Source organism: Dermacentor albipictus, chromosome 10 (assembly GCF_038994185.2).
Source record: "Dermacentor albipictus isolate Rhodes 1998 colony chromosome 10, USDA_Dalb.pri_finalv2, whole genome shotgun sequence".
NCBI lineage: Eukaryota > Metazoa > Arthropoda > Arachnida > Ixodida > Ixodidae > Dermacentor > Dermacentor albipictus.
The window spans coordinates 42217267-42341133 of NC_091830.1; the positions used below are offsets into that span (position 1 = coordinate 42217267).

At 45.4% G+C, this 123867-nt stretch overlaps 7 protein-coding genes and 5 long non-coding RNA genes across 15 annotated transcripts; 5 read left to right on the top strand and 7 right to left on the bottom strand.

The window, feature by feature from the left end:
* Nucleotides 1-14313: 14313 nt before the first annotated feature.
* LOC135907402 (uncharacterized) lies at nucleotides 14314-17772 on the bottom strand. The gene is made up of 2 exons (XR_010565995.1): nucleotides 17407-17772; nucleotides 14314-14690 (listed from the first exon to the last, which is right to left on the bottom strand). It is a non-coding gene; the product is annotated as an uncharacterized lncRNA (long non-coding RNA).
* A 3466-nt stretch (nucleotides 17773-21238) lies between these two features.
* Nucleotides 21239-23017, bottom strand: LOC135907403 (uncharacterized). Its single transcript, XR_010565996.1, has 2 exons — nucleotides 22706-23017; nucleotides 21239-21558 (listed from the first exon to the last, which is right to left on the bottom strand). It is a non-coding gene; the product is annotated as an uncharacterized lncRNA (long non-coding RNA).
* A 7330-nt stretch (nucleotides 23018-30347) lies between these two features.
* LOC135907404 (uncharacterized) lies at nucleotides 30348-33386 on the bottom strand. Its single transcript, XR_010565997.1, has 2 exons — nucleotides 33117-33386; nucleotides 30348-30703 (listed from the first exon to the last, which is right to left on the bottom strand). It is a non-coding gene; the product is annotated as an uncharacterized lncRNA (long non-coding RNA).
* Nucleotides 33387-41336: 7950 nt separating this feature from the next.
* LOC135907354 (uncharacterized) lies at nucleotides 41337-45247 on the bottom strand. Its single transcript, XR_010565980.1, has 2 exons — nucleotides 44811-45247; nucleotides 41337-41706 (listed from the first exon to the last, which is right to left on the bottom strand). It is a non-coding gene; the product is annotated as an uncharacterized lncRNA (long non-coding RNA).
* Nucleotides 45248-47967: 2720 nt separating this feature from the next.
* Nucleotides 47968-50719, top strand: LOC135907405 (uncharacterized). Its single transcript, XR_010565998.2, has 2 exons — nucleotides 47968-48307; nucleotides 50350-50719. It is a non-coding gene; the product is annotated as an uncharacterized lncRNA (long non-coding RNA).
* Nucleotides 50720-53986: 3267 nt separating this feature from the next.
* Nucleotides 53987-56661, top strand: LOC135907406 (uncharacterized). The gene is made up of 2 exons (XM_065439090.1): nucleotides 53987-54417; nucleotides 56345-56661. The coding sequence occupies exons 1-2, from the start codon at nucleotides 54003-54005 to the stop codon at nucleotides 56638-56640; spliced, it is 711 nt and encodes a 236-aa protein (XP_065295162.1). The 5' UTR covers nucleotides 53987-54002; the 3' UTR covers nucleotides 56641-56661.
* A 3477-nt stretch (nucleotides 56662-60138) lies between these two features.
* Nucleotides 60139-81937, top strand: LOC135907407 (chymotrypsin-2-like). Of its 4 annotated transcripts, none has more exons than XM_065439091.1 (9): nucleotides 60139-60319; nucleotides 61862-62056; nucleotides 65531-65564; nucleotides 66265-66338; nucleotides 72192-72289; nucleotides 74465-74606; nucleotides 77403-77517; nucleotides 78675-78814; nucleotides 81676-81937. In XM_065439091.1, the coding sequence occupies exons 2-9, from the start codon at nucleotides 61904-61906 to the stop codon at nucleotides 81871-81873; spliced, it is 954 nt and encodes a 317-aa protein (XP_065295163.1). In that variant the 5' UTR covers nucleotides 60139-60319; nucleotides 61862-61903; the 3' UTR covers nucleotides 81874-81937. The 4 variants fall into 4 exon arrangements, with proteins under 4 accessions (XP_065295163.1, XP_065295165.1, XP_065295166.1 ...); XM_065439093.1 differs by having other exon boundaries at nucleotides 60140-60319; nucleotides 61862-62115; nucleotides 65502-65564; XM_065439094.1 differs by lacking the exons at nucleotides 60139-60319; nucleotides 61862-62056 and adding an exon at nucleotides 65216-65370 and having other exon boundaries at nucleotides 65502-65564.
* Nucleotides 81938-83433: 1496 nt separating this feature from the next.
* Nucleotides 83434-89170, top strand: LOC139046735 (uncharacterized). The gene is made up of 5 exons (XM_070526534.1): nucleotides 83434-83503; nucleotides 84224-84333; nucleotides 86895-87044; nucleotides 88317-88438; nucleotides 89156-89170. The coding sequence occupies exons 1-5, from the start codon at nucleotides 83496-83498 to the stop codon at nucleotides 89168-89170; spliced, it is 405 nt and encodes a 134-aa protein (XP_070382635.1). The 5' UTR covers nucleotides 83434-83495.
* A 4633-nt stretch (nucleotides 89171-93803) lies between these two features.
* Nucleotides 93804-101065, top strand: LOC135907369 (uncharacterized). Its single transcript, XM_065439056.2, has 4 exons — nucleotides 93804-93921; nucleotides 96813-97178; nucleotides 98627-98722; nucleotides 100640-101065. Exons 1-4 carry the CDS (start codon nucleotides 93843-93845, stop codon nucleotides 100954-100956), a joined length of 858 nt encoding a protein of 285 aa, XP_065295128.2. The 5' UTR covers nucleotides 93804-93842; the 3' UTR covers nucleotides 100957-101065.
* A 6205-nt stretch (nucleotides 101066-107270) lies between these two features.
* LOC135907410 (uncharacterized) lies at nucleotides 107271-109481 on the bottom strand. The gene is made up of 2 exons (XM_065439095.1): nucleotides 109201-109481; nucleotides 107271-107544 (listed from the first exon to the last, which is right to left on the bottom strand). Exons 1-2 carry the CDS (start codon nucleotides 109463-109465, stop codon nucleotides 107315-107317), a joined length of 495 nt encoding a protein of 164 aa, XP_065295167.1. The 5' UTR covers nucleotides 109466-109481; the 3' UTR covers nucleotides 107271-107314.
* A 4328-nt stretch (nucleotides 109482-113809) lies between these two features.
* On the bottom strand, nucleotides 113810-115820 carry LOC135907411 (uncharacterized). Its single transcript, XM_065439097.1, has 2 exons — nucleotides 115519-115820; nucleotides 113810-114109 (listed from the first exon to the last, which is right to left on the bottom strand). The coding sequence occupies exons 1-2, from the start codon at nucleotides 115781-115783 to the stop codon at nucleotides 113880-113882; spliced, it is 495 nt and encodes a 164-aa protein (XP_065295169.1). The 5' UTR covers nucleotides 115784-115820; the 3' UTR covers nucleotides 113810-113879.
* Nucleotides 115821-117940: 2120 nt separating this feature from the next.
* On the bottom strand, nucleotides 117941-120767 carry LOC135907412 (uncharacterized). Its single transcript, XM_065439098.1, has 2 exons — nucleotides 120447-120767; nucleotides 117941-119007 (listed from the first exon to the last, which is right to left on the bottom strand). Exons 1-2 carry the CDS (start codon nucleotides 120709-120711, stop codon nucleotides 118778-118780), a joined length of 495 nt encoding a protein of 164 aa, XP_065295170.1. The 5' UTR covers nucleotides 120712-120767; the 3' UTR covers nucleotides 117941-118777.
* Nucleotides 120768-123867: the final 3100 nt, after the last annotated feature.

The following is a 123867-nucleotide window of genomic DNA, read 5'->3' on the forward strand; positions in this document are numbered from 1 at the left end:
GGAATACGCATCGCCTATCTGGAACCCTCATCAAGCATGTTTAATAAATGACATCGAAGCTGTACAAAACCGGGCTACGAGATTTATTCACTCTTCATACTCATACAACGTTAACATATCTCTAAAATTGCAATCAGGTTTGTGTGATCTTTCTGCTCGCCATCCCATTGCCAGTCTTGTTTTGTGTCACAAGTTTTTTATTTGTCCCTAAGACAAGAACCATACATCTGCGCACCCCCACCACGCAGATCCCATCGCATCGGTCACCCTCTTCAAGTTCTGCGTCCACGAGCCCGTACTACTACCTTCATGAGCTCATTTTCTTCACGAACGGCAACTAACTGGAACGCCCTTTCCCACCATATCGCTGCCATAACCTGTCCATCCACATTTTCGACTTCTGTAAACGCCTGCATCTTGTAAGCCCCACCCCTTATGTAACACCCCAAAAGGGGTCTTTAAGGAAAATAAAGTGATGTGATGTAATGTGATATACTTTAAGATGCAAAAAATATATTAAGTGTACTTCACCTTGCAAAGAAACGGCTCCTGCTATTATGCTCAAAATGCGCAGGGACATATCATAGATGGCGATACCTTTATTGCTTTAAATTGTGGATGGGCATGCTAACAATTATTATGATAACTACTGGATCTTTTTACGAAAGTTTGAAATTCGGTAGGTCAGTTTATTATATGTGGTGGTGGTTATTAGATATTCTAGTTTGAAGTGAACATCGCACATCAACAAAAGTACAAAAAGAATTGGAACCATTATGAACAGATTGCAAGCTGCAAGATTGAATCATATGAAAATTTAGGTACTGCAGTTTGATCACTGAACATACAAAAATAAATGCGAAGTTAAACGTACGAAGCTGTCATGATCCACGTGTTTTTAATGTTGTGACCAAAGTGTAAACTTCATGAGAATATTCGGTGGATAAGCTGGGAATAAAACAATTCCAGCCGTGACATGTCACAGAGTGGTTAGATCTCCTTAACACTTTTTTTACCATGGAATGTTTAGGACACGGTGTGAATAAAGACCAAACAGCTGTCTACTGTACAGGCTGGTATTGCGGGTCTCCATGGTCGAAGTTACGTTTCGTGATCCCATCTCCTCATATTCACTGCTACCAGTGGCACACACATAATAACTTGAGGATCCAGCAGTGTCACGATATCCACGTCATTGACGCCACGGTGCAGCTACCGGAGGTATAGCAAGGTTTGCATCTTGTGAGAAAAATACTAGTGAATAGCAGCAAGGCTGCGATGACAAAGTTTGCTGATTTCGTAGCGTCCGAATGTCTGTGTCATCACGGCGGATTGGCCATTCCCACTTGGCTCTACGGTCATCTTCATTTGGGAAGGAAAAACACTCAAACTTTGGCCCTGTTGTAGTTGCCGCGACGGTTCGCCACACAGCACTGGCATATCCTGTGTTGCTGCTAGTTACGCGTGACAAAGCTCCACTTCTAGCACAAGAAGCAAACACGAAAAAAATAACCGACGCGTCGTGCGCAAGTAGCACACATGGAATGTCAAAACCTACAAAGCACTACATGAAGCAAAGCACAAGAATGAAGCCTGTCTCCACACTGCTGTTCGGCGTGGCACCACACACTGGGCCAAACCAGCTCTACACAGGCGCGGCCAAACGAAATCTAATCAAGCGTGGCCTGCTGGATAATTTACATATATATATATATATATATATATATATATATATATATATATATATATATATATATATATATATATGTGCGTGCGTCTGTGTGTGTGCGCGCGTGTGCGTGCGTGCGTGCGTGTGTGTGTGTGTGTGTGTGTGTGTGCGTGTGTGTGCGTGTGCGTGTGTGTGTGTGTGTGTGTGTGTGTGTGTGTGTGTGTGTGTGTGTGTGTGTGTGTGTGTGTGTGTGTGTGTGTGTGTGTGTGTGCGCGCGCAAAAGGTGCTATTTTGTGCTACCCTCACGGAGAGCATGGCTCAGCATCAGGGGGAGGGGTAGAGAGGAAGAGTAAATAGAGGTAAGGATGGATAAATAAGAAGGTTGTAGAAATGGGCCGCTGCAGCAACATGACATGGCAGGATACCGAAAGGAGCTAGTAGCCGGGAGATAGCGAGGCCAGCCACAGCAGCAAACACGAGGAAGGCCGCGCTGCGACTGGTGATAGGCGGGGGAAGAGTAGATATTCCGCTGTGTCGGCTGAAAGGCCGATGCAGTGGTAAGCAGCCCTCATCGCCTGCCATAGTCTATCGACTGCTGGACAGTACCACAAGATGTGTTCCAGGGTCTCAGGGGAGCCACGTCTCTTGCAGACAAGAGAAAAGCTGCGCCCTACGCTGAATTTCCCACCGGCAGGACATGCGCTGCCTGTCCTGAAGTGTAGCAGCAGTATTTGCTCTCGCCTGGTGAGTCCTCTGTCAGGGAGTGGGTGGGGTGGCTTGCTGCTGGCTACACGCTCATCCGATTGATTCGGCTGCGGTCAGCAGTTTGATTAGCCGGTGCCATGGGACGTCGGATGCTGCTACCGCACTAGTTACTCCAACAAGAGCGCGATGGGCTGCTTTCGCTGCTGCATCCAACCTCTTCATTTACAGCTAACCCTATGTGTGAAAGCAGACCCTAGAATGAGAAGGGGATGCCACTCCTTTGTATTGCAGTGAGCGTAGCCAGGAGTTGAGTGACGGTGACTCCTGGCCGGTCAGGGTAGGGTAGTCCCTGAAGAGCCGGACAGGAGTCTGAGAAGATGGCCATGGGTAGTTTGCTCGGCAAGGAAGTCTGCTGCCAAGCTGAGGCCAACTAGCTAGGCCGCTGTGGAGATCGCAGCAAATGGAAGACGGCACTGCAGGGTCATTCCAGCTGCCGGTACTATGCAGGCTGCGTCCGCCCAGCCACTTGCAGGAAAGACGGACCCACCCGTGAAGATGTGGAGACGTTTACCTAGTTCGTGCAACTTGGGGAGCACTGCCTGCTCATACTGATATGGTGGGAGGCTCTTCTTCCGCTTCCCCTCCAACTGGAGATGGACCTTCGGAGGTTGCAGGTCGGGTGGGCTGTGTGGGTGGGCTGGCCTGCCAGCTCGTCGTATAGTGGGCAGATGCTGCCCATCAGGAAAAGAGGGACGGCTCCACAGTCTGAGCACAGGGGCATCGCCATCCGAAGTGGGGTGCAGACGGCCTATGGGGAACAGCTCCTGTCGCAGCATAAGCAACAAGGACCAGCCTTTGGCCTCAGTGCCTCCTGAAACTCCGTCGCTCAGATTGAGGTGACGTCAGAGTCAGAAAGGAGGAAAATGCATAGTCCTTGAAGAATTCTAGGAGGTGCGCTGGTTCTTCCCATTCTTTGTGTCTTGTCCTTTTCGCTTCTCTACTTTCCATCCATCTCTTGTCTAAACGTGCAAGTTAGTAGAAATGTGAGCGCTGGAGTTTCTGCAGTGCTTTTGCGCGAGGTCACGGGTAATTGCAGCTGTCAAAAGCCTAATGTAGCGATGCCCCGGGAGCTCCAGAGAGCATTGCCCAAATGCGATTCGATGGAAAGTCAAAACGAGGTTCCCGCGTCACCTTTGCTCTGTGTCGCGCTCCTTCTATTTAAAGACATGCTCTGAACAATCCCCCGATGTGCTGTGCAAGACCGCGGCAACAGCGGTGGAAAGAACGAAGGAAGGCGCGAAAAAATTAAGAAAACGTTGGTGGGGATGGCGGTGATTCAACCTCTAGCTAATATCTATACAATAAATCTTTTCCTAAGCACGTTGGCGGTGCGATCGTGGTGTGGGGCTATGGTTTTATTCCGAGGGCCACAGCGTTTGAAATAACGGCGTTTCTGTCTGTCACCCGAGGCGCTGCATCTCAACAACAGCGTATCGAAATGTTAGCTGACACAAGGGATGCATGCGAGAATGATCCCCTTAGCACTGATACAACAGGTACCGATACCCTCTATACCTCTTCTAATCACAGTATTAGTGGTATGGCGTCTACCACTGGGATTATACAGGTAGCAGCCCTATCTTCGAGATGGGCACACATTTTGAATGGGGCCTACTCCCATTATCGACGAACGGAAAACGCGAAGAACGCGACTAACAGCGGGGCAACGTTGCAAGATAGACATTGTCCGTAAACAGTTAGCTGTACTGAAGCAGGCGAGAAACACAGCACTTCATAAAAGCACACTAACGACAAGCGCGCTTTACATGTTCAATGCTTATTCACATAGGCACATATTACACACAGATCGACAGCAATATACGCACACAAACCGTACAAACACAAGAGAACTATTTACTAGCTCCTTTTTTTCTTGCGATTTGACTGTTTTTTAACACGAATGTATTTTGCGCCGGGCTCCACCAAAAGTCTATCACGCGAATCCGCGAGATTATTATACTTTGTAATTGTGTGCCTACCTAATGCTTTGCATAGACATAGGAAACATCGAAAGACTTGTTTTATTAAAGAAATTGCCCTCTTGGTGGCGTATGTTGTTATAATATGATAATTTACGTACAATTTCTTTTGTCACAGAATATTCATGTAGAAAATATGGCCGGCAGCTTCGACATCTATAAAGGCAGTGAACATTGTAGTGCTTGGAAGTGTCGTGCTGTCTCACTCGCTTTACCGGCGACGGCGTCCCTGACGCGTTTCGGTGATATTTTTTTTTTACGGTGATGGCATAGTGGCTGGAATGTTAGCGCTCCCATCGAGGTTTCTCTTGTACGGTCAATGCGAATAAAACTCTAAATTCTACCCTTTGTCTTCCTTTTTAACACCTAGTCCTGTAGATTTTATTTCCAAACTTTATTCCGTCGTTTTCGTAAGTTTGATCTTACCAAACTCCTTCTTTCAATTCAAACATGTTTATTCTCAACTTTTGTTTCTTTTAATATTTTATTTTGAGTTAACGTATATAGTTTTTAGCCAATCCTGCTGAATGGGGCACTGCCACTAGCTGAAAGGCTTTACATGTGCATGAGAACACCATGTGTGCTTAGTGAACGAAGAAGTAGTAGAAGAAGAAGAAGATGTCTGAAGGAAAGTGTGATGCTAGCGAAGAATCCACGACGGAGTCCGTCTGTTCTCGCTCATGCACATGTTCCAGCAGCAACACCGGCGTCGACATCGTAACCCACGACGTACTGCGGGAGATGGGCGTCCACCATCGAAATCTGGAGCAAACAGTGCTACAAAACGAAGGCGAAGCCCAAACCCCAGCCAGAGCCGTGGAAAGCACGTCAGCGCCAAATGGTGCAGTACCGGCTGTAGGCACGCCAGTTGAGCTGAATAGAGCCGTCTCATTCATCGGGCCTACTGAGGATAACGAGAGCGCAACAAAGGACAACGCTGCTTCAAGGCGGGACGAAGAGCCGAGGCCCCGAATGTTCTCGCTGAGCGGTTGTCTACGCTGTCTCCATCTGGGCCGACGACGGTCGTCTAGGAGCCAAGGTATTTGCGTTTCGCGCATAGACCAAACACGACGGGCCGCTTTCGCTGCACAAATAATTTCGTCTGAGGCTAAGATTTTTTATCCTGTTTCAATGCTCTGTCAACGTTCGAGTCGTATTAAAGCGAAGCTTTCTATGTTTCACTGATTCATCCGTGAGCGCCGAAAACTCACTGCAGGAAAGCCAACACACACATCTGCGTAGAACACTGCAGTTTGCGATCGCAGTAATGCGCCAGCGTCGACTGGCCGGGCGGCTGATAACGGTGCGAAGCGACGAGCTCAGCAAGAGTAGCGCATGCGCACAAAGTTCACTGGAAGCGCAAGCTGCGTCTGCTAGGCACGACAACACCCCTGTCGCGATTAACTGAGCTTCCCTGCTTATCGGAGACAGCAAGTGGGCATGAACGCGGGCTCGTCTTATGAGCTGGAAAAAAAATCAAAGCCCCTTTCTTAAAGAAAGATGGTTGAAAGCCACGCTACCCAGACGAACTGTAAATATCTGCATTGCATTACGCGCCACACGCAACGCCTTCCCAGCCGTCACCATGCGTAGGCCGTGTGTGTAGCGCACAGTAGACGAAGAGGCTGCCGCACGAGAACGTAAGCGCGAGCGCGATCGTGCCCGTAAGGCCGATCCCGTGTATCGGCAACGGCATGCGGAAGCCTTGTGGGATACGCTTGTGCAGTCGAGATGCCTACTTGTCTTGGGATCGTCAGCGCGTACATCAGAGCGAACGCGTCTCTTTATAACACGTAAACGTTCCTAGCAGAAGCGATGAACACCTTCAAGGGACACTAAAGTGAAAAATTATTTCTCCTGCATCAGTAAATTACCGTTCTACAACACCAAAAACACCACTCTTACAACTATAAGACGTTTGGTATGCCAAAAAGGACGCAAGAACGAAATACGGGTGGCGACGCCTACTTAAGTTCCCGCGCCTGGGGGCTGTGACGTCTTGGATTTTGATGGCATCTTCTAGGGCCTAGTAATTATATATAATATATGGGGTTTTACGTGCCAAAACCACTTTCTGATTATGAGGCACGCCGTAGTGGGGGACTCCGGAAATTTTGACCACCTGGGGTTCTTTAACGTGCACCTAAATCTAAGTACACGGGTGTTTTCGCATTTCGCCCCCATCGAAATGCGGCCGCCGTGGCCGGGATTCGATCCCGCGACCTCGTGCTCAGCAGCCTAACACCATAGCCACTGAGCAACCGCGGCGGGTAGTAATTATATATAGCGGTACAGATTGACTACATAGTGTTCTAAAGGAACCAAATATTAAACATGGCAAGTTTCGGGAACCTCTATTCAGCCAACGCGGCCCAAATGCGAAAGCATACTTTGGAATCCCTGACGTCACGCTGACGTACCGGCGCTGGGGTTTCGGCGCGAAATTCAGATACTTATACTTGGCCCTTCATTTTCTCATCTAATAATCAAACTATTTTTCTTAAATGACTACCTGCATGGTTCTCAAACAATGCTTCATTAGTCTAAACTAATTTATTGTTTCGCTTTAGTGTCCCTTTAAAGCCACATAGTACGCCGATCCTCGTATACGATGACTTTAACGTTGATGAGGCGAAAGAGCATGGCAAATGGGTCGAGAGTTTCATGCTAGATCACTGCTCATTGAAACTGAAGGCGCTACAAAGGCCCACGACGCGGCACCGTTTCTGCATTGAGTATCACGTTTGAAAGAAGGCTGGGCTACGTTATCATGGCAGAGTCTCTGAGCGTCTACCGTGGCGATCACGAGGAAATGATGTGCAAGCGTACAGTCTTCCGTGAATGTGTGAGTGTGTGCGTGTAATCAATGGCAACATAATAGAGACTATGCAACTCAACGAAATGTGTCTTCATTCACCTTCAACGTTCAAGAAATATAATCCTAAACAAGTGATGACATCACATATGCATTGCTACGGGTCGCTCAGTATTATTTAGGTTCGTTGCGCTGCCTTCGGAGTTTGGTCCAGTTTGCATTGAGGGAAAGCTTCGCGTTCAACCGTCTTTCTTTAAGAAAGGGGCTTTGATTTTTTTTTTTGTCTTCGTGCGCATATTTTGCGCTGATTGCTGCCATCGATTCGCTATCCCAACTCACCAACACCAACTCTTATTCATTTAAATGATATTGCGCGACATAAAAAACGACACGGACGTGAAAGAAGACGACACACCAAGCGCAAACTGGAAACGTGGAGCAAACTGGAAACATGGAAAGTTTGCGCTTGGTGTGTCGTCTTCTTTCACGTCCGTGTCGTTTTTTATGTCGCGCAATATCATTTAAGCAATGGATTACCAACTTGCCCGGAATGCTGCTCTCATTAAGTTCTTATTCACTCTTCAGCTAAAACATTCCAGCTTCGTCACACTGTGGTGTTTAACTTTCCGAAGCTGCGCAGCGGGTAGTGAGAGATGCCTCAATGGTCTACGCTTGCGCTTTGTGCTTTTTGGTGCGTGATACTAAAAGCCATAGGTGTAGCGAATCGAAACAGAACAGAAAAGCGACACTCTCGCTTTTCTGTGCCATTGCGCTGCGCTTAAGGCTTGTATGCAGTGTACCCTGTGGATGGCTTCGCGATAATTTTTTTGCCATCTGGGATGCTTTTAAATGCTCCCAAAGCACAAACCACTGACGTTTTTTTTTTGTAATTAGCCCTCGTGAAGCTCGGCACCCACGCCCAGAAGTAGAACCCGCAATCGCTGCTCACCAGCGCAACGCAATAGTCTATCGGCCACGGCGACGGGTTGAGCCGTGTCCGTTAGTTCCAATGCAGCATTGTTGCTTAAAGAGCCCCTCACGAGGTTTGGGCAACGCAAACAAATAAGCATGGTGCGCATGTTGATCGTGTCTGCAAGCTCGCGACCTGCTGAACGGCACGAATTCCCCAGCGTTATTCTTTACGCCGACAAACAGACTGCATTTTACTTACTACAGCAGGCACATTGTAAGCCAGAGGGTGAACCAGAACTTTTATTCGGTAGCTCTTAGAAAGAGCCCATGGAAAAGTACGAGGTCTAGGATCATGACAAATACATTCAACCTAACTAAACACTTTCGTTCGGCCTCAGTCTCACAACACTGACAATATAACATGGAATGTTCCCCTCGGTGTTAAATTTCGACGTCGTTTCTTTTGTTCGCCCTTTTCCGCTTTGGCAAATGCAAAACCGCCGCAAGCGGTAAAAGGCCACGCCGATTCCAAATCTGCTCCGAGAAATCGAGACAGAATGCTCTCTAAAGCTAACACAGACTACTTCTCGCCGTGACGCATGTGCCAAAGCTCCGCCCCCTGCAGTTTTCACTTCCTTACCACAGAAAGTTGTCTGGGAGCGTATACCAGTTAAGAAATCAAGTAATGCCCTGATCTTCTTTCATCGTTCTACTCCGCAGGCCATAAAGGTGTGAGCCACAAGAGGAAAAAGAAGAAAGAAAGCCCCCAGGCCTCGCTGTCGTCGTCGAACAATCGAATGCGCTCTGCCCTCGGTCGGTCGCTGGGCTCGCTTGGGTTCCTCGTGCTCATTTTGGTGGGCGTTGTCCTGTTGCTGTTGATCGTCTTTCGTACTGGCCGGGCAGTTCGGCGACCGGAGGGTATCGCAGCAAGGTCCGCCAACGTGACTCAGACGTACGGATGACTACGGACGGTGGCTTGCGTCATCGAAACGATAATGACTGCGCAATAAATTCGAAATATTGGTCTGCTTGGCGCCGCTGAGCTACGCGCTCAAGTTCAGCTTTGTTGTCATTCGGTACAAGCAGCGGATGGTGCATGGTACAGAAGACACGTCGTATATGGAGTGGAACGCTTAAGTTCAAACGAGAAGAGAGAACTGTGGAAAGGTGGAAGACTTTGGCATTCAAAATTCAATGAACAAAAATAGGAATGAATAATGCGTTGAATTAGTGGGGTTATTTCGTTTATTGTATGGCCCATCAGCCTAAATGAGAAAACAGTGGGAAAAGAGCACAGAGGAGGAGGAACAAAGAACTTTATTGTGTGCCCTGCGAGTTGGTGGGGAGGGCCAAAGGCGCCGCCTAGGTGAGGGCCAGGAGTTCGTGGGTCCTGGCGGCATCCTCGGCCCGCTGGACGGCCCGTAGTTGATCCTCGAGGGCGGGGCTGAGCAGCGCGGCTTCCCAGCGCGTGCGAAGGCTGCTGCTAGAGGTCGCGTTTTCTTTATTGTTATTTATCCCTCGGCATTCTCATAATATATGCTCCAGAGTGGCTCTGGATTCACATGTTTTGCATTTGCCCGTAGGATATACATCCGGATATAATGTATGAGAGCGCAGGATTCGGATACGTCTTAGTTTGTAACTGCCGCCATGCGACAGGCTGCTTTTTTGTCAATTTTGCGTGAGGTCGCGGGAATATGCGCCTCTGTAACCTATAATGTTTCCTAATGTCATTAAACGTTGTCATTCTGTCCTCCCACTCCCACTCCACTACCACTCCTCTACCACTCCACTCCCACTTCCACAGAATAATATAAAATAAAGCACGCTCAGGCTAGTCTGTTATTCAGCGGAAATACATATTGAGGTGAAGTGTACAGTAAAATACCATTGAAGAACTAAATGGGTTACGTGCAAGATGTGGAGAAACGTGGAGAAGATGGAAGCCAAGTGCGCTCGCAAAACATCTAAGCAGGGCTGAAATTAGGCTTTTTAGCTACCGATCGGAACTGCATTGCACTACACGCGACCGAAGCCAGGCAGTACAAGAGGAGGAATGTACGTACCGTTAAATCTCTTATCTTATTGCGATGTAAAACAGGTGAAACACAACCGGAAACACACGAGAGACCAGATGAAAAAAGACGACGGGTTTAGCTGAATTGGAACTTGTCCCGTAGTCTGCTTCATCTGATCTCTCGTGTGTTTCCGTTGGTTTATGTCCTTTTTACAACGTACCAATGCCCCAGCTCACCGCTTTGCTAGTTTTTATACGCTCTCCGTCTTTCAGTGGGATTCGGCCTTTAGTTTATATTTGCCCGCGGAAATCTCGGAGGCCATGGTGTGCCACTTGGATTGTCTTGCTCTTCGACTGAAACAAAAAAGCAATCTGGAATTGAAACAAAATTTAAAAAAAGAAACCTATCTCGCGATCACTCTCGGCGCTAATGTGTTAGCATTGAATAAGTAAAGCCACACAAGGTACTGCCACCACCTAAACGAGCTACGTTTCAGGCGTTTACTTAAGCGGGACTCCTCTTTGCACTTCTCTAGGAACACTCGGTGCCATCTATCGCCAAGACTGGTATGGCATCCGAAATGTATAACGAGCCGGTGCATGCGAACGCTCACAAATGAGTAATGAGAATACTGAGCTCCTCTCTCGCGCTTATTTCCGGGTACGCTGCGCCATCTATTGGTGTTGCCGAGAGGTCCACGCATGGCCTCCGAGACGAGAAGCGTGGCACGCCGGTGCCTGCGAACGCTGGGAATTCCTCCGTCACTTGCCACAAACTCAGTTGCACATACTCAGGGGCTCAAGATCGCGAGACTTTCATAGTAGAGCTGCTCATGGACAATGCATTTATTGCACAACCTGCAATTGCTTCGGGTGCTGTCCTTCAGGAAGCCTTGTGACGAGGGTCCATTCCGCTAAGCACTGGATATATTCAGGGGATATTTTCGTCATCGTAGGGCGACGCATTACCGATGCCGCGGACCTATAGTTACCTAAGTTGGTGCCAAAGACCTTCTATAAAGAGCCACACACACCTACAAGTACATGTGCAGTGACCCAAGTTGGCATCAAAGAGGTTCATTGAATACCAGCACGAACCGTATGGCAAATACCCATTACACCAAGTGGGCGTCAGGGTTTCAAAAGCGGTGCTTACCCAGTCCCGCATCTCCAATAACCTATGTCGTCATGAAAGAGCTTCGTTGAAGAAAGCCACGTATGTACACATTGTCACATACTCGGTGACCCAAGTTGATCCCATAATCGGTTTCGAACTCTGTTCCTGCAGCACAAGAGCCCAAATGCGCTAACCATTGGACGACGGACTACCCAGTGACCCTGGTAGGCACAAAGGCGGTTAGATACCATCAGAGATTGAGAAATGCAAACAGGCATATATTTATATATATATATATATATATATATATATATATTATATATATATATATATATATATATATATATATATATATATATATATATATATATATATATATATATATATATATATATATATATGTGTGTGTGTGTGTGTGTGTGTGTGTGTGTGTGTGTGTGTGTGTGTGTGTGCGTGCGTGCGTGTGCACGCGCGCGCGCGCGCGTGTAGATAAAGAGCAACTAGAAAATGCCTGAAGTAACCTAAGGATGCCAACGCTTTAACAAAATTATTTCGTTTTACTTAACAAAACACAATACGATCATTAGGTATGCTGTATAGTTACTGTATTTTTACCACCTAGAGTTGCTGAACATGCCTTCAATGCAAGAATAACGGGCATATTTGCATTTCGAACCCATGGAAATGCGGCCGCTGCAGCGGGGTTTCGACACCTGACCTTCGAGTTTAGCAGCGCAATGCCAAAGCCACTGCACCACCAAGGTGGATTGCTGCTCTTGAATCTCTTTAACACAGACTGGGGTCACTGGTAACGTACCAGTAGGTCGGTGCCGCTATTCAAGTGACAATTTTAACGTTTACTTAAGCATAGGTATATGCCACTTAGTACGTCCCAATCTACGCTAACAAAAATGATCTTTAAATTTCTCCGGTGCACGGCCATAGCAAACTCGTGCCCTGCATGAACTTTAGGCCGCGTCAATAGATGGGGCAGTGGTAAAAAAAAATTGCAAGTTTTACATGCCAAACCCACTTTCTGATTATGAGGCACGCGGTAGTGAGGGACTCCGGAAATTTTGACCACCTGGGGTTTTTTAACGTGCACCTAAATCTAAGTACACGGGTGTTTTCGCATTTCGCCTCCATGAAAATGTGGCTGCAGTGGCCGGCATTCGACCCCGCAACCTCGTGCTCAGCAGCTGATGAGCAATCACGGCGGGAAAATGGGGCAGGGGAAAGAGGAGCTGGAAACAATGGAACATATTTTATGAGACTGTGAAAATATCTGCCCAGCTATCGGTTTAGGCTCATCTGGCCTCATTGAAGTTCTTAGGTTCAGCGATAGTAAGGGAAAAGTAAACATGGCCGCAATGTAGTTTGGAAAGAGACGATTGGAGGTTTGGTGGCAAGGAGGTAGGGAAATAACAAACAATGGAAGCCTACAATAACAAAGTTACAAATTATTGTTCAGAAAGTTTGATACTTGGAGTTCTTCATCTGTTCTTCTTTTTAAAAAAATAGATAGGACATTGTGCAAAATAAGAACAAGAACTTGGTGGCGCAAGCCAGTGCCGCAGTCTTAAATGGGACGCCCATAGCGTCCATCCTGCAAAGGCGTCCGTTTCCATACACCTTTCGGCGTTTGCAATAAGGTGTGCCGCGACATTATTTCAGTGCTAACACATTAACGTCGACATTCATTGTGACATGGTTTCTTCTGGATTTCCTGCACCATACACACCAACGGGCTTATATGTCGCTAGCGAACTCTTCAATGATACAAGAAATGTTTTTACTAGAGCGTGCACTCCTTCTGGCCACGTGCACTTCTTGTGCATCCTGGCTTAGCGATGAACGCTTGTGCGTGTAACAGTGCAAACTATGAACTATGGTGGAGATAGAGGTTAGGGTGCCTTCAGAAGTTGTATGTGCCGTGCGTTTGTAGTTTTACAAGAGCCGGTTAGCCGACCAGTGTGTGGTAACAATGCGTGTTTTCATTGCGCGATACACTGAAGCACGTATATCAGATCCAAATCACCGCACCGCCTGGCAGTGGACCAGTGCCGTCAGTGCCTTTACAGAGAGAGAGGCAGTATAGGCACACTGGAATTGGGAGAGGCATCAGAGCCAGCAATAAATAGCAAGCAGTGGCACGAGCGTGAGGGGCAGTATGGCAACGCGAAATGATGAGCGGCTTAGCTGATGACAAGAGCAGACAAGAAAACGCAACTGGCACTCGTCTCGTGGGCCCAAGACGTCGCCCCCACCTGGGAGCCACACTACGCCTACGTGCCCTAACTTCCTACCCTGCAGTGGCAAATAAACTTGTTTCTCTCTCTCTCTCTCTCTCTCGGAGCCAGCTGTGGAAGACGACTACGAACGCGCGAGCGGTGGCACGAGCGCGGTTACGCCGAGAGACGCCGACGCTCAACTCAGGAACGGGTGCCAAAGAATGTGCTCTAATATGAGCTGTCGTGCTATGGGTCATTTGTTGGAATCATGCCATCGCATAATTTCATTTGTGTTTACTAATTAAAGCCAAAGTCTTAGCGACTTTACCAGCACATGTCCATATAAGTAAGTTTGAAACCTCTTCACTGCGCCGATTCCTGAGGTTGTGCACAGCCACGCCGATGTATTTAGAGCAACTTCAAGTGCGAGATCTGTTATTGTTCCACACTAGAAAATGCTGTCGGTGTTTTGTTTCGTGATATTTGTGGTGGGTTATCATTCGCAAAATTCCGAGGAATATGTCTTTTTCATGAATGCGAGACCTGGTATATTAGCAACCTTATTGACAAATTGATGCGGCAATATAACCTGCATATACCGCATTTCGCATAGCCTTGCATGGTGCATAACATGCGTGCACCTAAACATATGTGGAACCTCACCGCGACAATATAAATATTCTCTTGGAGTGTCCATGTAACCTGTATCGCAAAAAATTCGCAGTGTTTACATTAGGTCATCCTCGAAGCAAGGTACCTCAGCCGAAGCAGGGATGTCGTCAGCATAACAAAAAAAAATTATACCATATAAAATATCTATGAAGTGTTTATTCGCTGAAGGAGTCTACAAGACTGCTTGAACGCGCGACGTCATGTCAATGTGCTGGGACGTTGAAACAGCCAGGATTGCTTCATGCAAAACGAGGATCCGCTTTTTTTTCATCCTTAAGGCTGCACGTAGGTGATACGACCTGAACATCGCCGGCTGAAATGGCTCCAGATCCACTTCACAGGAATATCGCTGGCTTCAAAGACGGCTTAGTGACGAGTCTGCCCACTGGGTCACCCATGGATGGAGCCAGGAGGGCAGCATGGCCGCAGTGATCCGCATTACGTGGGGAACGATGCGCAACGGCAGCATCGGCGCAACATAGCAGTAGCGCACGAGTGTTCTCGCCATGTCTGCTGAAGGAAGAAGGCAAAGTTATGCTTGAGCCCGAATGCTCGGCATGACAATGTGTTGTACCATAAATTAAAATAGAATCGACACAGTGTAGGACTACCACCAGCTACACGATGTAGCTTTAGTGTATTCTGTTGTGACATCTTTGTCGCAATTATACCTGCGCCAATGCTGCAAAATTTCTTATACTATCAGAACGTTAGCAATTCGCTTAGCCTTGACTTTTTGGTGAACCCTGCAAATGGAGTACGTGCCGTACGTTCGAGCACTGTTCTAGGTCTTCAGACGCCAAGTATTGCGCATGGCTAAACACAAGGTGAAACAAATATCACAGATAGTCTTATTACTTCCACAGTAACACTTGAATATCCAATCAGAGATAGCCAATGACTGCGTTGTGACTGTAATGTCGTACGGACAAAGCCTGGATATAACCAATCAATAAGAGCAAAATGTATGCTTGACTGACCAAATGAAGTCAGTAACAATAGAGTGAACACAGGTGACGAATGTACAAGCAGAGATGAAACAGATTAACTGGATTTGGTAGGTCATGCAATCAGTAAGGTATGAGATAACGTTTCTTAGGTTTAGGAATGATCGACAAGTGAATCGATGAGCTAGAAAGACGAACGTTAAAATACGATCTTCATGGAAGCAATGACAAAAACTTTCTCGTGGAAGGAAACGTATTTAGGTGGAGATAGCACTTCCGATAGGACAGCGTGTCTTTAAAAGCACTGACAACCAATTTTCAAAGACCTAGTTTTTTTATAGCGCAACACAAAGCTGACCCTCGGTAGTGTTTACATCAGCAGCGGTTAGTTCTAAAAGCGCGTAAATATTCAGTAAGCAAAATTTGTCGATCTCAGCAACCTCTGAATGAAGTAAGAGTCCCTCCTCCAGCAACGCTGAGAAGTGACAGCGATGTCGATAGCCCGCTTCGCATATTTTGAAAGCCACCCACCGTTCTGCTTTCGTAGGAGTGAGTGTAACTGTCGTTAACCACCTACATTTCGACCTTTTCAGCCACTTTGGAAGTAAAAAGCTGCTGCAATAACTTCGCGTTGTTGTGCAGACATTCCTTATATCTGTACTGCGTTTTTTCTCAAGTACACGCCTACGTAATGACTAGCTGGCCCCCGTCGTCGTTGTTCTACCGATAGACGAATCTAGCCAACTCATCCAAAACGAAGGCGAAGGCAGCGCCATTTACCTGCACACTACAAAGGAAGGCTTATCTGCTATTGTAAGTCAGAAAAACCTTATAATAATCAGAAGTATACTGCCTTTCAATACTAATAAAAAGACCGGGAACCCCGTACACTAGCAGGAGGTCACATGGTGGACCTCTTCTGTAGTCTCATGTTCTTGACGAGTGCGGCGCCAAAGTTCATTTTTGCGGACGTTTGGCGTTGAATTAAATATATAAATCTGCGTTTAATGAGGACAACATGGTTCGTTCTAGCCACTACTGTAGGAAATCATTCAATTAACGGTTCGTGCTCGGAGCATTTAGCTGACCCTTTCATAACGTGCACGCCGTGCTCAAGTAACCCTGCTTCTGAGTGACATCGTCGCGACCACGAGAAGGCAGCACTCTGTGCTTCATACAAGTTAGTGCAATATAAAGCAATCGCAAAACAGAACATTGTCGTACTTCTCACCTTAGCGGCAAATGAGCCGCTCAAAATGTTGCTTTTGGTGAGAGGACATATATGTCCCGTGCGCCGCCGCGAACTGTGAGCGGCAAACGTTTTCGACTACGTGTGCCCAACGGGGCTTAGCCAGCACGTACAAAAGCTCGTGGAGAATAGAATTTACTTAAAATTACTAAAGGGAACTCTTTCACATCAAATCTTCAGCAATATGGGTACGATTGATAGTACTTGGTTGCGTCTGATCTTCGAGCTTACGGCTTGAGACGTTCTTGATAGAGTTCATTACGCTTTATTCTTTTATACCTTCAAGTACCCGCGGTTTTCCAATCTCAGCAAGGTCTCCGCAGACAGATACGCAAATTCGCATTTGCGCACCCGCGCAGTCCTTGGGAATTGTTTCCCATATGGCAAAGTGTCGTTGAAAATTATCGATTTACAGTGTCACAGAACCGTTTCAAGCCGTGAAGGCCAACCGTAGCGAAATTGTTTTACTGGACATCATCCACATGTGGTCTGAACCGCAATAATTACAGCTTTCTAATCGCCTGCACCATTGATCCCTACAATAATTTTTGTAGCTAACTTTCTGCGGACTCGTTAGCAGTAACTTGTAGCGCTACGGGACGAGTTTCCTTTTTTAACTTTTACATCGGGTAAAGCTCTTGGATTCTCTTCAAAGACTGTCAGAGCAGGCAGGCCATCCCCCGAGAACAGATCGGCTGCGCTGGTAAGGGAACTAGAAAACAAAGAAAAAAATATACAAACTGTCACCATGGTCTAGTAGAAGGGCGTTCGTACGTCCGACTGCTGTTTTAGACAAACGCTAAGCCGCTATGTGCCGTGTACGTGCGGTCCAAAGTTATTTCTACGTTATCAAAGGAAACGTAATACCAGCAGGAAAAACAAGCGTACAATGCTTGAAGCATAGCTGTGGGTGGCCCAGCCACTCTTTCGTAGCAAATATTTTGCATATAAACGACGAACCAATTCAATTACGGCCAACGGCAGTCGCACACTGCACGCTACTAACAAGTTACCGTACAGAAAATAAACTCACCCAGGAGCACGCCAAGCGCCGCCATGCCTGCCGTAAAGGGCCCGCAATTTCTGCCCCATATGGACGAGGTCATCCGCTCCGCCTTTCTTTTGAGGGCCCTGAAGTACGCACACCGACATTTGCACTTGGGCTTCACTCGCTGCATGAAGTATGAACTGTGTGGGTTACGAGAAGTACGTAGAAAAGCGGCAGCCGTGCAGAGGAGTCAAATAACGCTGAAGTCGGCGATTCGCAGTTAGTGCGCCTCTACCAGTGTTGCCATTTTAGCGTCTTTGTCGCTAGATAAAGCGACATTTCTATCTGTTTAACGACAATTTTTTTTTTTTAGTGACTGGCCTCATTGTTTAAAGCGCGACGGAAATTTAGCGAAAATAACTTTTTCGAGTGACTTATATTGTTCACAGGCTAAATAAAGAGGCGTCCAAGATCAGATCTCTTACGATGATAAAGAGTGCTTGCGCAGGCGATACATTGTGGTTACTCGCTCTCCGTAAAAAAAGGCTTCGCGTGGCGCTTAGGAAATGCGCGATTTCTTTTAGTCATTAAAGAACCCATTAAAATGGCACTTAACGCTCCGGGCGCTGCAGTTTCACTAAGTATACGTTTCATTGGGGGAGTTTCGCTAGCGTCGCAGTAAAGTAAGTTGCCAAAAAATTACTGCACTAAACCTTATAGTGAGGTTTAAAATGCAGTAGGCAACCCATAGAACAGATCAAATGTAGGATGGCGGACATGAGGGAGTGACTGGGCCTATTCACTTGCATCTGAACGCCCCGTACATGGTTCTTGTGGTTTTCAGGCAAATCTATACTACATGAGCCATCACGTGCATTAATAGGTGGCAACTTAGCATTTCATTTTTATAATGGGGACAGAATTTTTGTTTCCGCATTTATAAGACCAAGATAATGTCTGATTTACTTCTCCTTTACTTAGCACTCAAAACTAAGAAATGCTTCGTTGCTATGGTGTTGGGCTCCTAATCACGAGGTCGGGGGAATGAATCCCGGTCAAGGCGCCCGCATTTCAATGGGGGCGAAATGCGAAAATACCTGTGTACTTAAATTTAGGTGTACGTTTAAGAACGCCAGGTGCTCAACGTTTCCGGAGTCCCGCACTACGGCGTGCCTCCTAATCAGAAAATACTTTCGGCACGTAAAATCGCATAATAAAAAAATTAAGAAACCCTGCAGACAAAACGTGAACCAAGTGTATTTTTACGTTAGCAAAACCAAGTGACCCGTGCTTTTTAACCGCGCGTGACATTTAAACTCACTATTAAAAAGTAATCGCAGGATTTCACATGTGAGCACGTATTGATCTTGAAAACCACAGTCATACTATTTGTACACATTCTTACAGTGTATTGCTACTAAATTAACCGTTTAATGTTCAACTACGCTGACACTACACAAACAGGAAACGTTTCGGTAGATATCCTGCGCCATATCAGCTTGCATTAAACTACTCGAATAAGCGCATACGAGGTGCAGAGAGAGGATAAGGGGGCAAACTGAAGAAATAGACGTGGGCGCAGATAACATATATTGTGAAAATTTTTTGTGGCCATCAATTCTTGGCGGAACGTTCGAGGCGTTACCACTCTTGCGCATGAACATCAAGTTTGAACAAATCGTCGCTGGCTAATCTCACTCTTGATTACATCAAATACTTTAGCTTTCAAGTGATATGTTATTCCCACTGCGCCGTTACACTGATCGTATTAGACAATACAGTTCTTTTTCCTAATTAACGTCATAGGTTCGAAGATCGATAGTCAGTGAGGTGCATGATAGTGGATCGATGTAGGCAAGTGAATGTTTTAGCCCATACAATTACGATATAACGTTTACTGCTTCATGTGGCCTACAAAACTGCTTGAATGCGTCCTGGAATGCGAATCGACTGACGTTAAAATAATCAGGATATCAGGAGCGGTGTAATCTAAAAATGGCTCTGTTATTTCATTTTCGAAGTTGCAGGTCGCCGAGACTCTCTGGATATGTCTGAGATTCTTGGGATTCCAGGTGCATTTCACAGTAAAGGCGCCCTATTGGAAAACGATGTTGTGACGATTTGGTCTGCAGGTTCATCCATGAGCAGTGGTAAGAGGGAAGCAAGGCCGCCATAATCCGCATGCCACAGGAAATGACGCGCAGTAGCAGCGTGCGTGCTATCCGTAAAAAGCTCAGATGTGCTCTGGCTATGCCTGTGGAAAAGCGCGCGAATGTAATCATCAAGATCAAGCCTTCGAATGACAAGGAAATTAATTGCAATAGGCACCGAGCCCACTTGGTAGATTCTGTTTGTTATATAAGATCAGCATCGAAAATTTTTTAAGAGTGTCAGAACACGTACAAATGCTGCAAAGTTTACTGTGTGACAAGAACCTAGGCACTGAAAGGGAGATGAGGTGGCGAACTGCGCCGTCAGCACCTTGCACTACGTCTGAAGTTCCTTCAAAACCTTCAAGTTTTGAAGTTCAAGAAACGACAAAAATTAGGGTTTCAATATCAAACGCAGAAATTGATGCCTGCTGCATCGCGTCTTCTTATCGTCGTAGAATGCCACGACATTGGTAGCAAATTTTGCCGCCTTCGATCGCAGGCTGCTCTAGTCGGTGCTCCGGGTAGCACTGTTGACCAAATGCATTGTTTTTGCTGTCCGATAAGCTACTGGATTCTAGCAGTAAAAGAAACAGCTTCAACTGAAGCTACCTGCTACAAAACGGCGCCTCAATGGCCAGCTCGCTTGGTCTACTGCTAACGTGCGCTGCACAACGAGGTGGCCCCATGCTGCAGCATATCGTCCTCACATTTGGGGTGTGTGGTACTGCGTCGCATGGGTGGTACCACATCTATTGTGCAGTATGACATAAAAGGGCTTGTTGCTTGTTCAATATTGCTATACAACACTTTGAGAATGTCCACTTGGTTCAATGTTTCTCTCATGAAAATTTTTTTAAGTTTTGTAGTATCATACTACTCGTAGCCAACATCAAGACTAGCTTTACCCTTTCAGCGCAAATATAAACAAAGATGTGCTGTGGAGGAAATACAAACAAAAATATTTTGGGGGGAAGGAAGTTTGGTCTTTTACTTGTCGCAGTAAGCACAAGGAAAACATATCAGTCAAGTGCCAGTTTTATCTGCTAGTTTTACGTGCCAGCAGTGACGCCTAGTCTGCAACATCATCAGCGATGGTGTACGACTGTTTAGAATGTATGCGGAATTTATTCCCAAATTATGTTGTTCTTAGTACTGAAAACAAGCAACCTTAGATTGTTGCCGGTGTTGCCACGGAAAGTTTGTTTCGCCTATAGCAGCGAACAGCTGCGGTAAGACAGCACAACCTATGCTTTCGAGAGAGCAGTAGCGTTTTGCCATGTCGTTACCAAGATGGCGGACGATGCTTTGTGGAAAGCCAATAAATGGCACTTTACATTTTGAATATTCGCTATTGCGATTTTAGTAAGCCAAATTTTCCCAAAATGAACTGTTACGATACTTGGAAATATTTGCACTAAAACTTGTGGAACATGTAATTTTTTTTCTGATTGCTTGGAACTTATTACTGCCTTCTTGAAGCATAGGTGTGCGAAATAATTACCCAAAAGCCACCTCTCCGGTAACATTCTTGCGAGCAACTCAGTGCGCCTTGCGAGCAGTGCTTATCTCTTATCAAAGCATTAGGGATCTTGGTTTGACACTAACAAACTGTTTCTTTACGAGAATGGTTTTAAAAAACGACGCTTTGATACAATTCTTCGAGGCCAGATAGCCAGTTATACCTAGAAAAATGTATCGAAGTACGCTGAAAAAAATGTCGCCTATTAGATTCCCATGAAATGATGTTTATTGATTCATATGGTCTACAAGACTGTTGGAATGCGTGACATGATGCCAATGCAGTGCGAGGTTAAAACTGGGATGATCGGTGAATTTTAAAACAGGCTCCATATTGTCATTTTCATGGTTGCTGGCAGGCGAGACCTATGAATGTCGGCTGCCTGGATTGCAGGTTGTACTCATGGGAAAAGTGCGGTCTTCAGAGACGACAGCATGGCTGCGACAATGCGCATCCCGTTTAAAAGGATGCGAAATGGCAGTGCCACTGCAACCCAGCTGAACCGCACGAGCACGGTTGCCATGTCTGTGGAAAGAAGCAAGCACAATAAAGCATCAGTAGAAACCTTTGAGGACATAACTGCTTTGCCTAAGGTAAACTAGAAGAGTCAGTACAGTGCTACCGCATGCAGCTTTAGCATGTTCTGGGGGAGAAAGCTTTCAAGAAAGCTAACAAAAAAGCGTGACAATACGCGCGAAAATAGCGCGAAACATCGAATTCTATGCGGCACTGCCTGCGACCTAAGCCCCACGTGTTTACATGGGACCGGATGACGAAACAGCGGAATACGCTTGATAAATACAGAGTGCAGCACAAAGCGTCACACAAATATCAAAGAGAGAGGCGGCGACTGCATTTAGACGATAGAACCATCCAACTGCGATAAAACGGAAGTGGATTCGGGCAGGTCATGCAATGCTTAATGCATGAGATGCGATGTGCTAGGCTGTGGAATAGGCCACAAGTAAAGGGATTACTCAATGCCCCTGGTAAATACAAAATTCATAACGTCGTCCTAATGGTGTGTAATAGCAGAAATACTCTCGATTAAGGCAGAATAGCTGAGAAGTCAATAACAACACTTCCGAAAAAACAATGTGATAATCGCACTCGTCATCCAATTATAGATGCCTTGAAGGCTGTACTTGAATGCACTTGAAGGCTGTAATGTTTTTTTTTCCTTAGCTAGAAAATGAAGTGGTCAGCATGACGCTTTTGATGAGAAAAAAAAGAGCACTGCGCCACCGCAAACCACGTGAGCGACAAGGACCCCGTTATTTTTCATCCTACGCGATCGTATCGGGCTTCTCCCTCATATTGTCTTCGAAGCTTAAAACAGATCAGGCATCGTCTTGCAGGATGCATTGTCAGTAGTGGTAATACGACAAAAAAAAGGTAAGACAGTAGGGTTTGGTAAGTGGTGAATTCCGTAAGTGGAACGTTTAACCATTTCGGCATATCGCACTGCCTGCCCAAACACATGTGCACCTTATCGAACAATTGTACCAACACGGAATAAAATGCAATGCGACAATCGTATAATTCGGTGCCCCTTTTACTCCGCTGCAAACAATATTCTGCAAATAAAACTGCCAAACCTGCGAACCAGTTTCAACATGACCGACGGCTTTTGAAAGTCTACTCGTTCGAATCTTAAGCGGGGTCAATTTACCTAGAAAGGAGCCAGCATACGTCTTCCTGCCTGCAGTGGTGGGCATGCACCTCCCTGCACGCTCGGATGAGGCCAGCTGCCGCTCGAGTCTTCTTGTGAACTGGCGCCAGACAGTGCGAGTCTTGCGGTAAGTCCGCATCCGAGACATGATGCAGTAAGCGTGCGGGTCATGCGAACAAAGAAGCCAAGTACATCCCGGTGCGATGCTCTTATATCCTAAAGGCGAGCATGCGCAGTTCGGTCATTCTGGCTGGGCGTTGCGCAGTTACTTGCAAATACGAGTCTAGCACAACCTGCCTGGCTGCGGGACATTCGAAATGAATACGCTGACAAGACACAAATCGGAACCCGCCGTGGTTGCTCAGTGGCCGTGGTGTTGGGCTGCTGAGCACGAGGTCGCGGGATCGAATCCCGGCCGTGGCGGCCGCATTTCGATGGGGGCGAAATGCGCAAACGCACGTGTACTTGGATTTAGGTGCACGTTAAAGAACCCCGCGTGGTCGAAATTTCCGGAGTCCTCCACTACGGCGTGCCTCATAATCAGAGAGTGGTTTTGGCACGTAAAACCCCATAATTTTAAGACACAAAGTGAAACAGCAAATAAAAGATCGCGGCCCCTTCAAGTTTGTGAAGATGGTTGAACAGCGAAGCTGTGTTAGTTACACCGAGCGTTAAACTGTGCAAGTGAAACTTCGCAAGCAGTCTGGATCTATTGTTTCGCGATTCTTTCACCTCATTTTCGCTTTTGCGTGCTTCGAGTGGCGAGTATGCCTTAGGAGTGCTCTTTCTTTTGCGGTTCTCCCAGTTGTTTCTTTTTGCGCCTAAGCTTCTCCGCCATTTCTCGCGCTGACGCTCGCGGTAGGAAGCTTCTTCCTCGGGAGTGCTCACTACTCGTGGTCTTCCCGTAGTTGTAGCTGGGATGGAATGTGCGGAACCACTAATACAAACTCCGTATGTTGGCGCAAGGCACACCACTCAAGATGCGGGCGCTGCAATCATTTTGACGTTCCGTCGCATGGGTCTGACGATTGACGTGGCTGCAAGAAGAGCGCCAGCAAGAAGTGCCGGCAGCCACGCGCTCCTAGCATCACGTTTCAATCGCCGGTCACTGTTCGTTGGCCGCAAACCGCCAGCATAACATTTGTTTCTCTCTTGGCAGGGTGGAGTCAGTCATCGATAAATTCGATGCCAATCTGGCTCGATTGAGCAAACGCACCGTGTGGCAACCGCGGAATCTCACACACGGAAAGGGGTCACTCAACTACTTTACCCGTGTTTCACTCTTCTTTTGCTCTCCCGCTAGGTCACGTGGTCCATTTTTTTAGTGAAGTCTTACAACGGCGGCCCAGCGTCCGCATGAACAGCTTCGCTGTAAACGAAGTTGGTTGAGATGACTTATGACAATGCCGAAGCATGCCAAATGCATAGCAATAAGTGGAAGCAAGCAAACCAGACGTGATTTGTATGCTTTGATTAGTATATTTGGCATCTTAACATACCGTTATACACACACAATAAAGAGCCAGTAATGTAGTTACCCAAGCCATACAATAACGCGGCAACAAGCAACATCGGGCTGGAAATCCGCCGTGTGCAGACAGCTGTACCAGCCGCTGCTTGGCGTCGACGCCATGCGGTCAGTTCATATTGTTCTCCGGAAAACGACGCGAATATAGTTCGCTGCGAAGACCTGTTGTGCGTGGTGCCGAAAATGAACTTCCTATGTAGTCGCTCCTCTAGCTTACGCTGTGAGGGTGCTGCATGCGCCACGCAGGCCTGTGACTTTTTTTCTTCGCCTGCTATCCCACGGTTTGGCCCACGAAGTAAAATTAACAGGAGCTCGCACACGCCTGATAAAGCGTCCTAACTTGTGTTCCGCGGGTCCGTTGCTTTGTGGCGTAAATCAGAGATGGCGCGCAGACTTGTTACTGTCACCCGGAGCTACGTCGCCTGTACTGGGGAGGAATTTCGTAAGAGCCCACCTAGTGGACATGCCCTCTTCGTCTGCCGCTGATGTGCTGATTGGCTGCGCTGGGTTGCGCATGCGCAGCAACCAGGTGCCACAGCCATTCAGCCCTCCAGCAGCAGGTGAAGTGAACGTGTCCACTAGGTGGGCTCTTACGGAATTCCTCCCATGGTTCAAGAGCGGCGTGTGGCGTTACGAGGCCTAGGGGTCTTTCTGTTGCTTGACACTCATTTGTTGTAGAGACATGCGCGCCTTTCCGGCTTTGCCTGCGTGGCGCTGTGTGTGTGCACGCGGTGCCAAGTAAAGCTAGGTCCTCTGCTGAAGTTCGCGGCATACTTCGTTGACTCCAAATACATCCAAGTTCATCTATGTTACTACTGCAAGTGCCAGTGTCACGAAAAGCGATTGTTAACAATTCATTTCTTTACGTTCTATGCGCTTACTAAGGTTGCATGTGTTAATAAAAAGCTGGAAGGCGATTCAAACTCCAATTGAAGTTGCCGAAAGACAGCCTCTCTTATCTGAGGGTAAGATAGGGGGGAGGAAGAAACAGTGATCCACGGCTCCCTTTGTGATCATCTTCAAGATCGTCCCACATTTTGACTTACGACGACACGTTAATCAATTTTAAATTATTTCTGGGATTTAGCGTGCAAAAACTACGATGCAATTCTGAGGCACGTGCGTCTTCATGAAGGAGAAATGTCCATGTCCTAATGGCTGCAGTATCAGGCTTCTGTGCTAGGCGTCCTGTGTTCGAATCCGGCCGTTCGATAATCTCACGTACTGGTTTATTTTCGCAAAATACGAGTTTCGGCATATGGACGAAGCGATGAGTGCAATAGCGCCATGTTGAAGCAATACACGAAGTAAGGCTCGTCGCTTTGGTGGCGGTAGGAATTGCAGCAATCACAAGCCGGCTACGTAAAGACGCGTAGCGTGACGTGCGCAGACGCACATGGGCAGGAAGGAGTTGATCACCGCGAGCACCATCGGCTAGAACAATGCCTCCTTTACTAGATGCCCGCCGCGTTGCTCGCTTTGCCATTGTAGCGGAGGTTCCCTTAGTTCAGCATGAATCCCGTCAGGCGGCGCTCGTTGCCTTTTCAACTTCCGGCGGAAGTGGCAGCGGCGGCTGAATGTTTACGCCGTCGCGATATATGCGCGGGCTTCTGTTAGCGAGCGTTATCGCGGGCCTCCGAGATTGTGACAGATATCATGGTAATCTCAGAGACCGCAGTAGGTGATCTAAGTTGCAGGCGTTCGCCATGAGAGACGCTCGCTGCCTTTTCGCGGAGACGAGAAAAAGGGGAGGGTACGGAACCGAGTTCACCGGACAACGCGGCAGGCATCTAGTAAAGGAGGCATTGTCTAGAAAGAGCTTCATGGCATTGTCTGCGTTACTTTACTGCGGCATGCTCACAGCGGGCCCGATATCTGCATGCCCTGCGACATGCGCCCAGGGGCATGCCCCTGTGAAAAGTGAACTTTGCATTGTAAAGCATAGGCGCATAACTATTCTACCAACTAAATCATACGTATTCCAGTTTAAACAGCTGCGTTCATGAACTTCGCATCTGTGAATGGTAAAAATGCGACCACGTCAATGCAGAATAAGCCACAATTTCGCGACAGAAAGAAGTAGAAAGTTTAATGTATTTACCGGCGGAATAACACCTCTCGCCAACAAAACTATGAGCGTATCCCAAAAGTATGTACGTCTGCGGGTGTTAAAGTTACTGGTGATGCTGCCATCAAATGTCAATCAAGGAGCAGCTGGAGCTTCTCGTATTTTCTTCCATGTCGTTTTTACTATAGTTTAATTTCATTGATATTCGTTCGTATATAGTACCTGTTTAGCAGGTAGTGCATATGAATTACCTGTGCGCGAAGTCATGTCCATACGTCTGTTATTCCTATTTTTGTAACTATTGTAAGTAAACATTTTTCCTAACAGGGAACGCAACCTGGGATGCAGGCTCCAATTTGTCTGCTAGCGCGCCTTTGCCAAGCAGTCGCAAGCCCGCTGTTGCTCGTTGTCTCGCTTGCCTGCCTCCTGCAATTATTTCACCTCTAGTACCATACTTTGCACGGCGCGTGCTGCAACAACAGCGCGTCAATGAAAAGAGCGGAGTCCTCATAAGTTGGAGTTGATGGTGTTCTTAAACTAGAACAAGAGCACCGATGGGACGTTCGGTACTGGCGTAGTGTCTACAGGCCTTCTAGAGGATTACGCGGCTAGGCCGAAGGGGCGCCAATGGGGAGGGTGTCGGCAGTGAGGGGGAGAAAGCTTGCTCGCCTACGTGCTCATGTGACAGAGGCGAATGAACGCTAAGTCCCCCTCATCTGAGAGACAGTTACTGCGCTGCACTTAACCCCATTTTTCTTCCTTCCCAAACAAGAATCTCTCTCTCTAACTGATCTCCCATTCTTTTATCTTCTTTCTTCCCACTTGCCTTTCCCTATAAAGACTGAGCTATGTTCTCATTGGGGCTGCAGAAACACGTGCGTGGTCCTCACATATACCCCAAGCCTTGGTCGATTTACTGGATTTTGCAGTCTTTATTTTGCTAGATTTTGCAGTCTATTTACTAGATTTTGCAGTGACTGGCGGATAAAACTTGAAGCATTCATTGACTGGCTTCGTTCAAATATTCTTTGAAACAGAGGAGTACTTGTTCATGGGATGCCAAGCTTTGAAGTGTCCCCGATCTCTGCTGTCGAGAATGGATTAATGAGAACTACTTTATTTTAAATCCGGCGAGAGAGAGAGAGAGAGGAGAGAAACAACTTTATCGGCCCATATTGAAATTGAGCGCGTTAAGCCCCTGATGGGGTGGCTTAACGACCCGGGCTCAGATCTCCTATGAGGGGCTTCGAGGCCTTGCCTCGTCACTGCCTCTCGGGCCTACTGGACTGCCCGGTCTTGTGCCTTGAGGTTGGAGCTGCGCTGAGCGGCGGCCCACTGCGATGCAAGAGCCTTCGGAGCTACTGCCATCTTAGCTTATATAACAGGACACTGTCACAACATGTGTGAGAGCGTCGCCCTAGTTTCCTGACATTACTTCCAAAGAGCACTCGGGTATTGCGCGGGGAAAATGTGCCGCAATCACACCAGACTGGGGATTGTTTGTGTCTGCAATTATGGCCACACGGCTGCCTGGCGACGTTTCAGTTTGGGGTGAGGTGGGGGCAACATCCGCTTGCCCAGCTGGTAGCTCTTGGAGATGTCGTTGCATCTAACTAAGCGTTCTCGCGTGTTTCGAACGAGATGTTGCGAACTTGAAGAGGGGGTGTCCGCTTCTGCCCGGCGGCTCAGTTCTCGCGGGGAGTCGTGTGCTACCTCGTTCAAGTCGCGAAAGCTTCCGTCGACGGAGATGGCGACGTGAACTGCGAACTACGTAATCGCGGTGCTATCGAAGTGCTGCCGACGAGCTTTCCTTAGGATCTGGAGAGCTACGGATGAAATGCGCCCCCGCGCGTAGTTACGAACTGCGGATTGTGAGTCGCTAAGAACTACCTCGCAGAGGTTGTCGGTAAGCAAGCGCAATCGCAACCACTTTAGCTGTTTGTGGGTATTAAGTGCTGACACTACACGCGTGCGTAAGCCGAGAGTTGAACCGGTGTACTCGTTTGTATTGTGCCGCATCTACGAAGCACGCAGCGGAAGCGGCAGCGAAAGCAAAGCTCACGGGAAAAAAAGGAGGGAAGAGAACGCAGGTTGCTCAGCACTGTCCTGAAACAGAAGGTTTCCAGCTTGGAACCTCTATGCCCTGCTGGCATCACTGTGCGCCGGAAACAAGGGCATACATTCGCAACAAAGCTGACAGGCTAGCTGCAACTGTTACGAACAAATTTTTCCGGTAAACTGAGGTACTTGATAAATATCTAGCCAAAGTAGCATGGAAGAACGTTAGCAGCACTTAGAAGCGAAAAGTTTCATTGGTTAGTTCCAAGATTCGCATTTATCCTGGTCCTTGGTCTTAATTCTGTGCGCGGCTACAATAGACCTTTCGCATATAATACTAAGAAACAACGCACTCACGTAGTCACGCGTTGCCACACATTGAAAGGAGAGTGGCGATTACCACTAGACCAATGTCAGAGAACTAAGGCTCAGTCTTTGTAGGCTTTGTCCGTTCGTCACCTGCCTGCCGATTTTGTTCGCACCCTCTATCGAGTGACCGCTCGCAAGAGGCTGCTTTACGTGGCGTAATGAATTTAGATGCGAACTGCCAGCTTGAGCAACGCCACTTCCTTCCCAGGGCTCACCGAAAGAAGCCCAAGGCAGCCTAACACTTCTTGTGGCCAGCACCATAAAATAAAAACACGTGGGATACACATCAAGCGTAACAATTCTGCGTTCTTGACTGAGTGAAAGACTGTGACCTCACCCCGATATCAGGGAAATTGATCGACCGTAACTGAAAAACGGCCATTTTTTATACACGCGACTTCGGTGTCCAGAGTGTTCACATTGACCCAGCCAAATTCCCATAAGAGCGCACACGAGCCCATATAGCTAAACTGCCGAAAACACCCGCCGCACTGGGGCCAGCGGCTACGGCATTTCACTGCTGACGGCAACGTCCCGGCTTGGACAGCTTCTATACATGGCATCGGTGGTCACATTAAAAAATGCAACTTGCACATTAATTTAGGTGAATGTTTAAAATTATTTCCGAGTTCCTCTCAGAATCATTCCTCACTGCCCACTCTACAGTTTTGTGGGAGAAGTCTTGGCGTGTAGGCATCGCTAAGCGCCAAACTAGTGCATCATAATGTGGATACTGTTATTTACAGAAAGACAAAATTACCTCTAAGGGCACTCTTACTTATTCGCAATATTTTGATCAAACAGATTAAATTTTGAGACAGTCTTATTAGGAATAGACGTGCGGGGAATACATACACACGTCTACACACACAAACACAAGTCATCATGTAGACATAAGCGGTCCTTGAAAAAAGTTGCTTGGAGGAATGCTGTTTAGGTTGTGGAACAGTGTTGAACTAATCGTACCAGTGGGGTTCCTGCTTAAGTGATAACAAAATCGTTGGTATTTAACGGTGGCATACAGCTTCGAAGCCAAATAAGTTAGAGGTAGGCTACTGGGACTTCGGGGTCGAGGACGAAAGACACTCTCGGAGCAGATGAAAAGTTTGTGTATATATATATATATACCTATAGCGAAAATAGCGTACAATTAGCGGCCAGAGCGCACGTGACCGATGAGGCGACTGGTGGTGACTCGCTTAACAATGAGCAGGCTCTGCCGGAAATCCCTTTGGCGACCCGTCGTCGGCAGGAACGAAGAACGGCGGAGGTGTAGTGACGTCAGCCTCGTCTCATACCGCTTGCCTCACGTCAGCAGTCTTGGTCAAGCGCACCATCGGATTCCTCAGTTCGGCCCACGGAAAGGGGTCCGCACTTTCGTGGGACTTTGTAGGTCAGTACACACACACACACTTGGGCTAGTTGCCCTCGTGTTAAGCTTCAGAATTCCTCTGGCAACCTTGACATGAAAATGTCAAGATCGCCGGAGGATGTTCGAAGCTTAGCAGAAGGGCAACCAGTTCAGAAGAACAAGGGGGTAAGGGGAAAGTCCGTTGCCTGTGTGATAGCCACGCAGTGTGGCACAAGGCGAACCGGAAGAAATGGTATTACGCATGAAATTCCCTTGAAGTTGTGTTTATTTGCCTATTGGGCCTACAGAATGCTGAAATGTGCGACCTCTTTCAAATGCAGTGCGAGGTTAAAAGCGTTGTGATCAGTGCATGCTAAAATTGGCTGAATTTCGTCCTTGTTTCTTGTGGCTGCAGGTAGGCTAGAACCTCTGGATGTCTTCGGTCGTTTCGGTTCGAGATGCGTTTCGCAGGAGATCCGGTGAGGAATCATAGACGACGCTGTGGCGAGTCATGGTGCGGCAGTGAACGAAGCCATGCCACGAAACACCGAATCCCATACCAAATGAGGCGACATTCCAGGCAGAACACAACATAGAGGACGCAGATGCATAAGCATAGGAAATCTGTGGGAAGAAACAGGCACATGGAAGCATCAGGAATAATACTGGGCATGACAACTATTACAATAAACAGAACTGGAAGAGACAGCTGTGCATCCGCCAACGTATGAAAAAGATACGGGAACAAGCGTGCAAATGGTAAGAACTATGCTCGATGTGAACCGACGCATTAGAAGAAGAGAGAACTTGGCGAATGCGAGGAGCGGTGCTGCCTGCAAGTCGAGTCAGGACCAATAATTCACAGTCCTACGGCACTTGCGTACGCTGAGAGGACGAAAAAGGAGAATGAGCGTAATTAAACACATCTAGGACATGACGCCACAGCAATATACGTTAGGATAATGACGAAAGCATACCGATGCTAATGCCCACGCTGGGCAAAACTTGGCGTTCATCTTGATACCGTTGCAGTTTCATTGCGTAGCCTTATATCGCGAGTTGGTCGAAAAATTAAATTTTAAACTAGAAGCCTCCTTTTCCATACAGGACGAGAACAGTGTGCAGTTTAAGCCCATTGTGTGTGCGTTGATAACTACGATCCGAAGCAGAGTGACTAACAACCATGTGCATCTATTGTCTGCGATAATAGGCGTATGCAAAACATGCTAGGAGCGCATGCGCTTTCGCCATTCCCCAAACGTAGACAGGATGCGTTAAACCTTGCCAGAAATGTGTAAGCCTACAGTAAAAGCGAACCGCAATCAGTGTGGGACGCCTTCGTAAACATGAGGCACAAGAGGAACGAGGCTGGCTATAGGGGACAGAAAACGAGAGCCCCTCGTTTATTAGGTGGTGGTGACGACACATAGGAAGCCAATTGGCATAGGTCATGTAATGAGTAATAGTGGATATGCGGTGTGATAAAGCAATGTGCCAAGCGAAGACAAGACGCACAAGCGCTAGAAAAGCAAAGAACGACTCAGATATTTTATGTAGTAACTGAGCCTAGCTCACTGACTAGTACATTAAATAACGCACTGTTCATGGCCATTGCAATCCTCATCCCTTTTAAAGAGGCTATTGTACCTCTGCTGTCTAGGTACGACTTCTTTCGACTGAACAGCGTTACCAACATGATATGGGAGCACCTTCATCGAGGCTACGGAATATCAAACATGTGCAGACAGCAGATTGCGACAACGTTACTTTCGTCGGCGGAAGTAAATGTTCAACTTGCGGCCTTTGCCCAGACGAATTGTGCAATGGGCTGCCACGGATAGGCAGAGATAAATTATTATGGGATGTGAGAGCATGTGGCAAACAGCATGTGCGCAGTGTTTAACCCAGATCGATGGAGAACAGACTTTATTTAAAGAAAATGCATCGCTCAAAGAAAGAAGAAGTTCTGTCGATGCATGTCCTTGCGCATTCTCGTCCCTTCATGTTAGTACACCTGCCCACAGGATGAGTTTTCAAATTCAAAGCATGTCTTCACACAAATTTACCATTTGAACAGTATCGATCCGACTATCTAGCCGCCTACGTCCTGGTACTGTCATGGTTGTTTCGTTAACTTTACATGTACCCAAATTGGCGTAGTATGACAAGAGTATGACGAACACAAATGATCGGCCATGACATGAATATGTTGACATGTGTGTCATGTAGCTCATGAAGCAGTCGCCTACACCTTTGTGCTCTCATGGTCGCTTTGTTACATTGGCAGGCTCCCCGCAGACTGCCTCGCACAACATCGATTTCCACAGAGCGTGGGCTCTGCCGCGTTTTTTTTTTCCTTGTGTTCAAATCGACATTATAGCAAAAGAGAGCCGTCCTCCTCGGCGGGTGGAGTACGTAGTGCATTGTCAGTGAGCCCATTTAACGGACGAAATACACACCGCTGTAATAGCGTAACCCGAAGTAGTGCCCTCGATTGTAATGTAGTATAGCAAACAAACTTGCACGTCCCGTGAGTCCTAGCGCGCAGTGGCCGCTGTGGGAATATTTTGTAGGCGCCGACGAGAGGCTCGGCCAAACCTGCCTCCAGCACTACAGGGAGATTGAGTAAAGCTCCCTAATTATCTTCAAAGCTTAAAATCGAAGTTGCGCTGGCAAGAAAATAAAGTAAAAGAAAGCACTGGTTGCACGGCTCGTACGGCCCTATTAAGCTGCCAAGCCCTTCTGCAACCTACATGTCCAGTCCCATGCAAGTCACACATCAAATTATATGCCCCAACAAATAAAAATAACGAAATAAAGATACTGTGGAGTGTCTTATGGCGCAAGGACTAAGTATGAATAAAGACCGCCAGGACAGTCTAACGAAATACGTTCTGACAAGCACATATTTCGGTGTCCCTATTACATTGCCCTAGCCATCAAGGCTTCGAGTAAGCAACGAACCAGTGGCTGTATAACCCACAGCCTCGACACTATTCACGCCAGAACAGCATTAGCGTCAAGAAAGTAAATTTACCGGTAAAGCTCAGGACGCCGACCCATTTTTCCTGAGGCAAAGAAGACCTGGATTTCCCACGGATCGGCGGCACCGCCCGCTGATTTGGCATTCTTTTAGGTGGCGTGTGGCTTCCCCTGGGACGCCTGCTCAAAGACTGAAGTTGCTCTCCGAAGAGTTACCTGTACGAGTTATGCGAAGGAAGCAGCCAAGTGCATCCAGCTCCTCAGTTGTTATATCATGAAGGCCGAGCATGCGCACTTAAAACAGCTCTGGCTTGGCAGGGTGCAGTTCCTGCAGTGACGGGTAAAACCAGTGCACCCGCGTGACATACGAGATGAGTAAGTAGAGAAGATAACAAACAAAAGGAAGGCTGAAATATTTGACGACACAATATAGGGCGATATTGAAGCACACCAGGCTTCGTAGAAGTAAGCCGCAAGTGCAGCGCGCGTGTTCTCTAGCTAATCATGAGAGACCATAGTAGACACGGAATAAAGTGACAGCGATATGAGCACGTGAATCGTGCATTCAGAGCAGATTCATTTACGAATGTTTTTTTCGCGATCTGTGTATTATTTCTAAAAGGAGCAGCCGAGGCAGAAAGCAGTGATTACAGCCGGAGAGGGGCGGTGGCCACCTAAGAAAGTGCGGCAGGAGCAGCAATGCAGTCATTACGTACAGAGCATACAGTACAAATTCTATTATAAATGCGTCCTTTTGCGTAAGAAAATGTGCAGAGATTGTGTACAAATGTAGATTCACTGCTTTTCCTCTCGACTCCTTCTGAAGAATAAATGCATTTAAACTAAAGTTTAAAGAAACTACTAAGTGAATCAGCTGAGTTCCTATTGTGTGCGGACGCTGCAACCGCATTAACATGTGTACAATATTATGTGCTGCAATGTTTGTAAATTACTGAACTGTATACTGAAATGTATACTGAACATATGGGGTTTTCGCGTGCTTTGTTTGCTTCTTGAAGCTTCGAAACGTTTAGTTTCTGCGCTCACAAGCCCTTGTGTATGTGTGCGGTGCTGTCTGTTGTTTTGGAAGTTTCTGTGCTAAGAAATAGAAAACAAAATTGTAAATTATGTCCAGTAAAAATGGCCCCTATTCTTGGGACAATTCGAAGCTTTCTACAATTGCGAATGTCCTCACTGTTTCAACTTGTCGTGTGAGCTCCGATTCTTTTTGTAAAGGGAATACCTTCGCTCCCGGAGCCATCTAAGTGCTAAATTTCGGTCTCTTTCGTTGAAATGAAAACAAAAATCAGCAAAGATCTTAAAGTCAGAACGAGACTGAAAGCCGGAATGCATGGGCAACTGCTGGTTCCCCTGCTCTTCTCTACTTGTATGTACAACGGGCAGAACGCCGGCCCCGGAAAATTTTTCACCTCATTGACCAGTAAGTGTTTCCCTATGTCTCCTCTGCCGTCTCTTGTTTTAGACGTTTCCGCAGTAAATACTGGAAAATACGGTACATTAAGTGTTTTGCTTGAGTATCGTACTTGAGACACGCCATATGGGACCTTGGTTTACTCTGTTTCTTCGTCACCACATCCAACTTAGGTATGTCAACTACTGAACGAAGGCTTCCAGCCGAAGTATAATGGCCGTCACCTACGTCCACAATCAACAGAACTATATCAGATCAATGCAACGCCTTCTTAAAATTACCAAATTAGTTATCTCATTCCTTTAACTAATCAGCTTGTACCCTCGACTACGTTTCGCTTCCTTCGTCCCTCATTGCGCTGCATTAGTTGCCAACCTGCAATTCTACGCACCACGTGATCTGTCCAGATCAATGTGTTCTTGCTATGAACCCAATACACTCCACCCTGTTTGCTTCATGCGGCATTCGTAGGTTTTGCAGCTGTCGCTACAGGAAAGCGTAAAGCGAAGCGTTCTTTGCTGTTGCTGCCCACATTACGTGTGCTGGGCCCGGTTGCGTTGCTGATTAATGAACTAGGGTAATTGGGTATCAACAACTGGAAAGGTGCCATTGGTTATGTGTCTGAATCGGCAACTTGCGCCACGTGTTATGTGCAGCTGATTATGCGCCACGGGACGTTTGAAATTCCCTGCCCAGTCTCCCGGAATGGGTGTGTGCTACGTGATAGGTACCCGGATCGACAAGTATCAAAAGCGAGATGCGTAAACTTTATTTTTGAACGACAAATAGCCCGAGTTGTCGTTGTCGAACGGAGTTTCCGGTCTTAGTGATTCGTCCATTTCTCTGGACCACGGTGTCAAAACAATTCAGGTTTGGGTCTGGGTGGTCTGAGCTACCAGATAGTGTTCGCAGCTTCTCCCAACGCTTCTGGAAGGTGGACGTTACCTGCGGGTCTCGCTGGGTCCTGGCTCTCAATTACAACGAGTCCAGTCGTTCCCGGGCTTTGCTTCCAGCACACACAAGCCTCATCCTGAGTTGCATTTTTCGACCGGCGTGCCTCTCGCTACGGTGCCAGAATGCACCGATTGCCCAGAGTCGGCTTCTGGATCTGGTTGGCATTCACAGGTCTGCCGAGGTGACAATCATCCCATTACCCAAGCCAGGCACATCTCGGTGACAACCGTACGCAGGTACCCCTCGCGCAATCCCTGAACCTTGCGTAGCCAACATCACGATGACAAACTGCGACACGGATGCCCATAGCAGCAGAAAAATAAGTATAAAGGAAATGAAGAAAAATATATGTGCACGACACCCTCCACAACGCAGAAAGCAAAAAGCTGAAACTGACGTATCGAGGTCCACTGTGGCAGCAAAAAAACAAATAAAACAATTGCAAACGCCACCTTAAGTCGAACCCGCGGCATTTTTCTTGGGTGTGTTCGTCATATTTTTCTGATCTCGCACTTGCACACTATAGAACGAGTCAGTGCAAAGTCGGTGGCCTCAGGTCGCCGCAGACCGGTACCGGTGCAGATCGCGGGCCGCTGCAGCACATGTCAGCATACGCAACAGCGCAGCTGCGAACACGATGACGACATGTCATATCGTCATAGGCCATAGCGACCGGCGAATGTCAGCACAAAAACTTCTTCAACCATGGTCTGGACTCATTCTGGTGCTGGATATGGACTGCCAGCAGCGACTATATTGCAGGACGCGGCTCAATACGCCGAAGAAAAGAAAACACATAAAGGGATCAAATTTGCGCAAGGCCATGCTTTGAGCGAGCAGTGTTGACCTACATAGCAATCGAGTTCATTACAAAACGAACATTAAAAAATCAGCTACAGACAAGCAAAGTGGGTAAAAGAAGTAGCCGAGTGTGAAGTTAGGTGAACAAAATGGAACAAAGGCCTGCACTGGACGCGAACACAAAGGATTTGAGCTACATAGAAAGGAAGTGAGAAAGCTTCATCCAGAGTGGTAGCTTTGCTGATGTTAGCTTTGCTAACATTGCCTACCTCGAAGACAAGGGTACGATCCCGACCGCATTCCAAGGTGTGCAGAATGCAAAAACGCTCGTATACCGCGCTTCGGCTGGAACCTAAAGTATACCAGTTGGTCAAATTTGCACCGGAGTTCACAATTACTGCGTTCCTTATACCCTATGTAAAGTACGTATACCTGGTAGCGAAGCTTCCATAGGAGCCCATACGTTCAAAACATGACGGTTCATTGGTAGTTCATGGGGCTTATACAGCTCCAACCTCGAGGACCAGCGAGTGCTTCTTGAAAGAGCTAGGGTGGCGGCCTTGGCCAACGGAATTCCGGAATAAGAATCCGACCACCCTTCCCCTAACTCCCCTCCCATTTTCCTTTAAATAAAACGTTTTCACCATCATCATGGGGCTTAGCGCTATCTGTATGTGAAGGGAGCACTTCCGGCGGAAGAAAAATAATGTGACTCCATATCCATTAAAAACGGAGTTGACATTTTATTTTTGAAGACGCGAAATTTGTTGTGTAGGCCTGCCTTTAGAGCTATATATTCAAGTGTCCCGCCATTCGACTTGATGGGCGTATTGAGCGTTCACCGCGGTAAGCGATGCAGGAGAAGGCCAGCCGTACTGTTGTCGGAATCACACCCCTGCACAGAACATACTTTTTTTTAGAGGCCGACGAAAGTTTTAGGCGTAGAGGGCTGGTCCTATCGTCGGACGCGAAGCCCGTCGGCCAGCGCAGTCGCACGAAAACAACTGAACAAAAATATGGTGGTCTTAACTCACTTTTGACAAAACAGGTTGAAAAGCGATGAAGCTACCCGCGTCACTACATTCAGACAAACGTCAACACGCAAAAAAGCACGACGTGTGACGGGGGCGTATTTCAACGGGTGAACTTTACGGGCGCACCTTCCTGCGCAGTTCCAGAGCTGCATCGCATTGCGATTGATAGCGGCGTCAACGCCCCCTGTAACGATGGTCACTGAAAAGGAATGCATTTATTATTGAGAATGAAAGTGAACAAGCCTGTATTTTCTTAAGTCGTCACGAATGCAAACTTGACCACGAATTTTATTTTCATTGAATGAATCTGTCTCGCTTCCATAAAAACGCTTTCTTCTTTCCCAATATTTGTTCCCTCTTAACATATTGGCGCTTCAATCGCTGCTCTCTTGCCGATGTCGGCGACAACTTGTAGTGAACCGCTCTTCGCTTGAAGCTTCGCGACCCATTTGAATCAACCTTGGCCTATGTACTTGGAAGTTTTGTGGGAGAAACAGCCGTGGGTATTGGCCGCTAAGAACGAACTAGCGCATTATAAAACGGAAGAAAGCAATGCTACATTTGCTTTCTTATGAGGTCAAAATACCCTCGAACGATATTTCACTGTTTTTGGCAATTCGATCAACTACTTGCATCATTTTTTTTTTCGAATAGCCTTTTATATATAATTCCTTGAGACTGAACTGTGAGGATACGGAAACGATGTTCACTTTGCCATAAACACCTCTGCGGTAAAATTCTTGAGGCCAGCACTGCACGCAGGCGGAGCAGGCCTAAAGCACACGAATCGCAGCAGTGGGGTAATTGGTTCCGCAATACATAGCGATTTGTGTTATTGCTTTGACGCGCAGCTTCGAGGCCGTACAGTAATTCAGACCTAGAGAACTGGGTGAGGCAGGCACGTACCCAGGGGGGGGCCCGGGGGGGCCCGGGCCCCCCCCGAAATCAAGTGGCATATCCCCCCCCCCTCCCCATGTGCACCCACGCCACCACTCCTCACACATTCCTAAAGCGCCGCCAGATAAATGTTGAGACTTGGCAGCTGTTCATCGTTCAGCATTATGCTGCCTTTTTCACTCCTTTTAGATGGTGGTAGTTATCGGCATCTCTTGTAATGTGAAGGACCGTTTTCTCATAGATTCTGCGTCCGCGCGATTAACTCGAGATGCGTTCAGTTGTCAGCATCTATTCAACCATCACGCGCATAGCTGTTGCTTTTGTTAGTTCAACCTTCTTTGTCTAGGCTGATCTTGGGACCAGGAGAGGGATGCGGCTGTTACTCAGCTGGTCTGTACTCTCATGGAACGAGTTGCGGCCGGAGAAAACGCCAATTGCATTTAACTTTTCCCTTTGTTTCATTATTTCCTTGAGTTACAGCTCGCCGCGACGCTGGCAGATGCCCGGAACCATATACACGTGACATGGGTTAGATAAGGTGGGAAATAAAATAATGTGATAGAGCGTCCATCATGAAACCCTGCAATAACCCTTAAACCCATAAGCAAGATGGCTGTCTTCCGTTACCTCGTCTGTTTTTTTCTAACTGTATAGCACTTTTCGTGCAAAATTGACAACTGGAAACAAAAATCGCAAGGAGTTGAGAAATTAAGCGATCTACTAAGGGAGAGAGTCAAGGCAACAACCAAACTGCAAGCAAAAGCGAATAATAAAAACGTTAACCATTGTTTGTGAGAATATTTATGGATCAACATCTTTTTATTTAAAAAGGAAGTAGGGAAAACGACGCCGGAAGTGGAGAACAATTACTTGTTTTGAATGACGCTTCTACAGTTATCGGTGGAACCGCCTCACGTAGCCACTTCTCTGCTGTGCTTATGTGGGTGTTTTTCTAACCTTTCGCGGTGAGCGCAGTACGTCTAAAATCGCAGAGTCCTGCGCTCTACGCGGTTGTATGGGACTGGCGGCCGCACAGCGTTACGCAATTCGCGGAACTGTCAAAACTGATCAACAAGGCGAAAGTAACTGTTATTCGAAATTATAACATGAGAAAGACTGAAGAAGCACTAAGAAATGAACGCAGCCTGAAATCAGTAGAAAAGAAACCTGGCATAGGACAAACCATGATGTATGGACTAAAAGATAAGAAGGATAATATCATCAGCAATCTCGAAGATACAGTAAAAGCAGGGAAAAAATTCTAAGCGGACCTGTATACAGTACCCAGAGGAGTCACGATACTTCAATTAGAAACAGTAGTGAACAGGATACAGAAACTCTCCTACAACTAGCGATGAGGTCAGAAGGGCCCTGCAAGACATGAAACGATGAAGAGCGGGAGGAGAAGGTGGAATAACAGTTGATTTAATCAAAGATGGAGAAGACATAATGCTTGGAAAACTGGCGGATCTTTATACGAAGTGTCTATCGACTGCAAAGGTCCCAGAAAACTGGAAGAATGCAGACATTATACTAATCCACAAAAGAGGAGACGTTAAAGAATTGAAAAAATTATGGGACCATTAGCTTGCTCCCAGTATTTTATAAAATATTTACCAAAGTAATATACGATAGAATAAGGGCAACACTAGATTTTGACAACCAAGGGAACAGGCTGGCTTCAGGAAGACATACTTTACAATGGATCACATCCATGTCATCAATCAGGTTATCGCGAAATCTGCAGAGTACAATAAGCCTCTCTATGTGGCTTATATAGATTACGAAAATGCATTTGATTCAGTAGAGATACCAGCAATCATAGAGGCACTACGTAATCAAGGAGTACAGAACGCTTACGTAAAAAGCTTGGAAAATATTGCTACATGCATGTGGTATTTGTTTGAAGGAGGCGCGTAGGCGCCATCACCCCAGAAAAGAGGAGGAAGAACGAACTGGGCTCGCGCTGTGAATCTAACCGGTCAGCGCTGCAACCGTTGTTGTAAATATATTCTGTAAATGGTTTCTCGTCTTACTGACTCGTCCTTCGCGTAAGAATATCGACAGAGGTTCTACAGCTACCTTAATTCTACACAAGAAAAGCAGGGAGATACCTACAGAGAAAAGGGTCAAACAGAGAGACAATTTCTCCAAAGCTGTTCACTGCGTGCTTAGAAGAATTCAAGCTATTAAACTGGGAAGGCTTAGGAGTAAATATCGACGGCAAATATCTCAGCAACCTTCGGTTTGCCGATGACATTGTTCTATTCAACAACAATGCAGACGAGTTACAACAAATGATTGGAGACCTTAACAGAGAGAGTGTAAGAGTGGGGTTGAATATTAATATGCAGAAGATGACGATAATGATAAATTGCCGGGCAAAGGAACAAGAGATCAGGATAGCCAGCCAGTCGGCCACTAGAGACTGTGAAGGAATACGTTTACCTAGGTCAATTAATCACAGGGAACCCTGGTCATGAGAAGGAAATTCTCAGAAGAATAAAAATAGGTTGGATCGCATACGGCAGACATTGCCAGCTCCTGACTGGACGCTTACCATTATTATTAAAAAGTAAGGTGTGCAATCAGTGCATTTTACCAGTGCAATATGTCCAGTGCCAATGCATTTGCCAGTGCATTTCCCAGTGCATTTTGCCAGTGCATATGTGGCAGAGACTTGAGAGCAAGTGAAGGGCCACGCAAAGAGCGATCGAACGAAGATTGCTAGGCATAACGTTAAGAGAGAGAAAGAGAGCGGTTTGGATCAGAGAGCGAACGGGTATAGACGATATTCTCATTGACATCAAGAGGAAAAAATGTAGCTGGGCAGGTCATGTAATGCGCTGGTTAGATAACCGTTGGGTCATTAGGGTTACAGAATGGGTACCAAGAGAAGGGAAACGCAATTGAGGACGACAGAACATTAGGTGGAGCGATGAAATTAGGAAATTCGTGGGCGCTAGTTGGAATCGGTTGGCGCAGGACAGGGGTAATTGGAGATCGCAGGGACAGGCCTTCGTCCTGCAGTGGAAATAAAACCGGCTGATGATGATGGTGGTGGTGATGATGGAGGTGGTGGGCCCCCCCCCCGAAAAAAAATCCTGGGTACGTGCCTGGGGTGAGGATTAGCAGAAAGATGGCATCGATTGTGGAATTCCCATGAAATGACCTTTATTGCTTCATGTGGTCTACAAGAATGGGTGAATGCTGAAGTGAAGTCAATGTGCTGAAAGTTTAAAACCAGAATGATTGGCGCATGGTAAAAATGGTTCAGTCGAGTTTGTCAAAAGTGCAGGTCAGCGGGACCCTCTGGGTGTCCTTGGTAGTTTTTTACAGGTGCATTTCACAGGAAAATTCATTGGCTCGTCAGTGACGGCGCTGTTACAAGTCTGCCTGCAGGATCACCCACGAGCGGTTGTAGAATGACAGCATGGCCACGAGAAATTTCTTCAGCATGTCTGACATGAAGCGCAGAGGCACCATCAGGGCATCAAGGAAGAGTCGCACAGGTGCCATGGCCATATCTGCGGGAGGAAGCAGGCACAAGAAAGCGTCAGAATCGTTCCTCGACCGGGCAAATAACTTTACTAAGCCGCGTCTGCGTGAACGTGACCGAAGCGTGTGGCACTGCTTAGCGCACCGCGGTAACACCATGTGACGCTGTTTGCATGTGGCGCATATTCGGTCATCCCAAATATGGTTGAAATACGTTTGCAGCGAGATTGTTTTGGCGGCGAATCCGTGAGAGCCACATGCCGGCAGCGTTCAGGTTTCCTTCTTTCCGCGATGAGCATTTTAGATGCACCGCGTGAGTCCGCAAGCTCGTTTCAGCTGCCCTCTCCTGGTCCATTATTGCCATTACTCGTCCTAGCACATTATCGTCGTTCACATGGATGCGAGGCCCTGTAGATGCGATTATCCACTGTCGCGTTTCTGTAAGCAGGCAATAAAGTAAAATAAGCTCCGAGTGCAAAGAAAGCGCCTGGAAGGAGTGCTTTTAAACATGTGGGAGCACGAACGCAAATTCCACAAAGGTCTAGGTGATAAGAACGCAAGCATTGAAGGGAAATATTTGGTGTATGCAAAAGGTGGCAGGAAGGGTCAGATAATGAACGCGGGGGGACACTGCGTTAATCTGAAGGAAACAAAAATGGGTTGAAGCAGATAAGTCACCCGTCATGGTTGCTTAATGACATAGGTGTCGCGCTGCAAAGCACGAGTTCACGGTATGAAAGCAAGGCAATTGCGGCCGCATGCTACGGGTGCCAAAAGCAAAAAAAAACCAATGTACTTAGATTTAGGTCCACAAGGAAACCGAGGCGGTCAGAATTAGTACGGCGTGCCTTATAAGCAGAACGAGATTTAGGCACATACACGCCCTAATTAAAAAGACATAATTCAATGCGTAATACACGAGAGGTGGTGTGTTCAATGAACGGACAACGTTCTAAGGAACGTCGCAACCGCACTGGAATGATGAAATTGGGGAACGAAATGCCCATGGCATGGAACGACCTCAGGACTCTGAAAGAAACGAGCGAAGCTGGCAGGAATAGAACTGAGAAGACCTTGCGCGGGACCATTGCGCTGGTCGCGCTTTCATAGTGGTGGCCACGGGCGTTCGATGCAGTTCTGCCACGATAAAGCCCAGCACGGTTCATAAAAGTACAGCATTACAGAGCATGCGCAGAACAGCTCATTGCAAAAGTGCTTCGCCTTAGCGGCAGGAGCAAGTGTTCAGCCATTTCTGTTTGCAGGGTGGAACAATGCACTGCTCTACTGGTTACCGCGAGCGTTAACGCCCTCGCCCCCTTTTAGGCCTTCACGAGTGCTGAAGTGAAAAAAATAGTCTTCTTGCGGCATGCAGTCTTGCGCGCAGGTTAGCACGTGCTAAGGCTGCGGGGCATATGGTGCTCACTGTAAGAACCACTAGAGGGAAATGTGGTGCAGAGATCGTTTTGCTGTCACGCGTATAACGTTAAGTCGCTATCTCAGTAGCTTCGTACAGCACAACGGAAGCCGCATGGCTTCATCAGAAAGGCCAGAGATACTCGGGATGTGTTCGTCCGTTCATAGTGCGCTCGCCGTCCTGTGAACGCGTGCTCCCCAAAGCAGTGGGCGAGTCCACGCAAGAAATGTTTTGGCGCTTTAATCAGTAACAGCGTACACACAAATATGACGGTGGGGCATTGTTCCAACTCTCAGCCTATGCATATCCTCGCCGCCCCCTTAGTGAAGCGTAAAGCGAATGCCTCTTAATATGTTTACCCGCGCCACATAGTCTGCCCGGTGTCTAGTGGGCGTTTGGCCGTCATCATGTACACACGTCGTACTACAGCGGAGTAAAGAAAAATAGGCAGTGAACAACTTGGAGTTCAGAACCCTCCGGGCGCCAACATATAACCACGGCCATATTATAAGTGACCATGAAACCAGTTCTATATACGGCTCGGCGCTGTCTCTAGGCTTAATTGCTAAAGAAAAACCAGCTAGTCTCACTGGCAAAATATACCTAATGGTGTGCCCTCAGCGCAATACGAAAATAAGCGATGGCAGATTTCAACACTTTCAGGACGAAGGTAATGGAATAATCGCAAATCCTTACCAAAGCGATTGATCTAGGCTGCTATTATGATCGCGGCCATGCATCTACGTAATCACGCTTGCCTGCATGTATACAGTAGAAGAAATCGCAGTATACGACGTGAATGTACGCCGAGGGCCTAACGGAAACCATGTTGCTGTCATGGATGATGTACGGAGCAAAGTGCAAAATCTCCAGTGCCGCCAGTTACGAAGCAGTAACGCCCAAAACTATTCCGAGCTAGGACATGACCCCTGTACACGTCTTCCGTTAAGTAGTGCTTTAACTCACTTGCTATATAGAACAGAGTAAGCAAAGTTGCCTTACCCTGCATGAGATATCTGTTACGAAAGTTTATTTGGCTTGACCCGTTGGAAATCTGTAAGTACATGGTCCCTAACAAAGCAAGGCCGTTATCTGCGCACATGACAATGCGCTGCAACGTTTTGTATTTGTTACCCAGTGTATTTTTAAGAACGAACAACTTGGGAAAGTTGCAAAGCCGTCGGAAGGCAGTGGGATGAAGTTTAGGCGAATAAGTATTCCAGTGTTGGCCGAACCGCCATCTCTGCAGTACCCATAAATTTGCGCTGTACTATGTTTCTTTACATATATTGATGAAAGATACCCATTGCAGCACGTGAGATACAAGGCCCACCCCTCATCTTCAAGGATTACGTCGGCGGACAGCACACCCGGTAGGCGCCGGCAGTGGACGCAAAGAAAAAGAAAGAGGAAGTGTTACATAATGGTTTCCCAAGTGGAAAGAACTTATAGGTACTATGGCAGTTTCAGACAAATTTTAAACAGGTCTGCCCACTGCATGCCTTGACAGAAGCTATTTCCACTTGAATAAAAAAATTTCAACCCCGAGAAAACGGTACAAAACTCAGTACGACAAGCATATACTTCGATACGCCTCACGCTTTGCGGAGCCAATATTTCATCGTATGAGACATACACGCCAATGAACTAGTTCCATTATAATCTGACGCCGCTAATGGACTGGGCACTAGACCATAAATTTAAAGACAGTAACCTTACCGAGGTAGGAGAAAGCAGGTGCCGGCCTGGCTGCACCGTTAGCGTTCCCCTGCATCCGGAGCCTGTTCTCCCTTTGCCGGGCAATTCTCAAAGCAGCATTCCGCCGGTTCATTCTTCTGCCTTCCATTTAGCAATCGCTGGGACGCTAGCAGCAGGAACGTAGTCGCCGCTTGAAGTGGAACGGTGCGGTTTCTGAAAAGGAAGTAGCCGAGTCCATCGTGCGGCGAGCTTCTTATATCGTCATGGCCTAGTGTGCGCAGCTGCCGCACTTCTGGATTGGATCTGTACTGTTCAGTGCGATAACGCGTTCAGCGCATCTTGCATGACTGCGGGGCGTGAGACGGATACGCGGGCAAGATAAGGCGCCATATGAAGACAAAAATTTTAAAGTTGGCAGGCAATTCAATTTTCAGTTGACAGCGATGAAAGCGCGATGAGTCCGTGGGGGCGAGATAGGGTCGGTGTCACTGCGCATCGTGCTTTATCGTTTCACTCCTCACGTGAGGGTGGTAGGAGCAGCGTCCGTCATGCAAATTTCTTTACTGCACTACCTTGGGGATCAGCGTATACATTTAAATTTGCATAACCTTCCAGAGCGGTCCACAATTTGACGTAATCATGACGTGTTAATTTTAAATAATTTCTATTGTTTACATACCAAAACTACGATTTCACCATTAGGCGTGCCATTATGCGGGAGACGCGTCCGCGCCCTAAGGGTTTCAGAATCGGGCTTCTGTGCTAGGTGTCCTCTGCTCAAATCGAGCCGTTAGACAACTTTTTATTTATTTATTTTAAAAATTACAATTTCGTCAAAGTGGCGAAGCAATCAATGTGACATCAGTATGTTAGAATAATACGCGAAGTAAGGCTCGTAGCTTTGTTGTCAGTATGAATTGCAGCAAACAAAAATTAGATAAGTAAACACGTGTGACGTGATGTGCACAGCTACACATGGACAGAAAAAATTCGATCACCGCGAGTAGCATCGGCTAGAAAGCACTTCAGGGTATTGTCGCCGTTGTTACCGCTGCGTCGCCCTCGCGTTCCTGTACTTCGGCATGTTCACGGCGGCCATGATGTGTTCGTCCGCTTCACGCTTTCGAAATGCAGGGTTTTGAAGGCGTTCTCGCAGCCTAAGCCACCTGTTTCCTCAGTGCAGCGTTTGGGCGTCACGGTGTAGAACTGCATAAAGTGTCTGGACGTCCACCTCACCCGGTGGAGACAGCCGCCGTATCTACTGTGGTGTTGGACACGGAAATGGCGGATGCACACGAGCACCGGCAACAAGTCTACTACGGTATCCGCCATTCGCGCGCCCAACTCTACAGTAGGCGCCGCGGTTGTCTGCGCCCTGTACGGAGCGGCGGGCTGGGAATACATCGAGCCAATATAGAGATGGAGCACGCGCCCGGTATTGCACTATATTTGGGATAGGCCTACGTATGGGGAGGGATTAACCCCTGCTTCATGTCCGCCGTGGGTAGGCCCGGTATTGCACTATATTCGGGATTGGCCCTTGGGTGGGGAAGGATTATCACCTGCTTCACATCCGCCGCGAGCAGGCCCAGCATTGCGCTATCTTCGGGAGCGGCCCACGTAAGGGAAGTTTTGTGTCTACAGACGGACACGATGCTGGGGGAACTAGCCCTTCACAGCTTCGCTGTAATTGGCGGTCACATTTGTTACGTCTTTGTGTTTGTTGATTAATCAATGCCGACGACGAACGTGGAAGCAGTGGCACGAGCGCGTTCACGCGGTAGCGCCGAGGGGCGCAAACGAGCCAGCTGTGGAATAAAACGACGACGCTGCAGTCAATCTTGATGAATGTTTTGTGTCTACACACGGATACGACCCTGGGAGAACTGGCCCTTAAAAGCTTCACTGTAAATTGCATGACCGTCGCGTCGTCGCTGGGGCCGTTGTGTCGCTTCAGTGTGACAACAAATTTGTCTGACTGACGACTCCACTCCTGCTGACAAAGACGTAGGCGCAACACAGCTGTCGCAGGATGTTGCCAGTCTAGTGCGATTGGGCCTAAAGCTGTTTCAAGCAGCCAAAGCAAGCGGATGACACCAGCGATTGTAGCCTCTACAAAAGCAATGGCGCCCCTGGTGGTAGGTGCTATTCCTATATCAAACTCTGCCTGGAGGTTGGAGACCAGTATAAAATTACATATGACTGTGGCAAGATCTTACTGGGAGAATATAAATTGGATCAACTTATAGATGCACGCGTTAGTACGTCAGGCTCTCACTCTTAGTTCTTCTTTCTTGTGATGTGTGCATTCTAGAAAGACTGAAATTTAAAGATATCTAGACGGCTCATGCTACCTGCAGCGAACTGCTGAAATACTGAATTTTGGTCAAACCGTATATCAATATATTTAAGACACCACAATTTCATATAAACTTAATCGCATGGAGGGTATGTCGAAAAGTATTTCGTACCATATGAACAGCGCTCTATATTATTTTAAAATCAATTGTCAATTAATAAGTCTAACTTTGATAGGGAGCTTTAACTCTGTCATACGCAATACGATAGCACAGCAGGTGGTCCGTTACGTCCATCGCACATGCGAGTTATCTGCCTCGCCCTATCTTGGAGACAGCAGCTGGTGAATTTGTAACATGGCAGAGTACAAAAGGCTAAGGTCACCCGCTTCCATCCTAGTTCATGCTCACAGTTTGCTCTTTGTTCTTAAAGCAAGTACACATGGCTAAATTAGCTTTCGCATCGTCCAATATACCGTTCTGGTCAAAGTACTATAGCGCCGTTTTGGTGTTATTATTCAGATCAGTTGTTCGTTACGCTTGTAGGTTTGTCGAGACGACACCGAGCCGAGAAAGAAGGTTGGTTTCCACTCAGCTCGAGCGCAGTCGACGATGACACTATGATAAAACTGACTTTTTGGACATGTATATAGTGTGAAAAACAATAGCCGGCGCATGCGCAATAGGCATACCATACTACTCAAGGATCTAGCTCTCCATCGTATCCAACAGCCAGCTTTGCCAGCAACGCATCATTAGAAATCGCTGTTCATGTGCCACAGTAGTTGCACCTCAAACGCTCTACCAACACACGATGGCCACGAAATACACGTGGTATACCTCCCTACATCATATTGCCAAACTCTGTTTTATTTTTAAAGTTGCCACCTTATCTTGTCTACGTGTACGTTTCGTATTCCTCGCAGTCACACAGCTTCTGCTAGGCCGCCCCATGGAACGACACCGCACAGATCCAGCCCCGCAATGTGCAAACTGCGCACGCTCTGCCTTCAGGATATAAGTGTCCCGCCGCCGGATACACTTGGCTATTACCTCACCAAAACCCGCGTTCTTCGTACTTCAAGCGACGACTTCCTCCTAGACGCTAGCGTGCCAGTGCATGCCGCAAGTGACTAAAAAAAATGGAACAGCCGATGGTATCGTCCATTCCCAGTACTGTTACTCCTGCAGGCAAGGCCGCACCAGGCGTCTCTTCTACGGGTAAGGTTATTTCTATGAAATATAGTTTTACAGACGTCCAGATGACGAAGGCCTCCGGTCATAATGAAACTAGTGCGTTGGTATGGCAGTTACACTTGAAGAATTGATGGCTACAGAAGGGCCATCCTAGGATGACCTTGTCACGTTGTGCGTCGAGGTCACGTGGTCAAATATCGATACAACGGTGGCGTTTCGATTGGGGCGAAAAGTAAAAAAAACGCCCGTGTACTTAGATGTAGGTGCACGTTAAAGAACTCCAGGTAGCCAATATTGATCAGGAGTCCCCCACTACATCGTGCCTCATATTCAATTGGTGGTTTTGGCCCGCAAAACCCCCCTAATGTAATTGGTAAACATTTTGTGTTTCTTATGTTTTCGCCCACTAGTTCACTTAATTTATTCAAGTGCAAATAGCTTTTTGCGGGGGCACGAAATGCGAAAAACTGCATCACCTTTGTCGAACAAGTCAGAGAAACCTGTAAGCTTCTTGCACTTGCAAGACCATGCTATGACTTCAATGCTTTTTGCCATCGTTGCCGATGCCTATGGCATAGGGTGCCTGCTCTAACTTGAGCTCTGAAGGTAATCAGGCAGCTTTACTAGATTCATGTGCACAAAAAATGATTTTCTACGCACTTGGATAAATATATTTCCCTGGTATTTATAAAATTACTGCGCCAAACTCCGGCACTCATGTTCCCGGGGGGCTGCAAGTGAGGTAGCTGAAATAGTTTACATGTAGCATGCCACGCACTAGATGAATGTTCTAGCATTGCGTCATGCTGGCTTGTTTCACTTTACAAATTGTTCGCTTTAGAAAGAACGCCCAGTTCTAACTGGAAAAATTCGCAGTAGTTGCCTTGCTAATTGCCTTGCTGTGTTAGGAAAACAAGTGCTTGAAGGTCCGGAATGATACACTATTAAAGTCCTGCAAGAAAAGATGTAAGAGGTTAGGCAAATCCACGAATTGGGCAGTCCGTCCAACTTGTAATTTTCAGCACTGCCGAAAATACGAGGTGTACACAGACAATATCCTCGCGCAGCAGAATTAAGTGCCAATCGTAACCGTCACCAGCTATGGATTGTGCAGATTACCGCCGGTAACCATGATTAAGCAGCAGAACGACCGTTCGCTTCGATCACAATTCGCGATTGCTACCCACTGTTCGCCCTGACAACAACAAAGGAAGTGGCGAAATCGGCCGTCACTTATTCCTTGCATGCCATGTGTTTGCTGAATTTTATGTATCACGATATGCTCGTCATGGTCACGACCATGGCCAGACAGAAGTATTCGTACCTGTGCTACACGCACACAATTTCCTCTATAAAGAGGAAGACCAGTTCAATAATTCTGCTATCAGAACTTCTATATCGACCTGCCTGGTAGGCTACTTCCTTGAAGCGAGCACTTGTGTTGTTTCATGCCTAGCGATTGTGGTTTTCAATTTCCTCTCTCCACTGCGCTTGCGTCATTCCTTCGCATGCCAATTTTTCACTAAACCAACCCATTGCTTCTCGAAAATGTACTAAATGATTTGCTTGTTTCATATAGTCTGGGACAATGGTTGCCCACATTCACTTTCTAAACCTCCCTGCTCTCGTTCTGTCGAAGTTCCTCATGAGTTATCATCTTGTCTTCAAGTGCTGGTCACTGGGGCACCTTCATTGAGATGCACTTCATTGACTCTGTCCCTCTGATTTGCTGATTTTCATGCGTTTACTCACACGCACATTTATTTTGTCGTTGGGCACTTTGTCACAAATTGGCGTACTAGCCTAAGACAGCTCTTCAGAGCTCCCTGCTCTTGGCTGGAAGCCTTGCCTCTTGCATACGCTAAATATGTCATTTCAGTGCTTATGTTTATATCGCCACCAGTTTCGAACCCCTCATTTGCATGCGTCCTCCGACATTTTCTGAAAGCATGGCTTCCATGCAGATGTGCTACACTTGAAGCCTATTCCACTTTTGTTTATGTCAAACATTGTTGTCCTGTCAAGACATGGTGCTGATGCTTCAGTGTACCTGCTTCTTCCCGCAGATAAGACGAGGATGCGAATCCTGTACGATGCGCTGATGCCTCCTTGCCACATCACATTGCAATGGCTGCAGACTTTTCTTGCGGTCATGCTGCCTTCCTATCCCCGTTCATGGGTAATCCTGTAGGGAGGCGTGTGACAGCTTCGTCTCCGATGACCTCGTTTTTCCTGTGAAGTGGACCTGAAATCCAACCACCAACGACATCCAGAGAGTCTTGCGTACCTGCCAACTAGAAAAGACGAAATTGAGCCATTTTAGCATGCAGCGAACATGATTGCTTTACCCTCACAGTGCATTGGCTTCACTTCAGCATTCCGCCTATAATCGTGTATACACCATATAAAGAAATAAAAGCGATTGGACAGGGAAAATGTACGAGATGTCATTCCTGTGTGCACCACCACCTTCTTTTGTGGGTTCTTACTAGCTATCAGGCCTCAAAGCTGTAAACCAGCGACAGATCAGAAGAAAAACTTATCAGATCAGAAGAGGATAAATTTAGCCAAGTGGTTTTGAACTAAATCTAAGCAGTGTGTTTACAAGCTAGTGTACTGGTCCCATAAGGCTGAAGTGTACTCAAGTTTAGAACGCACGAGTGTTCCTTATTGTAGAAAGTTGAATCGAACGGCAGCGGAAAAAAAAATCCGACGAAGAAAACTAAGAGTAAGGATAATGGCATTTTATTATTAGACATATTGAGGTCATTTTAGGCCCACTTACAGCCATGCTACCTGCACCATCTTACATGGCATTCTCTCGCAGGATTATTATCATTGTTCTGGCGCTCTTTGGCCACAATTAGACCTTGCCCCATTGAACACCACATATCATCATCAGCTTTGTTAAAAAAGGAGGATATGTTTTTGCCCCAACAGCTCGCGACATGAACGAGTAGATAGTCAAAGCTGTTGATGAACTGAAGAGGGCGGCAGTTAAGATCATAGTCCACAGATGTGTACTGGTCAATTTTTCCTAGACACTCGCATTGTTTTACATTCGCTAATCTTTAGTTTTAGTTATAACGTTTATAGTTATAATGCAATATTGCGATTGCAATATTGCATTATTATGCAATAATATTGTGCTAACTTTTAGTAATTGTGGTCGATGTGACACAGTGCCAGAAGCTTTCGTGAAGCCAAGGAAATTGCAGTCAATCACTGATCCTCCATCTAACGCGGAAGACAAATTATTAGTTAGAGGTTAATATTTGACCATCACAAGAATATCAGGTTCAAGAGGGGGAACTTTCGGCCAGTTGGCCCGACATGTTTAAAGAGGAAAAGAACCATCCCTTCAGACGCGACGGGACGAAGGAGCGGAAAGGATGAGCGGTACCGCTCGTCCTGTTGGCCTTTAGGAAAAGCATGCGATGTGACGCGAAAAAGCTTTTCGACTCGAGAAAACCAATAAGGCTCCAGTATATTACGTGCTCGAGTAGCTTGCATGGAACAGAGTTGCCGATTTACATAGAAGATAAAAGTTGTTGTACCTGAATTTGAATGCAGCGTCATTTATTACACAGGCATGCACAGAAACTACCACGAGCCGATATATATATATGCATATATATCACCTCCCCCGTCCACTTCAAGCACAAAGTGACCCTAAGCTCCGTCAGTATCTACTTATTATTGCAGAAGAAAACACTGAGCAGTTGTGTCACTTATCCTCAAGGAACAAACTTGTGAATACGCAATGGCATTGCATTTTCAGGGCATTATAATTTGAAAGCAGCGTTGTTGTCCACCCTCTTCCGATCTATCATGAAGATGACCTTACGAACAGAAGTCTTACCCCGGGGCTTGTTTTAATTTCGTTTCCTGCACAAACATAGCTAATATCAAATAACCTAATGATCCCCCTTTTTAATCTGATCAGCATTCTTAAGAACTTCACCTAGTTTACGGTCTTTCCATACGTGTTTGCTTGTCCGTGCCTACGCTTATTCCATGAAACTTGGCTCAGTGGAAGTCCATGTTCCTATGTGCAGGCTATGGCCTGCTGAGCTGAGGAAGCCGGTTTCGAAAGCAACCGTCGTGCCAATATTGGTCAATCGGTATGGACACTGCGTTTGTGCCGCTCTTGAACGAACCTCTGTCACGCCAGATTGGGTCACTAGGTGTTTGTCCTTAGGTATGTGTAGCTTACAATGATGAAAAAATACTTTGAAAAGTTTCAGTGCCGGCGTGGGCGGGCGGGGGCTGTAATCAAAACCGCATTATGTATACTATGGTAATATTGTTTGAATAAATATTCAGACACGCGCCACGCACAGACTTTGCGACAACGCCACCAGATGGCGCAGCATGTGCATACGGAAGCTAATTACTTGTCGAAGCGAGATTGGGATGCCTTAGAACACGCACCTACAAAGCGAGATATAGGAAGGAAGAAGAAGCATGTGCTTGCTGAGGTAAAGCTAGGGAAACAATTGAGCATGTTTTATTAGAATGTGAAGACGTCTGCCCAGCGGTCGATTTAGGCACCACTGGCCTCCTTGAAGCCCTTGTTTTCAGCGAGCGCAGTGGAAAAGTAAGCACGTCCGCAATAGGGATCAGTAAGAGGCGATTGGAGGATTGGTGGAAGAAAAGTAGGGAAACGACAAAAAACGGAGACCTACAGAAGCACAGTTCGCAATAGGGGATCAGAAAACTTGGCTGTGGGAGTTCATAGTGGTTTTTTCTTGTTTAACCTAGGTAGGACATTAGGCAGTATAATAACAAGAGCTTGATGGTGCAACCCACCACCCCGTTCAAAGGGGACGCTCATAACATCCATCCATCCATTGAAGCGCGATAGACAGTCCCGGCTGCAGCACACACCGCTTACGGGCCAACGTTTCAGAAATGGCAATACAGTTTGTCTCTACGTTTCTCCTACGCTAACGGCAGAATATTAATGGATTTAGCGCCGGAACTAAATTACAAAGAGGGGCGGACATCATGCGTTCATGTCCCCTGCTGTATTTCATCATGTTTGTGGCATTATATACACTATTATTTTATTAGATTTCCTTCTCGAGGACAGGCTTGATCCATTTACATAAGATTTTTTGAGAACTGTGATGTGCGCGCCATGCTTCACGGCAACCTAGCCTTGTTTAAAAGCAAATGTGCACTTGCTCCTTGAAAAACATAGTTAAAGAAACACCACTTCGTTATGGGATATGACTGTACGTAATCTGGTGCTTTTGTGTGCCTGCATTTCTGTGCACAGCCATAAGGGAAGAGCCTATGCAACTTGTTTTCGAAATTCTGCCTGTATTGTACTAAAATGTAGGTATACTAATTACATTTTTTCTTTAATTAATTCCTAAATTTTAACAAATGTGTTTTCACCAATGTATTTCTTTAAATACAACCTGCTACTCTGGATTTTCTTTCATTTGCTTTATATTTCTTGTGTTATTTTGACATACTCTGTTAATCGCCAATCCCTCCGAGTAGATAAGTTGCACTCGCTTAACGGCTGCACATGCGCCTCAACCGTCCTCAACGCGCGGGGACTGCTTTGTCCCCCCCCCCCTCTACCTGCGTGTAGGTTAAGAGGCGGACACCCCAGCTCGGTGGAATAATAAAGTTTTCACTCAATGCACATGCGCATCAAGAAACCATGTGTGCCGACTGAAGGAAGAAAGAGAAGAAGAACAAGATGTCTGAAGCAAAGCACGATGCTACCGAGGAATCGACTACGGAGTCCGCCTGTTCGTGCTGCAGCAGACAGTCCATCAGCGACGTTCACGTCATGACAGACGGCGCCCTGCAGCAGATGGGCGTCCACAATCGAAAGCTGGAAGAACTCGTCGGCCTGAACGGCGGCGAGTTCCGGGCACCAGCAAAGGCCGTCGGAAGCTCGTCCGCGGGAAACTCAGCGTCGTCAGCTGTAGGGACGCCAGTTGAGCCGAAGCGAGTGGTATCGTTCAGCGAGCCTCCCAAGGACCCTGAGATCACGTCGCTGAGCAGTGCTGCCTCAATACGGGGCGAAAGGTCCAAGTCCAGGAGGCGTGCGGTGGGCGTCTACGTCAGCCGTTTGCACCTGAGCGGACGACCGTCATCTGCCCGCAAAGGTATTCGCACCTCGGGCTTTGGTGCTAGAGAACCCCACGGGTCGCTTTAGGGATACATGGAGAATTTCACCTGTACTAACTTCAGTCAGAAGATGCATGGTAGATCTCAGAGCAGAATATGCACACGGGTGCAAAAAAACTGAAAAGCGATTCAAGGTTTAAGAGGAATTCAAGCAAATACAATGTTTTCCTGAGGTAGTTGAGGCCCAGAAAAGGGCGGAGTCACACCCTTGAATAAGGGTGTAGGAGGAGCATCACAAGTCGCGGGATTCGATACCGTGAACTCGTGCTTAGCAGCCCAACACCAAAGCCACGAATCAGTCGTGGCGGGTGCAATTTCTTTTCGTACTAAAGTTCACATTTCTGACAAATGATTTTCCGTGGTTTCGCTTTATATGATGATCACACTCATTCGCACGCCAAAAAAGGCCCCTCTTTGTTGCAAGTACTCTGAATTGTTATATGGTTCAAATAGTCTGAACTAAAAGTAGTCTTTTTCATGTTCGTAGCATACCTGTCACTACTAAGAAGCGACTTGAACAGCAGTTACGTCATTGGGCTGTTTTCAGGCTTTAGGAGAATACCGGAGTTGAAACTGCTACGGAAAATACCGCTTGTCTTCGCCTTTTTTCCATCGTTTACTCGTGTATATTTCTCGGCGTTACACAGCCAAGTATCCATACCAACTATGCTGCACGTATTGCATCCCTGCTATTCGGCGGGGCTTGTGATTCGGGAAGTTGTTCGCTCCCCACAGTGGCCGGGACGCTTCCTGGATACGACAGTCTTGACAGTGCAGTGTTTCTGAAATGGCAGACAACGTGGTAATTGAATAGCAGGATGTATGTAGTCAATGAGCGGTCTACGCTCTAGCTACCGGTTGGGGAACCTAGGCCCACTGTTCATAGAGCAGTGTGAAGAAGAATCAGTGTAGCTGTGCTTAAATTAGCCTTCTGCAATATCAATTGAAATCCTCATTCGCCGTGACAGGAGGCTTTATAGGCAAGAAAAGACAACAAAAACAAAAGGCGTGTAGCTACGTTTCCTTGAAGTTTCCGCATCGGCTAACCATGACGTCATGGATTTTGACGTCGTTAGCTAGGGCCTAATTAATTTTCCATCAATAAAGCTGCAATGCACTGTATTTTGAAAGAAGCAAAGATTGATTTTTCTTCTTGCAAGTTTGAAAAACGTTTACACAACATGCAAAATACGCAAAGATACGTAAAGATACGCAATTCTGTCGGGACACACTGCGGCATCTGGAGTGCAAATCGGGGCATGAACATATTCTGCCATATAGTCAAATGTGCCATCTTGACAGCTGTGATTGCCCGATGGCACTGCTACGGTCTCTCTCATTCTCCCCCAAGTTTATGTGTCAGTGAAGGAAAGGCTATGGAGAATTGCATAGTTTTGTACAATATCGGCCTGTCATCTCCCATTCGCTTGGGTTATGAGGAACGTCCTAATTGGGTGCTCTGGATTAACTTGGACAACCTTGGTCTTTTTAGCGAGCACGCAGTGCATATTACACGAGCGCTTTTTTTCATTACGTTCCCCTGGGGACATGGCCGTCACGGCCGGTATTCAGCAGTGCAATGCTGTAGCCACTACATGTCTTGATTATTACTACAGCCATGATAGTAGGAGTGAGAATACCCCTATGAGTCTTACATTTCAACGTTATGTTTTTCTCTACTAAATGCGAAACTTTCACAAGCAGCAAAATGCTACGTCAATTCAATATAAGCTGCACGAAACCGAAACTGCTACATGCTCGGCCTGACTGCTTGGCGAAGCAGCACTTCTGCATAAGCTCTGTCTCTTCCATACATCCAACTTCCTTGCAGCAAAAAGTTCTCTGCATACACATTTCGGTTCACAAGCCAAACAGGGAGTTCTGCCGTCTTTCTTTTCTGCGCAGCTGTTAAAAAGGTGAGGCGGAAAAGGAAGAAGAAGAATGAAATCCTGGAGGCTTCGCCAGCGTCGTCCAACCAACGATTGCGCACTGCCCTTGGCCCATCACTGGGCTCGTTCGGCTTCTTCGTGCTCTTTGTAGTCGGCATGGCCCTGGTGTTCGCCTACGCAATCGCTTTCCGCGGCGGTCGGGAAATTCGGCGACAGGAAAGTGTCGCAGAGGAGCCTGTCAACGGGACTGTGGCACCTGGATTGTTACCGATTGTGGCTCGCGCGGTATATTCGAAGAAAATCACAAAATAAATTCGAAATAGTGTTCTGCTTGCTGCCACTGTGAACACTGCTGAAGTTGTGCTTTGCTCGTTAATGAACAGAAATCTGTGCCGTTGCATAGGGCCGAAGAAAACAAAGTATGACCTATACTGTAACATATAGCACAAAAAAATTATATAAGGGCAGGACTGGCTAACCCCCAAAACATGAATAAGAGTAGAAAAAGAAAATGATTGGCACTCGAAATGCGATGAATGAATTGGTAATTTATTATAATGGCTGGCTCATTAGGCCAAGGTGGAGAAGTGGTCGTGGGAGTATGAACTCCTTTCACTATGATTGTCAACAATAATGCACTATCTTCAGGATGGGCCCACCATTGGGGAGTGCTTAACGCCTGCTTTACGTCCGTCGCGGGTCGGCCCGGCATTGAAATTTATTTGGAATCGGTCCATGTATGGGGATTGTTTAACGCCTGGTTCCCCTCCGTCGCGGGTCGGGCCGGTATTGCACTGTCTTCGGGATGGGACCACGTATGGGGAGGGCTTAACGCCTGCTTCACCTGTGCCGTGGGTCGGCCGGGCATTGCACTATCGTCGGGATGGGCCCACATATGGAGAGTTTTTTGCTTACAACGACGCGAAAATTTCCTTGCACTGTAGAAATATACAGCTTCGCTGTAAAACAGAGAAAGTTTCTTGAGAGCTACTGATGAGAGTTGTGCCTCCTTTCGTATTTATGGTCCTATTAGTCAAACGTGCGGTTTAGCTAAGCACCAAGGGGGAACCAGAACTCTCCGAGCCACTGTATAATCTGATGAAAAATGCACACGATTCAGACCATGTCTGACAAAAGGGGACGCGCGGTCGGTCTTCTGGCATCTAGGCACAAACAAGGTGGCTGGCGTGTGTTCTGAGCGCTTCCGTGACAATGGGAGTCGTAGCTTGGTAATTGTGCGCTTTTTAAATGGTTTCTACTGTTGGTGCACGTCATGACAATAGGTTATTCACATGAATTAAACTGTTCCTATCCTAGTGCACACAATACACTTCTACAAACAATGAGTGCAAACCTGTTATGCGTTAATAATTTATTAATTTTTATATACGGGAACTACTACCTGCCAGCACACGTTGTAAACTAAATCTTTTTTTGTAGACGACTGCGTAGTTTAGGACGCCGTTATCGGAAGTAACGAAGTTGTTTGTCTGCTTCATGGTTTCGATACCATGTCAGCAATATGCGCAAGATGGTACATGCCCCTTATTTTTTTTTTAAATGTAAGTCAACACTTTTACCCGAAAGCACAGTGCCCTTCAGCCTTGTAGGGGTTGGAGGTCGTAGGGAGGAATTTGGGAGGAACTATGCGTACACGTTTTATTTACAGATATTTTTACGTTAGAACAAAAGATACATCCGACAGTCTAGCGTGGCTCCCAAATAGAGCACGCAAGACGAAGCATACAGCGTACGAGCACGAAGCTCCAAACACACTGCTTGTCGAGCAATAGCACATAGCTCACGAGCACGATCACAGAGCACACTCTAGCAGCCGACAAACAGCTGCTTATAAACACTCCGTTGTCCCTAGATCCCTAGGTGAGGGAAAACGGTAGTTCACCGCCAATTCGTAGCGTCCAACGACATCGTGGAAGATCCGCCTTATTTTGGAGGAGGAGGGCTCACACACACACGTATGCACTTTGGTTTCCCAGAACCCGATTAGAGCGAGTCTCTTATAAGAGGTGCCTCTTATTCCCCGAGCTGACCCCCGCAGCGGTTCTGCGGTTCTCCATTGTCTTGCGTCCTGAAGTGCTCGTGGGACGTTGCCGCCAGATACATTCCCTCGGGAACTCCCTCGCTCCCGAAAGACCGGGTCGCTGGGGGCAAGTTCGCTAACAATAGCTGGTCCGCCGATCGCGTTTAGCCATAGTGGCGCCGAGGGGGTATTGACACGGCACCTCGAGGTCCCTAAGAAACGCGTCACCGCAGAGGGTGTTGAACGCTTCCATGGTCTCTTCCGGCAAGCTCGTCACGCTCGCAGCTGGCTGAGAAAACGTTGCATGTCGGCACCTCTGCAGGCCGTTCCTAACAGCCTGCTTATCGTATTGACTCTGCCAACATCTATACAAGGGACAAGTCATCCACAAATAAATAATTTATTATTTTAGAAACGTTGTTCTTAACAAGATCACATAACTAAAGAACATTATATAAGCAAGTAGGCAAAGAAAACACACCAACTGTTGATTACCTAAACTTCAATGCACAGAATGAAAAAGAGCCTGGCATCAAAGTGTCAAGTTTCGTATTACCTGAGCCCTGCGAAAAAATTTAGCAAGAGGAGGATTGGTTCAATAACACACCTATGCAAAGTTTCTTTCTTAATTGTTTCAGGAATTTTTCTTGCTGCATTTCAGGTATAGTGCTGCCATCTTTGACTAAAGCAGGGATCGAAAACTTAAATTGTTGTCTGCCATAACTTCTCCTTAATTGTGGCAATTGATAGCACATTCTCAGTTGAAAGATTTTGTTGGATCTGACATAAGTATTTTTCTTTTTGCAATTTTCACAGATCAGTGTTAGGTTGCGTATAAGTATATGTCGTGTGTCTGCGCGTGTGTAGTTCGCTTACTAATAGCCATTTGTAACGATCAGAGGAGCTCCTAGCACAGTTTATGTTTCGCAATCTTTCGAATCAGCGGATATAATTTTATTGCGACATCGCTAGTCTTTTGATGTTAGTACCAGTTGTGCCACATATAAGTGTACAATGCAGCATCTGTGATTGTATCAAATGATAATATAAGCTTGGCCTATTAGCTGTTTGATTTCTCATGTTTCGCAATGCAACTATTATGCGTGACAGGAATCACCGTCACCATGAAAGATTGCGGTCTCTTCGCAAGGCCCAGCACTAGATGCAACTACGTCACTTGAGTTTTTAATTTAGCGTGAAAACGGAAAAAATTCGAGGCTGAAGTTTAAGCAGTTCTGGACATGACGAAGCCTGAGGATTCAGTCTTAAAAACGCGTTGTAAAGAACTGCTAAGGAAGGTACACGTGGAATTGGATGTCATACGTGTGTACCACTGAAAACCTCCAATAGCTAATGTAGGGGCAGACGTTAGAACATCTATTTTGCTGCGCCGAGCCTGCTACATAAAGGCGCTTGCTTTATAGGGGCATTTATATTATTTGTTTATATTCCTACAATAAAAGTCTTATCAAGAATCCCGTCGCAGAATGCGAACGTGTACTATTTTTTTCTGCGCACACCATCTCAAGGGCCTGCATTTATAGTTTCAGCAAACTAAATTACACCCGCACTATTCTTAATTTTTTTCTATTCAAACGACTGTCTAACAAAGACACATGAGAGAATAGCCTCCTTCAAGCAAGGCCTATTTACAATACATTTTCTTCAAGAAAACTTAATTGTTCGCTTGCTTGTTCCCAAGGCGAATGAAAGCGGGGGCTTGGGAGGGGGAGGGGGAAACGTTTACTGAAGAACCGCAGGCGTCCATATATTCTTTAACTATATTGGCGGCTATTACACCGATTACTTATCCCCGTCCTCTTTTCTTTAATAAATTTTGCGTTAAACATCCTCAATACTTATTGCAGTCATCGCACATAGCACTGCTATTATGCATTCACAGTGAACCGATGCTCCCAACCGTGGTCGAAGAATTCAGCGAATAAACAGGTATGAGATCAAATTCCTTGCATATAAACTATATCTCATGTCGACTAACCCAAGGACAGCTAAATTAGAACAATGAATACCAGAAACATTTCTAGCACAGGAATGGGCTCTGAAAGATAATACCTTATCTTGTCAAAAATGAAGGTATCCGATACTACTCACCCGCCTTCGTTCCGCTTTAAGCAGAGGAATTTTTTGCCGTCTGATGCTGGCATTGGCAACCCTCTTCAATTGATTGTTAGATAATGCACGACAAGAAAAAAATGTAAGAAAGAAATATACATAAACTTTTTAGTTATTATTCAAATAGAACGAAAATAAATGCATTACTTTAGTCTGGACGTGTGCAGCTAAGTGTTGCCAAAGTGTGTGGATGTCACAGGTACACAAGCGTGTTGGACGGAAGCACGAATGAGGCACTCACAGGGAAAAAACAGATCGATGCACTGAATATGCATCATTTGCGTCACTGTTTTAAAGAAGTGTTGACGTGCACTTATTGCTTCACGATGCACTTATTTCAGCGGCCATGGCTCTAAGGCCTCGGCAAGTGTAACAAGTCGATGTGAGAAAAGTCAGAGACGCTCTTGTCCGAGTCACTATTTACGCGTGATGTGCTTCAGACAGTCGATAAAAAGATTTATCTATTTTCAGTGTGGTCGCACAGATATGGCATAGACGAGGTCCACCTCATTCTAAACTGAAATTGCTCGCTACAAATAGTTCTGACTTGCTGAGGATGTAACAGGGTATATAAGTGCGGTGGAAGCTGATGATCCTGCTTGTTCTCAAGACGCAGGACCTCTGTGGTTATAACACTGGGGTCTCTGAAATTGTCCTTCAGACAGGGTTATATCCTCAGGCCTTATGAGTTGCACCACCTGTGGGACTGCGGACACTGGTATGAGGCGGCGTACTGACGTCATGAGCCGCATTTGCTGGAGCTTCTGCAATATGTCACCTGTGTTGATTCTGCATTGACTCCACTGGAACGCCACACGTTAGTTTCACTCGCGCTCTTAACGGGAAAATTAAGAACCGTATCGTGTTGCAGACATTTCGTCGTTTCTGCGTACTCTCTGCGAACATTGCTTAACCATTTTTTCATGAACACGCGTGCCAAAGAACATGAGCTAGTGGTTATTCGCACTGGAGAACAAGACACAAAAGAGGTCATTCGACTTGCTCGCACGAATCATGATCGAGCATTGGTAAAATGTACGCTACCTTTTCTTCTATTCAAAGAATGCGATTTCGATCTTCCGATCTACCAGTATCATGCCTCATTATCAGCGTCATTTAACTAGCACACATGTACATTGCGAAATCAGGAGCATCTATGTGCACCTCATCCAAACTGGTCATGCAGAAACATATGTGATTCTGCTAGACTGTCATGCCTGCATGCGCCACATGGATACAAATATTTGTGTGTTCTTTTCATTGCTAAACAATTTTTAATCGTTTATTTCCCTTCGTCAAATCAAACTTTCTTTTTTTCAGTTGCCTAATTTCAAACCCTATGCACCTTTCCACCTGCAGGCAACCATAGCAACCGAGAACTCCGTGGGCGCAGACTTCCCGATGCAACGACGCACAATTCACCGAATGTTAAATGAGCTGCTTATCTTCAAAGCACTATTGCTGATTTCTGTCCTGGGAGCCTTGATTTACATCATCGTATCACTCCGAAGCCGAAGTGCCCCGCCAAATACAACGTCCGCGCCACCGACCACTGTAACTACCGAGTCTAGGGCTGACCATGGCAGTATCACGGGCAGTGAAACAGTTTATGCGTACGCTTTTTTGTAGTTTGAGCATGGTTTGACAAAAAAAATTGTCGCCAGACGTTCGTATGCCTTTCCAATTTAGCTGTATTTATTTCTTCCTGTATATGGAGCCCGGCGCCCTATATCAGAGCCTATGGCGTTACGTTATAGACCATGAATTCATGGGTTCGTTCACTGCCTCCTTTGCCATATTCTAATGGGGAGCAGAATGCAAATAAGCTCGTGCACCATACATATAGTGCTCGTTAAAAACAGAGCTAACTTGGTTCAATAACAATGCTTAGTTTCCCACTGCTGCATCACTCATGCTCAGCTCACCGTTTTTGGCAGATATAGATGCAGAAAATTCTGTATATTAAATCTTCATGCTCAATTACAGGCTTGTTGGAATGCATCTGAAGAAACGTTTGCCTTTCTTTTTTGCACATTTCAGATTGGGCATACGTTTTAAGCCTGTAATGCTTAAGATGCCTCGGATTTAAACGCTGGAAAGGCGATAGGCTCACAGTGGAGTTTTTTTTCTGTTAAATTGGAATGGACTTCCTGTCGTGAATACTCTGACAAACTACTTGCTTTTACAGTTAACACACTATTGAAGGTATAGCTCAAATAAACATGCCTAGCTATGTTTTCACAAACGCGTTCTGCATGTCCAAAAATAAATCTGAACAAGTTTCTCAAATTTTGAAACAGGTAAAGATGTGTTTGGGTATTACACAGTTAAGTATTAGACAGCAAAGCACACATTATTACTAAAGAGTTGATTTACGCTCTTTCGTTAACTAAATAGAAACTGGTTTTGAATTACCTTTCATGTGGCACCAGCCCCAAAACAGATGACCTTTCGTCTGAGTACCATTAAATTGTGTAGGGCAATTTCTTTTTTTTTCTCCCTCTCTTTTAAGTAGGGGTGCAGGATTGAATTCTGTAGCACAACTGGTTTTTCTTGTTTCTCTTTTGTGGAGTGGTGGAGGTTGGAGGGGGCTGTGCAATTTTTTGTTAATAACTGTATTACAATTTTATAATTGTCGCATACACTATAGAGAATATTTTGCTTATCATTTCATGCTTTTCTTAAGCCTCTCTCGAACATGTACGCTTCAGATGCAGTGCCAAACAAACGTGCCTTCACCGAATAAAACTCAGTTGGAAGACCGAACATCCCAGTTGGCTGCCCAGTTCTCTTTTTTTTTTACTTTCCACTCTAAGCGAAAGAATTGGTCATTGGTATAAGAATTTACGCAACTTGTCGCACACAACTTACTCAACTATACAGCGTAGACATATCTCAACCAACTCACAAAATTTGTCCTATTCTAGCGTTCGGTAATGTTTGTAAGAGAGTGATTTCACAATGCTTTGGCGTGCAGGGACATGGGTCACGTTTGCGTGTAGCTGCACTAAGGCACATTTTTTTTGACCGGCAGACGCTGTTTTTCCCACTTCGCTGCTATGTTATCGTACCACGTAGGGTGAGCTGTTCAGTGAGCGTGCAGGTTGGGTATTTCGCATCTGTACCGAATGTGTACGCATGTCCGAGTCGTGCATCAATGCAGGAATGCGCGGGAATTAAATCGTTGACGCGGACGTAACTTCGCATCTTGAAGCAAATTAATCAGTTTGTTTAGCCTAGGATCATATTCTCTTTCATCATAAATACCTCACTCATCGCCATGCTTGTAGTGCCGGCCGTCTCGTCAAAGCCATTGTTTAGTGCGCCATCTTAGCAAAAGCTGAGAAACAAGAAAGTTAAAGATAATATTGAAGCGCATAAAAAGATTAAAATAAAGGTACAATAGGGTTAGCTTAAGGTGTTTCTAGAGGTTTATTTTGCCACCACGTTAAGTTTCTGGACCGAAATCTAGGCGGTCGTATTTGGTGGCTGCACGCTGCGAATTCTGTTAAATAGAGAGGAAAATAGTTAGTCTGAAGCGCAAACGCATCATCAGAAAGGAGTGAGGGTGAACGCTCAGCACAACAAAGAGCTTTTAATGACGCGATCGCACTAGCTTACTGGCTTAATACTGTCACCAGCCGTCACCCTCGACATCACCCAAATTTTCTGACTTTTCAGCGTTTACAAGCTGTCAGTCTGTGTACTATTCTCCAGTACTGCAAAATAGAAGTTCCTATAAAGCGATAGTTGTCACGCTGCAACACCAGACTGCAACAAAGCATAACCTTCTTACATGCGATGGCTACAGCAGCGGCTCACGTAAGGTAGAGTGCGGTCGTTTCTACTGCCAAGCAGCAGCCGGTGGTGACGTGTTTTATCGTACATTTGACGGGTCCGTTTCGAGCACTCCAGAACGCCATGGCAGGGTGCATTAAATTCGGCTGATCGAAATTGACCAGTAGGAACACATTCGGCTGCTTTTCTCTGAGCGCCGCGCTGTTTGTAAAGGCGCTGGGAGGCACTTTCACTTTCAACCTAAGACCTGACGGAGGTTCGGTCACGTGGACCCTGAAGCTTGCTCATGCATGCGCAAGCTGCCGCGCGCCTGACGTGTTTCCTGTTCCGGCCTTCAATTGCTTTGGCGAGCTGTTGCACGTTCGATTCGGTCACGCTTCTCTGGCTCAGACCAAGATCAGGCTTGTTATACTTGAAACCCGAGTCAGAGCGTGGTAGGGACCAGCTGATTGCAAGTTTGTGTTATCCAGACTCTATCATCGAACGTAACGGTACTATGATCTTAATATTGTTCATGTTGAAGCGAAACGTTATGGGCTGCGATTGGGACGGAAAAGCAGATATATTGATAAATAGCTGTAATAGTTATAAGCTGGAATACATGCTGCATTAGGCGACCTCACTCCGAATGGCGAAAGCAGCGTGGCACTTAATGCAATCGTTTTTCGCCAGCTGTGATTCGGGAATTACAAAAAAAAATTTAAAAACTTTGTTGCACCTGCTGGGCTACAATCGTTGTACTTTATTGTTTTTTCCGCAATAATTGACTGACGTAAGCAACATCAAGCACGCTGAACAATACCACCATATGCGCGTCCCTTTTCTCCTAATTCAATCATTTCGCAGAAGAAAGAAATAAGTATCGTGAGGCACCCAAACCTTTCTTTCACGCTATTTGCCCACTTTGCGTTCACCCGCAACATTATTTAGACGTGCTGAAATTTAAAATGCGCATTGAGAGAAGTGATCGTATAGGGATGGCGGAAAACAGTTCTTCGTTCTACCTTCTGAAGACCGTTCTCTCGTGGCTAATGACACTATGTTACGTATTATCGCTACACTCTTCTAAGGCAAGTCAAGTCTCACTGCGTTAACGCAGAATTTCAAATCAGTCGGAAGTGTTCAATGGGCTGTAGGTTGTCAGTTTTAGCCGCATCCAATCATAGATGTCAATTGTTTTGTCTGTTTTACTTTCTTGAAGGAGTAACAGACGCACGCATCGGCTTTCAGTTTCCCAACGGGGAGCTCTCGATAAATTCAGATGGTGAGTCTATTGTCATGAAGTACATCCTAGAATTCTCATTTTCGAGCTGAAATCAGATAACACATTCAATTCCTTCTACGACCGTTACAGCTTCTTAACCTATTACGCTTTACACAAAAACGCCACTGCGGATTTGTTTCATTGCGGCGGCAAGAAGAATCAGTACGAAAACATTGTGGCCTAATGTGCTCATCAACATAGCATGGCTAAATCAAAGATATTGCATATAATAATGGACGCAAGCATGGTTGAAGAAGTGCCAAAATAAACGAAGCTACGTACCTGTAGACGTAGCGAAGCAGGAACATTATTTAGTATCTGGTAAATAAAAGTGGAATAGCGGCGCTGTCATCAGGAATGTCACACCATAGATGCCTTTCTTTATTAATAATGAGTTTTCGCTACAAATGATGTTACTCACATTTGAGCAAACGAATGTGTTTATCCGATAATGGCAAAGATGCAAAAAAAGGTTGGCGCCAATCACGAGGCGTCACAATGCAACATCATCAAAAGCAATTTAGGTTCTATTTGCTGCATTGCTCTAGTTTTGAGGGGATGTAAGCGTTCTTTTAAAATACTAAGGAATAATATGCGCGGTCTCGCGCATATTAATTTCGTTATATTTCGATATATTCCTTGACTTCCTTGGTTATAATTGTATTCAGAGAATAATTACAATTATCACTCTTAAACACAGAGTGCGGTATAGCCGGTCCTACGGCAAGAATCGTCAATGGTCTTCTGGCTGCTCGAAGTCAGCTCCCTTGGATGGTAAGTTGCCTTTGACCGGGCTCATTTCCCCATAAGTAGACTATTTTTCTGGAAGTCACCTGCTTGTAATGTTTTCCGGGGAGCCGTGGTCGGCGCATCGACGTCTTGTGAGCGTTTTGATGCCATAGCATCAAATGACCCATTGGGCAAGAAAGCCGGCGGCGTCTGTAGCACCGAAACGGCGCGTGAATTCCAATTGGCTGCGAGGCCACGTCACGAGCTTGCGGGCTAGGGCAACACATACCGCTGCGTAATCTGAAGCATCTACATCATCGGCGGCCGCAACCTCGGCAGTAGTGAAACGTGGTCGACTACACCAGCACACCGCAGACGAAGTAAGGGAGCGGAGGCAAGTAGCGAAATCCTCCATCGTCGCCAGCTCTACCAATACACGGCGGGTGGAACGAGCATTAGCGCAAACACTACTGCCAGTGCGAAACTCGACGGACCGCTCAAATGCGCGCCATTGCTACATTAGTGCTTTCGCATTCGCAACTCACAAGAGGCGTTTAGGTGTCCTGGGACTTTTTCACCGTGCTGTAAAGATTAGTGAATTGCCCCACAGGAGCAGTTGCCAGGTTAAATGCTCATGCGCACGTTTGAATTGTTGCACAAAGGCCTCAACAGGACCTAAGGCGGCGTAAAAAGGAATTTTCAGTGGAAATAAGACTACGCGACCTGACAACCTCCGCTAGGGATCGTAGCTGTGCCTTGCTAAGATAAGACCCCTTGCCATAAAGAATTTGCCTCGACCGTGCTCATGGCACTCGAATAGCAGTCTGTGTGATCTTGCTCTCTCTATGTATCTGTCTCTCGTTGCTCGTGGTACTGGTGCTGCATGTTGAACAGCAGCGCCTGCGCGTTTTGAGAAACAGGATTCTGTAGGCTACACTGACATTTACGAGAAACTGTCTGACACAGAGTACCTTCATTTTCGCCATTGAACGCCAAGAAAGGTGAGCGTCCGTTGTGGTTGTCATTTAGGGCAGTGAACAAAATATGGGCGTAAGACGCAATAAGAAAAGCCACGCATGCTTCGCGCGTCAGCGACAAGGTCTTTCCCAACACCAATTTTCTGTTATACTCCAATTCAATACAACTGTATCCACCGGGCCTAAAGTGTACGGAAAAAGAGAGTACTGTTAATCTCTTTCCGACTGCAATTCACAGCAGAGGAAGCCACCCTCAGAATTGTGTGAAACAAAAGCGAGTACCAATTATTTCTTTCGGATGAAAAGCACCCTACTTACATTACTGTGGTGGTGCTGAGTGGCATTCATTTTTTTTTCTGGGGGGGGGGGGGGTAGGTACATCTATATGCGGAACATCACTTATTTTTTGGGCTAGCCTGCCGCAGAAATATGGTATTGATGTTTTGTGAAACCAATTTCAATGGCATTGTACGCAGTGATCCCACGTCCTACCCCACCAGGCATATTAAGAAGGGAGCTGCATCACAGACATTTTTGTTGTACTATTCTAAGGTCGATAGGAGCTCAGGAAAAAGGAAACGTTTAGCAGCTCAAATTCCTGATCTAGCTAGTCCAAAAGCGCTTAGCATCACTTAGTAGGCTAACAGCGTACTTAAACGAATAATAAAAAAAATGACGGCGACGTGCAAACATAATTGCAAAGACTTGCAAAGGCCTTTGATAATCGAATGAATGTAGTGCATAATGATAAAACAGTGCCTACTGTTTAAACTACTAGACCTCTCGCTCTGATTCTTGGCCACGTCATAAGCTCCGACAGTAAGGGTAGAATTCCGGGAAAACAGGCATGAGATCTGCCCTTTTGAATGCTGCTGAATCTTGCTGTCACTATCACCTTGTTTCGGAAGGTTGATATTGTGCACCTAACCATGCCAATGTTTCGCACCAGCTGGTCCTGCGGCGCACTTCTTCCTTAAAGGGGGCAGCATTCAGTGAAGGTGCCGCGTGTAGGAAGCTTACGAAAATTTATCACTCATTACGTATGGGCCAAACGACGCGGAATAAAAGAAGAGATGCGAGCGCAAAAAAGATGCGCAGTATGACTTTGTGTACAGTGATTTCTTGTTTACAGGTACTTTTCTCAGCTGCGAATTTTCCTGAAATATCCAGTTTCACGGGCAATTTCACCCTCTTTTTCGCGTTCGCGAGTTTGTTGTGCCACTGAACGATCCAAGATTTCAGCGGCGACTTAGCCGGAAATGCGAGAAAAACGCGTTAGCATAACGTCGCACCTATTTGAGGTCCCAAATCCATCATTTTAAAACCGCGTTCCCCACGATGCAAAGTGTTGCTCAGGAGCTCCCTCAACACACGTCCTTCCCCTCCAAGGAGCGAAGTGCAACTGATGGTGGTCCAAAGCAGACAACCGTCACTACTGCTCACGCATACTATAAGCGTTTCTGCTGAGCTGCAGCGTGTATAGGTTACGGTACGAGTGAAACAGGCAGTAAGCATAAAACTAACCTTACCTCATATTTTGTTGGGCACTCACTGAGGCCAACGCTTTTCCTTCTGTCTCCATCCTGGAAGAACAATAAATTTTCAGTTCCCATTTACAAGAATTTTAGCAAGCAAAGCACCCCCTAAATTTGTCGCCTAGTCGTATTCGGTGCCAGTGCCTGTACATAATAGTTGTTGCAATGAAGCATTTACTGACAGTTGCGATTACCGAGCGTCCCGCAGTGACCTTACTATTTCTCTATGAAGTTGAAGATAAAGTTTGAGTTTATTGATACACAAAACAAATACACAATTGAACGAAAAAAACAGTCAAAAACACAAAGGACAGGAGGAGAGGTTCACACCTCTCCTTTGTCCTTTGTGTTTTCGACTGGTTTTTTCGTTCAAGTATGTACCAACTGGCCCAGATTTGAACCCTTCTGGAAATACACAAATCAGTGTACAGACGAGGGCCCCAAAGTAATAATACTGAAAACCGGATACTATGTTTGAAACTGCAACAGGATTATACACTTGTTGGCAGCATAATAGTGGATGATGTTAAATATTATATACAACATACCCAAATGTTAATAAACAAAGAAAGCTAACAAACAATGCTTTAATACCGTGCGGTGTAACAGAAATAACAACGGAAGTGTACAAGATATGCTATTTTTAAGGTAGAAGAACAAACAAGAATCAATGAAGAAAACCGAACGTGGTGCAGTGCGAACATTGCAATGAAAAGAAAGAAAAAACAATTAGTAGACTGGGGTTCGGCGCAAAATAACGTTACCTACTTGACAATATAAATATTTATTGAGGAAACTAATCAGACGTTAGCAAGGTAAGAAATTTAGCGGGAGCAAGTCCGAGTTCCGCTAGTGCGAATCGGCTGGCTAACGTTTCGTGTGACTGCTTCACCTTTCAGAATCGTCATTTGTTGCCTCAAAGGCAAAGCTTATTGAGTCTTGTGTCATGTTTGCAACCTCAATCATTCACGAGATTCCATCGATGTTATATATAACACAATGACATGTTCTAATATACAGTCACAAATCAAGGAGTGGACGCTTAAAATATCGTTTTTGTTTTCAAATGCAATTGTGCTTCAGAACATAATCACCACAATATTGGAACATTCATTAAACACAATGTCCTTTGAGCTTCCTATACATTTGAGAACCATCATTGTTGCTACAGGTTACAATAGAGCTATTGTTGATATATTTATTCAATTCATAGGAGAAACGCGGAATGTTCGAGAACTTACAGACAATATCTAATTTCACATGTGCCTTTTAGTAGTATTTGTCTGCGTATTAGAACGTACGCAATGTATCCTTTAACGGAAAGGTCTTGCTCACTGTACCTTCCAAAATACATGCCCAGACGCCATCATTTTCAAAGCCGTCATCACCATCCGCGACTTGAACCATGTCTGCTGTTCCTGCAACGCACCATAGATGTTATAAACGTTACAAATGAACTTTATTTGGCCTGATACCTAGGTAATGTTTTCATGTAGCAGCACTGCTCCAGAATTCTTGAGCAGAATCCACACGTCCGAGTGATTCGAAGAGTACAATCGACAAGGCATTATGTTCGCCCTGTAATTTCTACAGCTCACTGTTTCTGTCGGAATTTATTTGGCAAGTCGACACTGTTTTCGCGAAGTGAATTAGGTCTCGTGAAAATATAACCGTTCCCTACAACGTCGCCATGCCTTGGCGATGGTGTCCGCCGTGCAATTGAATGTTCATTGACTTGAAGATGCGGTAGTGCTCTCGAGCAACAGTACGCGTTTAAACAGGAGTATACGCTGTTCTTTATGCAGGAATTGCGATCATTAGAAATATTATTAGTATCATTTTTATGATGACACAAACTGTCACAAAAAAAAAAATATTCGAGAGTTTCCCACATATTCTCGCGCGTATACAAGCCTGCCGAAATCTAATCAGGTGAAGTGTTACGTTGAAGCTCGTTTACAAACTTTTGACTGAAAACGTCAACTGAATCGGTTCTACAAGAAACTGTTTTGGTGTGGAAAACCTTCGGAAAGTATTGCCGGTAAAAACGGCACGCTGTTCGCGAAGAAATCGCAAGACATTCCAGTTTTCTCAAAAATACAGTCGATGAAAGCCTTTCAATTGATGAGAATTCTGACAAGCTTTGTGCTTCACATTCTGGCTCACCGATTGTCAGAAGGTCCCCATTGCGCATTTACAGCTTTAAAAAGGACTCGCCATATTAGCGAAATAAATTGTAACTGGACACTCGTCACAAAACGGCCAAACGCACATTGAAGTGTGGCACCCGCAACCCCACTGTGGTTGCCCTTCATCAACCCAGCATTGTAAGACGCCTGGTAGTTGCCAGGGCGTTGTTCCTTCTGCACAGCGAGGGCTGCGCACTGCGCTACGCTTACTCGTCCCACCCGCATATAGCTGGAAGATCACGACATTGAACCTTAACACTGCTGACGATGGTGCGAATATCGCGAGAAGCTTGCCATTTTATTTATTTATTTATTTATTTATTTATTTATTTATTTATTTATTTATTTATTTATTTATTTATTTATTTATTTATTTATTTATTTATAATATCATCAAGTGCATACGTAATGCAGAGAGAAGTAGTTAATAATATTAGCGCTAATAAATATGTAGACAGAAAATAATAAAAACATAAAAATAACGAATGTTGTCTAACTCCAAAAAGTTCTATGAAAAATTTTCATTGGATGCGAAAATATTGCACTTAAAAAGCATTGCTATCCTGATACTTCCAAAAAGGTTCAACAGGCTAGCTCGCTAAAAAGCATGGCTCAGGATTTATTCAATGTATGAGGTCCGTAGTTTTTCTTACGTACATTGGAAGGAAATTGCAATTTGAAAGAGCGTAGGTTATGGCGTGCTGGTATTCCATAACCATAGCGCTGGTATTCCATAGCGCTGTGTCCGCGTCTTGCCAATGTCTTCGTTCCTTTTCGTGCGCTAAAAAACCTCAGTTATAAAGTTGCAATGTTTAGATGCTTTAAAAAATTAGTGGCCGTTTCATCTTTGCGCGAAGGCCTTCTGAGCATGATCACTGTAGAAAATAGGATACGGAGGAGAAATCTACGTGAACACAAAGTGGAGTTGTCGTAGTGTTTTTTGTGAAATGGGTAAATCAGAAAATGCTCTTTTATGGGAACGCCACGTTATGGAACGGCTGTAGTGGCCCTTTGAAGGAATTTGCGCTATACTTACGACATTCATTAGATCAAACTAAACAGACTGTGCAGGGAACTTTCGAGCGTAAGATGCTAGAGTACTGATGCAGGATAAATTTTTCGCTCCCAGTTTTGCATGCTGAAAATTGTAGTTGACGTGAAAGATAAACTGAAGCCTTCCTTTACTTATTCCTGCAGGTATTCTTGGCAGTAAAGATCAACGGAGAATACACAACTTGTTCTGGGACTATCCTAACTCAAAGGAATATTCTAACGGCCGCACACTGTATAAAACAGTGAGTTCAGTTCTCTACTTTCTTTATCGGTAATACGATATATGCCTGAATTCTGGCATTCCTAGGGAATTGGGTGCAAGATCACGTACTCTGAATCCGGCACGCATTGAACGTGGTAATCGGCGCAAAACAAAGGAGTTAGAATTGAGTGAATCGTGCATGATTGGTTTGAGATTATGATATGAAATAAAATTTTCCGTTATGATGAAGGCCAGACAAGAGTGGGCCACACGAGTGCTTCCACAACAAATCTTTTGTTCCGATCTACCAAGACTACGTGTACAGAAACAAACAAATGGTAACAAAAACAAGAAAACAAAAAGAAAACTTGTGCACAACGCAGAGAAAGGGCAACGCCTCTCGCCTGACACTCTGTCACATACGATTTTATTTGCATATTGTAAAGGCCTATTCGAGACGTTTGGTGCACTGTTTTGATTGCTGCAGTTTTCTTCTACGTTTGCAATTTCTTTTTTAGTTTTTCGCTTCTCCACCCGCCTGTGATTTAGGTATATTTGAATAAAATTTCATATTTGGCCGGGATCGCCTAGTACACTCTCATCTTTGTCATTGACCTTAGCACTTAATTTTGATGTTACGAAAATATCTCGTTCTCTTGGACTTTTTCAACCAAACGTAACAAATAAACACGCCTTAGTTTATCGTTCAAAAAGGCTCACCAAAAGGCGCTCAAAGCCGAGATAAATAATTTCGTTCGATACTGACGTTCATTTTTTTCTCATTGGAACTGATTTCTCCTTGCGAACTCATTGTGGTACTCGGCTGTAACACCCGAACGCCGCTTGCGATGCATAGCACATTCTAGCTTACTAGTCGCGAAGGCAGAAATGAACATAACAAGTTGTACCTTTAACTTTGTAGAAAGAGATAAAAAAAATTTTATAAAATTTTAGGGATGTGATTAAGTGCCTTCCCTGTTGCTTCTACCATCTGGATGCAGAGGAGGAGCAGGGAGCGAGCCAGACGGGAGTGGGGAACAGGCGGGGGCAGAATAGAGGGGATGGGTACAAAGAGGAGGCTGGTTACATAGGAAGCATTCGTGAAACTTACTTTTGAGACTGTGGTAAATTGTCAAACTGGCTGTGCTGTATTGTTGACGAGATCAGCCGTGAGTCGCCATTACTGTCAGGGCAAAACAAGGGTCTTCAACTCGTACGAATACATGCAATGGGTTTGATAAGCATCTGTAACAATATCCAATCAAGCCTCCCAATTGAATAAATTTTGAAGTACGTCACGCCAAAAACTGGTTATGTTTGACGCAACTCAGAATTTTTCGACAATATAGCACAATTCCTTTATTCAATCTGACACAGTTTCTTGTTTCGATTGTACGAATTCGGGAGGCACAATTTATGCTTGAATATTAGGCACAGGTAGGCCAAATGAAGCCGTAAGGGGGTTTCTGCAAGTGAAAAATATTTCAATTCTAGACACCGTCATGTCTAAATTCTAACTTTGTATGTAGAAATTGTCGGGCTAATTCGTCATCGTCTAACCAGTCATACTTGGAGGCCTGTAGTTCAAAAAAATTTATCGGGTGCAATATGAAATAAAAATGGAGTGCAAAAGAGTACGCATTTGGGCTGGTTGGTTCATGATTACGAGCAATAAAAAACAGCGCTAAACAACGGGACGAGTGAAGGGACACAGACAACAGCGCTGACTAACAACCATGACCGCGCACGCCTTATATCCGTAGCCTTCCACGTTCACGTTAGTGGCGAAGCATGTGTAAGCCTTCCGTCCATGTCTCTCCTTCCGAAGGAGATTGCCTCCTTATCACATTAATTGCAATTCCCCCTGCGCATGCCCAATTCTGTAGATTCTGTGGTTTCAGATAGCGGCGGAGCATATATATGCTGACTGAAGGAATAAAGACACTTTGGTTGTTAGTCAGCGCTGTTGTCTGTGTCCCTTCACTCTTCCCGTCGTTTAGCGCTGTTTTTTATTGCTCGTAAAAATGGAGTGTTATAAAAATTGTGGTCAATGTGCCCGTTCAACCAGCTGACCGAGATGTTGTCGTCGTTGCTTCTAATTGCCATGTGCCTTCTTCCACACATTGCATTGAACTCTCATTGATTATATTCTAGAAGCATTACTGCAACCAACCACACGAGGAACTTAGTGCTTGTCGCTCCTCTTTGCACTCAGAAATGACACGTATCCGACGAGAATTGTGGCCTTCTACAACAGTACAGAAAAACTGGAAGGTGCGTTTTGGAGAGTAGACCGTATGAAAGTGCACCCAGATTTTAATGAAACAACGTTTGTCAACGACATCGCTATTCTACGGGTGAGAACATCGTTTTCGATAATTGATGCTCCAGTGTAGTGGGCGTTCATTAAGGAAGTGTTACATTCCCCACTGGAATAATGCTAACGGTTAATGCAAAACAGCGAAACCTTTCGCTGCATATTCGCATAGAATAAGGGCTGCAATAAAAGTAAAAGCTTTACAGAATGCCTATCTCTTCTCATCTTTTACCTCCCCCTCACCTGTTTTGCCGTTTAGCGTAGCAAACCATATTTAGCCTTCTGGCTAAACTTCCCGCCTGTTCTTTTTCTTCTCTCTCTCTCTCTCTAAACTGCAAGAAGTGGCGAAATCTGCGATAGTATGAAGAAGTCAATTGCGCTGTTTGCTGAAGCAGTGGACACATCCTACCTTTTCTTTCCGCGAGGTACTATCGTACACCACGGCAAATAGCCAGGCTACTCACCAACAAGTATTTCCTGTGATCACTTAACCTTATTTATGACATTGTATACATTGGACACGCTAAGTTATTTTCTTTTGCATATTTTTACCCTAATGCTCTGGCACATACGCCGGTGTCAGTAATACACTAGAGAAATGCAACACACATTGTGGGTGACAGATCTTAGTCGCACACATCCCATTTGTACAAACAATTTTTGTAAACAGGACTGTGCAGATAACACAGGCAGGGCGTGTGTCCTGAAATGAACATCAGTGCGTTATTCTAGCAAGTGAGGGTGCTTTCGCCGTTCGCGCATACCCTTTGCCGTCTCGCTGACATGCCATGCGATAAATCCTTGCTCGCTAATGTTAAAATCTTGTAGGCTGCACAGACTAAGTAAGCCTATATAACAGCATTCACCAACGATTACGATACTCCCTAATGCCAATTTTGAGCGCTACTGTATAGGTGTTTTGAATTCGCGGTATATTGTGGCAAAGAATTTGATTCTGAACAACAGGGTCCTCTCGGTGGTGGCGCTTAGCCTCTGCTCGGGCAGCGCGTTTAGCACCCTCGGCAGGCGAAGCATTTTCACCGGCTGCGTCCCTCATTGTTCGGAAAAAAAGCGAGAACACGGAGCGTGAGGCTCCCGCCGAGCGCATTCTCTAGTAGCGGCAGCGCAGGCAAAGTAGCGCATGCGCAGTGGGTGCGAACCCCGTACAATCGCTTTCTTTTCCCACGTGGTGTCGGTGGGCACGCTCGCCGCATGCCTGGTCGCCACCCTGAAGCACCTCTCGTGCCCCACTCCACCTTCCTCCTCACCCTTTCGCTATATACCCTTCTTTACTTGCCTCCACATGCTTACGCTGTACCCTCCTCTGCTTTCCTCCTCGCTCTGTATTTGCTCTCGCCGTCTTTCATTCCCCGCTGCGCTCTGCGTTCGCTCTTTCATCCTTCTCTGTGCTCGTTCACTCGGTTACGCCGAGGGACGCCGACACGGACACTCACCGCAGGAACGGGCGCCTAATAGATCACCCTAAAACATTTTGCCCATTGACGAAAGTCTTTCAAACGCGTTCTGTGACTTCTATATGTTACTTACTGGCCTTGACGTCGGGTTGTGGCCGTATAGTTTTAGGCCGTCAGATTTCGCTTTCTCACATTAGGTGTTTTGTAAACATGGTTATTAAATACATTGAATGGCTACTTCGGTGCATAGGCATGGTTACTAAGTAATTGGATTTGGTTTGATTTGCTGGAGTACGACTTCGCCCACCGACTCAACTATAAGGCAACGGGTTACGTAATGGTTGCGTGAGTTCAAGGAAGCCCACAAAGTCGGTAACAAAGAAGCCCAGAAAGGTTGCTCGAACCAGATAATTACGTAAATACGTGCCCAGGTGAACCAAACTTGCGACAAGATATTAAAAATTAATTCACAAATAACCTAATTGTATTATTTCACTTCCTCATTATAAACGCTATCGCATATACTTATATTGGAAAATTAAAGAAAATCGTCATAGTAGTCTAGTTCCATGTCGCAACGTTTTAGAACAGTCATGTTCTAAAACGTTTTTAAAATTTCTAAATCTAGTTGGCCACAAAAAGTGTTTTTTTTTATTTTTACCTGACTGCCCACAGCACTGCCAAGCACGGATCGCGGTGCAACTTTCGTGCGACGTACCAAGAAGGCGTAAAACTAAGCTAGGCCATAAGGCTCGACAAAGCGGTCACATCACCCGTGCTCCTGCAGTGAACATGTATCTTCTCGGGTCGAGATTGAAACGTGATCGTCGACTACCCCCGCACGCCTTCACTCGCACATACAGTGTAGGGCGCTCGGTGACGGTGCTATTGCCCTTGTACTTTATACGTAACTTCACGGTGACGGCGATGGTGATGGCGACGGTGATGCCGTCGCCGACGCCGTGAAGTTTCGTATAAATTACAGGGGCGATAACACGTCACAGCGCTCCCTACGCTGCATGTGCGAGTGAAGCCGTGCGGGGTAGTCGACGATCCCGTTTCAATCTCGCCGCCGACGCTGACGCCCACGCCGACGTCGACGTTGGACATGCGCTTGAAGTGTCCATATAATTTCAATAAAACACAGACCGCCTTCTGCATCCAGGGAGGTTTGGTCTCAATTTTAGTTGGTTTCTGCACTCGGAAACACCATTTGGGAGATTCAGTGCTGTATATTCTTCTAGAATTGATGTAACCCAAAAACATAGAGCAATACTCAAACGCACAAGTCTATATGGTTTAAAATGTAGAACTTATTTTCCATCTTCTCAATTTAAAGATCACTTACAATAAGGCAAGCAATAATTGCATAGATGTTTTGCCACACTGCTCTGCCCTATCAGTATCTCCATACATTTCAGGTAGAACAGCCCTTCACATTCACGATTACCACGCGCCCTATCTGCATCTCTCTGGAACCCGTGGACATTTTCCACAAACATGTGCGTGTTGCTGGCTGGGGCCGTCTCAAGCAATGTAAGATCACTTACCAGCACTTTTTTTATTCCACACCCTCAGACAATAGCTCATATTTGCTGAGCAATTTGTTTATCCTGTATACAGTGGTAACATGAACAGTAAAATACGCAAAGTTTCTGTAGTCATGCAGGAAGGCTAAAGTGCATTCTATACAACATTCGATGAGGCGCTTCGCTTTGTTTGTACTTATATGTCGTTATACTCACAATTGGTACTTATTTTTTTTTACTTTTGCTTTACCACTACCTGATCTGGACACATCCTATTTGATGCAGAAAAACCTTGCATGCAGCAGGATTCACGTTTCCAACTTCTGGCAATGTCTATTCTTGCCTTCGAAAATGTAAAATAAATGCTTCGACTATATACATCAGCCGTTATGGACATGGTATATCTCGAAATAGAAAAGATTTACATATGAATGTCATAAAGATCTCACAGAATGCTCGACAACATACCTTCGAGACTTCATTTATTTCAGGTGCCATTGGGCCACCGGAACACTTACCCCTTTCACTGCTGGGTATATATTTATATTACTGATGGTCAGCTCCGCGTGGGCTCTCCTTCCGTATTGCTTTGCCAAGCATTTCACGCTCCTTAAAACTAAGCTCTTCGTCGTTTCTATCTCCGCAATAAGAGTTCGTCAATACTTCATCAACTCCTTCGTGTAAATGTGCGGCCAGACCCACCAAACTGGTTCGTAATGCCGGCCCGGCCGAGTTTGAGGGACAGAGCATCGAGACATTTGCTCCATCGGCTGTCCGAAATGCAACTTACAAGTTCTTTGCTGTTTCATTTACCTCTGCGCCGATGACACATCAAACACATAATGCATAGTGGTCTTCTTTGCACGACTCGATTCGGGAGAGGGAGGGTATGTGCTTAAAACACAAAACGAGTAGGCTCGAGAGTGAGAGGATTTGTGTGATAGTCGGTCCCCGAGTTATGTCGAGAGTAGCAGTCAAAGGGCTAAGTATTTACATTACTTCCACTTCGATGATTATCCTGTTATCATACTGTAAACCATTGCAAGCATATATTCAGTACTAAAAGGTGTTTGCCACAACGAAGCTCATATGCTGCAATATTTTTCTTTACTTGCAAATTTTTGGATGAACCTTGATGTTCATAGTTTGACCCTTGCTTTGCAGTTGGACCTCCTCAGCGACTCCTCTACTACACAAGTTTACGTGTCCTGTCCGACGAGGTGTGCATGAGAAAATTTGGCAGCAACGGCTACAACATAACGCTGCAGTTCTGCGCGTATGAAGATACAACAGACGCATGCGAGGTATGAGGCAATACGGCTTTTTTCGAGACTTTACAGCACTATCGTTGTAACTGCGCGGGTTGACATCCTGAATTGATTTGTTTACTTGACGGTACTGGAAATGTTGGCTGGTTTTCAGAATCTACCGTAATAAAACTAATCTACGTAACATCTTAAGTATGCGAATTAACAATCGCAGACCTACGTACACCCACGCACCCACACAAAGTGGATTTCTCGTCGACGCGCTTGTACAAATGAGCAATGTACGCGAGTAGCTAGAGTATGACATTTGCTCAACGGTCCAGAGGGAAAGAGAAGACAGGAAAGATAATCAAAAGCAGCGTTCACTTCGCTGCCCTAAGCTAGAGAAGAACATGGACAGAGGAGAATGAGAGAAATCAAAAGTAAGATAACACTAAGCTCTCAAAGATTCTGCTACCGCCGCTACAACATTGCGTAAAAAGTCCGCCAATCCTTCCTTTTAGGTCTCGGAACAATTTCATGAAGCCCACCATGCTCAAAAGCTTTCTGAAGTCGGAGGTTGGGCCGTAGTTTTACAAAGGGAGGGAAAGAGAGAGTCTCGATAAATCTCGCAACACACCCTCGCAATCAGGCAAGATACCCTCACTTACGCCCGTACCTTCGAAGAAATTAGAGAAGCAAATATCCATTAATGATTGTCAGGGTCGAGCGATAACTTCGAACAGGTATGGGGCATCTAAGTGCTGTCACGTTGCACTACCTCAAGAACTCGCCGCCTTACAAACCACATTTAAACTACTGCAAAGAGGCATATCATGCACTGGCAACAGGATCGGCCCACCTATTGACCACCTTTACTTACACTGTCTCTGCGGTGATACCACTTTACTCCCAGAAACAGACGTTAGACAAGGCGGACTGAGTAAAAATATAGGCAGAAGAGCCGAAGAAAGCTTCGAATGCAAAAAAAAAACGTGCAATTGAGCGCCGTACTAACTACTGCTACCCCTGTATTAAAGACAACCGAGTTGTTTCACTTGAAGCAAGTCATTGTACAACGCGGCATATTTAGGTAAATGTTCTCCTACAGGTAGTTTGAGACATTGTAGTTTCTTATCTCCCGCTCCTACATTAATGGTACTCACCGGCAACATCATTGTCACCACTCTTAAATTTTCTCATCCCTCCGTACGTGACTTTACAGCATTTGTCAGGTATAGCGCTTTACCGCTGCATGTAATGGTGTCTCGATTACAGCCCATCATTTGCCTGATGATATTATTTATATTACAGACTAAGCGCTTTGTCTGCCATTGCTATATCATTTTACGCTGACATTTATAGTCATCTATTTCTCTTCGATACATGTAAATTTATGGAACGAACTGTTACTATTTTACCCACGTGCCTTAAGTGTCCTCAAAGTTAATCTAACACTACGCTTAATAAAAACGCGACGCTAGTTATGCTATAAACCTGCTTTTATAGGCAGCTTGTGGGCTTTGGTTCCCCTCAATTTTTTGGAACTATTCAGTCATAAGGCGCATAAAGACAATCACTACGTAAATAATGCATTACTATCAAGATAATTGTACATGTTTATATTTGAAGCGTTAAGAATATCATAGTGTAAGACGACTTCACTTCCATTGATTCTCCTGGAGCGCTTCTGTTCTGAGATAATCATCACTAAATTTGAAATTCATCAGCTGATTTCGCATTCAGGGTTAGGGATCTCGACACAACGTGAAGCCTAACAATTGCAACGAAGAGCACTCGTGGGAAAAGGTGAGTCGTTGGTTGTTTTCGCCAGCCAAGAGCAAGTCAATAAATATAAGTTGTCTGCAAATACGACAGTAAAAACGTTTCAAATATAACCATATACCATAACCACGGCAGTGAAAAAGTAAAGAAATTGTTGTTTATAAGACGACCTGATGGCTCTAATTATATCCACCAAAGTGCATAAACAGTCTGTGCAAGATTTCGCCTAGCTAGCAGTAATCTTTCATTAATATTACTATCAGTTTAAGTTTGAAGACCCTGTATATATAGGCACAATGGTTGTGTTGCGTCACTGCGAAAGATTGTAATAGAGCAATAAAACTCATTGCCCAAAATTAAAGCAATTCTCCTTACACTTGCGCTGCATAATACGCAGGTCATCTTGGGGTTGCGCGGGACACAGCAACCTATAAAGAGTTTTAGGAACAAAACAACTGTTTTGCAGCGCAAAGGGAAACGCAAATCACTTGGAGTGCGACACAAAACAGAGCAGTCTACTAGCAAGGTTGTGGGAAATTAGGATAAAGCCTTATATACAAGTGTAGACACTAAACATTTTTAAAAATGTTCAACAAATATTTCAGAAATCTTTGTTGCCCTTTGGCGCGCGCGCTGCCGGCTTTCCGTGTGCCACTTTCGGTGGCTTGTGCACTGTCTTGCGCTCCAGCAGCGTGTCTGTTCTGTAAATGTGTGTCCAACTAGCGAGATTGTGTACAACTAAAAACATGCGCTATGGTGCCTTCCGCGTGCATGATTGCTTTTCTTTATTATGTTAGCATCAGGAGTGTCAAAGTGAAAGAAGTGTATGCGTGCAAGCGTGGGAATCCGGTCCCGTGGTAAAGGTAGAGAAGGAATAATACTTTGCAATGCAGCTAATGTCGTTTATAGCATTGATCCTGTGGTGCCTCAAGGATGTGCGACGTATCTCAACACATATCTCTTGCCATTGCCGCTAAATTGCCACAGATATTTTGCTTTCCTTTTATTCTACAACCCTTTCTTTCATCTCTCGTCGTCTGATGCATCCATAGAGAGGCACGTCAAGCTTTTCGCTTGAAGAGCCTTCCCTCTTTTCAACAAGATTTCTCTCTGTCTCGATTGCTCCCCTAAAGGGTGATTCCGGAGGACCCGCCATTGCACGCGCGGGCAACCACCGCTTCCTGCAAGTGGGCATCGTCTCCTACGGCGCTGCCTGTGCGGGCAAAGTTCCGGGCGTCTATACTCGACTCGATGCGCTGGTGCCCTGGATACTTGACAACATACTGTACGGCACGTGGCAGATCTTGTACCCGCGAGGTGAAGACAAGTGAACAACACCTAACTGGTTTACTCAAGCCAGTAAAAAGTAACGTTAAAGTCCGGCACGCGAATAAACGTATTTCACAACACGTTCTATTGTTTTCCTTCACTCTTCAATTTCCTCCCGAATGATTCAAGTATTACTGTATAGCTTGCTCGTGTGCCCTTACCGGTTCTGCCATGTCAACGCGGCCGGAGATAGGAAAAAAATTAAACAATACGAGTCTGCTCAGTTAAAGTGGGCAAGAGCCCTGGTGTGAAAATATATTAAACATGACTGCGTACCATATCACGAAGAAGTGGCACGTTAAAGTTTAGGTGCTTAACCAAGTGTTTTATCTTTTATTGTAGTCTCACTAAACAAGTACATGTCAAAACGCAAGTGAAAATTTCAGTAAAAGGGTCAGACCCCCATGACTCTTCAGAAGACCGGAATCAGTTTTTCTAATATCCTGACTTATGAGAGTCAAGTCACCGCGCACCTTTTCTGCTAGTAATTAAAATACGAAATTGCAACATGAAATTGCCAAATAGCGGTATTCTTACTTGATAAAGTACTTCCTTTGGTGACGTACAAAATCTTGCACATCACAATTATAACATGGGATCGGTTACAGATAGCTTTTTTCTTGGGGGACGTTTAGCCTAGGGGCAGCAGACGAAGAGGTCATGAATAATCGTTTTCAATTAAGAATACGTTTATTTGGAAAACAGGGCAAACATATTCGTCTGAAGTACCCAGATAATTATGATTCTTATAGAAGCCACAATGCCGCATAAAGTGTTTGCTGATGGTTCTCCAGACCTATGCACAAAAACATAGGTTGCTATTATTAGTGCGCTAGTAACATGGTGTAATCTGGTCCCAAATTCACACCAACACCTTCACCAGGTCGGCAATGATTTTTAGAATGGTGGCCGTACGAAAGAGACGACCAGAAATAACGGCAGATAAACACATCTGCTATGCTCTAGCGTGCGATGATCACATTGTGAGCCTCCGATACCGCACCCTTTCGGTCTTTCCCTGAAAGTTTGCACTGCAAGCTGCCACGCCTCCTGACCTTCGCAAACTTTGCTCCGTGAATCGTCAACGCCTCTTTCGCAAATACTGTTAGTCGGCACTTTTAAAGATAAGCGCAACCGTCCATCTTCTCTTTTGTGTTAAAGCACCCACCCGTTCCTCGCCATGCAATGGCCTTCCGGTCGAGATCAATATAACAGACACCAATATGCTTAGCTCTTTTCGCACTATGTTCCTTTAAACCACTGGTCGCGTTTTAGAGGCGTTTTTTTTTTGTTTAGCGATTCGTTTTGCCTCATTGTTATTTAGTTGCACTAGATTTCCTGGTAAACGGTAAATATGTGATTTCCCGGTTGCCAGCTCACCTACACTGCCTCTAATACTGGAAACGCTCCACATTGTGGAAAAACGGAAACAAGCAAGTGCATGTGGTTTGTCAAGTTTTGTTTTCAGCTTTGACGTTTCTTCTTTTACGGCGCTCCCCGAGGCCAGAATACGTGTACAGCAGAACTACGAGAAGCACGAGGTGGGACGGTTACTTCTTGAATATTCTGTGGCCTTGCACGAAGCAACGCTCTCAGCGTTAGTGTCCAGCATTTCACCGCATCCATGTTTTGGTGAGTACCTGCACATTTTCTCTTTGTCTGCAGGGGGCCTTCGTTCGTGCCTCACGTTGATTACGGCATGTTTCAAACCCGCATTTCCAGAACGGTTCGCGCCAGCGGTCATACTTTCAGGCTTATATGCGCTGTATGAAAAGGGTGTACCATGATTACTTTTATAACAATAATGCAATGTATAAAATTAAACCGGTTACAAAGTGTTATCTGCTTTTAGGGGAGCAGAAGTCTGGAACAGCGTGATGATTGAGAAGTGTCTTGAACCTTGCTTCACTCAATAATGTTATTTTTAATTACGTGCACTCTATACGCGTGTGAAATCGCCTTGGGTAATGCTACAATAGCTAAGGTGTGGCTAGCTGGCTGTAAACGTTATAAGGTTGCAGCACTGTGAAGTAAGGCGCAAAGATTCAGGGAAATATTTATGCGCTTATCTAGCTGTCGTTAGCCCTCTTTCTTTGAGTCTTTGCGTCTTATTTCACAGTGCTTGTTGAGATGGTGTAAATTTGCTTGTAATGTCTGCTACCTCAGCATGTTATCCACAATTCAACCAACTGAGCATGGCCTATCCGTTCTAGAAATGACTCAAGAAAACGCTGTGGTTCAGGTACAGTTTAATTTGCGCGCAATTTCCGCGTCATTAGCCTTCATATCTATAAAATAATAGAGCTCCGAATTTTTATGATGACCTTTCAGTCACATTCTTGGTTGTTTCAGGAAATCCTACGCACCAGCATTCTTCATCCTTTTGGTGACTGTGCCAATCTGCGCAGACATTCAGAGAAATTTTGAGGTTCCAAATTTGACGCCTCGTCGTTCGCCAAGATGTGAGTGAAGGAAACCGTCTTCTTTTTTTTATTTATTGTCAATGTCTGTAAGTGTAGTTGGAGACTGAAATCCTATTTAATTTATTTTAGCCTGAACACTTGAAAAAAGGCGTTTTATGTGTTCGTAGAAATGTTTCGTTTACTTCGTATAGTGTTTTTTTTTATGCAAGCGGCCCATACCTCGTCATTGAGGACACCGCATCCCCTTGTTCCACATATACATTGCGAAACATTGTTACGTGAAATATATACGGTGAGGTTCATATCACTTGAAATTGTCCGAGTGTCCGAGTGTCCGAGTGTCCCCAGAAAGAACCCTCGTCTGTGAGTGAGTCCTATTCCAAGTAGTCACTGTCATTGTCCAGTTTGGCACCCCGTCGTGATATTCATTCTCATTGTCTCGATCCGATGACGTGTTATGGTATAGCAATAAAAAAGCAAATATTAGGTGATACGACGGCAAAAATTTTAATTTTGAACAAACTACATAAAAATTAGCAGTGCTTCAATATTTAAAAATGATTGGTGGCGGCAATATGATTAGCAGTCTTTCCCTTGACGGAGGTACCATTGCTGATGACATGTTTTATATGATATGATGTTGGAAGTAATAAGAGAGGCAGACTTGCAACAAGTACAAGGGAAGCGTGTGTTTATTAAAGACGTGAACATATACATTTTCTCTGTATGTGTATTTATGTTGGTATAGATTTTACTTACACCCGCATTTGTGCACACACATTATAGCGAGTGTCCATCGATTTCGCCAAGCGCTGGTTAAATTTAAAATACTTTTGGTACAATTTGAGAGGGAATTATGCCCAATTCCAAATACCAAGTGATCCAAGTTGGTGTCAAAGAGGTTCATTGAGCAGTGGCACCTACCAAATTGCACATAAAAGTGACCCGATGTGCCCTCGAAGAGCTTCATTGAGGAGTGACACATAAGCAGTGGCACATACTCAGTTATCCAAGTTGGTGTGAAAAGCGTTCGTTGAAGAGCTGTACATGCCCAGCGTCACATATACATTGACCAATGTTGGTCCGATGGTTGGTTTCGAACCCTGTTCGTTAACGACAGCAGCCGGATGTTCGACCCACTTGGAATGAACGACCCAGTGGCTGAAGTTGGTGGGAAAATGGCTAGCTGAAGTCAAACTTGCCTAGTGACAACTGGGTGAAGTTCCTGAATAATGCTAATTGCATTAAAACAAAGCTGCAGAGCGATTTTCTGGTCTATCGTTGCAACATTCCGGACGCATTGCTGAAAATTGTGCAACGTTGCTGTATGGCACCCGTACGTTGCTTGCACCCAACAAGATTTCCCAAGCAAAAATAGAATAAATGTCGACCAAGTTAAACCGAGATTACTTATGGCATACTAGATGAACATTCCTATGAAGCAGAAGCAGTGGCAGGGTTGAATAATATGACCAACGCTCTCATGTTTTTTCTTTTACAAAAAAAATACCTTCGTACATGTTTCACAATCCAAGCATCTCGTAAATCGAACACAGCGGAAACTTGGGAGGGAGCTACTGCTTTTTAGGCGAGTTGGAATTGCATACTGCGGCGGGGTGCGCTTTTAAAACAGGAACAGATCAAGGCACCGAAATTGGTTTGTTTCTTGAGCACTCCCGTTTATTACTTTACCTTGCTTTGTCCCTGTCCGAAAAGCGCACTCCGCCGCACCTTACGAGGGAGTTCTTTCACCATTTTAAAGTCCTAGAGATAAGCTTTGCCAATTTCCGAAATCTACCGAAGACTATGCAAACACTTGATGTGGAACAAGGAGACACCTAAATATATCCTGTGTACTTCTTTCATTATATCCAAATTTTTTTAAATTAATGATATAATGAATGGTAGGCCCAAACGTACCCATAAAAAGCAGAGGGAAGTTTATTCATTCTTCACTTGTATGATACGCACATATCACTGATACTTCTAATGCACACTGGTAAATAAATGCTGAGTGAGTGGTGAAACACGTGAGTGGTGAAAAGGTGACCTCAGCCAAAAGTCGCAGAAGTGATACATTTTATTAGCAGGTCTGGGCCCCATCCAGCTGAGGTCCTATGTGGCGGCGGTAAAAGGCGGCGTGAGAAACAGAAGTATTAAATTACTTGCTAAAGTATACCACAAAAAGGAATTCATGCATGTCCGAGAGCAAAAAAACACCTATTTTGATAACCGTTAATAATTAGGTTTCAAAGCAAATTCGGTGCTCCGACATAGGCTGCCTACCTGGCATTTCCCTGATTGACGTTCGATATTGACTACAGCGCCACACACCGGCCTTCATCGCAGGATTGCAGTGTTGCTGCCAGAAAACTGTTACCAAAACTCACCTGAACGCGTTCAGGGCAGAACCGAGTTTAGTTATAGAAATAAACGAGATTTGTGTAAGGTTGAACAGCCATGTCACCTTGGCAGTGCATGCACCAGGAATCTCGCCACCTTGTTTTGTCTACAGGAGAAATGTGAAACAACGGCAGCGATTCCACGTAATTCGGATTCATATGCCATGTGTGGGTTGCGCGGCGTGATGTCATTTGCAGGGGGATTCTTCAACTGGGTAGAATTTGCCAACGAGCCTTGCATATCAAGAAACGGCTTCAGCGGCGTCTGCCTCACAAGCTCCGAGTGCAGCTTACACGGTGGCATCGTGAACGGACGCTGCGCCCAAGGCTACGGCGTTTGCTGCCAAGGTACCGACGTAGTCGGGGGCTCGACTAAAACTGGTTGTGTCACCTGACATGTTGGCCAAAAAAAATGCGGTCACTGGTTGAAGTCACGGGGAAAAGAAAAACAAAAACTAACGCTTCGGTGCCTGAAGGACCCCTTGGTGACCATTCGAGCGTGGCGATATAGGCCGTACGGGCTCCGAAATGTGTGTGCTTCACTTTTAATTTTCACTTGATCAGTGAAAGCAACTTCTTATTGAGAAGATGTAGATGCTTGTGACTTTTGTGCACCTGCGGTAGACTAAGTGCTAGTTCCACGGAGCACTACGGGATAAAATTCGCGCTGTCATCGTTCAACAACGATAGAAGTCCCAAAAACTGCGCTTTACGCTACATTCTTGCAGTCCCTATTGTAAATCACCAATACGTTGTCACTTTCTTTGCCTCACTTCTTTGTGGAAGTCTTTTTGGCAGTATATGTAGGTTGCCCTGTGGGGATATTATTGCGCATTTACAATACTGGGTGATTTTCCCAATTCACCTTTTGTCGCATACCTTAACGTAAGTTAACCTTACCTAACGCAATTACAAAGCTTACCGAATGACATTCCTAGAAAGGTTTCTTGTATTTTGCCTACTGTTTCGCACTTATTGCACTCTCCTGTACTGAATATAGTTGATCAGTGAAGCCTGAATGGGTCAGCTAGGCTTTCTGCTAATTCAAAATGCTTTTTTTATCATGCGATTGAGCCATTCATGCGCTAGTTGTTCCTTTCAATTATTTATTTTATACTTGCCTGGGGGACGAATTGCTTTTGTGTTAAAAATAATTACATTATGGGGTTTCCCATGCCAAAATCACGATCTCATTATGAGGCACGCCGTAGTGGGGCACTCTAGAATACGTTGGACTATCTCGGGTTCTTTAACAGGCACTAAATCTAAGTACACGGGAGTCACGGGTGTTCTTGAGGACCTCAAGGACTGTGGGAAGCAGCATACAAACTTATTCTTTTCTTTTTTTTTTCTTCTCAAACCCAGTTTTTCCCCGCCTGCGTGCCGGTTACCAAACCAGAAACTCGCATTGATTTACCTTAATTCCTGCCGTTTTTGTTTTCTTTCCTTCGCTCTAAATCAATGGTTAGTGCTTTGTCAGAATGTCAACCGTGCGCTCATGTATGCAATAGGTTTAGTGTCCAGTTATTAGGCTGGATCAGTGCAGTTACGCGCCGTGTCGATGCCGTTCACGATATGACACTTATAAAATGTTCACCCACTTTTTCACGCCTTGGACAGTGTCAAGGACTTGCGGCCAGATTATATCGCGGAACAACAGCTACTTCGTAGACCCTGCCTCCGTTGGTGGGTCCTTGGCTCCTGGTCCAAACGGCGTGCTCTGCTCAGTTACCGTCCACAAGGTAAATACGACAAACTGCTCTATTTCGCACCTCTGCCTGGCGCAGCAGTTACGCGTGCATCAGAGACGTATCTCTATACGTGGGTAGAACGCTCAAAAGCTCAAAGCATCGCCTTCGAGATTGTTGGCACGGAGTGCACATAGTCAAGTGTTCGACGAAAACTCGTCTGGCGAGGAAACATAATGGTGCCAAAAAACGTGCACTCGCCAAGAATGAAATAAAAATAAAAAGAAAAAGAAAAATAAAAAAATAAAAAGAGAAAAAAGAAAAAGTGCACATGCATCACGCCTTCTATCTGCAGTCTCTGAGACCATGCTTTCCAGCTTTCGGTGAGAGTCAGAGCGGTGCGAAAACGGAGCAGTCTACGTGCATCGTAAGTCCGCAAACAATGCTGATAAATCAGCGTACAGCTTGAATGCTGAAGTCTTCTGTACAAAAATCCAAAAAAAAACGCCTTGAAATTGATGTTTTCGTTCGTGCTCACATTCAAACCGTTTGCTTCCTAATATGGAACGCTACTTACAACTAAATAGATAGTTCCATGGATGACATGCGATTATGGGGTAAAAAAAATATGCTTCGCCAATGTATATCAGTCTGGCAATCTGATACATGAAAGAGAACGTAGCTGTGTAAGCGATTTCTCACACCCTTCTGATGTACTAGGGCTCTATAACCTTTTCTTAATGGGCCTCCTTGAATATTTGTCCCTGACAGTCCCGGGCTGTCTGACACGCCGTATACGCAACGTTCATTGGCTCAAAACACAGCCTCTGGCAGTCCGGGAAGGTCATGGACGGATAATCGAGCAGGCCCACTGATGATTCATCACCAACCTCTGCGTGCTTTCATGAACACCTCCTTGTTAAAAAAACGTTTATACTCACAAAACACGACACTAACGATCACACAGTATGGCGTGCAGTGAATGGCTGGGGTGAAGAAAGACTTGACAGGACAGATGCTCACTCGCATCTGATGTTTATTGGTAAGTTGTTCACGAAAGCAGTTAACCTACTTTCCTTCCTTTCTACTTTCTCTCTCTCTCTTTGTAATAAAATATTTCCGATAAAAGTATCCTTGGCCTGTCATTGCGCAATTTCGAATTAAGTGACGACCCACACACTCTTGTGTATGTTTTGCTTTCGCAATGCTTCACACGTCTGTGGTTAAAAATGATGAAGAGGGTAATTTTCATCAAGTCAAACAAACATAACCTATATTGCTGTTCCCCTGTTTTAATTTATAGGCATATCCTAATTAAATTGAAACTTTTTGCAACTTTTGCACTGACGGCTCCGCCAGGAAGGAACGGAGTGCTCATAATTCATGATTAAAAACATCAGGTTATTGAAAAGGTAATATGACTTACTAAGGGGTGTAGTGGTTAACAGATGGATAGCAAACTTGCCTTTTCATGCTCTATACACATGAGAATTTGAAATATATATATATATATATATAACAAAGGGAACAAGATTTTTTCAATCAGGCATCCAGCCTATCCAGTGTGATCTACTGTTCGCGCCTTGCTGTTTAAGCTCAAGCATGAACCCAGAACTATGTTACACACGAGCACACGGTCAGAACAAATTACAAGATCTGCTGCTTCCTGAACCACCATACAGCTAATATCTCCTTTATCATCAACACTAGGCATTCCCATCGTCATGATAAATATACACATCATGTTTCGCCAAATGTAAGTCTGTTAGCATAATTATGCATCAGCTTGCTCGCTTTGTTCCGTTTCTAGCAACCTTCTGCATAAATTCTAAGGCATCTCAAGTACAATTCTCCAAATTTAACGAAAGTGGTAAATTATTGATATACCTTCCACTGTGACCCTTGGCCATCCACTCTCACCAGGCAGACCCGTCAGTATGCCAGCTGAGGCTGAACCTGGAGCGCTTCGATGTGATTGGCCCCGACGTGTCCCACTTGTCTGGGACATGCAGCCATGATGCCTTCCACATCAGCGGCCAAGATGAAAACAGCGTGGTACCCTTAATATGCGGAGTAAACCATGGACAACATGGTAATTCATTTTCAGTACGTTGTGCCAGGAAACTAACCGCGTTTCTTTCAAAGGCTAGCCTCGTTTGCCTTTTGCCTCCCTCGACTCCCCTCCTCCTCTGCGGGAGTTAGCGGCTGCGGTCTTGCTGAGTAAACAACTTTCGCCAATGAGTTTTTGCCCGAATAGAACACTTGCTGCTGTCTTCTAGCATGCTAGGGCATTTGACTATGTGCGACTGCGTATGGGGCTGAATAAACAACTCGGGCCACAGGTTTACACGCATCGCTCAGTACGTATCCGAAAAGCGTGATGTGCCACTGCGCATCCGCGACCGGGTATTTGCCACTTGACACGTAGCCGTAACTGCAGCATGTAATTGAAGCTCATAGTTGCATAGCAAAATTGCAAAATAAAAATTTCTCTACTTGATAAGTGCTTGAGAAGCGTTTTTTGGCATCGGTTTCACTACAAAACGTTCGCCCAATCATTGGACCAATGCAGTTGTGACTGCCAGCTGAACAATGAATGAAGCAACGCAACACGCTGAAATCAAGTGGCGTAAGGGGCATTCCTGACACTTATTTTGATAGTAACTCCAAATATTAAGAGTGCATCAAGTGCATAAGCAGCAAAATCCGTTCACTGCTGATGCTTCGAAAGTGCCGTTCTGCGGACAAATTTTCTACGTGAGCGAGCATATTTTAAATGCTTAAGCATTTCTACGTTTATCCAACGAGGAAAGCCATCCATCCATCCGTCGCTTCCTCCATCCTTCCATCCGTTACGTAATGCCTGACGATCGCTTTCAAGATAGGGTCCGGAGTCGAGAACAACTTCGCCTTCGTGTCACCTCTCGTTTCAACGCAAACTAAACTGCGATGACACAGTGCTCACAAAGCTATCAGCATTCGCCACACTTTGCTCCAATCGTAGATAACTTTAAAAAATTACCGACGATTACGTTACTTCCTAATGCGAAATTTGAGCGCAGCAAATAAGCTGTTTCACCTTTTCGATAGATTGAGGCAAAGAAATCGAGCAACACATGTATGCGCTATCACAGAATTTTTTTTTTCACACGTATTCCTTTAACAAAGACTCCACTAACAGTTCTTGACAGTCATGAAGGAAGCTTTGTGGTCGGAGAAATAGACTGATATATGTTCGACTTGGTACACCAATGCTTGATTCTCAAAGACGAGATCTATACAAGTGCCTCGCGAGGTTGTCACAGCCGTGGGACGCGTTACGAGCGAGAGGAACGGGATGTTCTCCCACATAAGTGTTAGGAAATTGCTGTTTGTCTTTATGTCAACATTAAAGTCCCCCACTACTAACATCGGTGTGGATCGATGGACGGTTAATGCGAGTTGCAGGAAGTGCACGACGTCTTTCGTGAGTGCGGTAGCGGACTCACGAAAGCGGTATCAGTCGGTCGCTGCTAGCGCTGGGGGGATGAAAGGGGGGCGGAGCTGGTTACGAGGCCGACGATAACGCCGACGACGACGCGAAACCCAGGAACGGACGCCAAAGAGCCATTTGTGTAGCCAGCCCTCCTCCACAGTCTCTCCTCCTCCCTTCCATCATCCTCCCTCGCCCGGAGAGCCGACAGCGCGCATGCGCGGCGGCAGAGCAGATTCGTCGGCGAGGTGGTTACGAGGCCGACGACAACGCCGACGACGACGCGAAACCCAGGAACGGACGCCAAAGAACCATTTGTGTAGCCAGCCCTCCTCCACACCTCCTCCCTTCCATCATCCTCCCTCGCCCGGAGAGCCGACAGCGCGCATGCGCGGCGGCGGAGCAGCAGATTCGTCGGCGAGCTGGTTACGAGGCCGACGCCGACAACGCCGACGACGACGACGACGCGAAACCCAGGAACGGACGCCAAAGAGCTGCGCTCTAAAATAGGAGCTGCGCGGCCGCGCCATATGCAGCCGCTGCCAGAGTACAACGCCTGTCCCCCCCCCCTCCCCTCCCTCCCCCCAACGGTGCACTACATCCTCGCTTTCGTCCCTTGCGTGCCCGCGCCCTACGCAACCACTGGCAGAGTACGGTTCCTGACGGTTGACAATAATTCGACGAGGATGGGTAATGTGCTCAAGAGCGATAACAGATCATAATGATTGGAACGTCATCAGTCCACCTGGTACCGCCACCTGCAGTAGTTTCCTGGCGCCATCAATTGACCTTGTGCCACCATCCGCAACAGTTTGTGTCGCCCCAGGGTTGTCGATTATATGGGTCGGATAAGGTTTCGTAACATTGATAATGACACTGGGCTGTGTGGAGATCAGCAACTGGCACAATGCTTACGCATAATTAGACAACTCCCAGATGAGTTTTTTTGCGTAAATATTTGTTTGTTTTGATTTGTTTTGCGAAAGCAAAAAACTGCTTGGGTCTCCGTTGGTCCATGTGCCTCCAATAAGTGGGTGCTAGTGGCGTGTGGTTTTCTGTGAGAAAATGGTATGCCATAAATATCTCATTCACACTCGTGCGAAGTGCTTTAACAAACTTCGAGCTTCCATGCATTGTATTAAAAACGTTCGTCTTCCTAAACAGTATCTGAATTGTATACTGTTCTTTGTAATGACAGAATTCAACCAATCGTAAAAGGGAAAGTGACTACCCGATGTCTAATACTATCAAAAAACGAGATGCGTAATCAAAGTGTGCTTTCGGTTGCTACAGCCAAGTTAGATAGCAGGCTGGCGAAGCTCCCGACAGAAAGCATGTTACAAAATTTAAGCGCTAGTTCTTGAAGCGCCCGTTACCCCACTTGTAGCGCTTGATTCACTGATATTATTAAAGCATTCTGCCATACAAGAAAGCCAAAACAAGCTTTTTTCAAGCGTCTTATTGTTATCGCGACATACATAGCATGCAGTGGATGAGAGAAGTTGGGAAGCGTAAATGAGATCGACTAACCTCAGTGCAATAGCTATGCCCACTAAAAAGGTGCGCCATCTGACGCATATGATCTTGTGGATTTAATATATTCATTACAGTCTACGTGAGCGTAAGTCAATCAAGTGGCCCCGTGAGATTGTCCATGTTCCTGGCTCCCAACGCTACCCAGCGAAACTGGAAGGTTAGGGTCATCCAGCTGCCGTGCAGCGCTTGATTCACTGATATTATTAAAGCATTCTGCCATACAATAAAGCCAAAACAAGCTTTTTTCAAGCGTCTTATTGTTATCGCGACATACATAGCATGCAGTGGATGAGAGAAGTTGGGAAGCGTAAATGAGATCGACTAACCTCTGTGCAATAGCTATGCCCACTAAAAAGGTGCGCCATCTGACGCATATGATCTTGTGGATTTAATATATTCTTTACAGTCTACGTGAGCGTAAGTCAATCAAGTGGCCCCGTGAGATTGTCCATGTTCCTGGCTCCCAACGCTACCCAGCGAAACTGGAAGGTTAGGGTCATCCAGCTGCCGTGCAGCAGCAGGAGATTAGGTAAGCAGTTTTATTCGCAATGTGTTTGTTTTCATATTGTCTCTCTACTTGATTTTCAGAAAGCTCTTGATGCATGTTGAACTCTAGCACCAGCATCATCACGATCATGAGCCCATTATATGTCTGCAGCTGGACGTAGTCCTTTCCCAGAGATTTCCAGTGAGTTCTGTGAACCTCATTCACGACGAATATTTCGACGCCGTCAACGACTGTTATACATTCCTTTAGCACTCATTCGGTTGCTCCATCAGGCTACAGATTATGGGTTCCATAGTTATTGTAATTGTTACAAGATCATGACCACCATGAAATCTTAGCTGTATACGCTTTCTCTCTCATTCCTACTGCCACTTCCTGCTTCTTAACTAATACATTGAATACGATTAGCATTATTTGAATGGTTCAAGCACTGACAGCCCATCTGTCAATAAATCAGCCGATTGAGCTATTTGTTGGCCTCTCTATCTATCCTCTCACGCCGATCCCATTGCCCAAGTAGTCTACCAGCTTGTTCCACTAGGTATGTGGTCGTTGACGCGATGCTGTTGTGGTTGTTTCATCCGACTGTCTTCAAGCCATCGTTATCAAATGCACCGTTGTGATCATACAATTGTCAGGCCTTCTTAGTCATACCTAATCCATGATGTTGTCATGGTCATTCTATTGCCTTCATTCCCACTTCGTCATTCGACTCTCGCCATGCTGTCGCCGTCACGTCATCACTCTCATATGGTGTTCGAGATGCAGTGGTCCCACTGTCGTCGCATACGCTCAACGTCATGTCATTGTCTTCATTCCACTTCCGTGACATCATCGTCATTGCATCGTCGCCAAGGTGTCCCATCATCATCACTTTAGAGACGACATATCATTGTCGTCATGTTGTCATAGTTATACTGCCTCCATCGTTCCATCTACGTCATTCCAGCTGTCGCCATTCAGTCGTGAATGTGTCACCCTTTTCACGCCGCCGTCGTCGTCACCTAATCATCGTTATCCAATATTCGTATTCGTCATACAGTAGTCTTTATGCCATCGTCATCATACACTCGTTGTCATCTGAATCTTCTTATACCGTTAGCATGACATTCTTGTCATTGCATTGTCGTCATGCTTTCGTCTTCATATCGCGGTTACCATGTATTAGTTTACGTACCGTTGTCCCGATTCCTACTTCATCTATCCCTCGTTGTCATTGTAACTTGGTTCCCCTACTTTCATGGCCTTGCAACCCACAATCTTTGAGACTCTTAAGAACTTGCCAATAACCTTTGTAGATGGCAACCGCCACAATGCTTGACTTCACGTCTTGTTTGGTCATTGCAAGGTTTGGCACATCTAACGCGGTTTCCTTCCTTAGAGGAATTCCTTAGTGTGGGTCTGGACGCCCGTCCGTCGCCGTGGACTCTCGGAAAAGTTGATCCGCCGGTATTTCGGTCCCTACAAGGTTACGCGCCGCCTCAGTGACGGGACCTACGAAGTCGTGCCCTGCAGTTCTGACCGTGGTTCGCTCCGTCGTCCTCCTCGCACTGAAGTCGTTCATGCAGTGCGCATGAAACCATACTATGCGCGTACGTGAACCCCGAGATGCACCTGAGGAGCTCCATTTCCTATACCGCTGAAAGAACTTTTTGACGCGACCGAGACGGCCGCTTTTCGCATGGACGGGGCAATTGACACAAAGATGTGGGGCTCCCGCACCGCACGACAGCGCGCGCAATGGTCGGTGCCATGAAAGACGGTGAAGTGCGTAAGCTGCACGCTCTTCTTCTGTCTCGTCATTAAAGAGATACGTCTATTTTGTAACACTCCGTCTCCAATCTAGGTTACAATATCTAAACTGGAAAGCATCCAGAGAAAGTCAATTAGGTTTATCCACCGAAAATACCGGAACATCGATTCCGCTACTCTTCTTCTAACACAGTCAGGGCTTGCAACTTTGGCTGTACGAGCAAAACGAGCGCGTCTAAAATTTCTGCATCAAATACTACACAGCAGACTAAAAATAAATGCCTCTGCATACGTTACCTTTCCAAATACCGCGTGCTTCTTCATAGTCATCCCTATACACTAAACTAGTTCCTTTGTAATAACGATACTTCTCAGCCTTCCTTTTCCCCCCGTGTGGCTCGCGAGTGGTATACCCTAGATGCACCTATAACTAACATAGTATCGATTCTGATTTTGTTAGGTTATTAGAAGAGGAAATAAGTAGTTAGGAAAAAATAGTTCTTATGCGCATATTATCGTCAGAACTCCAATTTTCTGAACTATAGCTGAACATTTGCCTCCTTTGTTTCTTTTTTGTTCTTAGAACATTGTAACAATCTTTACGTACATGTAACTTGAAGTGTATTATTTATGTGAGTTGCTCTTGTTATTCATATTAGTAGTGTTGTAAAGTTGTACGTTGAACCTGTTTGATGTATTTCCATATAGATGTTTTGATTCCCTTACCATTCGGTATATAAAACATGCACTGTATGTATAATCATATGCCCACCTGCTATGGTCTCGATATGAGACTGGAAGTATTGTAAATAAATAAATAAATAAATGTTGCGGTGATTTCTTCAGCCATTAAGCTTCAGAAATGTCTGTTTCGAGGTGTTATTGAAAGAAAAAAATTACGACTGCAGTCATTAGTATTAGTATATTGCTGCTGACGCCTATACATCATGCAGCCATGTTAGACTTAACCTAGTCGAAGAAATAGTATTACGCACTCTGGTTTACCTCAATCTCAGAAGAGGGAACCACAAACACTTCTGCTCGCATCTGTATTTCCAGTATTCTATAAATGGTAATGCACATACAGTGAAGGTAAAAGGCACCAATAAATAGGATATCTAATGAGAATGAATCTTTTCTGTTTTCTTTTTTTGGCGTAGCCCCTTCCGGCTGTCTGCAATACCACGAAGACCCCACGGGTATCATATCGAGCTTCAACTACGGCAGTGACAGCACTTCCGCTGGTAGCGGAAGCGGGCGCCTCGAGAGGGGCTACCCCAGCTTTAACCGCTACTCTATTTGCTTCCGGTTGGCTGCTGGAACGTGTTCTCTCCGCCTTGCCAAAGACGGTCCGTTTGGGGTCTACGCCGAACCGGCGCAAGGGAACATCCCGGACAGGGGAAGAGGGCGGTCGGTGGTTAACCGCTGTGAAGAATTCACCTTCCGGTCACCGCTTCAGGCAGACTTTCTGATGCTTGGCGTGCAGCCCTTCTGCGGTGACGACTTCCCAGACTCCTTAGAAACAGGTAATATATGTATTGCCAAAACCAGCGGTTATCTGCGGTAGTGAAAAATGAGTTGCGTCATCTGACACATGTGATCTAGCAGGTCTAATCTCTTCATTGCAGTTTACGTGAGCGTAAGTCAATCCAGTGGCCCTGTGACATTGTCCATGTTCCTGGAAACCTAACACAAGCTTTTCTTTCAAGCCTTTTATTGTTATCAATACATACATAAAATTCAGTGTATGAGAGAAGCTGGGAAGCGTAAATGAGATCCACTAACCAATATGAATTCCTGAGAACCACTTCAGACCCAGAGCCTCATCTCAAAAAATGGCATAGATTATGTCTTTCCTTTTCGTCCCGTGTCATGAAATTGGTTTACTAGATCGGAAGTGGCCGAAATGATGAGAAACTAAAGAGCATGAACTCTTTCACGAAATAAGCGAGGCTTGGGGCAAATTCTCGGCAAAATTCCTTTTACGATCACTAGGCAGATATTAGGGGACTAGCGACCAATTCATGTTCATCAATTGTTTGGTGGGGCATCACTATTCTTATCCTGGTTATGCTTTCTACAACCAGAATGCAAAAATTAATTATGCTCATGAGCTGCTATGATGTGCTTCTTTTATGCATTTTGTGTTCGTGAAGGTACAGAGAAAAAATAGCATTATTTGCAAACCTATGAAGCATACGTTCTCGTTCAAATGAAACAAATATTTTTGAAGTGCAGGCGCTAGGAATTACTCGATTACAGCTTTCTGGAGAACGCTGTGTTTACGCAATCGGTGCATTGTTTACAGATATTGGCCGCAGCGAGCTCAATGAAATACGCGTTGAAAAGATTCATGAAAGTAACCACAGTGTCTCAAGCACGAACAGTATACTTAAGAGGAAAGAGTTACTTTTTCCGCGTTTTATTTTTACTACTTGTAGTGATGCTGAATAGTCGCGCTGCCTAAAGCCCGTGTTAACAATTTTACTTTTTACCGGGCGAACTTAGGCACACAAAAAGAAGCAACAGTCAAAGGGTATGATAGCGTGAAGCACAGCGCTCATTTTTCGAAATCCAATCAACGCCTCCATTGAATCCGCTATTTACGCCTGAGTCACCCTACATTCCAGAATAATCGCTCGAGTTCACATACATTCTAGAATGTACCACAGTCATCACATCGCACGTGCAGTGTGATTAGATAAGGCTATTTTTGGCTACAGAATCTGCGATGGCACCGGAGATTTTTCAGATGTACTAAACGCGTCTTGCCCCTAGTGAAAAGTGGATAACAGTGACAGTTGGCAAAAAAAAAAAACATTCACCGTCAGAAGGCAAAATAATGTACGCGGTATAATATATTGACATTCTGCAAAAGACAAAGACCCCTCAATTCAGAATATGCAATCGTGTACTACCTTCTCAACAAGCAGCTTAGTCAAGAAGCTTGCTGTCTTTTTTCTTTTTTTCACAGTGGACAGCGGGGCCATGATCATCACTTTTGTTAGCAACGGAACACATCGCCCGGAGTACGCTGGCTTCAGACTTCGCTACCAGATGGTGCCATGCGGTAAGATTCGTTAGCGTGTAATTTGTTCATATCTTTCAGGCAGGCTCAGTACAAACTTAATTTTCATTTAAAATATGTAAGGACAATGTCCAGCGTAACTGCAGAAGCAAATAAAAACATCAAGGTATTTGCATTACGAACAATGGCGGAGAGTCTTGAGTTACAAATTTCTTGCCAATAATATTCCAGATAAAAAGAACTCAATGTATATATGAGCATAGGAAGTAATTTGGGAAGCAGGCGTTGTTGTATGCTAAGTACGTCTGCTGGGCTTGCACAATTTTATGAAATGAGTAGCTGCTAAGCGAGCATAAAGTTCACTATTCCCGCAATTCAAATGAAATAATCTTCAATAATCTGATAACCTCATCATTCTATCTCGTTTTTGCGCCAACTTTGCTTACACGTACTGAGAATCGCCCTACAAGCCCTTTGCGAATATCACATAATACGTATAATAGTGTAATATGCAATATCCGAATACTTTTTTTGTCCGCAAGAATGGTGCAAAATAATGTGCCTACACATATTGCAGAGAAAAACAGTAAAACTGCATGAAAGTATAAAAATTTCGCTAGCATTACAATACTCCTTAATGCGAAAATGAGCGCAGCTCTATATGTGTTTTCAGTTCGCAATATATTGGCTGACGTGGATAATCTATCTCTTGTGGTACGTTGCAAACGGATCGAAAGGTGGCGCGACTGGCTCCTTGACCAGGAGATCGCGAGAGGCAGCGCGTGGGTGACACGCATGCGCGATTCACAGCAGCCGCCGCAAACAGATATCCGCTCATGCAATGCTTTGTTTGCACATATGGTATCGCCGCATGCCATCGGCGAACAGATGACGGCGCGCTACTCTGGCTCCATCTCGTAGCGTTCGTCGCCGCAGCGCCCGTCTTGCGCGGCACTACGCTTGTCTTCTCTCGCTCCGCCATACCCTCCTCCGCTTTTCTCCTGGCGCTATCGTGGCTGTCGCCATTTTTCATCCCCCGCTGCGCTCTGTGTTTGATCTTTCATCCTTCGCAGTGCTCGTTCGCTTGGTTATGCCGACGCTGACGCCAACGCTGCAACAGGCACCTCAGAGCTGTGCTCTAAAAATCCAGTACATCTCGAATACTCTTGAGAGTTACAAGAAAGTATATCAAATTTTTTTGGTTCAGAATGACAACCCTTCAGAGGTTATAAACAATTTCACGAAAAAAAATGACGGAATAAGATAAGACTTTCCTTTAACGGAGCAAACATTCAAAATTATGGATCATGAGTTACACAAACATCGGTAAAGTGAAAGTGGAGAAAGAAAAAATTGTTTTTACACTAAAGAAAGTGTTCCATGCTTGCTACAAGCACAATAACATAGCCCATGAAAACTCAAAATGGCATCAGAACAAGGTGTCGCAGGAAAACGGTGCACCTTACACAATACCTATGGGAAAGGGAGGTGGGCGCTTGAAGGCATCTGTCAAATATAAAAGGCAGTTTCTCTGCGGGATAGACGGGTACTAAATAACTTCGAGCAATGAACTCATTCCCTCATGACCAGCGGTAAGAGATTCGCATACATTTTTTCATCTCCTTTCGGACATGTACTGAATGTGGGATCCTGTTTCTTGACCTTCCTCATTATCACTAGCAGCTGTTCCTCGAACTATCAATCGCAGTGGTAAGAAAAACAATGCAATACTTTTGTCAGCGCACTCTATTTTGTGCATTACATTTTTTTTAAATTTCTGGAACAATTGCCCTAATACACATTCTATGGTCTATTCACGTCAACACTATCACACTTGTCTCGCCTGAACATGTCATCGTCAAATATTTTCCTGAAAACTAAAGGCTGGCATAAAATTAAGTGTAACGTGGGGACCACTGAAACGCATTTGAAATCGTCGTGTTTTGCTATGCATTTCAGTTCGTCATCGCCACGGTCTCGACAGCGATTCAGCGACACGAAGACCTGACAATGGTTTATTGTCTCAAGACTTCCCTACACGGATGCCATATGTATCAGCTTTTCACGCCAGTAATGGTCTCACAAGCGCTCCGAGCGGAAGCCTTCAACATGACTTTCCTTCAATTTCGGAGCCGGAAGTACACACTGAATCCGGCTACTTCCCCGAGCCTGATTCCCATAACACCGGTGGCCAAATCGTTCTATATCACAAGGGCGTGTACAAAGACATCGCCATGAAGATCATGAGGAACCTTGTCTCTGTTGTGCAAAGTTGACTGCGCAAGATTGTGGAACACGTATTGCGTTGATAATGCTGCCGCTTTCATTGATAATTGATTATGCTGCGTAGTTTTATAACATATAGATTCTGGTTCTAACAAGCTTTTTGTCTTCCTTCTATTGAAAATATCTGATAGCCGTGAGATGATATTACACATTTTAAATAAATTGTTTTTTTTATGAACTGGTGTGCGACTTGGATAAAGAACACAACACAATCGTAGTCGCACTCTTAGTTCACTATTGGAGGCAACGCATGTTCACTGCTGAAGTTCATGAGATTCACTGGTTTGTATAGAAGTTTAAAAATGTGGTGTTCTCGCTTGTGCCTGTCCTGAAATCTCTTTCTCACACTTTTGTCTTTCCGCTCTGCTAACACATTTCCCCAGTGCCTGGTAGAACATGTGTGCATATTTGAACTCGCACAAGTTTGTCTCTTTTTTTTCCTCATAGGTAACAACTTCTCTTGCGTGCTATTTCCTTTTGGGAAAGAATCGGCTTTGAAAAATTGCAGTGATTTCTTTAGTAGGACGCGTTACACTGAGGCGGCTGTATGCAATACAGCAAACGCTGAATGATATGAAGAAGCGGAATTGGGGAAACTCACGTCAGTGAAGATAACCCATTGTCAACCAGGGATGCGCGATCAGTGACAAAGATTGCTAGACAAAGTATAATGCTGCACAAAACTCGATGGCGTCAATAGGAAAGCTTACTCGCGATCCTGGCCCTGCGTAAGTGAATGCTCAGCGAAGCTGTTGCAAAACCACCTCTACCACTGCTGAAGGGTGCATGCAATGCTTCATTGATGGTTCGGATGCTTGTTTTGAGCTTGATCTTTATTGATATGTGTGCTGTTCTTTGTGTTGTATAAATGTGTTCAATGAATGTATGCACTCTTCGCTTCACATTACAGAGGGCTTGTTGCCTCTACCTTACGAGGGAGATGAGCCACTGCATTTTGGCTTGCTTGGGGGGATATCAGCCATTGCTGATGATGATAATTTTGGCTCTTGAACGGACGCGAAAAATGGCGACCGCCGAGAGACTAACAACTTCGTTTCAAAATTTGCAGATGTAGAGTAGGGTCAGCTGAAAATACGGTAATTAGACACATCTGGGAGCAAGCTTGCGGCTGTAGTCGGCATAAAATAGGTTGAGAAATAATATTCTTACAAATTTTCCTTACCGAAATTAAACTGACATAGTGTTCCTTATGGAAACGCATGAGATTTCTTCACAGCCTAAAGAACAGCAAATTATCAAACCATGCATTCCGTACTTACGCTAGCAATGGGATGCCTTTGCTACTTCAGTCGCAGGTAAAAAGGTTAAAGTGGCCGATGCATGCAGTGTATTTTGTGTAAACTCTTAACAGTGGTGTCGCGCGGCATCGGCGTGTAGCTTTGCGCAGTGTAGTTGGCATGCTAATTAGCTATAAGTATGGGCCCAATAAAGAAACCTGTAGGCGGTTTTTCAAAAGTTCCACTCAAAGTATCTCCTACGAGGTTTTCTTTAGTTTTCTGCTAGGCTTGGTTGGTGCCGATATTCCTTCTAGCTGTGTCCTTATAAATTACATATGATATTGCAGCTTTACGTTCAAATATAGTGTTATAGGTTTACGATATAGTGTTAAAGAGTATCGTTGTAGGCTACCCTTAGCTACTGAACGAGAAAAAAGAAAGTCGCACAAACCTTTGAGAAACAGAATGTTGAATATTCTTCTGTTGCTTGCAGTTCGGCTGTGACCACGGCTAAGTGTTCGATACAGGGTTTGCCTTGTCCTTCCGTCCGTACGTTTCGTTACGCTGACGACAACCATCCTCGTAATCGGCGACACACAGCGACTATTTTTGTCGCCGTCAGACCAGCTCGTCATCCCCGGTTCCGCCACTGCCAAAATTTTTTGCGCTTCTTTCAATTCTGCTTGAAAATTGAAGGAGAAATCATACAAGCGCGAGAAAGTGCGAAACGGGGTAGCGAGTGTGCCAGTTTTCTTCGCTTTCTTTTAGCCAAAAAAGCGGGATTTGCCATCGCAAATTAAGTGACACGTGTGGCGGGATGCTTTTTGCGGGTTGCACTTCTTCTGTCTTGCTTTTGTTGTGTTTTCCTGTTTTCTTGGTCCAAAGCGCATTTATACCTGCACTCGGAAAAATAAAGTTGTTCCACGCTGTCTGTGTCTATTCTCTTCTCCCTGTTCAATGCACCGAGAAAACACCGTTTATGTTCGAATTGTTTTCTCTTCCCCCATCCTCAACGTCACAGAGACGCTCCAGCTGCGTTATCGCTTGGATTGGTGGCACGTAAGTAGCGGCTGATAAGAAATAAAATAGTGTCTAGCAAACACACCAGAAGCACTCGTCCAAGGACCGATATTTTTTTTCCGGGAAATTATCAAAAATTGTCAAAAGCAGCTCCAAGCTAGACAGGTCAGAAGTTATCAAGACTTGCAAAGCTTGAAAAGCAGTGCCATGATTGAACCTGCACACCGTATCCAGCAAGCAAGCTTTACTGAGGACGTCTCACACACTGACGCCAATTCAGCCCCGTAGACGCTCGAGCAGTAAGTAACTAGTGCTTCTATTAAGTTCAAAGTTCAAAGTTGCGATGGACGAGAAGAGGGGAAACCGGAGGACCCGGTTCTTGTTCACCACAGCGACGTGAATCCATAAGATAATGAATTTATGGAAAGCATCGGGACATTTATTTCCATTTTCTGTTTGAGATGTATTAAGCAGCGCTGGGAGAGTGAGTCAGAGAGAACACGCTCCACATGCTATATATGAATGAATGAGATAACTTCATTTGGCACCGGGCGATTGGTAAGCCCGGGCCTGGGGCCACGTAGATGGCCACTGGGAGCTGTCAGTCCCGTACGGCCTCCATGGCTAAAACTCAACGGCCCAAAGTTGGTGTTGGAGTTCTGACCTGGGGAACATGGCTGACCACCACGCCCGCGGATATCTTACGAAAATTTTATACTTGCCGCTGCTAGCTGCACAAAACAGCTCTCCCGGAATGCATAATTCCTGACCCTCGACCTAGTTGCCGATCACGTTTGTTTTCCCTTTTCAAGGGACACGCATGTGCAACCTGACTCGCACAGTTTGAGTGCGCACGCTCGAAGCAAGAAGGCACTGCGAACGGAGCAACCACCGCGCTGATTAGTTGCGTGCGTGGACGCTTATCAGCTTTGGCGAACAACACTAGCAACTGTGCTTAAATTTCTCGCATGAGACCCGTTTTCTGGTGGACGCTACGAATCCGGTGTATAGCAATTCAATGCAAGATTGTTCTAGATGCTTCAGTCGAATACTAAGAACGCATGAGCAATTAATTAGGACACTTGGCTCGTATTTGAAGCGCACATCTCCGCGGAAAGAGGCGATGCGCTCGGCGAAGGTTTCAGTTTCAAAGTAGTACGCCGACTGAGAATGCCGTTCTGGAACAATGTGTAACGGTGTACAAACTAACGGGTGCGGTTTTGCTGATTCGTGGGGAAGCATGGAATTTAGCCTTCTTGAATCGCTGGATGATGAAGGTGAATGTGGCATTTTGGACTCATGATTAGCGACGAGGCGACGAACCACCGAGCCGCACTAGGCCGCGCATTTGTGCTAGCAATGCTAAATCCTCTGCTAAAGCTTCCCCGGATACAGCCGTAAATGACGAAGCACACATATGTGTTGTAATTTGTATAAATGATAGCCTTAGTTACAACACGACTTTCGCAAGGCGGGCAAGGGAGATAACAGCGCATTATCTTGTGTTTAAAACAATGAAACAACATAATTTCATTTGGGTTGAAATGTTGAATTTTTTTTGCTTGTGTTTTTCGCGTAATCCGCTGGGAGATGACAAGAACGTGCACCGTCTATAAATACTTTACTGTCCGAAAAAAAATAGATAATCTTCCATGGATCTGTTTCAAAATGTGTAGGGAACGTATTGTGAAAATTAAAAAACAGCCTAGACGTTGACGGTAAATCCTACATCAAGACAACAGAAAAAGTAGCGGCGTACAGCGGACCCACATGTGCAATGTTTTTTAGTGAACTTATCTTTACTGCTCAACCCCATTGTATCGATCGGTTCAAGTAGGGCACGAACTTTGTTTTTCGCGTATCGCTTTTCTGTGGGGAAAAAAATGCAGCGTCGGGCGCGAATAGTTCGCTAGTTTCGTTGAGGGAAAATATTTACCGCCTAGAAAAGCTGAAAGCTACCACAGAATAAAGGTTTTACGGCAATGCTGTCTACGACAGGAATCCCGGGATTTTTTCCCGTCCGTCACGTCAACAGAAAACCCAGCGGAGGAATCCGGGCAGCACTGCCGGGCCAAGAGCAATGGCTCGTACCCCCTAAGGCACAGGCATCAAGAGAACGTATAGCATAGCTCCCAAAGCACAGCTCCAAAAAAATGCCGTCAACCCACATGATTGATGGCGAGGTGCGCGCACTTTCGCGTCGATCACGTACGTTGCCGCCAATCCTTCGCCGGTAATCGTTGTCGGAGACTTTAACGTAGACATCTCATAACCGCAAGCGAAGCAGTGCGTCACCCACTCGGTGGAAGAGTTTGTCCTCAGTTACTTCAACAATCAGATTCAACGAACTACAGTATACAGGTCATGCATGGATTTAACTTTGGCCAAAAACATTTCCCCAATACAACGGAGTACATCTGTGTGTATCACAGCGACCACAAAGCAGTTGTAATAAATAAACAAATAAATAAATAAATAATAAATAAATAAATGTAATAAAAATAAAATATTAATTTAATAAAATAATAAAAATAAAAATAATAATAAAAAATTATAAAAATAATAAAAATAATAAAATATAATAAAAATAAATAAAATAAAAAACAAATAAATAAATAAATGTAATAAACAAAAGGGCTTTTTAAACTGCATTGAAACGTGCGTTTGGGTCGTACATTACTTTGAAGAGCAATGTGCGTAATGGGAGCACATCATCGGATCAGTGTTTGACAACTTGCCCTACATTAGGCTGAACATATCTACAGCTTCGCTCACAAACCACCCTCACAGGAGTTGATTGGCAGTGATATTTTTGATAGCAGCCATTGTATGCCGTAGGTACGAGGCGATATTCAGTTGTCGACTCCAGAAAGTCCCGGCTACTCTCTGTAGCAAAGTTTTAGGTGTTTTGACTGGTTTCGTTTACTTTTTGATCGCTTATAAGCATGACGCTTCAGAATGCTTCGTTGCAAAAGCATCTATTAGTGTGGAGGTTACAAGAACGGCATCAATTACGGGAATTAGCGTTGTTAACCCAACGTTTCGGGATGGTGACTCAGGCCGCACTAGCCGGCATCAACATCTCTAACGGCGAATCCCTTCTTGCACGCCTCTGAATGTAAATTACACTGGACACGCTTGAATAGATCAGCGAAGAATAAAACTTAATAAATATTACGGTCCAAACCACATATAAGAATATTCTCCCGCAAAGGCTACAATATTCTTACGACGAATAATTGTTACAGGCAAGTTGCGCGAAGAATAAAAGCAAGGTAAACATTTCAAGATTCCAATCCAAAGTAACTTTCACTGTTTCACAAACAACGCCATTTTGTAACTTTCCTTGCTTAAAGTTGAGGCAATTTTGTTGGATGCAAGAAACTCGCTGAGGCACAATCCTTGCATTTGACTCGTTTCCGTGGCGCCGAACGGAGCCGAACACAAAGTGAAACGCGCCCCAACAGGCATTCCTTGAGGCTTTCGCTTTCGCCGGCACATCGCGCCACTTTTCACTCTTGAAACTGACTCACATAAGCCAAATATCCGCTTTGATAACCGATAAAGTGACGCGTAGAGATTCCAGTAAGCGAGTTGTTTTATCATAGAAGTTACTAAAGACGGTGCTGGTGCGTGCAATTGTTATGTCTGATACATTTTAATGACCAGTATTTTTTTATAAGCGGGTTGGACAGTGTCCACTGTGGTGGTTCCGTGAGCGAGGCATTTTTCTGTTGAGCACGATGTCGGCAGATTGAATTCCCGAAACCCCTGCAGAATACGAAATCGCATGTCTGCAAAGTCGTCGGCGAACGTAAAGAGGCACCGCCAGGTAGAAACCATACGCACTCTTTCGCAGCCACTGTGCTCCTTTGGACGTTGAGATTCACCAGATACTCTAAGTTCTGCAATCCGACACTCAGTATATCCTTAGCGCAGAACGCTATTAGAGCGTTCCTAATTGGTGACGGCATCTTCGAGTCAAGTGCGATCCTCAATTGTAACACGAAATTTATGCGTGTAAAATCACATTCATGAATACAATGTATAATTCGAACAAAAAAATGTAATGCGCATTGGTGTGCATTATTTAGCCCAAAGCGGCATCCGTGTCGTTGAATGACCGCGCCAGGCCCCGCTTCGCGCGATGGGGAGCCAGGCGGGCGGCGGTAACGATCGCATACGCGAACGCGATCGCGATGGCCACAGCCAGCAGGATGGAGACGAGGACCAAAGGCCGGGTTGCCTTGCTCAGGAAGGATCGCCATCCGTCGGTGGCCTTCAACTCGCCGGACTTGCTATCCGTGACCGCGCTGTCGCCTGCCGAATAAAATATTGCGACAGCGTGACTCGTTTGTCCGAAAGCATTAACAGACCGTACAATGAAGGGTCCCATAATGCATATGCCAGTTGAAATACCGCTCAAGTAAACGACAAAGTAAGTCGCCATCAATCTTTGATGAGGCCAAATATAGGAGAAAATTCAGAAAAGAATTAAAGGGTTTTACGTGCCGAAACCACTTTCTGATTATGAGGCGCGCCGTAGTGGAGGACTCCAGAAATTTCGCCCACCTGGAGCTCTTTAACGTGCATTTAAATCTAAGTACACGGGTGTTTTCGTATTTCGCCTCCATCGGAATGCGGCCGCCGTGGCCGGGATTCGATCCTGCGACCCCGTGCTCAGCAGCGCAACACCATAGCCACTGAGCAACCACGGCGGGTGAAACTGAGAAAAGAGCAACTTGTATCAATGAGAGATACCTATCCTATTCACCTTAATATCTTAAGATTCCATTTTTATAGACCTCTACTCTCGGATGCATTTAAGGATAACGCAATGTATATCAGAATGAGAATTTAACCCAATTAGGTTGTTAAGATGAATGTTTCACATTTTTCTGTTAACATATGAAAAACGGAGCTATAGCCTTCAAAATACAAAATAAGGTTTCACGACCGCAGGCATTGGATTTTCATACAACTTAGCCCTCTTTTTAATTCATTTAGGCTCTTTTCCAGCACCAGCAGTTTCTCACACACGGCATAAACGCAAGCCTGAAATACTGCCAGATATGCAGCAAACATTGTATAAAAATAGCAGGCAAACTCGCCATTCCTAGCACGCCAAAGACTATTGGACCACACTTGACAAAAGTACGTTCGGTTTTCGAAACAATGCCCAGCCTTTTCTTTAGAGGTAAATACGCTATAACCCATCTTTATCTCTAAGATGGGCAACAGAATTCATTAAGGAACGTCAATTATTACTGCACAAGTGTACCTCAGAAGCACGCTAACCTGCAAAGAAATAACTACAAATGATACGCACAATGACCGTCATACACAGGAAACATCCAAAAAATGCAACATGCAACATACAAAAGTGATTAGAGTATCTCAGTCCAGTGCCTCACAAGAAGATTATAACTGGCTTCATTGCGAGGGGCTCGCTGGAGGAGCGAGTCTATGGACCAAGTATACGTATAGTAGCTCAAGACAGAGTGGTCTTTGATGTATATTTAATGCGGACAATAGGTCAGTTTTTAGCAGTGCGAATAGACTACAAGATAAAAATTATCATATGCCTCTCGCACACGCAACATAGGGAAGATTGGCAGTATTATCAGCCTAATTCTTTACGAACTATATTATATTCACACATACCTCAAAAAAGTACCGACAAGTTTCCATGCCGTGCACTTTTCAAGACCAAGCGGCCTGCGAAACTCGTGCATAGGATCGTAAGTGTGAATATTCAAATACTTCTGCTCTAAGCAGTTCGAGGACCGCACATTGTAATAGCCGCGCAAAAAGAAGGCACAACCTCTGCTCGATCAATCGAAGAGAAATGTGAGTTTCTTCATGTACCGCCCACTACATGCATGTTCATTTAGGGTTAAAATTCGGAACATGTATTGAATGCTCCATGTGGTTCCAAACTCTAAGAACTTTTGTTGGTCGTGCACGCCCACTCACCTTGTTTATCGGTCACTCGCTGATTGTCGCCAGGAGTCTCATTGAGGCAGAGGCTTCGCCGCAGAGGTAAGCTCCATTCCGATGCCGTCGGCAGCAGCGAGGTGGTGTCAGGCAACCAATCAGCGCCCGTGTCCATGGCCACCTGCTGCCGTTCGCCCTTCAGCGACGACTGGTCCAGCAGGTCGAGATAGCAAAAGTTCATCATATCCAGGGTGTGGTCTCTCATCACCGCCCCGCTTTCGAGTTCCGAGAGCTCCTCGTCCATGATGGCTGGCTTCGTCTGAGAGGCGGAGCGAGCTGTCTTCCTCTTCTTCCTTGCCTCGCTTCCACGGTACAGTAGCTCTGGCGTGGTGGTGGTTGACAAATGAGTTTTGTCTATACTGTTGGCGCCTTCTTAAGTCGTAAGCAGTGGGTAAAAATACGGCCTATGCAGGATTAGTTCCAGACTTTCTTGAAATAGAACAAAGAAATTTCTGAGAAAGAACACGTGCGGATCAAGAATGTTACCGTCAACTGTAGTTCGACGCAAGAATATCTACTTAAATATATCTACTATGCACGTACAATTCGCGTATAGATTAGTACACGGTTGGTTCCTGCGGATGGTCGACAAGGAAGTTGGAAATGGTCCGAGATCCGAGTTACTCATCGTAAAAGAAACAGACGAAATTCAAGCGCACAGTCTTGTCGTATCCATTTGTTGGAGATCGACCCTAATTAGGACGCGCCAAACGTTAGGCGTTTTAGTAAGAGGTTTTCCTCTTACTAAAGAACTCTAAATATTTACTCCTATAAAAACAGCTCAATTGCGATCATGGGCGCTATAATGTAAAACTATTCAAATATGTTTTTGTTCCAATATCCTTACGTCAAATTTGCGTAACCGCCGACGCAAGCATCGGGCGGTCACCCACAGTGTTGTCTGAAGATACCAATAAAACGCTCTCCTCGTTTGTAAGGAGGTCAGTTTTGTTTCCTTTAAAAACCAATAACATTACCTACACTGTGCGGCTGGTCTTACCTAATTGACTGCCAGCAGGCCAGGAGCGTGCTCAAGTGGAGAGGCTTCTGATGGGGCCGAGGCGGCGCACTGAACATCGATAACCGCATGCGGAGGATGGCGCCGCCGTGTGCGATTGGTCCGCTTTCCGTTACTTAGCATGCGGTGGCTTGTCGAAAATCGTGGTGGCATGCAATGGTAGCTTTAGAATGACACTAAAACGGATACTCAGCAAGGAAGAGTTGGCGCATGCGAGGTCGTAAACGTGCCGAAACGGGCCTCGCACACTGACGCCCTTTCAGCCCCGTAGACGCCCGAGCAGGAACCAGCGCTTCTAGTTGTTGCGATGAACGAGAAGAGGGGTAATCGAAGGGCCCGGTTTTCGTTAATCACAGCCGCGTGAGTCCGTAAGATAGTGGAATCACGGATAGCATCGGGAATCTTATTTTCATTTTCTAATTTATATGTGTTAAGCAGTGCAGGAAGCGCGAGTGGGAGAGAACCCGGGCAACGCGCTATATGTGAATGAGTGAGATAACTTCATTTGGAATCCGGCGATCGGTAGGCGCGGACGTGGGGCCACGTAGATGGCCACTGGGAGCTGTCAATCCCGTACGGCCTCCGTGATATGCTCGATGGCCCAAAGTTGGTGTTGGAGCTCTGACTCTGAGTTCTGACCTGAGCAGCATGCCTGACCACCGCGCCCGCGGATATCTAACGAAACTTTTATACTTACGGCTGCGAGCTGCACAAAACAGCTCTCCCGGAATTAATAAATCCTGACCCTCGACCTAAATGCCGATCACGTTTTTTCTCCCTATTCAAGGGACACGCATGTGCAACCTGACTCGAACAGTTTCAGTGCACACGATCGAAGCAAGAAGGCACTGCTAACGGAAGAACCACCGTGCCGATTAGTTTCCTGCATGGACGTTTATTAGCTTTGGAGATTAACATTAGCACCTGCGCTTCAATTTTAAACACGAGACCCGTTTTCTTGTGGGTGCAGCGAATCCGGTGTATTCTAATACAATGCAAGGTTGTTTTAGACGATTCAGTCGAATATTCGAGAACGTATGCGCAAATGTTTAGGACACTCGGCTCAGATTTGAAACGCACGTCACCGCGAGAAGAGGAGATGTGCTCGGCGAATATTTTGGTTTCGAAGTAGTGCGCCGCTTGAGAATACCACGTTCTGGACGAATATGCAATGGTGCACAAAGCAGCGGTTGCGGCTCCGTTGATTCGTGGGGGCGCATGAAATTTAGCCTTACTTATTCGCTAGGGGGTGAAGGTTACTGTTGCATTTAGGAGTCACCAGTAGCAGCAAGGCGCTGCTGGTGACTCCGAGTGGCTCTAGGCCCCGCAGCATACAGGCGATTCGCAACTGAGTCTCCCGGAAGGTGGTGTAGGTGGCCTGTGCTGCCACATTGTTATCCACTTTGAATATCCCCTATATAGGCTGGTGAGTATTACAGTATAAGAACTTTTGGATAATAAACAATCCTACTAATCATATTTACCAAGGAAAATCACATAGTATTCTTTATTTAAAAGTACTGAACTTCACATCTTCAAAAGTACCAAAATATATATATAGTCCTGCCCTGTGTACTTATATATGCAAGCAAAGCTAGCTCCTCAGCTAAAATTTCCCCAAGTGCAGACGCAAAATACGAAGCACACATATGAATTGCGGTTCGTATAAACCTTATCCTTAATTACAACGCGACATTAGCAAGGTGTGAAGTGGAGAATAGTGCATTACGTTATCTGGGAAACAGAGAAAGACAGATACTTCCATTACGGTTAGCATCTTTAATCTTTATTTTGCTGTCGTTTTTCGCGTAAGCCGCCAGGAGACAGCAAGAAAGCGTACCATCTATAAATATTTTACAGGCGAAAAAATAGATTATCTTCGGTGGATCTGTTTAACAATGTATATGGAACATACTGCGATTATTAAAAGTGAACTTAGTCAAGGCGTTTACGGTATGTCATACATGAAGGCAACAGAAAAAGTGGCGACGTGCAGTGGAGTCACATGTAGAAAATCTTTAGGTAAACTTAAGTTTGCCGCTGTGCCACACTGCATTGTTCGGTTAAAATCGCGCGAGCTTTATATCTCGTGCATCGCTTTCCTGTGAAAAAGAAAATGAAGTGTCGGGCGGGATTAGTGCGCTAGTTTCTTCGTGCGAAAATGTGTAGCGCCTAGAAAAGCTGAAAACGACCACAGAATCGAAGCTATTACAGCAATGCTGTCTATGGCTAGCATCCCGGGACGTTCTCGCGTCAGTCACGTCGACAGAAAGCCCAGTGGGCCGATCCGGGTGGCATTGCAGGGCCAGGAGCTATGGCTCATACCCCCGTAAGGCAGAAGCGTGAAGCGAACATACAGCACAGGTTTGGTTTCAATACGAAGCGCAAACTAAAAAATACCACAAAACAACTTAGGCGACTGTGAGATGCGTGCACTTCCGTGTTGGTCCAAAGTACGTTGCCGCCAATCCCTCGCCGGCAGTGGTTGTCGGAAACTACAAAGCACAAAGCTCATAACCGGAAGCAAAGCAGTGATTCACCCCATTCGTGGAAGAGTTTGGCCTCGGTTAGGTCAATGATGCGATTCAACCATCTAGCGTACATGGGTCATGACGATTTAATTCTAGGCAAGATAATTTCCCAAATAACAACGCAATACAGGTGTATGTATCATAGCGGCCACAAAGCAGCTGTAGCAGCAACTTCAAAGTAATAAATAAAAAAGGCTTTGTAAACTGCATTGAAATCAACGTTTTGTCATATATCACCTTGAAGAGCAATGTGCGTAATGGGAGCGCATCATGGGATCAGTATTTGAGAAGATGCCCTACATTAGGCGCAACATATCTACAGATTCGCTGACAAACCACCTTCACCGCAGTGGATTGGCGGTGATTTTTTTAAATAATAGCGGTGATTGTGTGCCCTAGGTAGGAGATGATGTTGAGTTGTCGACTCCAGAAAGCCTCAGCTACTCTCTGTAGCAAAGCTGTAAGTGTTTTTACAGGCTTCATTTCCTTTTAGATTGTCTATGATCATAAGGCTTCAAATGCTTCGTTGCAATAGCATCTATTAGTGGGAAGATTACAAAAACAGCACTAATTACGGGGATTAGCGTTGTTAACTAAAAATTTTTGGATGGCGGTTCACAGGTTGCACTACCTGCATCAACATCCGTAGTGGCGAATCTCTTCTTGCTCGCCTCTAAAAGTAAATCACACTGTACACGTTTCAATGGCCCAGCAAATAATAAACCTTAATAAATATTACAGTCCAACCAACATATGAGAACATTCTCCCGCAAAAGCTATCAAGTTCTTGCGAAGAATAATTGTCATAGGTAAGATAAGCGAAGAAGAAAAGCAAGGTAAACATTTAAACATTCCAATCCAAAACAACTTTCACTCTTTCACAGAAAAGAACAATTTTGTAAGCAAATACTCAAAGTCCTGTAATCCGACACCTAATATATCATTTGCTGTTAACGCTATCAGATTAATCCCAATTGGTTACAGCATCTTCGAGTCAAGTGCTATCCTTAATTAGAACAAGAAACGGATGCGTTTTAGATCACATTCATCACTACAAAGTATATTTCGAAAAGAAATGAAAATTTTTTATGCGGATTGGAGCGCATTATTTAGCCCGAAGCGGCATCCGTGTTGTTAGATGACTGCACCAGGCCCTGCCTCGGACGATCGGGAACAAGGCGGGCGGTGGCAATGATCGCGTACGCGAACAGGATCGCGATGGCTACACCCAGCACGATGTAGATGAGGACCACAGGCCGGGGAGCCTTGCTCAGGAAGGATCGCCATCCGCCCGTGGCCTTCAACTCGCCGGACTTGATCGGAGTGACCGCACTGTCGCCTGCAGAAAAAAACATTGCGACATCGTGACTTGTTTGTTCGAAAGCGTTAACAGACCGTACAATGAAGGGTCTCATAATGCATATGCCAGTAGAAACACCACTCAAGTAAGCGACAAAGTCCGGATCAATATTTGACGAGGCCAAAGAGCGAAAAATTTTGAGGAAAGAGCAACGTGTATCGACTAGACACATTCAACATACCTCCCATATTCAGCTGAATATCTTAATATTCCATTTTAATAGACCTATACTGTCGGAGATACTTAAGAATGCAGCAATGTGTATCACAATCTGAGTTTAAATAATTAGGTTGTTCAGATGAATGTTTTAGATGCCCCTATTAAAAAAATGAATTGGACTTGAACATGCAATCGAAGGTCACACAACCGCAAGCAATGACTTTTCATACAACTTTGTCATTTTTTAATCCATTTAGGCTATCTTCCAGCACTCACGGTGTCTTGCACACGGCATAAACTCAAACTTTAAATACTGAGAGATATGCAGCGAAGCATGTATAAATATAGCAGGCCAACTCGCCGTTTCCAGCACGCCAAACATGATTGGACCACACCTGACAGAAATACGTTTGTTTTTCGAAACAATGACTCGTCTGTCTTTTAGAGGTAAAAACGCTATAACCAATCTATATGTCTAAGATAGGCAACAGAATGTGTTAAGAAACTTCAATTATAGGTGCAGAAGTATACTTCACAAGTACGCTTATCTGGAACTAAAATGACGAGAAATGATGCGCGCAGTGACCGTCATACACCGACAACACACCAAAAGCGCCACGTGCAGCATAAAAAAGTGATTAGAGTATCCCAGTCCAGTGCCTCACAGGAACGTCAAAACTGGCTTCGTTGCGAGGGGCTCGCTGGAGGAGCGAGTCTATGGACCAAGTATACGTATAGTAGCTCAAGACATAGTGGTCTCTGGTGTATATTTAATGCGGACATTAGGAAAATCTTTAGTACTATGAAATAGGCTACAAGATCCCAGAAGATGTCATATGCCTCTCGCGCATGGAACATAAGGAAGAGTGGCAATATTATCAGCCTAATTGTTTACGACATATATTATATTCACATATACCTCAATAAAATGCAGGCATGCTTTCATGCCGTGCGCTTTTTAAGACCAAGCGGCCTGCGAAACTCGCCCGTAGGATCGTAAGTGTGAATATTCAAATACTTCTGTTCTGAGCTGTTCACGACCGCACATTGTAATAGCCGCACATGAAGAAGGCACCACCGCTGATCGAAAATCGTAGAGAAATGTGAGCGTCTTCATCTAACGCCCTCTACGTGCACGTTAACTTACGGTTATCATTCGGAACATGTATTGAGTAGTCCATACGGCGCCTAACTCTAAGCACTTTTGTTGGTCGTGCAGGCCCACTCACCTTGTTTATCGGTCAGTCGCTGATTGTCACCGGGAGTCGCAGTGTGGCAGAGGCTTCGCCGCAGAGGTAGGCTGCCTTCCGATGCCGTCGGCAGCAGCGAGGTGGTGTCAGGCAAGCAATCAGCGCCAATGTCCATGGCCGCCTGCTGCTGTTCGCCCTTGAGCAACGATTGGTCCAGCAGGTCGAGATAGCAAACGTTCATCATATCCAGGCTGTGGTCTCTCATCACCGCGCCACTTTCGAGTTCGGAGAGCTCCTCGTCCATGATTGCTGGCTTCGTCTGAGAGGCGGAACGAGCTGTCTTCCTCTTCTTCTTTGCCTCACTTCCACGGTACAAAGGCTCTGGCGTGGTGGTGGTTGCCAAATGACTTTTGTCTATACTGGTGACCCATTCTTAGTTCGCAAGGCAAGGGTAAAGATATGACATTTGCAGCACCAGTTCCAGACTTTCTTGAAGCATAGCAAGAAAACTTCTAAGAACACATACGGATCAAGAATTCCATTGCAAACTGTAGTTTGAGGGAAGAATATCTACCTAATACATCAACTATCCACGTACATTGTAAAGGAGCGCACGGTTAGTTCGTGCATACTTTCGACGAGGAAGTTGGAATCACTCCGAGATCCAGATTACTCTTCACAAAAGAAACGGAACAAGCTCAAGCGCACCGTATTCTCGTACCCATATTCTGGAGATCGGCGCTAATTAAGATGCGCCGAACGTTAGACGAAGCAAAAGGTTTACTCTTACTAAAAACTATATATTTTTACTTCTATAGAACTAGCTCAATTACGATCAGATTCCAAATTAATTCTGTGAATGCACTGAAACAAAATTCGGCAGAGCCGATCTCACTATGAGTGTCGACAGTAATGCACTTCGCATTGAATTAGTATAGCGACACAACGTATTGCCACCATCGAACCAGAGGGTTTGTTCCCGAGCCCACGAAAAGCCCACGAATACATGGAAAGAGCCTAGAGCGGTCTGCCATTCGCGCGGCAATTTTTTGTGCATTTGCGAGCTTCTTTCATGCTAGGAAAAAGACTATTATGTAGCGTGTATAGAGCAACAGGAAGCTGTATCGCAAGTGCTTTCATGTCACCCTACCATTTTCTCAATGGCAGTTTTCATCTAAATATAATATTTAAAGGTTGTTCAATCAATTAAGACTGGTTATCTAATTAGGCGGAATGAAACATAATCTGAGCATCTTGAAACGACGGGAACGAAAATTCCCTTTGTTCTGTCCACCTACATGGCATTCGGGTATCTTTAAACACTGGCTAAAGTTATTTGGGACACCCTGTTTAATGTCGTAAGGATCCATGCTTCGTTCATAGCTGCTACAATTGCCAGATGAGGAATAGGTTTCTGTTGCTGCACTTATTTTTGCCATTAATCCTTCCTTACGGATACATCAGCAGGCCGTCCCAGCTGAAGTTCATGTTGCGCTATTGTTTTCAAATTTTTACGTCTTCGATATTTTGCAAGCCATGTTTCTTCCACTGTATTTTCCACATGCGGGATACATTGTTGCATGGCTTCCATCTCCTGCTGCAGAGCCTCGACTTTCACTTCAACGTTTGCGATTTCTGTCGCCTTTGCCGATTCTGTGAAAAACACGAGTTGAGAAATTTCTGAAGATGATGGCGATGAAGGTGTCCATGATGGTGTGGACCCTAGACATGCGTTAGTGCTAGCGCATAGCTTCACAATCATCATCATCATCATCATCATCAGCCTAATTGCGCCCACTGCAGGGCAAAGGCCTCTCCCATACTTCGCCAACTACCCCGGTCATGTACTAATTGTGGCCATGTTGTCCCTGCAAACATCTTAATGTCATCCGCTCACCTAACTTTCTGCGGCCCCCTGCTACGCTTCCCTTCCCTTGGAAACCAGTCCGTAACCGTTAATGACCATCGGTTATCTTCCCTCCTCATTACATGTCCAGCCCATGCCCATTTCTTTTTCTTGATTTCAACTAAGATGTCATTTACCCGCGTTTGTTCCCCTCACCCAATCTGCTCTGTTCTTACCCCTTAACGTTATACCCATCATTCTTCATGATGAACATCATCAAACTCACCATGCACATCAAGTTACATGAACATCACCAATTACAGGAATTAGCTTTGTTATCGAAACATTTCGGGAAGGTGGCTCACAGGTTGCACTAGCTTGCATCAACATTCCTAGAGGCGAATCTCGTCTTGCTCGCTTCTGAAAGTATATAACACTAGAAACGCATGAATGGCCCAGCAAATAATAAACCTTCATAAATATTGCAGTCCAACCCACAAATAAAAAATTCTGCCGCAAAGTCTATAATGTTCTTACGACTAATAATTGTTATAGGTGAGTTGCGCAAACGAGAAAAACAAGATAACCATTTCAGCATTGTAATCCAAGGAAACTTTCACTGTTTCTCAGAAAAGCCCAATCTTTTAAGTTTCCTTGCTTAACGCGGAGGCAATTCGGGTGGATGTAAGAAACTCGCTCGGATGTAATCCTTGCATATGACACCTTTAAGTGGGGCAGAAGGGAGCCGGACGCAAAGTGAAGCACACCTCATGAGGCATTCTGTGAGGCTCGCGCTTTCACCGGCGTGTCGCACCACTTCTTCACTCTTGAAACTGACTCACATCCGCCAAATATCCGCTGCTGTAACCGATGAAGTGACCCGTAGAGATTCTATTAAGCGGGTTGTTTTACTATAAAACAGTTTCTAAAGACGGTGCCGGCACGTGGAATCGTTATATGTCCAATATATTTTATGACCAGTGTTTTTTTACAAGCGAGTTGGACAGTACCCACTGCGGTGGTTCCGCGAGTGTGGCGTTCTTCTGTTGAGCTCGATGCCAGGAGTTGAATTCCTGACATCCTTGCAGAATACGAAACCACATGCCTGCAATGTTTTCGGCGAATGTAAAGAGGCACCGCCAGGCAGTAAGATTTCCACGGAGTAAATCTCGTAGACCTTGGTCTGTCGGCGAAGACGTCAACCATACGCGCTCTCTCGCAGCCGCTGTGCCCCTTTGGACGTTGACATTTACCATGTACTCTAAGTTCTGTAATCCGACACTTGGTATACCCTTGGCTCTGAATGCTATTAGAAGTAATCATAATTGGCTACACCGTCTGCGAGTCATTGCGATCCTTAATAAGAACACGAAATTGATGCGTGTAAGTTCACATTCAGTACTGCAATGTATAATTCGAACAAAAAAAATTATGCGCATTGGTGTGCATTATTTAGCCCAAAGCGGCATCCGTGTCGTTGAATGACCGCGCCAGGCCCCGCTTCGCACGATGGGGAGCCAGGCGGGCGGCCGTAACGATCGCGTACGCGAACGCGATCGCGATGGCTACAGCCAGCAGGATGGAGACGAGGACCAAAGGCCGTGGCGCCTTGCTCAAGAAGGATCGCCATCCGTCGGTGGCCTTCAACTCGCCGGACTTCCTCGGCGTGACTGCGCTGTCGCCTGCGAAATAAAATATTGCGAAAGTGTGACTTGTTTCTTCCAAAGTGTTAACGGACCGTACAATGAACAATAATAATACCTAATACATAATATTAAGCATATAATACATATTACATATGCGAGTTGAAATACCGCTCAAGCAAGCGACAAAGTACAAAGTCCGGATCAATATATTCGATGAGGCCAAAGATAGAAAGAAATGGAGAAAAGAACAACTTGTATCTACTAGTGATTTTCAACATACCTGTCTCATTCACAGAATACCTTAAAATTTCATTCTTAATAGACCTCTACTGTCGGAGATATGTAAGAGTACAGCTATGTATATCAGAATCTGAATTTCATTAATTAGGTTGTTCAGATGAATGTTTTAGAAGTCCCGGTTAACATTTGTAAAATTGAACTATAGCGTTGAAAAAGCAATAGAAGCACACACGACCGCAAGCATTGACTTTTCATGCTACTCAAGCCTTTTCCTAACTCATGTAGGCTATCCCCGAGCAATCACAGTGTCTCGTACACCACATAAACGCAAATTTGAAATACTGCCAAATATGCAGCAAACCAGTTATAAAAATAGCAGGCAGACTCGCCGTTCTTAGCACGGCAAAGATGATTGGACCACACCTGACAAAATTACGTTCGGTTTTCGAAACAATGACTCGCCTGTTTTATAGAGGAAAATACGTTATGACTCATCTATATCTCTAATATAGGTAACATAATTCATTAGGGAACTTCAATTATTACTGCAGAAGTGTATCTCAGAAGCGCTCTAATCCGCAAAGAAATGACGAGAAATGATACGCAAAGTGACCGTTATACACAGACCATATACAAAAAACGCAACATGCAACATACAAAAGTTATTAAAGTATCTCAGTCCAGTGCCTCACAGGAACGTTAAAACTGGCTTCGTTGCGAGGGGCTCGCTCGAGGAGCGAGTCTATGGATCAAGTACACGTATACTAGCTCAAGACATATTTAATTCGGAGATTAGGACAGTTTCTAGTACTATGAAGAGGCTACAAGATAAAAAAAAATGTCATATGACTCGCGAAGACGGAACATAGGGAAGAGAGGCAGTGTTATCAGCCTAATTGCTTACGACATATATTATATTCACATATACCTCAATACAATGCAGGCATGCTTTCATGCCGTGCACTTTTGAAGACCAAGCGGCCTGCGAAATTCGCACATAGGATCGTGTGAATAGGCAAATACTTCTGCTCTGACCTGTTCACGACCGCACATTGTAATAGCCGCGCAAAAAGAACGCACCTCCGCTGCTCGATCAATCGAAGAGAAATGTGAGTGTCTTCATCCAACGCCCTCTACATGCATGTTCATTTAGGGTTATCATTCTGAACATGTATTGAGTACTTCACGCGGTTCAAAACTCTAAGCACTTTTGTTGGTCGTGCACGTCCACTCACCTTGTTTATCGGTCACTCGCTGATTGTCGCCATGAGTCTCATTGAGGCAGAGGCTTCGCCGCAGAGGTAGGCTCCATTCCGATGCCGTGGGCAGCAGCGTGGTGGTGTCAGGCAACCAATCAGCGCCCGTGTCCATGGCCACCTGCTGCTGTTCGCCCTTCAGCGATGACTGGTCCAGCAGGTCGAGATAGCAAACGTTCATCATATCCAGGACATGGTCTCTCATCACCGAACCGCTTTCAAGTTCCGAGAGCTCCTCGTCCATGATTGCTGGCTTCGTCTGACAGGCGGAGCGAGCTGTCTTCCTCTTCTTCCTTGCCTCGCTTCCATGGCACGATGGCTCTGGTTTGGCGGTGGTTGACAAATGACTTTTGTCTGTACTGTGGGCCCTTCTTAAGTCGTAAGGGGTGGGTAAAAATACGACCTATGCAGGACTAGTTCTAGAGTTTCTTGAAATAGAACAAAGAAATTTCTGAGAAAGAACACGTGCGGATGACGAATGTTACCGTCAACTGTAGTTCGACGCAACAATATCTACTTAAATATATCGACTATTCACGTACAATTCGCGTATAAATGAGTACACGGTTGGTTCGCGCGGACATTCGACAAGGAAGTTGGAAACGGTCCGACATCCGAGTTACTAATCGTAATAGAAACAGAAGAAATTCAAGCGCACCGTCTTGTCGTTGCCATTTGTTGGAGATCGGCCCTAATTAGGATGCGCCAAAATTTAGGCGTTTTAGAAAGACGGTTTCCTCTTACTAAAAATCTATAAATATTTGCTTATATAGAACTAGTTCAATTGCGATCATGGGACCTATAATGTAAAACTATTCAAATATGTTTTTGTTCCAATCTCTTTACGTCAAATTTGTGTAACCGCCGGCGCAAGCATCGGGCGGTCACCCGCAGGGTTGTCTGAAGATACCAATCAAACGCTCTCCTCGTTTGTAGGAGGTCACCTTTGTTTCCTTTAAGAACCAATAACATTACCTACACTGTGCGGCTGGTCTTATCTAATTGGCTGCCAGGAGGCCAGGAGCACGCTCAAGTGGAGAGGCTTTCGATGGGGCCGAGCCAGCGCAGTGAAAATCGATAACCGCATGCGGAGGTTGGTGCCGCCGTGTGCGATTGGTCCACTTTACGTTACTTAGCTTGTGGTGGCTGGTCGAAAATCGTGGCGACATGCAATGGAAGCTTAAGAATGACACTAAAACAGATACTCAGCAAAGAAGAGTTGGCGGAGCGAGGTCGTAAACGTGCCGAAACGGGCCTCCCACACTGACGCCCATTCAGCCCCGTAGACGATCGAGTAGTAACCAGCGCTTCTAGTTGTTGCGATTAACGAGAAGAGGGGAAACTGAAGGGCCCGGTTTTTGTTAATCTCAGCCACGTGAGTCCATAAGATAGTGGAATCGTGGATAGCATCGGGAAATTTATTTTCATTTTTTTAATTTATATGTGTTAAGCAGTGCAGGGAACGCGAGTGGGAGAGAACACGGGCAACGCGCTATATATGAATGAGTGAGATAACTTCATTTGGAATCCGGTGATCGGGAGGCCCGGACCTGGGGCCACGTAGATGGCCACTGGGAGTTGCCAGTCCCGTACGGCCTCCATGGCTTGCTGGACCGCCCAAAGTTGATGTTGGAGTTCTAACCTAAGCAACACGGATGACCGCCGCGCCCGCGTATACCTCACGAAAATTTTATAGTTGTGGCTGCTAGCTGCACCAAACAGCTCTCCCGGAGTGAATAGTTCCTGACCCTCAACGTAATTGCAGATCACGATCAAGTAGTACGCCGCATGAGAATACCGCGTTCTTGATGAATACGCAATGGTGCACAAAGCAGCGGTTCCGGCTTCGATGATTTGTGGGGGCGCGTGAAATTTAGCTTTAGTTAATCGCTAGATGGTGAAGGTTACTGTTGTATTTAGGAGTCACCAGTAGCCGCAAGGTGCTATTGGTGACTCCGAGCGGCGCTAGGCCCCGCAACATACTGGCATTTCGCAACTGTGACTCGCGGAAGATGGTGTAGGTGGCCCGTGCTGCCACATTATTATGCACCTTGATTATCCCCTATATGGTCTGGCGAGTATTACAGTATAAGAACTTTCGGATAATAAACAATCCTACCAATCTTATTTACAAAAGAAAATTACATAGTATTCTTTATTTAAAGGTACTGAACTTCACATTCTCAAAAGTAGCAAGATATATATATATATAGTCCTGCACTGTGTACTTATATATGCTAGCAACGCTAACTCCTAAGCCAAAATTTCCCCAAGTACAGACGCAAAATACGAAGCACACAAATGAACTGCGGTTTGTATAAACATTATCCTTAGTTACAACGCGACATTAGCAAGGTGTGAAGTGGAGAATAGTACATTACCTTTTCTGGGAAACAGTGAAAGACACATACTTCCATTACGGTTAGAATCTTTCATCTATATTTTGCTATCGTTTTTCGCGTAAGCCGCCAGGGGACGCCAAGAAAGCGTACCATCTATAAACATTTTACTGGCGGAAAAATAGATTATCTTCGATGGATCTGTTTGAAAATGTATACGGAACATATTGCGATTATTAAAATTGAACTTAGTGAAGGCGTTGACAGTATGTCATATATGAAGGCAACAGAAGTGGCAACGTGCAGTGGAGCCACATGTACTAAATATTTAAGTAAATTTAAGTTTGCCGCTCAGCCATACTGCATTGTTTGGTTCAAAATCGTGCGACCTTTATCTCTCGCGCATCGCTTTCCTGTGAAAAAAAAATGGAGCGTCGGGCCGGACTAGTGCGCTAGTTTCTTTGTGCGAAAATACGTACCGCCTAGTAAATCTGAAAACGACCACAGTATCGAAGGTATTGCAGCAACGCTGTCTATGCCTATGATACCGGGACGTTTTCGCGTCCGTCAAGTTGACAGAGAACCCAGTGGGCCGATCCGGGTGACATTGCAGGGCCAGGAGCTATGGCTCATACCCCCGTAAGGCAGAAGCAAGAAGCGAACATACAGCACAGGTTTGGTTTCAATACGAACCGCAAATTAAAAAAAAAACATAAAACCATTTGACTGATGGCGAGATGCGTGCACTTTCGTGTTGGTCCAACGTACGTTGCCGCCAATCCCTCGTCGGCAGTCGTTGTCGGAAACTACAAAGCACAAATCTCATAACCGGAAACAAAGCAGTGATTCACCCACTTCGTGGCAGAGTTTGGCCTCGGTTAGGTCAATGATGAGATTCAACCCACTAGCGTAGACGGGTCATGACGATTTAATTCTGGGCAAGATAATTTCCCAAATAACAACGGAATGCAGGTAAATGTATCATAGCGACCACAAAGCAGGTATAGCAGCAACTTCAAAGTAATAAATAAAAAAGGCTTTGTAAACTGCATTGAAATCAG

Coding starts and splice junctions, on each gene's coding strand:
- LOC135907411 (XM_065439097.1), bottom strand. CDS start 115,783: ATGGACGAGGAGCTCTCCGAACTCGAAAGTGGCGCGGTGATGAGAGAC. Junction 114,110..115,518: donor GCGACTGACCGATAAACAAG/GTGAGTGGGCCT, acceptor TTTTTTCTGCAG/GCGACAGTGCGGTCACTCCG.
- LOC139046735 (XM_070526534.1), top strand. Junction 84,334..86,894: donor GCCTCGTCGTTCGCCAAGAT/GTGAGTGAAGGA, acceptor TGTCATTTGCAG/GGGGATTCTTCAACTGGGTA. Junction 87,045..88,316: donor CTACGGCGTTTGCTGCCAAG/GTACCGACGTAG, acceptor CGCCTTGGACAG/TGTCAAGGACTTGCGGCCAG.
- LOC135907410 (XM_065439095.1), bottom strand. CDS start 109,465: ATGGACGAGGAGCTCTCGGAACTCGAAAGCGGGGCGGTGATGAGAGAC. Junction 107,545..109,200: donor GCGAGTGACCGATAAACAAG/GTGAGTGGGCGT, acceptor TTTATTCGGCAG/GCGACAGCGCGGTCACGGAT.
- LOC135907412 (XM_065439098.1), bottom strand. CDS start 120,711: ATGGACGAGGAGCTCTCGGAACTTGAAAGCGGTTCGGTGATGAGAGAC. Junction 119,008..120,446: donor GCGAGTGACCGATAAACAAG/GTGAGTGGACGT, acceptor TTTATTTCGCAG/GCGACAGCGCAGTCACGCCG.
- LOC135907406 (XM_065439090.1), top strand. CDS start 54,003: ATGTCTGAAGCAAAGCACGATGCTACCGAGGAATCGACTACGGAGTCC. Junction 54,418..56,344: donor ACCGTCATCTGCCCGCAAAG/GTATTCGCACCT, acceptor TTTTCTGCGCAG/CTGTTAAAAAGGTGAGGCGG.
- LOC135907369 (XM_065439056.2), top strand. CDS start 93,843: ATGTTCCTGGCTCCCAACGCTACCCAGCGAAACTGGAAGGTTAGGGTC. Junction 93,922..96,812: donor GTGCAGCAGCAGGAGATTAG/GTAAGCAGTTTT, acceptor TTTTTGGCGTAG/CCCCTTCCGGCTGTCTGCAA. Junction 97,179..98,626: donor CCCAGACTCCTTAGAAACAG/GTAATATATGTA, acceptor TTTTTTTCACAG/TGGACAGCGGGGCCATGATC.
- LOC135907407 (XM_065439091.1), top strand. CDS start 61,904: ATGCAACGACGCACAATTCACCGAATGTTAAATGAGCTGCTTATCTTC. Junction 62,057..65,530: donor CGTCCGCGCCACCGACCACT/GTAACTACCGAG, acceptor ATCGGCTTTCAG/TTTCCCAACGGGGAGCTCTC. Junction 78,815..81,675: donor ATACAACAGACGCATGCGAG/GTATGAGGCAAT, acceptor GCTCCCCTAAAG/GGTGATTCCGGAGGACCCGC.